General features: G+C 33.5%; 9 protein-coding genes, 2 long non-coding RNA genes, 2 other non-coding genes and 1 pseudogene across 17 annotated transcripts; 5 read left to right on the plus strand and 9 right to left on the minus strand.

Moving 5' to 3' along the window:
- Positions 1–8391: 8391 nt before the first annotated feature.
- On the plus strand, positions 8392–12186 carry LOC145589900 (bZIP transcription factor 29-like). Of its 3 annotated transcripts, none has more exons than XM_081646600.1 (5): positions 8392–10211; positions 10309–10441; positions 10525–10609; positions 11048–11310; positions 12056–12186. In XM_081646600.1, exons 1-4 carry the CDS (start codon positions 8968–8970, stop codon positions 11287–11289), a joined length of 1704 nt encoding a protein of 567 aa, XP_081502726.1. In that variant the 5' UTR covers positions 8392–8967; the 3' UTR covers positions 11290–11310; positions 12056–12186. The 3 variants fall into 3 exon arrangements, with proteins under 3 accessions (XP_081502726.1, XP_081502727.1, XP_081502728.1); XM_081646601.1 differs by lacking the exon at positions 12056–12186 and having other exon boundaries at positions 8392–8673; positions 8846–10211; positions 11048–11697; XM_081646602.1 differs by lacking the exon at positions 12056–12186 and having other exon boundaries at positions 8392–8673; positions 8893–10211; positions 11048–11697.
- A 4397-nt stretch (positions 12187–16583) lies between these two features.
- TRNAL-CAA (transfer RNA leucine (anticodon CAA)) lies at positions 16584–16667 on the minus strand. The gene has a single exon. It is a non-coding gene; the product is annotated as a tRNA-Leu (tRNA).
- An 848-nt stretch (positions 16668–17515) lies between these two features.
- On the plus strand, positions 17516–22782 carry LOC145588194 (tRNA-dihydrouridine(47) synthase [NAD(P)(+)]-like). Its single transcript, XM_081644841.1, has 10 exons — positions 17516–17963; positions 18745–18861; positions 18976–19209; positions 19867–20116; positions 20206–20462; positions 20643–20915; positions 21234–21515; positions 21618–21738; positions 22235–22404; positions 22488–22782. Exons 1-10 carry the CDS (start codon positions 17538–17540, stop codon positions 22584–22586), a joined length of 2229 nt encoding a protein of 742 aa, XP_081500967.1. The 5' UTR covers positions 17516–17537; the 3' UTR covers positions 22587–22782.
- Positions 22783–26024: 3242 nt separating this feature from the next.
- LOC145589902 (uncharacterized) lies at positions 26025–28139 on the plus strand. The gene is made up of 3 exons (XR_014101832.1): positions 26025–26192; positions 26303–26368; positions 27822–28139. It is a non-coding gene; the product is annotated as an uncharacterized LOC145589902 (long non-coding RNA).
- A 596-nt stretch (positions 28140–28735) lies between these two features.
- Positions 28736–32226, minus strand: LOC145589901 (putative ribosome-binding factor A, chloroplastic). 2 transcript variants are annotated; one of them, XM_081646603.1, is made up of 4 exons: positions 31786–32225; positions 30250–30423; positions 29529–29715; positions 28736–28996 (listed from the first exon to the last, which is right to left on the minus strand). In XM_081646603.1, the coding sequence occupies exons 1-3, from the start codon at positions 32119–32121 to the stop codon at positions 29578–29580; spliced, it is 648 nt and encodes a 215-aa protein (XP_081502729.1). In that variant the 5' UTR covers positions 32122–32225; the 3' UTR covers positions 28736–28996; positions 29529–29577. The 2 variants fall into 2 exon arrangements, with proteins under 2 accessions (XP_081502729.1, XP_081502730.1); XM_081646604.1 differs by lacking the exon at positions 28736–28996 and having other exon boundaries at positions 29528–29715; positions 31786–32226.
- Positions 32227–33117: 891 nt separating this feature from the next.
- Positions 33118–35738, plus strand: LOC145588195 (pyruvate dehydrogenase E1 component subunit alpha-3, chloroplastic-like; annotated as a pseudogene). The gene is made up of 3 exons (XR_014101554.1): positions 33118–33466; positions 33821–34600; positions 35133–35738. The product of XR_014101554.1 is annotated as a pyruvate dehydrogenase E1 component subunit alpha-3, chloroplastic-like (transcript).
- An 8658-nt stretch (positions 35739–44396) lies between these two features.
- Positions 44397–44478, minus strand: TRNAS-UGA (transfer RNA serine (anticodon UGA)). The gene has a single exon. It is a non-coding gene; the product is annotated as a tRNA-Ser (tRNA).
- Positions 44479–64767: 20289 nt separating this feature from the next.
- On the minus strand, positions 64768–67444 carry LOC145589903 (pentatricopeptide repeat-containing protein At3g14330-like). Its single transcript, XM_081646605.1, has 2 exons — positions 67046–67444; positions 64768–66591 (listed from the first exon to the last, which is right to left on the minus strand). Exon 2 carries the CDS (start codon positions 66482–66484, stop codon positions 65060–65062), a length of 1425 nt encoding a protein of 474 aa, XP_081502731.1. The 5' UTR covers positions 66485–66591; positions 67046–67444; the 3' UTR covers positions 64768–65059.
- A 20978-nt stretch (positions 67445–88422) lies between these two features.
- LOC145589130 (auxin-responsive protein SAUR21-like) lies at positions 88423–89044 on the minus strand. Its single transcript, XM_081645689.1, has 2 exons — positions 88774–89044; positions 88423–88490 (listed from the first exon to the last, which is right to left on the minus strand). The coding sequence occupies exons 1-2, from the start codon at positions 89042–89044 to the stop codon at positions 88423–88425; spliced, it is 339 nt and encodes a 112-aa protein (XP_081501815.1).
- Positions 89045–92597: 3553 nt separating this feature from the next.
- On the minus strand, positions 92598–96942 carry LOC145589131 (uncharacterized). Its single transcript, XM_081645690.1, has 3 exons — positions 96675–96942; positions 93450–93516; positions 92598–92919 (listed from the first exon to the last, which is right to left on the minus strand). Exons 1-3 carry the CDS (start codon positions 96940–96942, stop codon positions 92598–92600), a joined length of 657 nt encoding a protein of 218 aa, XP_081501816.1.
- An 8924-nt stretch (positions 96943–105866) lies between these two features.
- Positions 105867–107603, plus strand: LOC145588196 (uncharacterized). The gene is made up of 3 exons (XR_014101555.1): positions 105867–106552; positions 106659–107002; positions 107192–107603. It is a non-coding gene; the product is annotated as an uncharacterized LOC145588196 (long non-coding RNA).
- A 9783-nt stretch (positions 107604–117386) lies between these two features.
- LOC145589133 (protein FAR1-RELATED SEQUENCE 8-like) lies at positions 117387–119655 on the minus strand. Its single transcript, XM_081645691.1, has 4 exons — positions 118836–119655; positions 118537–118689; positions 117963–118141; positions 117387–117446 (listed from the first exon to the last, which is right to left on the minus strand). Exons 1-4 carry the CDS (start codon positions 119653–119655, stop codon positions 117387–117389), a joined length of 1212 nt encoding a protein of 403 aa, XP_081501817.1.
- A 12384-nt stretch (positions 119656–132039) lies between these two features.
- On the minus strand, positions 132040–132351 carry LOC145589134 (auxin-induced protein 15A-like). The gene has a single exon (XM_081645692.1). It carries the CDS (start codon positions 132349–132351, stop codon positions 132040–132042), a length of 312 nt encoding a protein of 103 aa, XP_081501818.1.
- A 9071-nt stretch (positions 132352–141422) lies between these two features.
- On the minus strand, positions 141423–143244 carry LOC145588197 (uncharacterized). The gene has a single exon (XM_081644842.1). The coding sequence runs from the start codon at positions 143092–143094 to the stop codon at positions 141670–141672; it is 1425 nt and encodes a 474-aa protein (XP_081500968.1). The 5' UTR covers positions 143095–143244; the 3' UTR covers positions 141423–141669.
- Between the last annotated feature and the right edge of the window lie 935 nt (positions 143245–144179).

Raw genomic sequence — 144179 nt, forward strand, 5'->3', positions numbered from 1 at the left:
AATTTCCAACCCAACCCATTTCAACCTTGGGTTGGGTGGCTTTCTCTCAACCCATATAGCAAATTTTCAGACCATATTAGTATCAGACCTTGTGACCTATTCCAACTTTGTGTACCTGTGATTAGGCCATTATTTTTGTTTTAAATGGCAAAATCTACTCTTTTTTTTTCCTTTTTTTTTACTTATACTACGAATATTATATGATTTTCCATTCAAAAAAAATCAAATATTTTACTGATTGACCTGAGTTTTACATGATAAAAGAAGACACTTTGGCCTACTGGCTAACATATTGGCCTAAATTTTGATTGGCCTCTTGGGTAGATAAATGGACTGCTTCGCATATGATGCACCGTGGTCCGTGGCCGTGGGTGTATATTGTTGTGTAGTTCCAAACTTTTACTAAGAAAAAACTATAAACCCATCCTGACTATTTGAAATCAACGAGTTTTATAAAGGACATTTGGCCCAATATCACATAATTGTGAACACTTATGTTTTACTGGAAATTGATTTTGGCATACCCTTAATTAATTTTGGCACACCCTTATGTGAGAAGAGCATAGAAAATTGTGCTTTTCACATAGATGTGTGCCAAAATCAATTAAGAGTGTGCCAAAATCATTTCCTTGTGTTACTCCGTAGTGTTTTAAAAAGTACCAGGTGCAGACGTACAATTGTTCCACTCTAACTAAACAAGTTTGTCAATGCACGACTTTAAAGAATTAAAGTTTAAGAATAATCCGATACTTTTTAGGTTTTTTTTTTCTTTGATAATCCATTTAACCTTTACTCGTTATTTATTAAAGTAAGAATAAATAAATAAAATAGTCATTTGAAAAAAAATTCAATATTGTTGCGAAGAGTATTATTTAAGAGCCAACCTTTTTACTATAATATATTTAACTGTTAAACGTGTGTAAAATAATAAGTAAAATAGGTCGACTATAGTTATATGGAGAAAGTAACAATGTAACATATACATTATACATAATACATCATTATATTTGTTTTTTAGATGTTAGTAAAAAACATAGTCGAAATTGTTCATGTGATGTAGAGTACAAATTAAAAGTGAGAATTATTTTTCCATATTTTTCTATCCTGTGTTGGAGTGCATTTCTATTATATCATATGGTGTAAATCGAATGTTTCTAATCTTGAATTTAAATCCAAAAAAAAAAAAAAAAAAAATTTAGCCTAGTATTACCTCACGATGTATACTAAAGATCTTCTCAACCTCTAATACTGTGAGTCACTAATAAAGGCGTAAAGGTTTTTAGTGCTAAATTATTTTTAAAACCCTATTGAAGCTAAATAAAGCCTAAATTTTTTTCTTAGTTGGTAATCATTTTATAGTCCCTCCGTTCCACTATGATGTTCTTGGTTGGAATCTTTGACTTTTTTAAGAAAGAGATAATCTTCTAAATTTTCTTAATCTATAAGAACAAATATAGTCATGTGAGATCCAGTTTGATTCATCTTGGTGAGTAGATTATTAATATCTAACTTTTATAATTTTTGCTTGTGTGAGATTAAAGATATTTGCGATTAAAATTGGGTAAAAATTTACATCGATTTACGAAACAGGAATATCATTCTGAACGGTGGAATTATCAACTAGGCTTAATCACGTTCCTAGAGTCCAAGAAGTTCTACCAAACCCATACCTCAACAAACAATGTGGGTCCCAAATGAAGTTAATCAGACCACACGTTGACAACACCAATAATATGGTAATCACACATGTATTTGTTCTCTATTTATTTCCCCTAAACCTAAAAACACTTTTTTTTTTTTTCTTTTTTTTTTTTTTTGGGCCGGAGAAAGAACACTTACAATGTTGCAAAGGTTTCCTAATTGAGACAAACGCACGATTGTGTTGGCCGAATTCAGTCAAAAACGACATCGCACGTTCTGCATGTAGTTGTGTTAGGTTTAGATAATTTTGTTTTTGGAGTTGTGGGTCCCACCTTTCTTTGTCTTTAAATTAACAAATTAATCATGATTATGCAGTGGACTAAGACTACTTGGCAAGACGTAAAGACTGTAATGTGACTATTAGGCCCGTGGGAAAAATTAGAGAGAGTATATTACTCCGTAATATGCATAAACGGCATAATAATAATAGATTAATAGATAAATCTTTCAAATATTATCATGCTACCTAATCTCGGTATTCAATTCCAATTCTTTGGGTAGGCAAAACACATATACAATGCTCATTGTATGAGCGGGAAAATTCTAAATTAAATGGCCGTGTTTGGTGAATAACTTAAATCTGAAAGCTGAAACTGATTATGTTAGCTGATTTTGGCTAGCTGATTGTATTAACTGATTTGACTAACTTATTTTATTAGCTGATTGTATAAAAGTGTTTGGTAAATAGTTGATAGCTTAAAGTTGATTGAGTATGTGAAATGACCAATAAGCTAATTGTAAAATAGGGTAGTTTAGGTATGATTTTAAATTAAATGGGGGTCTAAGTGTCATTTTACCATAAATTAATGAACAAGCTAATTGAAAAAACTCCTAAAAGGAGTTTTTTCAAAAAAAAAAAAAACTTATTTAGTAGAATAAGCTCTTCAAATAAGTTTCCCACCAAACACCTTGAATTAGTTTATTTACTAATCAATTAGCTAATATTGGTCAAATAAGCTAATTTTACTCAAATAAGTTGTTTACCAAACACAGCCTAAATTTTTGATACTTTATGGTATATGTTCAATATCATCATCAGGTTTTATATTTTGGATTTTAAATTAAAGTTCAAGCTTTATACTTCACATACGATAAGATGTATCCCTCCGTTTTCAAATACTTGCTCCACTTTCCTTTTTTGGCTGTTTTTAAATACTTGTTCAATTTTCTTATTTGGAAAGTTTGTACAATATTTAATTCATTTCTCTCACCTGGTGGGCCCAACATAAATCATATTTTATGATTTCATATTCTCTCTCCTCCCATTATCTCCACTACTTTAGCTTTTTATAATTTTTTACTCTTCTACTTACCCCATTATCTCCATATTTAGGCCATGTTCTCTTCACCTTAAAAAAAATTATATATTAAGTAAAAATAATTTTAGTTCAGTAAAAATAAGTTCAGTTAAGTAAAATTAAGTTCAGTTCAGTTAAATAATTTCAGTTCAGTAAAAATAAGTTCAGTTCAGTAAAATTCAATTTTCTTAAAGAAGAATTATAATAGAAAATCAGTAAAAATAATTTCAGTTCAGTAAAATTAATTTAAGTTCAGTAAAAATAATTTAAGTTCAGCAAATATAATTTTGTTTCAGTAAAATAATTTTAGTTCAGCAAAAATAAAGTGAAGAGAACGAGACCTTAATTACTTTCTTCAATTTCTCATAAAACTCCGCGTACAGAGAAATAGAGCAAGTATTTAAAAATGGAAGGAGTATCATGAAAATATGAGACTAGTTATTGTTATATTATTCGTACAAATTTCTAGAAAATTGATTTTGATTTGAAGACTCTAAACCCATGAATTTACAATCACGATGAACATATTCTTAAATTTGCCATAAATTAATTGTGATGTGTAACTTGGACCTTGTTCTTCTAATTATTAATGTAAACGTAATGAAGTTACTTGTAAACGATATTCTCATATTAGTGTGCCAATGACTTCCATGCACCTATTAGTTGCACATGTTAGTCTATGCCAAGTTAATAGTTATGCAATTATCTAAGTACATCAAATCATAATATGGGATTAAGAATAATTTCTTATTGAACAAAGATACCGACCTATTATTATTGTAGATGGCTAAGTTAAGTTCATTACTTTCCTAACTTAGGGTGCTTTTTCCTCAAGATTGAAAATAGCTATTATAATCTACAGAGTAAGGTTCGTCAAAAAAAAAAAAATCTCTACAGAGTAAGGACCTGTTCTGTTCAGCTTAATTTCAGTTCAGTTCAGTTTAGTTTCTAAGCTAATTTCCTTCTCTCATAAACAATTCATTTCAGCTCTATCCAATTCAATTGTTTTCTGTAAATCGGAACAATCCCTAATTATTTTTCATTGGTCAATGATAGTGGAGAAAAAGTAAACGTGAATTCTTATTCTGTATATGCGGAAAAATAATATACATAACCCTTAATATATAAAGAACAATTTTTTTGGGGGGGTGGATTATAACACTAACTTGTATTTTTTTTTTTTTTGGGGGGGGGGGATTATAACACTAACTTGTAATCCTAAGGGGTACCCATAACTGTGGTGATCGATTTATTTTACACTGAACTGTTTTAAAAAAAATTCAATAATACTTTCACAATTATAACAAAAAATGGGGGGGGGGGGGATTATAACACTAACTTGTAATCCTAAGGGGTACCCATAACTGTGGTGATCGATTTATTTTACACTGAACTGTTTTAAAAAAAATTCAATAATACTTTCACAATTATAACAAAAAATTCTTAACTCCGTCATTGCTTATGAAAATTTATTTTAGGTGCAAAATATAACTCAACAAAAGATGAACTTTCTTTCAATTCTATAATCATGCTATAAAGGCTAGCTAGCAACTTACTATGGAGTAATAATATTAATACTCTAATAACAGCGTGAAGCTAGCGTCTATCGTTAATTACGGTGAGCATATCAAAGTTATAAGGCACCTTTATTTTGTACTTTTTTTTTTTTTACAAAACCTTTATTTTATACTTAAGCACATGTATTTCCATTCATTAGTACAGTAATAACTTCTTAATCTTTACAATATCAATTATCGAGTCAAACATAGAACAAAACATTTTGTTGTACGTAAATTGTATTGATACCCTTCACTAAATAAATAAATAAGATAAATAAAATTCAATTAAAGGTCGGTCCACTATTGCTAGGCCAAGAACTAGCAACACTGGCCGTTGCATTGTTTCCCATTGCTAGCTTGGTCGGGATCATGCTATACATCAAGAATTATATCAATCCTAAAGTTTTGATTTGTCACCTATGTTACTAGGGTACTAAAAGAATAGATACAATTATATCATATGAATCAAATGTTAAGGCTTTCAATTGATGTGAATTGGATTGTTATTTCATGCATTTTGTTTCCGATCTTTATTTAATTTGTATCTACTTGCTCTGAGAAACTCCATCCTAATATGTAACACGTATATGGAGCGAGGAATGCTTTAAAGAAATTGAGTTTACATGTCATATTTAATGTTTTTATCTTATATATCCTCCATTACGAATTGTATGCCGAAAATATCATTTAATCATTTATCATTATTCCACGTATATTACCATTAATATCCTTCTATCAAAATCATTAGTCAATATAGGTGACTTTTTTTTTTTTTTTTTTTTTTTTAAAAAAATGCCTTTCTTATTAAATTATAAAAGATCGATCATTCTTCTATTTTTTACTTGTCATACAAACGAGTTTTTTTTTTTTTTTTTGGCAAAACATACAAGTAATGTTAATATTAATACTCCTTAAAAAGTCCTCCCTTTGAGAACATTAGTTTTATTATTTTTTTGGGTTCAAATAAGATACAAGTGTATGTAATACAAATTATAAATGGGGGTGGAGGGTTTAAACGTGCAATCAATCTACACGGATCCTCAGATCAATCTTAACCACTAGACCAAGATCTTATCGATAAGTGAAATCGTAATTACTTTTATTGAGTAACTTTTTTATTAATTAGAACGCTAATCACTTATTGATCGATTTGGAGTGGGAGATTACTTTAGTTTGGCATTATATTTATACTAAAAAGGGCTATCTAAGCAATGATTAGTTCTGAATTAAGTATTTCCTACACAACTAATTAGAGGTTGATTTATCCTTTTGTGGGTTTATTTAATTACCCTACTAATTATGTGAGTGTATTCAACTTTATTAGATTTTGATTTTTCTAAGAATGTGAGATGTTTGGTTTATTTTATTTTATTTATTTATTTATTAAATTTTACGTTGTATAATTATATCGAATCATACTAAGAATCACATCATGTCAACTGGGCAGGATTAGAGCTTATCTACAGACAACATGTATTTTTTGGTAGGAAAAGAGTTTTCTTATTTGTTAAGCTGTGAACTTATGGTGTACAAAAATGATCGACTTTTCAATACCTAGCAAGAGTTTGTTATATATATTTGGATATACTGTATACTTATGAATATTTTGTTCTCATTTTATTGATTGTTTTTTATTTAATCATCAAATGAAGAGCAAACACTAACTTTGGGTTACTTGGGTATACAATAAATCCGGGTATATATAATAAATTCTAATTTTTCCGTTCAAAAACCTAGCATTATTGTATATTAAGTACTACCTCCGATTACTTTTATATGCAACTTTGGAGTATTATTTATAAGATATAAAATATTCCAAAGTTGCATGTAAAAGTAATCGAAGATAGTAATTGTATTAATTTTGAAGAAATATTATGTTTTTTGTGATGTGTACAGCAAAAACAATTGAAAAATTGTAATTTCTCCATCCTAACAGCAGTTAGTTTGTAATTTTTTCTGTGTATGTAACAATATACTACCTTCATTTTATATTATTAGTAACGATTTGACATAAAGTGTTAGTAAAAATTATTTAATCGTTGCAAATGATATAAGAAGGATGTAGTAAGAAGAATGGACGTGATTGTACATAGGCAACTAGCTAGGCAATGAAACATGGTATGATAGTATAGTATTTATATTGAGGATCACATGAATTGAAGAGGTTCGTTGAACACTTGACCCCTATTACTATTCCAAAGTCCCTAAACATGGAAGTAAAAAAGTCAAAAATAAGTTAAAATTTTGTGAAAAACTGTCTTATATATTTCATATTTTTTTAAAACTACCTTATATTGTTAGATTGCAACTGAGGTTTTATTCCAAAACTATGACAATGGGAGAAGTAGCTCACTTAGGTTATAAATTAGCGGTTCTTTGTTTAATTTTTCCACGTGGGACAACTCACACTCTAACAATCTCCCCCTCAAGTGTGAGTTCAAAATACTCCTCCGTAAGTGGAAACGAACGCACTCAAACCCTTAGAGCACTCCTAGTGATAAGCTTGTAGAGAGGAAATTAGGGTGCGGATAAGTGGTATCAGAGCCCATTGTTAGGTGTGGCCCAATTGTTAGGTTTGTTATTTGGTAGAGTATTTGTTCATGTTCTAGAAACTTCTAGATACATGTAGCATGGTTAGTATTGCTCATCATTTCTCTAGATTTTTTTATTAGCTTGTATCATGCAAGCCACTAAAATGATATAGAGAATTCTTGATATTGGAAGTAACTAGAAATATGGTTTGTGAATTTTCTAAAACATTATGGATACAAGAAGGTGAAGGAAATTTTGGAATCTTCTAGCCATTTCTTCAATGCTCGCTCCATCTACAACTATAAATATAGGACATGAGCATTCAATCATCATTTGAAACACTAAATATTATAAGTTGTTAGTTGGGTTGTTGATATAAAGGAGTTATGGGGAAATTGGCAGAAAAAAGGATGACAACGGGTCGAATTGAATTATATTTGAAAAACTGTTGAACCGTATTAAAATACTTTTCTTAAACTTTTTAATTAGATGTCGTTAGAATCTTTATGTTTTCCATTTTATTTTACTCACAAATTTAACAAGTATGAGAAAAAACACACAAAGGAAATAAGGAAGGAGAAAGCTTGTTAAACAAAATTTATACTTTAAATAACTCAATGGTAAATAAATCAACAAAATTGTACAATCAACATGGAAATTTTATATAATTAATAAATATCCAGGGGCGGGAGAGACGTGGTGCGACCGGCGTAACTGTACGGGTCCAAAAATTTAAGGCCCAAAATAAACTGATATATACAGATTAAGTAAATAAGTTTAATGAGAAATTGTTTTTGGTATAGTAGTAAATAGTTTTAGGATGAATAAATTGGTTCTAGGTTCGAGTTAGCACAATTAATTCGAATTTTTACATATTATATTATGTTCATTGAAACAAATTTTAATTGAATATTTTCATTAATTATTTTTTATCATAGAAAAGCTGAAAAGGGGTCAATTTATAAAATCGCACATAACTTCAAGTTTTTTTGCCACGCCCAAGATGATAAATTTATATTTTCAAAATATTTATGCTACTTTCACATGTTATTATTTATGGTTTTATGGACAAGTTTTATACTAGTATGATTGTATCTAACTATTTTAAACCCATTATATACTGCGGAGATGGAGGAGATAGAAAAATAGAGAATTGAATAAATTTGATTGATTGATGGAAAAATTAATACGGATATATGAGGTCCAAATGCGGTCGGAATGAAACCCAAATTTAAATCAAATTTCTCTCCCTCTTTCTAAAAACACTGTATTTAGAGCGAGAAACTAAATCAAATTAAAAAATTGAAACTTTTTCTTATTTTAATTAAATTCACGCGTTAGTCACCAGAAAATCCGTGTTACAGTATAATTTTTTTTAGTGATATCTTCTCCTTCATTAAGACAACAAGAGTTTAAGAGAGAGAAAGTTTAGTGAGAGAAAGTGAACCTTTTTCTACCTTGCTTGGTTTTTTCCGATCAGGCGCATATTAGTCTTACTAGAGTCAGGCTTCTTTGCTAACTTACGCTGGTGTTGCAGCATTACTTTTTGTTTCTTTCCATTTTATGCCTCATTTTGCTGCTAGGTACTGTTACTCTTACCACCATTTTCACTCTCTTTTCTTTCGTATTTCTTGTTTTCTGAAAAAGATTGGATTTTTATCATCTGGGTTACTTGATTGATTGTTCTTTTCATCTGGGTATTTGATTATTTGGTAGAAGATTAAATTGATTTTGTTGGGTATTTTTTTGGTTTAGGTTTATGTGTGATAGTGAGGTTCAGCTGATGTTTTGGGGTTTTGTAGGTTGAAATTTGAAGCTGATAAATTGATTGATTATTTGGGGTTTTAATTTGTGTTATTAGGGTTTAATAATCCAAAATGGGTGATACAGAAAGGGGTAATATTGATATGATGCATAGACTTCAAAATCCATTTGGGGCTTTATCAAGAACAAGTAATCATCTTGATGTAGCTCAGTTGAATATATCCCAAATCCGACCTCCTTTACCTCAAAATTCCCAGAATTTGCAAAATTTCAGTTCCGAAAATGGTAAAAGATCAGGGATACCACCATCTCACCCTCCTATGCCACCCCTGTCACCCTATTCACAAATCCCAGTTACTAGAACAGGTTCTCAGCACTCAGGTTCACAGAATTTCAGTCGTGGACCGTCTCATTCGCGATCGTTGTCACAACCGGCCTTTTTTATGAATGATTCATTGCCCCCTTTGAGTCCGTCGCCTTACCAAAACTCTACTTCACCTACTAGTGCTCCTGATAATACTAATTTGTCCAATGGTTCGTTGGAGAATCGTGATGGCGGTGGCAATTCGTTGTTGCCACCGTCTGGCAGGGTTAATTCAGCTCATATCACTGAGGGACTGCCACCAAGGAAATTGCATAGGCGTTCTATAAGTGATATTCCGTTTGGTTTTGATAGTATATTTCAATCATCTCCCCCGCCATCACCAATGGTTTCTCCTAATCCAAGAGGAGGTCATGGTGGATTGGAGAGGACTTTGTCTGGTGGAGAGTTTGTGGGTTCAACCAAGCCTGCACAGTTAGTTAAGAAGGAGTCCAGTTGGGATAAGACGCGAGATGGTAATGTAGAAGGTGAAGTTGTGGATGACATCCTTTCTGCGTATATGGATCTGGACAACATTGATACTATGAATTCTTCTGGGACTGATGATAAGTATTGTAATGAAAATCGAGATGATTTAGATAGTCGCGCTAGTGGGTCCAAGACGAATGGATGTGAAAGTAGTGATAATGAAGCTGAAAGCAGTGTGAATGAGAGTGGAAGCAGTGGACAAAGACCAATGATTGGTGAACGAAAGAGGGGTTCCGTAGGTGAGGCTGCACCATCTAGACACTATAGAAGTATTTCGATGGACAGTTTCATTGGGAATATGAATTTCGGTGATGAATCTCCAAAGCTACCTCCTTCTCCGAGTACTGGTGTTGCCCAGCTTTCTCTCAAGGATCCTGAAAATGGAAATTCCAGTGCATTCAGTTTGGAATTTGGTAACGGAGAGTTTACTGGGGCTGAACTGAAGAAGATAATGGCAAATGAGAAGTTAGCTGAGATTGCTTTAACGGACCCTAAACGTGCCAAAAGGTATCCTCTACCGTGATCATGTATGGTTTTGTTTCAAGGCGGTGATGATATGAGATCATTGCTTATTCAGATTTGTGTTTTATATGTGCCATTTCAGGATTTTGGCTAATCGTCAGTCAGCTGCTCGCTCAAAGGAGCGGAAGATGAGATATATATCAGAATTGGAACACAAAGTTCAAACTTTACAAAATGAAGCCACAACTTTGTCTGCACAGCTTACATTATTGCAGGTACTGAGATTACTGGTTTAGAAATGTGCACTTGTTTGCATATGGTTTGTGTGGCCTTCATTGAAGTTTTGTTTTGTGAACAGAGGGATTCTTCTGGACTTTCCAGCCAAAATAATGAGCTAAAGTTCCGTCTACAAGCGATGGAGCAACAAGCTCAGCTTCGTGAGGGTATGATTTCCAATTTTGAAGTGTTAGCAGTAAGAGTTAATGTGGATATGGCTGTTTCTGAAAGCAGTTTGCTCTATAAGTTATTGGGATTGTTATTTGTTAGTCTATATTTGCATCAATATGATAATTATTTAACTATTCCTGTAATGTCTTTGGTCTAGGAGTTGTTTTTAATCATTGTATCTTTGTTAATTTGAACTAATTCCCCTCCCTATTTCATAACTAAAGGATTAAAAAGGTAAGAAATTGAAAAGAAAGAGACTGAATACAACTTGGTGTTAAACTGTTAATACTTCTAAATATGCTTATATTCTGGATAACTTTGCATCATTACTTCATTAGTAGTTAAATCATTTATTCGTTGATCTTTAAAGGATTTATCTGCTCTAAGCAGTATGTATAGCATCAAATCTAATGTGATTTTGATATATTTGGCAGCTCTAAATGAAGCATTAACAGCAGAAATCCAACGCCTAAAGGTAGCCACAGGAGAGCTGAGTGCCGAGTCTATATCCAAGAGTTTTGGGCAGCAGCTTTTTGTCAATCCTCAAATGTACCAGCAGCAGCAGCAATCCAACCAAAACAACCCTAATAAGTTACAGTCCAATTCACTACAGGAGCAGCCAAAAGCACAAGACTCGAACAATGGTGGAAATTCAAAGAGTGAATCAAAGCAATAATGGTTGTTAACCTCGAGATAGGTTTGTGTTCAGTGCCTCGCTTAGCTACCTTTAGCCAACGTTGGCTCAGTTGGCTCAATCATTGATCTGTAGTTTGCTCTTTCTGCATTAATTTATCTATTTCACATCAACATAGAAACGTGAACTTCAAAGTAAATTAGCTGTAGATTCATTTTGCATAGAGTTACTAAATCATACATTCTATTTACCGTATCTAGGAACATGCATGTCAAAGCAAAGAATTTGTTTTTAGACATAAGTTGCTACACAACTATCTGTACAATAGAGTAGTTTTTGAATGTACGTCGGGTGCTTTGGTTGCAATCGGGTGCCATAATGTGGGATTTTCCTGTTATTTTTTTTGCAGTTAACTCAAATTTATTTTGTGTATGAAATGGATCGAAAACTTGTTCATTGTGCTAAACTCGCCTATTGATATGCTATACGCTCATGGTTTAATTGATAAACCATTACCCTTTTACCCCAACATGGCAGTGTTTAGGGGGTCTAAACTCACGTATCTCCCCGACAATAGAGAGGTTGTTTTCAATTGACCCTTGATCTGAACTACGACGATCATAGTGATATTTTATCTCGAAAACCACGTGGCAATATGTGATAGAGATATGCGAGATTGTAGGATGTTTAATGGTAGTAGGTAATGAATTATCAAACTTGTATGTGAATATGAGTTTGATAGAAATTATAGATGAGCAAGATATTATTATTATTATTACAGATTTATGTAAGTAGGACCAATTTGCAGGGGTGGAAGGTGATGACACATTATTATGAGACTTTGGACGAGAAGAAACACAATGAAGTCTTTGTCTAAATTATGGACCCACATTTCTTGAAAATACTCCACAAAAGATATTTTATATTTTATTATTTATATTTCTATAAAAATAATTATACTCCATCAATATTTTTCAACCTCTGCAACAAGAAAAGTCTACATCAAAATGTTGAGGTGGTGAAATATTATGGTGCAATGGCCTCAATTATTGGTTTGTTTCGTGTAACATAACATAGCATAACATGGTCTCTTTATTTTGTGTCACGAGATTCATGACTAAGAAAAACACCCTTATTTCTTTATTATTAGTTACAAATAAAGCTAGTTATGTATATGTCTTAGATCTTATCTACTTTACGAGAGTTCTATTATATATTTATATGTGAACATTTTTACATATAATTGGATGTTATCTTGATAGTGTTTACTTTCTCTTAAAAGTCTTAAGGAAATTGTCTTCTTTGCCTTTTCTTTTCTGTTGTTAGTTTGTTTCTTATGCCTTTTATGTTTTTGATAGTTGCGTGTTACGGAATACTTATTTAGGTATGTTAATACGTTTTGTGTGAGTTAACTTAACTGGTATTACATAGGGGTTGTGATTAAAGTAAGTGAGCCTTGCCTAAGTCATTTCCCTTTGTGACTTTTTATACACCTATTTCGTAAAAAAAATAATAAAACTAGTATTTTAAATACGAAGTAATTTTTCTTAATTTACGAGTATTTAACTTGATGTGCTTTCTTCTGTCAAAAAAAAAAAAAAAAAAAAAAAAAAACAAAAAAAAACTTGATGTGCTTTCTTTGAAAACAGTGAATAGTCCAAGGACTAGATACTTTAATTTTGCTATATTACCACGACCTACGTTTTAGCCCAAGTTATCTTAGTTATCATAATTGCTAATCTTTTAGCCTTAGCTATCTTAGTTACTACCTCTATTTCTAATTATGTGCAATTAATGAATATTTTATGTTTTATAAATACCATTCTTTAATTGTACATAATAAGTAGAGGTATGGTCTGTTCTCATTGACTGAAATGAGCTGAGCTGAACTGAATTTATTAGAGCTGAACTGAACTGAACTGAACTAAACTTATTAGAGCTAAACTGAACTGAATATTTTATAAGAGAAGGAAATTAGAAGGTGAACTGAACTGAACTGAACTTATTAGAGTTGAACTAAACTAAAAATAATCGTATGTGAACAAGCCGTAGTATTACTTATTATGATGACTATTTTGAATTTTAAAGTCATAGATTCAAGTCTCAAATTTATCATCCTTTTGGTTATTACAACAAATTATTAGACTAGTTTTTAAAAATAATTTAAACTTTATGAAGTGAGGTGATGAAGTGTTGACGTGTTGATTTGCAGAAGGAAGAGTCAAAACTCAAAAGTATTACTTCGTATATTATACAATTCACAAGCTTTCATTCCTATTTATTGGTTTGCCTTTTTCATTAATTTGGTTAGGGCTTGAGTAATCAAGCCCAAATGTTTCATCCAAGCTCACATACACTGTCTAAATGCCCACAAATAAAAATGAGAGATGAAACAGAAATATGGCAAATTATAATATGCACCATGTTGCATCTAATTCTATGTGAACCACCAATAAAAATATACTGTTTCTTTTCTTTCCTCCTCTACTTTCTTAATTTCTGATTTCTTTCTCTTTTATTTTCTCTCTCCTCTATTTTTCTCTCTATTTTTCGTTCTCTTGAATTCATTCATCATCCTTTCAATTAAATTCCTTCATCACCATTGTTGATCATCATAGATTGAACTCCTTCATTATTATAGATAGATTAAATTCAAATTTTGTTTTCTTCAACCTTCGATTCGAAGCTTTGTTAATGGATGGAGTTTTTACAATGAAGTAGTGAAGCTAAAAAGGGCACCGTAGTCGAGGAGAAGGTGGTTAAGACGATGGAGATGATTATTTTCCGGTGAGATTTCATTATCTAAATCACCATGACTAGGTTTGAGTTTTGGAATATGTAACTTTCATATTCTTTTGATTTTTTTTTAGTTATAATTGTGTATTTTGTTATGAACAGTTCTATATTTGATTATATTTTAGTATTTTGAACCATTTAAGTTAAAAATATGAATGTATGATACGTTTCCTATAAATACATATGTTTACCGACAGGTATTTTTGGAATTATGAACATGTTTATTATAATTTTGAACATGAGATACATCACTTATGATTTTTTTATTTATTTTTTATTTATTTATTTATTTTTTTATTTTTAGATCTATGTATTTTTAATTTTATTAAATTTGACATTCTCTACTTTATAATTTATTATCCGAACATTTGGCATTTTGAGCATTGTCTTCAAGTGCAGAAGTTTTTGAAGGGTGTTCAATGGTTTGTGGTAGGGATTCAGGAATTTTTGTAGGGGGTTCATAGGTTTTTGTAGGGTGTTTAGTGGTTTGCGGTTGGGGTTCAGAAGTTTATGTAGGGGATTCAGAGGTATTTAAAGGGTGTTCAGTGGTTTGTGGTTGGGGTTCAAAGGTTTTTAAAGGGTGTTCACTGGTTTATGGTTGTGGTTCAGAAATTTTTGTAGGGGGTTCAGTGGTTTGTGCTTAGGGTTTAGAAGTTTTTGTACGGGGTTCGTTTTTAAACTCTCGGTAAGCGAGTAGTAGACTAGTCGCATGAGGTTTTTATAGGGTGTTCAGTGGTTTGTGGTTGGGGTTCAGAAGTTTTTGTAGGGGATTCAACGGTTTTTATAGGGTGTTCAATGGTTTGTGGTTGGGGTTTAGAAGTTTTTGTAGGGGTTTAGAGGTTTTTGTAGGGTGTTCAGTGGTTTGTGGTTGGGTTCAGAAGTTTTTATAGGGGGTTCAGATGTTTTTGTAGGGTGTTCAATGATTTGTGGTTGGGGTTCAGAAGTTTTTGTAGGGGGTTCAGAAGTTTTCGTAGGGTGTTCAGTGGTTTGTGGTTGGGGTTTAGAAGTTTTTGTAGGGGTTTAGAGGTTTTTGTAGGGTGTTCAGTGGTTTGTGGTTGGGTTCAGAAGTTTTTATAGGGGGTTCAGAGATTTTTGTAGGGTGTTCAATGGTTTGTGGTTGGGGTTCAGAAGTTTTTGTAGGGGGTTCAGAAGTTTTCGTAGGGTGTTCAGTGGTTTATGGTTGGGGTTCAGAAGTTTTTAACAATTGGTTTTTTCTTAGATACATTATCATACATCATCTAATTTCTTCTTTTTTGGTATTCTGACGTTGAACATTTGACTAACTGTACTGTTCAAAAAATTTAGGGTTCAATTTAGTATTCAATTCTAAAAATTAACAATTTAAGATCAAATTGCGAATTTAAACAATAAATTACTTATACATCTTTATCATCTTTAGTAGGAGTAGATAATTTCGATTTTTTACAAAAAAAAAAAAAAAAAAAAAAAAAAAAAAAATTATATAGTAGAACATAGTTTCAATTTTACAATTTGTTGAATTATATTAGCAAATTTAACATAAATGTAGGAAAATCAAAGAAGTTTAAGTGATGTTCATTTTTTTTAAAGGTGTTTTCGTGTGTTCTTTGTCTTTTGCCATGGTAAATTGCAGTTTTTAGAGAGAGAAAAATGGTGAGAGGAGAGAGAGAAGATACAAAAGAATTAATTCGGGATGGTTTTTTTATTTATGAGAGGAGAGAGAATTTTTTTAAAATGAAATAAAAAATAGATATGACAGTTGGAGAGAGGAGAAACTTTTATTTTTAAAAAAAAAATTGAACTCCATGAGCTTCCTTTGTCTGGGCTTCCTTTGTTGGGCACGGATTGGCCAGGTGCACCTATTTCTAGGTGCACCATGGTACACATAATATTAATTGCAGAAATATTATGGGGGATAATCAAGCCCAAATGTTTCATCAATCTCTAAGATAAGAATTATGGGGATTAATCTATCCAAAATAATTTGAAACAGAAATATTTGGACATTACTTAATAATGCTTGAAAAACGAAAGTGATGAACGTTCCTTATGCTCGCTACTAAGTCTACTATAGCGATTAACGAAGTTGGTGTAAAATATGTTAAATTGTCTTTTAAGTTGTCAAGTGATTGTGCTTTCAAGGATTAATGCAAAATTGCAAAGCCCAGTAATAAGTATGATAATAGAGCCAAAATGAACAAAATATATGTGCCTTTTACTGCATGTACATACAGTCATACACTGATACACATAGAAGAAATACTGGTGTGGTGATTTACAAATGCTACTTAGCTTGAGGGAGCGACATTCCTAAAACATACACAAATTTCTTTGGATTGCAAGCCTTACTCTGCCCGAAAGTCGAGTGCAAGGCTCTGTGGTATAAGAACCAACTGATAAGCTAGCATTACAGAAATACAAATGCAAGTTCGGATTATACAATTATACGCACAGTTCGAATGCAACTGATAAGGCAGCACTTATGGAAACTCTTACATAGTGTAGCAGTGAAATACAACAACAATACCCAAACAAAAAAAAAAAAGAAAAGGTAAATGTTTTGTCAGAAGTGGGATTTGAACCCACGCCCTCTTTCGAAGACCAGAACTTGAGTCTGGCGCCTTAGACCACTCGGCCATCCTGACTGTTGAATGACTTTATGCCCTTTTTTCAACCTATATTCCATATTTTAGATTGAAGGAAATACCAGTAACTTAAAAATTATACTTTTTATATTCTTTTTTATTGTGATATAATAATACTTATTTAGACGATTCCAACAAGATTTCACATGTACATGTTTTTCCTTACTTATAATTTACAACAGATGGTAAAAAATAGAGTAGTAACTAATGTCAAATTTAAAGCGGGTCAAGTAAAAAAGAGCAAAGGAAGTTCAAAATTGTGCAGTTTCGAACCCTCTCCTCCATCAATTTGACAAAATAAAGGATTTTTTTGATTTTTACCACAAAAAAAAAAAAAAAAAATCACAAAATTGTTTTTTACCAATTGCTCTCAAAAACCTAATGGGATTTTTTAAATTTTCGACTTTCGTGCTTTATACATGGTCTTTAGGGATTTGGGGGGCATTTTGATTTTTGGGTCCAATTTGAGTCAAAATTAACAAAAAATGATCGAAAATGCTTCCGTTTGCATGTTTAAAAATACCTCGATTTGCATGAAACATGCAAAACGATTCATTTCCGATCATTTTTTTGTAAATCTGACCTTAAATTGGATCCGTAGGTCTAAAACGCCCCCTAATTCCATGAACAACATGTTTTGCGCACGAAATCGAAGAATGTTTCTTTAAACGTTTAAATTTACATGTTGACGGTAGATAGTAAAAAATAATTTTAAAAAAAATTTTTGATGGTAAAATAAAATTTTTAGTAAGTAGTAAAAAATAATTTTGTGATATTTTTTAGTGGTAAAATAAAAAAATCCAAAAGAAAACCTCTGATATTGTTTATGCAAAACCCTAACTCGAAAGTAGAAAAAGATAAACCTCTCAAATGGGAGAGCCTCCCGAGTTAACTAAGTCAGCCATGGACGACTCACTAACCGAACCTCCCAACAGTCAAACCACGCAACCTCTCGAGCTATCTCCGACATCCATGGACGACTCACAAACCAAACCTGCGACTACCGAGTTAACTCAGTCAGCCATAGACGAGTCTGAACCCGAAGTTACGAACACTGAGAACACCGAACCGCCATCTGAACTGGAAATAGCGAACGGTACTCAACCTTCGCCGGAGGAGTTGATGGCGAAAGGTGTTGCTCCGGTAAAGAAGGAATTTCTCCGACCACCGCCTACTAGCCGTTGCGTAACTTCAGATGATAGAGATGAAAATGGTAAATCTGATAATAAGTCTAAAAGTAGTGGAGTTGTTGTGGAAAAGAAGTCCAAGCGTCAGCTCAAGCGTGAACGTCATGAGGTTATTTTTCTTTCTTCATTGTACAACTTTGATTGTGTTACATTATATCATTGTGAGACGATATAGTACAAATTGTTGGTAATTTTACATTTTAGTGATGAATTATTATGTAACACAATCAAACTCTGTTAATTCTGTCTGAAATTTCATTTTGTAATCAGTTGTCATATAGAATTATAGGTTATTGCTTATTAGTTCTTACCTCGGTGTTATGGCCTTGTTGAATTGGTTTGTTATCGGTTATTCGAGTTTCGGTAGCAAATGTGGCTGATTGGGGTTTTCATTTATCTTAATGAACAATGTCATGAATCGGAATACATATTATGTACTCCCTCTGTCCCTAAATTAAAAGCGTATTTCTCTTTATTATGTGAGTCATGCTAGAAAGAGGCTTTGTATTAAGGGACGGAGGGAGTACTGATTAAGTGGTTTGTTATTGGTTATTTGAGTTTTGGTAGTAAATGTGACTTTGATTGAGGTTGCATTTTATCTCAATGAACAATGTCATAAATGTGAATATGTAAGTACTGATTAAGTAATTTGTTATTGGTTATTCGAGCTTCAGTAACTAATGTCACTGATTAGGTTTCATTTAATCTTACTGAATAATGTTGCCAATCAGAATATATTTTATGGTTGTTTGAGTTTCGGTAGCAAATGTGACTGATTGAGGTTGCATTTTATCTTACTAAACAATGTTATGAATCGGAAAATATATATTATGTGCTGATTAAGTAAATATGCTTTCCTAAACAATGTTGATGTTTTCATACATGGACAGAAACTCAAGTCTGCTCTGAATCTTTGCCCAGCTATTGCGAGGACTGGAGATATTAGTTCATGTAATTATGGAGATAATTGTCGTTTTAGCCATGACTTGGAAGCTTACAAAACTCAGGTAGTGCAAAGTGGGATATCTTTTTACAATTTTTCCAAGATAATAATCTAGTATGGGTTTTAGTTTGTAGGAATGATGCTTAGTGCTAATTATGGCTTTTCCCCTTTGACGCAGAGACCAGCTGACTTAGAGGGAGAATGCCCCTTCATCTATGCTCAAAAGCCATGTCCTTACGGGGTGACTTGCCGATTTTATGGTACCCATAAAGATGTTCTTAATGATAATTTGGATGCTTTGAAGGAAGACTCTGAAGTGAATATGTTGAAGAAAGATGTCCAGAAGCTTCTTTGGAAGAATAAAATGAAGTTCCCAAAGTCCAATGTTGCTCTCAAGCAGCTTGGGGTAGAGGTATGAGCTAAATATTGAATCAATATGTCTTTTGTACTTGTTTTTTTAGGTTGTTAGTAATTTAGAGGTAAGATACTGGCTTTAACCACAAATTCTTCCCCGTCTCATATACTTTGTGATCTTCAAAGAGAGAAAAAGAAATTTGGAGCTCTTGTTTGTGGCTTGGCTGGTTTGGAATCAACTGTCAATTTTACCACATGTTTAGACCTTGGACACTGGCCAAATGTGCATTTGAATCTTGCTGCTAAATTTATGCTTGATCATTAGCTTTATTGTTGGATATATATTTGGGCATGCGCATAATTGCCTTCAATATACATGTAGAATCTTCATTCTTTGTGAATTTACGTCTCATATTTCCTCCTAAGGTTTCGTTGATACGATACTCTCTCTTGGCGTCATGTGACTTGCCAGGAGCCCCTTCGGAGTAAGTGTTTGGATGAGTATCTTTATCCTCTTGCACACAGGCGTGCAAGCATACATGTACTTTCAGACCTGAAAATGAACAAGTTTCAGCTATGCAAGCACACAATCTACTTTCTTTTAGGCAGAGCCTGATGATATACAGACTGTAGTAGGGTGCTAGAGAATAGTGATACCATTATATTTCATGTATGTGCTTTTGCTCCACTTAAACCACTGCTGTTACCTTTACAGGGGAGGGGCCACACAAGAGTAAAAGATTCTGAAGAAGAAGAAAGTATTGCTCCCAAAGTTTCCAATGGATCCCATTGTTCAGAGGATAAAGGCTGTGAGAAGCATGATTCTGCTGATACACAAGATCCATCTGCTGTGCTTCCTGAAGAGCCATTGACCGATGGCATATTGGGCAGTGATGATATAAGACCCTTAAAGAAATCAAAATCTGGTGATGATGAGAGAGATTCCTCCAATGACTTAAATAATGGTTGTAGCTGGAGAATGTTACTGGTTGATTCTTATATTTTTTAAATCTTGTTTAAATTAGCATGGCTGATTATGCTTTTGTAACTACAGGTTCAAGCATCTCAGGTGAAGGTTTAGTGAAGGACTGTACCGAAGATAAGCCACCAAGTACAAACACTTGCCTGCCTCCTGAAACTGATGCCAGCTTAAAGTTATTGCCACGTGAAAGGAAACTTATAGATTTCAGTGGGAAGCTATATCTAGCACCCCTTACCACTGTTGGGAATCTTCCATTTCGCAGAGTTTGCAAGGATTTTGGTGCAGATGTGACATGTGGTGAAATGGCAATGTGCACAAATCTTCTTGAGGTCAGTGCTGGTACTCCATGTTACTTTCGTATTTCGTATATAAAAAACAACATTGATGCTGCTCGATTTTATTTCATTGAATCATGCAATATATTTCTAGTATAAAGGTGGTTATTTTACACAAAGTGGTGCTTTGCAATGCAATCCTTGATTTTTTTTTTTTAAACAAACTTTATGAAGGGCCAAGCTTCTGAATGGGCATTGCTTAGGCGACATAATTCCGAGGATTTGTTTGGTGTACAAATTTGTGGGGCTTATCCAGATACCGTAGCACGTGCTGTTGAGCTTATTGACCAAGAATGCTCACTGGATTTTATTGATATCAATATGGGATGTCCAATTGATTTAGTCGTTAATAAGGGAGCCGGTTCTGCTCTTCTTACAAAACCATTGCGGATGAAAAATGTTATACAAGCAGCTTGTGCTTCTGCAGAGAGACCTATAACTGTAAAGGTACTCTCTTGATGTCTCTTCTTCAGCCCTGTATACATGTGACGACTTGCTTCTGTTATGGCTTTCTATTGGATGCAAGAGTAACTCTTTACTATTGATACATCTTGTTGTGACTACAGTTGCCCGATGGAGTTTGTCTCTGTAAATTCTCTTTTGATTTTGATATTTAATGCTATGTATGTTCAGTTGGCACTTATTTTGTTGTAATTTTGGTTCTTGGCTTAATTCTTCATGGTTGCTTTTGCTATCTGCCTCTTGTTTGCCTTTTATAGTGTTCGTCATATCAATCTTATCTTCTTGTATAAATCAACACTTCAGGTTAGAACAGGATATGTTGAAGGAAGGAATCGTGCCGACTCTTTAATATCTCAAATTTATGAGTGGGGAGCTTCTGCTCTAACAATTCATGGGAGATCTAGACAGCAGCGATATAGCAAAGCTGCTGATTGGGATTACATAAACACCTGTGTCAGTAAAGCTCCTAGCACATTTCAAGTGCTAGGAAATGGAGATGTCTTTTCATATACAGACTGGAATAAACATTTTTCTGACTGCCCTGAGCTGTCCTCATGCATGATCGCTCGAGGAGCTTTGGTTAAGGTTTGTATAAACTTTCATTTTGCTTCTCCCATGTAAGTGATACGTAAAAGTTGGTACTTCTTATTATTGCTCTAACCTCAAACCTTTTTATTTACATTGCAGCCATGGTTATTCACTGAAATTAAAGAACAAAGACATTGGGATATCAGTTCTGGTGAACGACTAGATATACTAAGAGACTATGTACGTTTTGGCCTTGAGCACTGGGGTTCTGATTCAAAAGGTTGGTATAACCTATTATCATAGTCTGGGTCTTGTATGAAATATTTTCATAGATGTAGCTATCATATAAATGTGCATGACTAATATTAAGAGGCAGCAGATACTATTTATGCATGCTCTAACATGAGTAGGCTGCTTAGAAAATCCAAGTATGTCTTTCATTTTCATTCTCCTTCTGCTGAATTGGTGTTCTCTCGAGCATCAAATTTTAAACTATATGGAGCAAGAGTGCTCTTCTCTTTGACATTCCCATTGACTCTGAAAACATTTGATAAATGTAAAAAATACAAAGCTAGCTTTATCACAAAGAGGGGAACGTAGTAACGTACGAAGAGAAGCCATACCTGTAAATGTTCTTACTTTTAGTCACTTCAACTAAATCTTCATAACAGATTTTGAGCTTGGAACGAACAAAAACTCTGTAAGCCATCACATGGAATTTGAGGTTCTGCCTTTATTATATCCTGTCAACTAAATTCCTGTGAAATTTTGTGTAGGAGTGGAGACTACAAGGTTCTTCTTGTTGCAATGGCTTAGCTATACTTTTAGATACATCCCTGTTGGTTTGCTTGACGTCATTCCACAAAAAATTAATTGGCGTCCACCTTCGTACTATGGTCGCAACGACCTAGAGACATTAATGGCCTCTGAATCTGCAGCTGATTGGGTCAGTGACTTTAGGTATTTGCTGATTTGATAAAGCTGTGTATAAATCTTGATGTGTTCTTTCTTATTGTCACTTTGTTGCAGATTCGAATCTCTGAGATGTTGCTTGGCAAGGTTCCTCCTGACTTCAAGTTTGCACCAAAACATAAATCTAATGCCTATGACAGTACAGAAAACGGCTGATATTAGAGCGCCCTCTGGCAGGAGTAGCAGGTTCTGCTCAATTACTTGTACATCAAGATTTATAGCTCATCATGTTGTTTACATAATTAAAATAGCAACAAATGTTGCAGCTACATTATTTTATTGATGTATACTCCTATATTATGATTCTGTTCTACCATTACAGTTAGAATAATAGAGCTTAATTTAACCAGTTTGACGAGGCCTTGTTCAACTGTTCCTTGCTTCTGTTGCTCGTTACATGTTCCTCCCGAAATATGTTCTTGTATTTTGCAAGGGCTGTGATGAAGCTAACGAAGTACTGGTAGCTTTTGTTAGCTTCAAGTTTCTTATAGTCTCTGGTTCGGGGTAATGTTCAGCGTTTTGTGCTGAGGTATTCTCTACCATATTTTTATATATTGTTTGCTCATTTATTCAAGCCACATGTGTTGGTACAAACTGTGGGAATCAGGAGATTCATTCAGTGGATATTCAGGTTTTGAATCTTGAAGCTCCTTTTAGTCTTCTCCATTAGTATTTTTCAGCTTGTGTTGTAGAAGTGGAGTTTGGACGGAGGTCCTTAATTTAGGGCCAAGGGAACGCAAATGTGTTGAAACCACTAGTATATAGCTTTATTTAAACACATACTTCATCTTTTTTTGTACTAAATTTGTGTATTTTTCTTTCTTAAATGTTTTCTTTCCCTGAAAAGCAGATTGTCCTTTTATTTTTTATTTTTTTATTTGACAAAGAGAACTCATAATTAAATAACAAAGACAAATTACAACCTAGGAGCTAAACAAAAAACAAACACACACTAACCTAAACACTAACAAGAAACGAACACCCTGTAGAGAAAGAACGAAGTGTATGATAGAACCAGAACGCCTTGCGCCATACCAGTTACTTTGGAGCCTTGACAACCATACGAACCCTACCAAAACCTTATTGTGGACAAAGAATTGCCAAATGAATTGAAAATCTCGAGATGGACGTAGACCGCAGGTTGAAACCCGTGAAGAAAACCAAAACTTGCAATGACCCATAAGCCCATTTGCAATGGAAGAAGTGGAGTGATAAAATAACAACCCAAAGTTGAATGCACCCTGCTGCTGTAAAGAAGACTTTTGACTCGATTCCACTCCCAGGGAACGAAAAACATAGCGACCTCCTAGGAGTCTAGGAACATAACCATGAGAGTCGTGTTTTCGAACGACTCAGCCATGAGAAACCTTGCACCAAAATGCAGGCTCCTTTCTTGCTACTCTACTAACATAGAGTGCAAGAAAATGGAGGGCTTTGCTTACCCCAAACATTAAAGATTGTGAGCCTCCTTCAAGATTTAGATTAACAACGATGACAAACTCGGTCATCACCAACACCAAAGATGGGATGATATTTACCGAATAGATATCCAAATCATCCCACAACCTAGAAGCAACAAGAATAGCAAACCAACCTTTCCCCGCAAAACCACTCGGCTGCTGCAGACACCAAATGCAGGCTAAAACTCGTGCCTGCACCAAACACCTTGCCCCCTGGAAAACCAAAAACAAAATTCCACCCAAACAAGTGAGAGGAAACACACAATCAAACCTAAAGCTCCCCCTCACCCGATGAAATCTAAATCCCAGGGAAACATAATCCCACCCCGAAAAGGCAATCAAATGGACCACCCATCCAACAAGGCATGCACAACCTAAACTTACTTCCCTTAAATCCAAGGGAAAGCCCGACCAGCCTAACTCCAAGAGCAGCAATAACACTTCGTAAGCTTCCATAACTAGAACTAGCCTATGAAACTCCGGCTCATGAACAAGCATGGCAAGAGTATTATTGAAATACACAAACCTAAACAACAAAACAAACAAACTAAGCAAGCACAACACAACAACACTAACACTAAACATAAACTTAAGCTAATACAACATACTAAAGCAAAGAAAACCAACAAATATCCACAAAGCCACTCGTGAGTCCCGGAGAAGCAAAGAACCAGTAGCCACCACAACGGAAGAAACAAAGCCAAACATAACAACTAGTCGTCAAGTCCAACACAAGAAGACCGCCTGCCCTGAATCAAACCTTGGGTTAAGGGAGAAAACCCTAGTCTTAACTTCACCTTTATCGTCGGGAAACAATTAGCGAAATTCCTATCAACGGCAGCGTTAAGAATAGCCTTGGCTCCTTGATTTGTTGGAATATTAGAGATCAAACACTTGACGGCCTACCAAAACTTGATTGAATCCCCGATGAACTTGAAAAACAAAACCAATTTGCAACTCCTTTGTTTTCTTTGCCGGAAAATACCGAAATAGAAAGCAAAAAACACCTAACTATAAAGAACGACACTCGCCGGGGATGGCTAAGATAGGAGCGCCAATCGCCGGCGAGTAGAAGGTGAGAAAAGGGGAAGCGGTGGGCGATGGTAAAGATAAGAACAGGAGTTTGTAGAGAGAGAATTTGTCGGTAAAAGTTAATAAACAGATTGTCTTGTTTCATAGTATATAGCTTCTTTTGTATTGAAACCAATAGCATTTGAGTTCATACGAAGTACGGAATATATATGAGTAGATGTTATAATAATCTGGAATGAAGGACGAAGGAAAACATGTTATTACAATTTGACTTAGGGCTTGTTCCCATTTACTGATCTGAGTTGAAATGAATATTTTATAAGAGAATGAAATTAGGAGCGGAACTGAACTGATTGGAGCTGAACTAAACTAAAATTAAGCTGAAGTGAATAGACCCTTAATAACTTAGTTCACGGATTAAGACACAAGACAATATATTCTGGTTGAAGGGAAGGTAACTTCTTAGTCTTCTCCAACCTCAATAGCTTTAGCTTTCCTAAGATTTCCAAGAAGGAATAGCAATCTTTTACTAGGCAAAATACCAATTAGATCATATGGCAAAGTCGTAAAAGTTAAGTTTTATCTTCAAATTGATCAAAACATCAAGTTTGGTTTTGATTACTAGTATACTATTAATCAATCTATGTCCAAACTTGCTAAATTGGGACAAACATTTCACGTTAGCAGCTAGAGTTCATTCTTTAGCTTGAAAATTATAATATTCATTAATCCATGCCTAAACTCGCTAAATTAAGACAAACATTTCAGGTCAGTTAGTCGACTTTATTCTTTAGTCTTAAAATGCACGTTCGGTCTGTTCAAACTCGCACTTTTTTTGGATTAGTCAATTTTCCCCTCAAAAACAAAAACACAAACCTTCAAATCAATTACATTTTAGGTCAGGTCAAAACAATTCAGACTAAATTTTTTTGGATAGTTTTCGGGTCATATTGTTCGGGTCAACCCATAAAACCCGATTAGATGAAACAAACCATTTTTATAAACCCAAGCTCCATAAATTTAGTAGTCAGGCCCAATGGAGTCAACCCTGACGTAAGCAACTCACCGAAACAAACCTCTCTTCCACCCACTCACACCCTTCTTCTTTCTCTCTCCTCTCCAAAAACAATTTAGGGTTTTTCTGCAAATTCTCTCTCCTCAATTTCTCGAAGATCTTCCCTCTTTCTCAGTCTTTCTCTTTCAGATCGAAGGAAGATCAATGGCACCTTCACTTCCTCAATTCTACAGTGGCACCAGCACTCTCGCATTGGTAAATTTAATCAATTTGTTTTCACTCATTTTGTTGTTGTTCTTCTTCTTAATTTAGGGTTTTGAAGAGGAATTTATGGGGGTTTTTTGGTATAATTTTGGGGTTTTTAGGTAGCTCGTGCATCAGCTTTCACCGCTGGATTGGTCTACGGAAACATGAAGCTCAAAGTTCTCAAGGTCATTTTGCTTTATTTTCTGTAAATTTATTTTTTAATTATTCGATTTGTTGGTGTGATGATGTGCACTATTTATTTGCTAGAATGTGGAGGGATCTGATTTAGGTTTATGGATATTTGATGAATAAATTTTAAAACTGATCTGGGTTTTGTTTAAAAAAAATATATATATATATGAATTGTGTTGAACTGTTGATATTATTCTTCTTTGAATTTTGGATGAAATTGGTGATTGTGGGGGTTTAAGGATTATTTGTATTAATCAGCTGTTCATTGCCTGTGTGATCTGTGTTTTGCTATTCTGTTTTCTTCCTGATTGTTGTGGAAGATATAATACGGAGTATGAACTTTGCTCGTATCTCGAATGGCGAACTATGAGGGTTTGTCTTGTTGATAATATGACTCAAATTTAGTAACCATTTCAAAGTTTGCTGGGAAGTAATGTGCTTCATTTGAGGTGACAATCATATCACTTTGCTATTTCTTAAGATTATGTATTTGATCATGGGGCAATTTGTGAAGCTCTGTTTCCTTGCTTGACTCGCTCTTTTTCTTGTCTTGACCGACACTCCATTTGTTGTGAATATTAAGATTGATTGCTGCCCTACTAGTGACCTTCATATTTGTAGAGTATTATTCAGGATTGATCTTAACTAAGTATCTGATTTCTATATCTGTATTGTATTTTAATTTTTCGCTTTTACTGTGGAATTTTGTAGTGTATTAAATTGTCATGAACTTCATGGTCAATTAATTTTTCACGAGGATGATAATTTGCATGACATGGCCATGCTTAGTCTTTGCTTCTATGTTATCAGAGGGAATGCTGAACTTTATGGACTTAGTTTTGTTGTGGAGGGCAGCTTGTATTTGGTTTTTAGAATGTGGTTGGCTTGAAGGGTATCATTTTGAATGGATTGCTATCTAGTATAGAAATCAACTTTTAAAGTTCATTTTACTTGATAGAGTGAAAGAAGATGGCAAAATACCATGGCAAAGAGTGAAGGAGGAAAGAGTGAAAGAAGATGGCAAAAAGGAATGGAGGGAAGGGTTAAAAGGGTTAAGGCAGTTGTTGGAAATGTGGCATTCTTGCTTTGAGTTAGGGAATTAAGTATTCTCTCCCTATACCAAACTGGGGGAAAGAAATAATTGTCCCCTGTTTTCAAGCAAAGCACGGACAGACCGCCTCGTTGATAATTAAGGCCATTCAAATGTGCGTTGATAATTATATTGTCAATTGAGGAGCTGCATGCTGTGGCACTCCACATTACTTGCTAGTACTTCCCTATCCACTCTTGCATTCTATAGAACTTTATATTGGTTCTGTATTTTGGGTTTGGAATTTGAATTATAGTATTTGACACCGATCATTGGAAGAAGTATGTTCTTATTTATTTTTCTATGTGGATATAGGATTTAGCAAATTACTGAACCTATTGTCCTTTGTTCATCAGATGAAGGCCAAGTCACATAAGAAAGCTGAAGCTAAGGCAGGAGCCCAGGCAGAGGCCCATCACTGATAGATAGTGAATGGGATAAATGCTGAGGGGAAGGATGCATAAACAAGTTTGTCGATTTATCACTTCACCAAGAGGCTTTTGTAGACCTTGATACTCGTAGTTGTGCGTGTTCTTATTTACAAATTTTTGTGGCTCAATGACCATCAACATAATGACAACAAATTGATTTTAGTTGCTCAAATGAAAACATCATCTTGAGATGATTTTATCTTCACTAAATTTTGATTAATAAATTGTTTTGCTTTGTGCTCAGATGTACTTGGCTGTTGACTCTTGCTTTGCCTGAGCTTTTTGCTTGGCCTTGTTATTTTGACTGCGAAGAGTGATACACATTCTACTGTCAGATTATTTTGTCAAATAAATAATGTTGTTCAGTTAATCAGAGCTTATTACTCGTGTCTGCAAGATCTGCTTTTCCCGTTTCTTATCAAGGATAGTTATGGGCATCTAGCTCAATGATTACTCATTAATCAAGTGTGGCATATTTTTTAGGGCTGATGTAATATGAAGTTTGGTGCGATTGTGCCATGGTGCCATTTTATCAATTAATAACTATACTTTTGCCCTGAGAAAAGAATGGTATCATATTGCTTACTGAAAACCCATAATTTTGTACGAAGTTCTCATAGTCAAACACCATAGATATAGGAGTAATACTGATCCAATGGCAAATCTGTGAGACTTGTAAATGCATTTTAAAAAATAATAATAAAAAAAATATATAAAACAAATATACAAAATTGAACAAAACTTTCTAGTTGAAGAGAAACTCATCATTATTCAACATTTTGAGCAAAAAAAAAAAAAAAAAAAAAAAAAAAAAAAAAAAAAAAAAAAATCAGAGATGCAGAAGCATAATACATACATAGTATATTTAACGCCCATTATAGGCTCTATTTATTTACAGGGGCATTTCCTTTGCAAGTTGTTAGCAAAATCAGCACCACGCCTTTGAATCAACTCTGCTAGGAATTACATATTGAGGTTATGCTTTAATCAAACTTCTGTCTAACTTTACTCACTGGTGCAAGCACGACTTTATTCAAGAAGCCTCTTAGCCACAAGACTTTTTGGAAAGCCCCTATCGCAGAAACTATTTCTCTGTGGCCCTGCAACATGTATGGCACAGCATTAGAACAATTGTTAGTGACATAGTGTTGTACTAACCAAAAAAACAAAGTGCTTTCGTAGAAACATTTAGAAAACCTTTCGCTCAAACAAAAATGAAAACCTTTTATGCTAAATTTGCCTCAATTTCTATTCCAAAATTTAAGTAACTTGAGACTAACCGTGACATAATACAGAATCACTCAATAATTGCCTCATTTTCTTATCCCAAATACACGTCACTTGAGGCTACCACTAAACAAAAGTGGGTATACTACAGAACGCCTCTAGTGCTCTCTTAACCAAATGCAACTCCCTAAATCCTTGATACCAAGGCAACCCTGTTTTCCTCTGAGAGTAGTATTTAGAATTAGATTACAGTTAAAGTCAGAATATCATCACATTGTAATACTAGATGTAATCAATTTGAAGATCTTCGTAGCACCAACCACTATAGATTGTTTTGAAAATAACAGAAACCTTGTTCGGTCCAACTGAAGCAGTAATGGACACAAACGCAATGAGAGACCTAACCTGAGGGCAATGGAGCAAAGTTGAAGCAACACCACATCTCAAGAAATATCTATCTGACATAGATAATGCCTTCATCATTGTCGTCCTCCCAATTATCATCATCAGAAGGCGGATCTTCCTCTTCTTCAAAACTTGTGGCATCTTTTTGCTCATTCTCGTTCTTTAACTTATCCAATATCGCAATAACCTGAAAAGTCAAATTCAAGATTTAGAACATTTCTATGCTTGTGTTGTCCTGCCAAAATAATTAACACCACAAAGGGCGGGGATAAAACTATGCTTAATTAAAGACAAAACGTATTAACATCCAGCAAGGTAGGGGGACATGATTATGCGACTATACCCTGTGCATGACCTGATAGAATCCATCCACCAACCTTATTCGCATTTTTCTCTAGGCTCTATAAGATGTACTTGCAAGCTTATAACCAATTAAAATCTGAGAATGAAACAACCTATCAAGATACTGCAACTTATCTACTTCGTATAATTCAGTTCATAACAGCTTCATTCATCAACCTTATCTTTGTATACATTATAGTCTGAAGCAAAAATATAAAGAGATACTCAGCTCACATTTAGACATATAAGGAATATCACCATCAAAAGGGTATTATAAAGCTAAACAGGAGTAAAGAAAGACCGGGTTTCAAGGCACTAAAAAATTATTCATCAGTTCGGCGGATAATACGTAAGAACATAACTAAATTTGAGCTCTTACCCTACTTCCTCGTTCTAAAGATTCATCCTCTAGAAATCGAATTTCAGGAGTCAGCCTCAACTTCATGCGCTTTCCAAGTTTACCCCGCACATATTTTGCCTTAGCTTTTAGGCCAGCAAGGGCAACTTCTCGTCCTCTTTCATCGCCAAAAATCGACACATAAACTTTGACAACCTAGAATGTAAAGAAACTATATCAATTTACAGTAAACATTATTGTAACAGCTCAAAGTTTCCATGCTTATGATTAGCATGAAAGTTGTTCAATACTCTGTACAACAAAGAGATTACTTTGAACCAAAAGCCTGACCCAATAAACTGTACAAGGAGCGGAACAAACAATATAGGAAAAAGTTTCCTAGTTTATATAGCAAGGCCAAGGAAGATTAGCGATTGAATCTGATGGAAAATCTGATATGCAAGTGACAAACTAATCAATAAATCTTATGAAGGAGCTCAAACATCAGGAGATCAATAACTTTTTAGCTGGAAACTTTTTGGCCCATAAGATAGCACCAACAATTTAAGGTGAAGCTCATGGGTAATCAAAGATTTTCATATACAGAATATGCAGTGACCAATTCAAATTAAGAATCTACCAGCAGAGTGTACAACATCTCATATATCTTTGACACAATAAAAAGAAAGGATTAACCAATACTGCTGTGGCTTCAGCTCTTAAGTATATTAATGCAGAAGCATCAAGGTGAAATCTACCAAGTTAAAGTAAAAACAGCTATGAGTTCCTTGGAAATCAAGCTTACACAAAAAATTTCTATCAAGTTTCTACCATACAGAACTTAGGAGCCCATGTAAGTAGACAATGTCACAAGGATCGGTGTGACTATGCAGATGTTTACCATGCATCCATACGAGGTAATTTTTACAACAGTTCTTTCTTGCTATGATCAATTTTGATGATAATTGGACTATTACATCCAATGCGCAAAATGTAACTAGCATTAAGCAAAATTACAGGTATGCTTCAGAAACTAGGATCCCAATAGCGTAGAGCCGGTAGAGGTTATAATCAAACCAAATTACTCAGACTCTTCAATTCACCTCAAATTACCCCTTTTATATAATCATCATTCCAACATAGGCATTGACATTAATACTCCTTTCCGGACCCAAACTTGCAAAATTCACACAAAACGGCCGCGAAATACGTCTGCTCAAGCACCCAAGCCCAACAAGAGTAACCAAGTTTCAGTTCCATATGTTACTTTTCAATTTTCACTAATACATCACATATTTAGTACAATGCTTGGAGAAAGTAACTAGTACTATTATTTTCCTCAAACCCTTGTCCCTCATCAATCAAAAGCATAAATCAACAAAATGCATTTACTTATAACTTAAATAGTAACTTAAATTCCTTCAGACCCATCCCCAATAATCACAAAACAATATCAACCAAATCATAAACATTTCACATTTCTCAATTAACAAAATTAACCCAGAAAATCCAAACAAAAATCAACTAAAAAGGAGCAAAATTAAAGGCAAAAACAAAATCCCAATTAAAAGAAAAGACCTGCAAATCAGCGGAAACTTCAACATCACTAATGGTAGTAACAGAAGAAAGATAACGGTCAGCACCAAGGGCAGCTTCGGGCAGAACAGCGTATTGCAAATTCGTGTCGGTCAGCAACATATCTGAAAGCTCCCTTCTTATCTGTTTAGCAACCATTGCTACTCTTCTTGGATTTGCCATACATTTTATGGTTTTCATTCTCTGTTGCTCAGGTACACGGAAACTGTTCCTGTGGGTGCACAATCCAACCGTTGATTTCCCCATTGAAAACAACTTTGATGATGATGATAATGGATGGAAGTAAGGGAGATGGTGTAGGAGAAGAAGATGAGTCATTTTCTCTCTCTTCTTCTTCTTCTTTTCAGTTGTGTTTTCTTCTTCTTTCTTTGTTGTTGCTGGTGTTTCTGCTTCATCTGTTAGCCATTTTTTTTTTGTTGTTGGAAGTGAAGAGATAGAATTTGAAAGATTTGGGTTTTTAATTGGATGTTGTTTTTCATGGACCAAATTTTGTTAGGATTCTCTATGACAAGCCCATGTTACAATATTGAAACTCATTCAGGCTTTCACTTGTCTACCTATATTCCTATAGATTATACCCTGTACCTGTTACAAAAGAAGAGTTGTCCAATTGGATCTATGGCCACCTTCTGATCGGGTTTAAATACCGGATAATGGTTTATGTAGTTATAAGTGTATCCACACGGGTCAAAAGTATAATTTATTTTGGATCACTTCAGTTATCGAATATCAATTGAGTAAGATTTCACTTGGGTTATTTTGGATGACTTTTTTTTTTTTCATTCATCAAAGGTTAATATAAAAAGTTGAGTGTTACCAAAAAGAATTTCCAATAAAAAAGTAGAAAATAAAAAAAATTAATAATAAACAAGCCCTAAATAAGAAACTACGGAGTTGAAAGTTTTTAATAAGGTTTAGGGCCTGTTTATATTTATTGAACTCAATTGAAGTAAACTGAACTGAATTGATTGGATCTAAACTGAACTGAATAGAGTTGAAATAAATATTTTATGAGAGAAGAAAATTAGGAGTTGAACTGATTGAAGTTGAACTAAACTGAATTGAACTAATTAAAGCTGAACTGAACTAAAATTAAGCTGAATTAAACACGCCCTTAGTGTTAACAAAAGTGCGATTACGCGAAAATAAATTCCTAACTGATAATCGAAAGAATAAAAAAGGTCCAAAAGGCCCACACACAAGTATTCGTACTACTAATCCTCTTTGGACTGTAACTTGTTACGGTGATAAATTCTTCCTGAGTCAAATCAAAACTTGTACCTCACCTTGTTTAATTTTTTGCGGGTGAACAACATTCCCACCCTTTTAATTCTCCCTTAAATCTCCACCCTTTTCTTTTCTTGTTCCTTCCCTGTTTTCTCTCTGATTTGTTCATTCACCCATTTTTTCCTACATTTTTCTGTTAAGTGTTAACATTCAATCAATAATCATGTCTTCAGCTTTGGCTGTTCCCAAAATCTTTCACTCCATTAATCATAGTTATACTTATAATAGGTCCAATGACAAACCCCTAGTTAAATCTTTCCAACCATCTTTTCATAGTTCTGTTAAAAAACTTAGCATTTCTTCAAAAATACCCTTTTCATCCTCTGAGGTTGTTAAGGAAAGGAAGTCCAAATGTGCTGCTTCTCCTTCAAGTCAGGTAATCTACGGCCTCTTCGTTATCGTTTTTTGTTTTCAGTTTTCGGTTTTTTCTTTTCGAAAAAAAAAGTATATATAATTCGTGTGACTGACTAGCTTTAAGTTTTAATTGCAAGGCTATTAGCTAATTTGAGTGTTTGTCTTGATCAATGTCATGATTTGATGTTATGTACGGCATTTATGTTATGTCATTGTATATATATTTTATAATTTGTTAATAGTGATCAGAATTTGTTTATTTCAAACACTCAGTAGAAGCAAATTAAACTTGATATATGATCATGTTACCGTTAAAATTTATAAAGGAAGAATTTTGATTGTTGAATTTGTCGTTGTTGGTGATTATTGTTCGTAGTTGATTACTAAAGAGGAAGGTCTGTTGCTATATGAGGATATGACTTTGGGTAGAGTGTTTGAGAATATGTGTGCCCAAATGTATTACAGGGGAAAAAATGTTTGGATTTATCCATTTATACAATGGGCAAGAGGCTATTTCAACTGGGTTTATCAAATTATTATCACAGAAAGATTCTATTGTTAGTACTTACCGTGATCACGTTCATGCCCTTAGCAAGGGTGTCCCTGCTCGTGCTGTGATGAGTGAGCTTTTTTGGTAAAGCCACTGGTTGCTGCCGCGGGCAAGGAGGGTCAATGCACATGTTCTCCAAGGAGCATAACTTTCTAGGTGGTTTTGCCTTCATTGGGGAAGGAATTCCTATTGCCACAGGAGCTGCATTTACGAGCAAGTATAATAGAGAGGTGCTTAAGGAGAAGTGTGATGATGTGACAGTGGCGTTCTTTGGAGATGGGGCTTGTAACAATGGCCAGTTCTTTGAATGTTTGAACATGGCTGCATTGTGGAAACTCCCCATTATTTTTGTAGTGGAGAACAATTTGTGGGCAATTGGAATGTCTCATGTAAGGGCAACTTCTGATCCCGCGATTTGGAAGAAGGGACCTGCTTTTGGGATGCTAGGAGTCCATGTTGATGGAATGGATGTTTTGAAGGTGAGGGAAGTGGCAAAGGAGGCTGTTAACAGGGCTAGGAGCGCAGAAGATCCTACTCTCGTGGAATGTGAGACTTACAGGTTTAGAGGACACTCTTTGGCAGACCCTGATGACCTTCGTGACCCTGGTATGTTTAATTAATTTTTAAACTTAGGATTACATTAATAGTTTTGTATTGAGTAGTTCATCAGTGTCAGTTATTGATGAAACCTTTGTTAAGCTCCATGACTCCTTTGGCAGATGTCGTTTAATTTTAAATTATAATGCATTTTATGAGGATTTGCTTGTATTGCTCAGTTTTACCATTGTATATACCTTCCTCATATTCTGAAGTACTGCGTATTTGATAGGTCTACTACGGGTCTGTTCTCTTCAGATTATTTTCAGTTCAGTTCAGTTCAGTTCCAATAAGTTAAGTTCAGTTCATAATTTCCGATTCTCATAAAATATTTAGTTCAATTCAACTCCAATAAAAGTTCAATTCAGTTCTGTTGTGATTGTCAATCAGAACAGGCCCTACATACCTTCTTGATAACATTTTCTTTCAGTTTTTTTAGGTGTATAAATAATTAACTTGAGTTACTTATTCGAAGTCCTAGTGATGAAGATGGGATCTTGACTTTTGTTTTTTCAAATACATAATTCACTTTTGTTGGCAGCTGAGAAGGCTCGCTACAGTGTTAGAGATCCAATAGCTTGTTTGAAAAAGTAGTTAATTGAGAACAAGTTGGCTAGCAAAGCTGACCTCAAGGCAATTGAGAAGAAGATAGATGAACTAGTTGAGAAAGCTGTCGACTTTGCAGATCAAAGCCCTGCTCCACTTCGAAGCCAACTTCTTGAGAACGTGTTTGCAGATCCAAAGGGATTCGGAATTGGACCTGATGGTAAATACAGATGTGAAGATCCAAACTTCACACAAGGCACTGCCGAAGTTTAACGTTATTTCAGGATTTTAATTTATTTTTTCTGGGGGTTATGTTAAGACTCGCATTTTTTCAGATAAAAAGCTGGTTGGGTAATTTATATTCTGATAGGGTTTTAATGGAAGTTCATGGAAGATAGGCTCAAGATCAACCTCAATAGCTAAGGCCTTTTTTACAGGAAGCCGCGCTTCCGGAGCTATGTGCCCTCTGGCCTCTGATTTGCTGAACCTGTTTACGTTAGATTATATATTACACACAATTATGAAAGAAGAGTTGTCAAATTGGGTCTATGGACGGCTTCTGATCGCCTACCCTGATAATGGCTTATGTAGTGTAAGTGTATCCACACGGGTCAAATGTATAATTTATTTTGGATCACTTCGGTTATTATCGGACTTCAATCGGGTTGAGTGGAGCCACTACTTGAAAAATTTACATATAAGTTTATTATAAGGCGATTGTGTCTTAATTTGTTAATTGAGATAAGTATCAAAAATAGTAACAAGCAACATGCATCATACGTTGAGCTACTACCTTCAATATATTTCTCGAGATATCCTCTCTAACATGCCAAGTTAGTAAGTTATCACGAAAATAGAACTAGGTGAAACTTTGACTATGAAAAAAAAAAAAAAAAAAAAAAAAAAAAAAAAAAAAAAAGCGTGTATACTACGGATTGTAAGCGGCTTTTAATGGCCTCTAATTACTCTGGACCGCTAAACTCGCGATTAGAGATTTCTATCAAGGATGTTTTAGTAACTTCATTCTTATTTAGGCCCTACTAAGGAGTGGAGGCCCAAATTTATTTCCTTCCTCTATTTTCAGTTAATTTATTGGAGTAGGAATTTTCTATTATTGACGTTATTGTGAATTCTTAGTCACCACCTCATGAAGGTCTTCTAAGGGAGGAAAATGCCTTCAATGATACAATAAGTTTTACTAGTAGATTTTTTAACAACTAGTCGTAGTAGTCAACAACTAAAGTATCACTGTTGTATATTGTTAACATTACTTTTGGTGATTTGAGTTTTGGCGCCTATTGGCCACATTTTACTTCCAAGTAAGGCAAAATACTTCGGCCCAAAAACTTAGGTTTTGCTAATTTGTCAAAAGTCTTCTTTGAGCAATTGAGATGAAAATATGGAGCATTATTTTTGCACAAAGATTTTTGCTCAAAGAATGATTTATATATTACAATAAGAATCAACGAGAATATTATACTCCGTATGTTTGATTGTTCGTTGTAACTTAGTAAGAGCAGTTATTAAACAAAATAATCCAATAAATATAGGATTAGAGTCAATGTAGAAACGAATGGAGTAAATTTTTATAGGAATACGGAGTAGCTCTTAACGGATAAGGTCAAAATAATTTGTTGTAACTATATTTCCACTATTTTTTCATAATTTAAGCAAATGTATTTAGTTATAGTTATTGGCTTTGTATCTACTAATCATAGTTTGTTATGCTTTAATAGTGTGTTTGGATTGAAAGAAATTGAGGAAAGGGAAATGGAGGGAGGGAGTTTCTTTCGTTTGGATAAAAAAAATTAGAGATGAAGGGAATTGGAGAGAAATGGAGAGACTAAATTCTAAGAAAATGATCTTTCCAACAATTAAGAAATTTGGAAGAAAAACTCATCTTTCTTCCTTCCCCTTCCGCTTCCCCGACCCTTCCTTTCCCTTCCCTTCCCCCCCTTCACCTCCTTCCCTTTCTTTTCCTTCCCTTGACATACCCAAACAAACTGTAATACTTATTCATGTACAATAAATATTTTGTTACTGCAAATAATATTATGATGAATTATAGTAGAAAAGAGTTACAACAAATATACTCTCATGGATACTAGCAACAACTTGATAATACTGGTAATAACTAGAGTCATGTCAGTCATCATTATCTTTTACACTTGTATTTAATTTTGTTTCTTTTCTCTCTTCTTTAGCTTATCAAGCTACGAAATACTACATATATTTCAAATTATTTGCAACGGTTTAAAGTAAAGCGTAAAACTGTGAGTAGATTATATTTAATTATTACAACTAATAAAGTTGTTGCTAGTAACCCGCTAACCTAAACAGCTTATGGCTCTTTTAAAAACAATTTACTCTTGACAGTCCTGGTCCACTCAATAACTAACTTATCGTCCAAGTCTAATGTACTAATGAAAAAATCAGTAAATTAACAAAAGGGTTTAACATGGCGAGTGAAGGTGAGTCAAGTCAGTCAACTAACCCACATGGTTCAATGATGAATAGCGATTAAAAATAGCCACTAGAAGTCTAGAATCAAGCCCAATTCAAGCCATACGCCGATAGTACCCACGGTTATTTTAGTTGACACGTTTTGACTTTACCGCTATTTATATACTTTTCTTTTACTGTGTTTTGTGATTTATACAATTATACGTAATGGAAAAATATAGTCATGTGGAGTCTTGTTAGATTCGTCACAATGTTTATTTTCAAAATATCAATTTTTTGTAATTTTTGGTAATTAATAATTAAAATATTAACAGTTATATTTACGCGTTAACAAACGTAACTAAAGAAATGTGTCAACTAAAAAGAAACTAGGAAAGTATTATATTGTAAGTTCTTAGCTTAACCCTACTTCCCTAGTCAACGATTCTAGAGAATGAGAACCATTTTTTCCATGATTTGTTCTTAGAATAATTACAAAGAGTACATTACAGATTTACAATAGGACCAAACTTTTAAAACAATGAACTTTGGCATTAAAATAGGTCTTTGGTACGTAGTAAAAAATTTCAACACGAAATTTTGTCATTATCAAATCAAATCAAATCAAATCAAATCAAATACTCCGTACATTCCTTCCCATTAAATACGCTATTGACTGTGTATAGTACATGAATGTATGCTTCATCTAGAACTATTGAAAACTCCCCGCTTCACACTACAGACTTCACTACTGGGGAGTAGCCCATACATTAAAGATATGAACACAATTAAAGTTTAAAGGTACTCCATAACAAATGATACAAAAACCCTTAAATAGGTAAAAAAAAAAATAAATAAAAAAAAAAAAAAATCCTAATACGACTCATTTTAAATAACTGAATCATCCCTAAGATGTTTTGTCAAAAAAAAAAAAAAAAAAAAAAACAAAATCATCCTAAGATGTGTAATTTATCGTTATCGTAATATTATGGTTCCTTCTTACATTTATTAGAATTTGGGAAAAAAGAGGACGTACAAATATGTTTTGATGAGATAGTAGCTAGTGTCCCAACATAGAGCAAGAACATTGATCGCAAAACCATTCCCACTTGCTTGACATGCATGCAATGATGCAAACAAAGGAATAAAAAAAAATAGCGACAATAACTTCATCCAGTTCATCATATAACAAGTAATTGGGCAAAAGAATCCAATAAAGGGATATTTGGAAATATATTCCATTATTGTTTGTTCTTAGTAAAAAAAAAAAAAAAAAAAAAAAAAAAAAAAAAAAAAATTAAGGATTTGTTTGGCATTGTTTTGTGTTTTCAGTTTTTTTTTTTTTTAAAACGAAAAATCAAAAACAGAAAACAAGAAAAAGGTGTTTCCACTTTTCTGTTGTCAGTTTTCAAATTTATCATGATTTTAATAAGTTTGTCTAATTTTTGTTTTATTATATGACATATATGATATGAGTTTGAAATCCAAAAAACAGAAAACCACAGCGATGCCAAAACGAACTCTAAGATTTATTTTTTGGTGTTAAGAGAGGACGAGGGTGAGAATCGATCCCAGAATCTCCTATAATTGGGAGGGAAGCTCTAATCACTTGAGCTATCCCTCATTCTCAAATTAAGATTTATTTGATTGTATTTGGTACATATTTCTATAACTGTTAGAGTAATTAATTAATTAAATCAGTGTATCACGGATAATATTAGAATTTTTTTTAATTGATTCAAAATTATTTATTAAAATATTAATAAAATTAATATTATAATTTCCATTTTTAAATTCATAATGGCAAACTTGATTTAATTTTAAAAAAAAAAATTATACATCAAAAAAAATCTATTTTTCAAAATGGTACTAGTATTATACATAAATTTATTTTTCGTTAATTAAAAAAAAAAACTTCAGGTTACTTTGATAGTGTTATAGGGTATTAGGGTTGTATTACATAAAAATTGTTACTCCCTCCGTTTCATAATGTTAGTCCCATATACTATTTTGGGCGTTTCAAAAAGATCTACCCATATTGAATATATTTCATTTATAATTTGATTTTTTTGGAATTAATTGATTGCGGATTGATGACATGACTCTAAGTAAGGAAATTTTTACCTTAAATTATGCAATTATGACTTGTGCTTTCCTAATAAAAAATTAGAAAAGTTAAATAAGGTAAACTAATTATAAATTATGTTGTATTTTGATGTTAGATTCCAAATATATTTATTTTCTTATTTTATGTGATTGATTCCATATGGGACTAACATTATAAAACGAAGGGAATAATAGTTATTAGTTAATAATTTACGTAATACATTTTTTATTTATTAAATAAAAAGATTAGATTCAGCCATAAAAATGTTAATTAAACGTATAATGCGTTTTCAGTGTGGTTGGGGTTGCTTATTTAGAGGTTATTTGGTCAGGGGTTACTTATGCAGGGGTTATTCGGTTCCTCAGGTGCTACTCGATCGATAAGGGGTTACTTGGTTAAGAGTTACTTGACTAGCCAAGGGTTACTTGGTTGATTAGGGATAGAATACTCGCTCGGCTAGAGGTTATTCTTGAAGTAAGGGCCTGTTCACTTCCAATCAGTTTAGTTCAGTTCAATTTCTAATTTTCTTCTCTCATAAAATATTAATTTAAATTCTATTCAATTCAGTTCAGTTCAGTTCAGTTAAGCTTCAATCAGTTTATTTCATTACATGTGAATAGGCCCTAAGTAATCGCGACCATATAGGGCGACCACATATAAAATTCGAGTTAAAAAATAAATTTAGATTTAGTTACAATAATAATATAATAAAAATAATTTGGAAATTAAAAATAGCAGCAAAAACTTTTTACTTGATGTGTCCTTTTAAATTCGCATTTTGTGTAGGTTTATTGAATTTTGTATTGCAAATTTATTCTCTTTTATATTTAAAAATATTTAATATTTAATTATTTGCAAAAAAAAAAAAAGATTAATTGAATAATTTTTTGATGGGTGTAAATCAATAAACATAGGACGGTTTTTTTTTTTTTTTTTTTTTTTTAAAAAAAAAAAAAAAAAAACAAACAAAAAACATAGGACCATATAATATTGAATCAAAAAATTCCCAATAAAACGTATTATTGAATGTTTAGTGTCTTTAATGTCAAATTTATTCTTTTTGGACAAGTTGGTATCAATTTACAAGTTTTTGGTGTTTCAAGAGCCACAAGGACGGGGGTGAGAATCGATCCTAGAATTTCGTGCAAACCGAGAGGAAAGCTCTAAACACTTGTGCTATTTCTCACTCTCAAATATCAATTTAACCAGTGATACAAGTTCGTGTCAATATTTACAATATACGATTTACAATATACGGAGTACTACCCTACCCTTAAATCTCAATCCACCACTCCAACGTAATAATCAACCGTTAAAAATAAAAAATCAACGCTATAATCAGATCATATCGAAATCCCAAAATTATCCTAAAGTCTGTTGATAATTTGAAATCGGTTAAAAGAAAATTTATGTTAATCCCGTAAATATCTCAAAAAACAAGGGCAATTCCACTCCACTCTACTTACTCCTTTATAAACCCTTAAAAACCGTTAACCCTACAAATATTCCAACTCCCACACACAGCAAACTCCGAAATTCCCCATTTTTCCAAATTTTCTCTCTCCTCTTTCTCTTTCTTCCCAATTTTTATTTTCTGGGTTTTTATGTGGAGGAGCAACCGTATACGGCACATTGTACGATTAACCCAAATGTTGAAACGGTGGCGAAAAAAGGCATCGATTGCATCCGTCCCATTCGATGTACCACCTGGACACGTGGCGGTCTCCGTCGGAATCAACGGTCGGCGATTCATCGTAAAAGCAACACACCTGAACCACCCAATCTTCCAGAACCTTCTTCGGAAAGCAGAAGAAGAGTTCGGGTTCGATAATACCGATGGTCCACTCTACATTCCTTGTGACGAGCTTGCCTTCGAAGATGCAATCCGAGTCGTAACTCGCTCTGAAAATCTCACGAGTCGCTGCCGAGTCAATGAGTGTCACTCGCATGTACCTTTGCTTCGCGGCATTCCAGAGAAATCGATCTGTTGAGTTGAGTTGACTCGTTCGAGTTGAGAGGACTCAGTTAGGTTTTTTTTTTCTTTTATTTTTTTAAATTTTAATTTGGGAATTTTCAGCTTTTTTTATTTTATTTTTTTATTAAGGCAGCTGAATATTAACATGCCAGAAAATATGTGAATTAATTGGCGTTTTTTCTAACTCGATTAAATCCTTTAGTTTTATTCAGAAGGATTTATTAAACGAGTTATTGAGTTTTATTTTAGGTGAGTTTTTAGTGAGTTTGACTCAGGGAGCGATGGCAAGAACGAGTCATCCCGAGTTGGAATTTTCTTGTTATTCGACTATTTTAGAAAGAATTAATGAGAATTATCATTTTAATATTTTTTTCAATGTTTTTTATTTTTTTTATTTGTTTAATTTTTAGTGAAGTGTTCCGTACAATATTCAGTTTCAAAATTCAGTTATTGAAAGTACGAATTTGTCCTTTGAATTAACTAATTTGATTCAAATATACTCTATCTTGGGATAATAAATAATTTTTTTTTTAATAAAGGATATGAGATTGAAAAAGATGCGACAATAGCCTGAATTAATAAATTTGATAAATATTTTCAGTAGTAAAAAGTGGTGGTAGCCTTTTTTTTTTCACTTTTTATAGGGTTATCTTCCGCCTTCGTGGAGTAGAATTGTAGGTACTCTGCTAGTACTACTAAAGTACAAAATTGTGAAAACAGAAATTTTATTTTATTTTATTTTTAGTTCGAGAAAGAAAGGAGAAGAATTTTGCTCTATTAGGATAATCAAATTAACAAATGAATTTTAGCTTTAATTTAATAAAATTACACTCAACTTACTAATTAAGTTGATAATGGTACAATTAGGTGAAGTGTGTATTACTAAGCTTGAGTGTATTTCATTCCCTTATTTGTGACTTTATAGGTTAATTATTGAGGAGTTGTTGAAGCTTTAGAATCAAAATTAGTTGCATGTATATTATAAGCAACTTTCCTTGAAAGATATACAACTTTAAATACTAATCAAATTAGGATACTTTTTACACCAAATAATAATGACTTACTTTCAAAAAGGAATTGTAAGCAACAAATGATGTGAATGTTGATAATAGAGATTAGTGAATATTTTGAAATTGTTTACTAACGGGTTGTTTTTGGGCAAATGGGTTGCCTTTTGGTGAATTTACATGATATAATGACAGACTAGTAAAAATTGTATTTGAGAGTCTGTTTCGATTTATTGAAAACAACTAAATTGAGCCAATTGGGGCTAAACTAAACTGAATTGAGCTGAAATGAATTGTTTATGAGAGAAGGAAATTACTCAATTAGGAACTGAATTGAACTAAACCGAAGTGATTGGAGCTGAACTAAGCTAAAATTAAGCTGAATAGTATAGGCCCTAAGAGATCATTTGGGTCGGGTTTGTTTTACCGGATCTACTTTAAAAAAATTGAACCAACATCTTTTCTAAAAGTATTCCATTACATTCTCATTTTTATACAGTAACTTACCACATGTGGAAGCTCAAAATCGCTTCTCGATAAAAATGAAAAGGTTTTTATGGTCTATGAAAGGATTATAGACCAACATAGAAATGTGGTAGTTGATGGGTTTAGAGAGAGGAAATAGTATATATTTTTTCTGTAAAAAAAAAAAAAAAAAAAAAAAAAGTATATATTTGGAAGTTAATGAGCCTAAAATTTCAACTTGGATTAGTAGGCTAAAATGTTTGCTCTTTCTTGTGAAAACTGGTAAATGGATTTATGGGCTATTTTACTTTTTTAACATGGGAACATGTGAATGTGATATAGTATTGCATTACAATTTACAAAGTACTCCCTCCGTCCCTTTATTACATGCCTGTATTTCTTTTGAGGGTGATCAAAATTAAGTGTCTATTTCTATTTATAAGTTGTACCTTTTTACAATATTATTCTCTTTTTGATGATTTGTCACCCTTTTTCTTTTTCTTTTTTGTACTTTAACATCAATTCCCAATATTTTCTCTCTCCTAATTCTCAACCACTTTTTCTTTCTCTCTATCTCTCTCTAACCCCACATGCATATTCATATGTTCAATTATTAGTTTTAAGAAATCTTTAACTTTCTTAATTCCCGTACAAAATGAGAAATAGGCATCTAATAAAGGGACGGAGGGAGTAGTGTTTATTTTCTCAACCCAAATAGGGGTTAAAAAAAGGGAATGCGTTTGTTTGGCTAACATGATTATATGAGTATTAAAATTATGGTTAATATCCATCCTATGTACTGTGGGAAGTCATATTTTTCATAAAGTTGTACTTCACCTTTATTTTATTTATTTATTTTTTTTTTTTTTTGAAAGAACTCATTTCGAGCCTCACCGTACATAGAAATTCTTATTAGTGCAACCTAAGTCGAATCCAAATGTAGTCGAAGCTTAGCTCTAATTAATCGTGTAAAAATCCTACAAAAAAAACTGAACAAACACTTAATATATGTTTCGATATGACATAAACTGTAAAGAAGAGATTATATTTATCATTGATATTGAATTACTTTGTATTATTATTTTTTTAAATATACGAAGTACATCGGATTACTTCAAAGTATGACCATGTCAAAATTATAATTTTTGAGATGTGTAGTTCAAGATTTAAATTAAAAAATTGCATTGAAAACCAAAAGTTACTCCTTAATTTAATACTGCCGTGAACACGTAAGCTGAAATATGACGAAAAAAAAACACAAAACGTCGGCAGCAGGATTCGAACCTGCGCGGGCGAAACCCAACAGATTTCAAGTCTGTCTCCTTAACCACTCGGACATACCGACTTTTTGCTGCCGATTCACCATTACAATTTCATAAACTGTCCAACATTATACCTATTTGATTAATCTCTCTAGTTTAGCTTAGCTAATTATCTTGGAATGTGACATTATCAAACAAGGTTAATCCTTGACAACCTGACATGATCCTTACTTTATCATTTACGTGTACTAATTACTATTTTATTTATTTTATTGCATTGTGTAATTCTTTTGAATGAAAACCGACAAATATATATGAGGAAATTCAAGTTACTCAATTTGAGTAACCTGGGCTCACTCAATATATATTAAGTATATAAGATCAAGTTCCTCCGAAGTTATTATTTTTTGGAGAAACGGTTCAAAACATACAAATTCCTTACAACCTCAAGAGTCCCACCTTACCACTAGATGAGCTAAGGTATTCCCCATCCGTTTAACATGAGATATTACAAATGAATTAAAAAAAAGATTCAAATTTACAAATAGAATCTAATGTAAATTCATAGGGCCATAAGTTGACTTTTGTAAGAAGGCCCATTTATGATCATTCAGTACGAAGATCCAAGAGCTTTTGGTCCATAATCATAGATATAGTTTGTAAATCTGTCATCCTATCGCCTCTTCGGCAATGAGTGAGTGCAAAGTTTTTAATTTTTATCTTTCATTTCTCCAAATCATATTTCATTGATAATTGACAAGGAAATGTAGATGAAGTATTAGTTTGTAGTCGAAGGTGTTGACTGGAATGCTTGATAGGTTACGTTCTTTGATGAGACCAGAATTACTTGATTAGTACATACTATATAGTAGATTTAGACATTAGTCACTACTTTGTGTCCATCATCGGTATAGAAAATTACCACAATTCGTACTAGCTATAGCCAACCATTTAAGACTTTCATACTTCAATCTGTACGACATTAAAAGCTTTTACTTGAAACCATCTTATGTAGGTACTTTAATTGTTGATTTTTTTTAAAAGAAGTTCAATTGGTTATCGTACTCTTATCGAATGGAGTATTCTTTCAAGTCTAATTTATTTTAGACTAATTAATTAACATACGTACATTGAGTATGCGATAAAACGCTCATACTGTACTCATGGGGGAAGTTCAACGATCAAACTTTTCTCACATCCATGTTCATTTTTTTTTTAAACAAATCAATTCATTAAAAAAAAGTCATTCGGCATCTACAAATGAAATATACATTAATAAATACATAAAATTGAATCAAATTAGGGTTTCCTTCATCAAAACTACGATCATTGAAATAATATTGCACTATGGTACATCTCTCGCACACATCGCTGGAATATACAACCTTTTTGGAGAGACTTTGTTGTAGCCGTAAGGATGATTTTCATCTAATTCGCTTGAACGCATTTGAAAACTTGACAACCGTTGCTATCCCAAACAAATCTTTACCAAAGAACTGACAATAGGGCAAAAGATGATTACCTTTTTGGTAAACCCTAAAACACAAACAAACCCTAAACATAAACAAACAACTAAACCAACAAAAACTAACGACTTCACCATAAGGAGACGAACGTATCTACACTTAGTCGTGTAGATTTATTGAAACCTAAATTGTAAAACAAAAGAAAATTTTGGAAAAAGAGTCAGAAATAGTCTAATTTCTTTTTCCAAAGAAATTAGACTATTTCTGGGTTAAACAACCAAGATTTTGAAAAAACCCTAGAAAAGAGGAGAAGAGAAGCGAGAATTTATAAGGAATATCTAAGTCAATGTACATGCATGTTTATGCAACTCCCACATCCATGTTCATTTGATTCAACCACCAAATGAATAACATAGGAGCTGAGACATCATCATTATATTATTCATTTATGTGCCCATCGTTGATGTTTCCTTCAAGAAATTATTTGTAGTTTATGAATACTTAGCTTATGACTCATCCTTCAGCCGTTTTTTCTGGTTTAATTTTTGGCTAAAATACATCAGTCTACACCGTCAAATTTTTTTTAGTTGATACACCAAATATTTTATCATATCAAATTCTCATTTCTCAATGATTATATAACGAAGTATATATCACACCTTATCATTTTATGATTTTCCAACTACTTATTCAATTGGTTATGATTAGCAAATCTTATCATTCTATATAGTATATATAGACCTTATCACTAACGATGAAAAGATTGGCTGATTTTTGTTCAATTCAATAATATTGATCGTAATAATGCTCGTCAAATAATTAAGATAATAATAATACGGAGTAATAAGAGTAATAAATAAATATTTTGCTTGTTCTCAAAAAAATAAAATAATAAATAAATATTTTTAAAAAACTTAGTTGATCGAAATGGTTCTTTGTAGTCAAAGGTGCTGTTTGCTGCCATGCACGATACATTACACGAATTACACCCGTTGACGAGACCACAGCAGGTTCAGTTACTATTCTGTGATTCTGTCGATCACTAGATTATTGAACTGGTTGCTATTTTGGCTATTTGTTAACTATGACCTTATTCGGTGGTAGTGTTTTAGGTAACAGTTAGCATTTTTACCAGTCAAAACACTACCTTAAAAAAATGAGTGTTTGACAAGGTAGAGTTTTTATAATATTAAGGAAATGTGCACCTTATTGCCATATGATTTTGATGCAATTCCCACTTGAATACTTGATATTGTGAAATTAATTCTATATAACCCACCTTCTCAAAGCTTCTTCCGGATGAAATAGTCAAAGCTTGGTTTCTCAAAAAAAAAAAAAAAAAAAAGGTTAAAGCTTTAATTTTAAATTTTGTACAGAGTAACAAATTATAATTTCCAAAAGATGAACAAAAAAGTCAAAAATATGTTGGAAATAAGTAAATGCTTTTATCAATTCAAAATTGCATTAAAAAGCTAAACAGCACAACAATTACATTTTACAATGGGAACCTCAATCTAAAAAAAAAATACTTTTAGTTATTATGGTTTCAAAATAATGCTTAATCAAACATTGAAATTGATTTCACTCCATTCCAACTATATGAGACTATGGTCATGTTCTCATCAGATTATTAACAGTTCAATTCAGTTTAGCTCTAATAAGTTCAATTCAATTTAATTCAGCTCCTAATTTCCTTCTCTTATAAAATATTTATTTCAGTTCAGTTCAGTTCAGCTCATAAGAACATGCCTGAGTACTATGTGAAAATGTACTGTAACATGCATTTGTATAGTTCTTTGCACAGTAAAAAGATAATGGTGGGGTTAAAATCACGTGGTAAATCACTAACAGTTTGTTTGAATAAAGAAAAGGGAAGGAAAAGAAGGGGAGGGAGGAGAAGAGGAGGGGAGGGAAAGGGAAGGGAGGGAAGAAGGATGAGTTTTCCTTTTAAATCTCTCCATTGTTGGAGGGATCAATTTCCTACAATTTAATCCTTTCATTTCTCTCTGCTCCAATTCCCTCCCTTCCTCATTTGCTATCCAAATGAAAGATACTCAATCTCTTCATTTCTCTTCCTTTCCTTTCCCTCCATTTCCTTCAATCCAAACACACCGTAAATGCTTATGACAAAAAATGGTCCAATACTCTAATTACCAAATACCCACATAATTTTAAGCAATTTTCGTCCAATAGATTAAGATGAATATTCGCAATTGCAATCATTTTCTAGTTTTTCCTCTGCTATTATTAATTAATTGAGTAAATGTTAACTAGATGATGTAGATCTTTTTCCATGAAATTGGGAGTGGAGGACCACCCCACCCCTTCAAAGTAAATCGCATGAATTGCATTACAAGATACCTTGTCGTTCTAAAAAATAAGTTAATATGTATTCAAGATTTACAAATTTATAGTGGCAGATCAAAAAGTATGAAAGGCAAGATTTAAACCTTCAACCTTTACTTAAATAATATAACAACTTAACCATTGTTAAAAAAAAAAATCATTCATATTTTGGGCAGTAATTCTATATATCTAATACCTCAGAAAAATAAATTCGAGGGTCGGGCTCCTATGCCACAATGTAGATCCTTCCCTATTTACAACTTGTCGAGATCAAACTCGAGATGAGCCCCTGCTCGAGATGGGGTTTGACTGAAATGAGCTTAACTAATTCACAAGCATGCTCACCATACTAATGCCCCCCCCCCCTCCCCCTACAATTCTCTCACTCATAATTTTAGATAGTAGATCTACTCTCTCTATTTTTTTAATGTACACATTCGTTTTTTCAAATTTTTCAATACGTTATAGGCCTGTTTTAATATACTGAATTGAGTTGAACTAAACTGAATTAAACTAAACTAAACCGAACTATTTATGATAGAAGGAAGTTAAGAACTGAATTGAAATTAAGCTGAAGAAAACAGGCCCTATACACCTCTTAAAACATTGTTATCTTTGAAAATAATTAATACAAAGTACTTCCTCCGTCCCTTTATTATATGTCTATTTTTTATTTTGCACGAGAATTAAGAAAGTTAAGGATTCTTTAAAATTAATAATTGAGAGTATAAATATGCATGTGGGGTTAGAGATAGATAGAGAGAAAGAAAAAGTGGTTGGGAATAAGAAGAGATAAAATATTGGGAATTGATGTTAAAATGCAAAAAAGAAAAAGAAAATGAATGTCAAATTATCAAAAAGAGAATAATATTGTAAAAAAAAGTACTCCATATAAATTGAAACAGATACTTAATTTTGATGAATCAAAATAGGAATACAGACATGTAATAAAGTACGAAAGGAAAAAATAGAAATATGGGTAAATTATAAAGGCCAAAATCGTTTCCTACTCGATGAAAGCGATTTTCATCCAATGGGTTTTATTGACAAATAATTTACTTTATCCTTGAATTTACAAGTCTTATTTTCTCTTAAAAAAAAGACAAATGGTCTCACCGAAAATTAAATACGGACATGAAAACTGAAATGGACCTACAAAAAAGATAGGAAAAGGATCCGTACTCCACGAGGACGACAGACTTTGATCCTTAGTCAAATCAACCAGAACTTAATTTAGACATTGTTTGCTTTCTAATCCGTAATTAAAGTTACTTAGCTGGAATTTGTCACAATCTTCCTTTCATGTTCCCTAACGTGTTTTAGCAGTTCAATCCCATTCCTTAATTATTCAAGGGAAGGCTTGGTTTATCAAAGTTGAGACAAAATTTCAAACCAATTACTGTACACACTTGATTTTTACAAATCACAACCAGTCCATGCCATACTCTACCTAACTATAGCCCAACATAAAATACATCTGATACGGAGTTGGACTAGTATAAGCTAATACCCCATCCCCACACCACTCCACGAGGAAGCTTCAGTTTATCTTTATGATAAATACTAAAATATTAATCTAATCACATATCTATAAATAAACCAACAAAAATGTTCAGCCAACATAACATTTTAGTAATATAATCAATATATATGAGGCCCTTATTTAATAAGAAGTTATTAATTTTACTTTCGTCCTCTCAAGTCTCAATACCTCAAGTTGAAGTATATAAATCATGAATTAAATGTTATAGGTTGTGCCTCGTGCTAGGCTTGCGTTCCTTGGGGCTTAGCTAAACCTTAACCACAACTAAATGTTTTAGGTGTAAGCATGTGCTACTATGCCTAGCCAATGCTTGCATACTTGCATCACATGTAATTTGTTTTAGCATAATTTATTTCCGTGTTACAAGCAAGTCAATCCGATCTAGTGTCATCTTTACTCACGAATAACCAACTTTTGTCCTCCACTTTCATAAAGCTTTTTTTTGAAAATATTTGCTCATCACTTAACAACAGATAGATAAGAAGTAATCACAGATGAAATTTATATAGACTTCTTATTAAAGTTTACTTACCAAACACACTGTAAATGATCATTCTTAGTACTTTGTATAGTATACCAAGTACAAAGTAGTACAAAGTCTAAGTAGTAAGAATTGTACTTACAATCATGAGCTTGTGGGATCAATCCTCAGTAGAACTTAAGGGCGGAGAATTTTTTACCATTCACTCTCACTCCCAAGAGGCCTTATATTTGTTCAAATCAACATTGACTAGTAATTGTAAAGTATACTTGTACCTTCCTAACTTCCTATAGGTTCATGGTAGTTGTGTTGAACCAAAAAATGAAATCACCGGAACGTAGGAGATGATAAACCATTTTACCTTTTGCATAAGAAGAGAGGTGGTACTTGCAATCCAACATAAATTCCCCACCAGCATGAAAAATCAATCTATTATCTGCATTTAAGACTTTAAGTCAGGATAACTAAATAAATAAATAAAAGGTACTGTCCTTTGTCCTATAATATTAGCTTCAGATGACATACACTAATTAAGGAACTAATCAAAAAAAGTTATGGACATCCTCCATTGCACAATGCCTTTGTGTGGGAAAAGAGAAAATATATATAGAGAAGGTAGGCCTACCTTTAGATGAGTTGGCAAAACTAGATTTTACCCAATTGCCAAAATCAAATTACTCTAATACTTGATCATCAAACTATACAATTCAGTCAGAGGGTTGCAAGTAAAAAAGAAACAGAGCAAGTATTTCAATAAATTCAAAATAGTATACAACCTATATGGGCAATATCCCTATGGAATTGAAGCAAAATTGAATCGAACAACTCATCAACAAAATACGAGCAAAACCAAATTAATCGACCCAACATTACCTTAATTTTTTTTCCACCTTTTATAGTCACGCAACTAGAGTACATAAACGTTGACCTGACATAATCAAAGACAATACGACAATAACCAGGCACGGAATGTGTATCAATGAATATTGTTATAGGTTCTTAAATTTTTTATCTAGGCAAGTTATACAAGTTAACACAACCAGCGTATTCAGTTAGGTTAGTGTTAAGAGTTTATAAAAATTTAGAGAATCATGAGTTAAGGAGGTGATGCCTTAGCTTCATCTTCCATCCCCAAGGTTAGGCTTACAATTCTCATAGGGGCTAAAGAAAACGAGAGGTGGGTGTGCGGGGTGTCTGCGAATGGCTGAGCTATTACTTAGATAAGTGGCATAATTTCCGACTAAATTGTGAATGGCTGAGCTTAATTTGGGGGGGTGGGGGGTGGTGTTGGGTATGATTGGGTCTGGTTGATTCTCTAAGAGAAGGTAGGCTCAGCATGTTTGTGTGTAAAAGAATAGATTCATTTATATTAAGGGGAAAATCTAGGTAATTAGGTATAGATTTCATAAAATTAGATGGTGCATCCATAGCTACTTGTATGTAGCATGACAAAGAAATAACATCAACATCCTTAAAATTAAAATAATTATATGGCAAGAATACAACACAATGATCAACTTCATTAAAGAAAATATCCAACATCAAAGAACAAAAGTAATGGATCCCCTTATTTCACTCACATTTCATTGTTCTCAAGCAATCATCACGTATTATGTAAACTCCAGGCAATATGAAGTCATATAAGAGTTGGAAAAGGGGACAATATGGCATATGCCATAATTACATAAATGACTTGGAAAATAAATATTAAACTTATAATTAATATAAAAAAGTATACAAGCATTAATGACATAAATGATGGGATATCATTTATCCTATGTGAGGAGGAGATTTGAACAGAAAGATATTCTTCAGAGGAAGAGGCTGAGGAGAGTCTAAACAGAGGGAATTTAATTTTGGAAGGAAGTATGAATGTGAGTTAGAGACAATATTTGTGGTTGAACATTAAACGGGGGAAGAAAATAAAAACTGAGACTGAGAGTGAAGGAAGGAAGAAAGGGACCAGCTAATCACAACTAGCTTTTTGCTTCTTTGCTAGCTGGTCCTGCACACTGATGTAAGTTAATAATTTGGCTAAGTGAATCAAAAATCCGATTACGGATTTGATTTTATTCAGACATTATCACATTGGGGTGTTGGTAGATAAAGACGTACACCAACAAAAATCAAACTGTTAGTTGATGTACGGCGCGCTTAAGGAGTTATACGTACACTACCTTAACTTGCAGTTGCAGGGGTGTAGAATAAGGAAGAAATCTAATGTGATATAGTTTGTACTCTTTACTTGAGGATATATTGATTTTTTGTTGGTGACAACTAATGTTGGTTGAAAGAGATAGGCAGGAAGAGTTAAAAGAATGTGTCTCAATGAGTAAACTACTTCAAATCTGACCATTAAAGTGTTTGAAGAAGAATTGAAATTGAGTGATAAGAAAAACCAATGAGATCTCTATGGTTCTACCTAAACCAAAGCTTGGCACAGGTTACCTAAGGCCTCAAACACAAATGAGAGTCTCACCCAATGACAAAATTTAAAGTATTACGCACATTAAATCTCGGGTTTCACTACATATCACCAATAGTAAACATTGTACTAGCTTTTGCGCCTTTTATGGTAAAAAAAAAAAAAAAAAAAAAAAAAAAAAGTTCTTGGGATGTAATGTGCCTTATATGTTAATTTTATCATTCCACACTATTTTATTACAGGAAACATTCCAACTGTTATAACTAATTCTTGAATGTTAAAACTCTTCCAAGTTCAAGCAAGGTAATAATGTAAAAGAAAGGGGACCTGTATTGACTGGGTCAGACAATGATTCATGCATTCAAGCTATAATGGTTATCTTTCACATGTGGTTGTGGAAAAAACTAAGAGAAGATGGATGAAAAAGAAATTAATGTGATAGAAATTAGAATAAATACTGCATTTATTCAAGGTTTAACCTTTCACAGAATCAAAAGAACACAACCAACAATACTCCAACTGAATCATCACTTTCAAGTTCAACAATCCCTTTTTACATTTTGTTTTATTAAGTGGGCTCCTTCAACAAAATATAATGCATTGACAATGAACTAAAACAGTTGCCTGCAAATAAGTTTGTTTCCGAAAATAAAATTTTAAGGCCCTAAACTAATATCATCCACAGAAACATAGATTCATCAGCAAAAATAGAAGTCGGAATTTAAAATATAGAAAAGAAAACAAAGCTCGACAATTGGAAAATCGACGAGAGTGAAAAAACAAGAGTCTGAAATATCATAATCATAGCCCCCAAACATAAAAAGCTGCAACTCAGTGAGACAGATTGAAAATAGCAAAGGGATGAAGCTGTTATCGACCTATCATCATCTATGATCCCTTCTTTTTACTACAAAGATGGACCATATTGCTGGAAATTTAATGCTTTTTATTCTCAGCATTTTAAGCTTAGATTCAATTTTAATATTATGATCAGAGATGATTCTTGTAAAGAGCCTATTATGTTGAGTTTCTATCATAAAGATATTTACTTCTTTACCTCTTTCTTACTACACAACCAATGCATCATAAATTCACATATGAAGCACATTCAAAGTGGCATAACTAAAGTCTCCCTCTGTCCCTAATTGTTTGCTCCACTTTCCTTTTTAAGGTGTCCTTAAAAGATTGCCCCATACTACTTTTGACATGTTTTTCCACCTGCACTCTCTCTATTTCTCTCCTTATTGATATTTGTGTCAATCCATGTGCACTATTTTTTGCCCAAAACTTTAATAAAGTAGATTTATGATTTGGGACAAACAATTGGGGATAGAGGGAGTACAAAATAAGAAAGGAAGGGTATAGTCCAAGTACAATCGTACAAGTTGGACTGTTGGAGCATATTCATCTCTTTCCCAGCTTTTGCTCATTTCTTTCTGCCAAATTTAGGGAAAATTGATACTGCGTATGAAAAAAAAAAATCTACATAGAATCCCTTTATTCTTTCATATTTAATGTTGTAGCATTGCTTTTAAAATAACAAAATACCTTTTACTTCAAGGATCTAATTTATGTAGTACTCGTACAATATATCAACGTGAACGGGTTCTTTTGTCTTTCAAGTCAAATGATACACGGTGGAGTATCCCGTAAATTTTTAATATTTTCAAGAAAAGGGATATGACCATGTAATGTAATTACATCCGGAGTAGAATATAACCCAAACAAATAAAGATAAAGAAGCAATCTGTTTGTCAAAAAAAAAAAAAAAAAAAGAAGCAATCTCTTGCCACTTGATATTTTTGGAACCAAACTACCAAATCTTAGTCATAAATGAACCATTGTTAAAATTTATTCAGGAATTATCACGCAACTTTCTCAAGGAAGACTGTAACAACCACATACAGAGTACTTGTATTTTATATAACCCATTTTGTAGAAAAAAACAAGGACAATTCCCAAGAAATAATGTTAGTATTATCACTGGTAGTACTCCGTAATACCTAAACCCTTTTCTCTCCTCGGATTACCAAAACTACTTTAGCACATATTTTTGTATCGATTTGTACAGTCTCCTATGCCATATTGGCGATATTGCCATGATGCCAAGAATCAAGATTCAAGATATCCCAAGATTTGTTTGTCTTCTTCAAATATCATGCACTAGCCTACGAAGGTTCCTAGAACTCTCAATTTTTTTCAAAAAAAAGAAAAAAAAAGATAATAGTAATAATAAAATAAAATAAATTCATTTGAGACACTGATTAAGGAACCCAAATTTAAGCTAGAGTAATTGGACCGAAATGCCCTTTTATTACTCTAAGTAGGAAAAATAGGGAGAGGTGGGAAATATTTTAAAATGGATAATGCATTATTAATTCCATAATACCCCTTAAATACTTTTTAAAACAAATCCCTTTAAATGACTAATCTAATACTCCGTAAGAATAAGTTCTAATTCCTTAAATGCCTTATAAAGTTATAGGGAAACATTCAAAGAGGGAATAGTCCCTTGTTGTTTAAGGTTGATGCACACAAAATAAGGTTTTTTTTTGGTAAAGTTAATGCAGTCATTGTTAGAAGAGATCAAGTGAAATTATGTTTGTACTATCTCCATTAATGTTAATTATTATGTGCAACAAAAAGAAGAGATCAAGTGAAATTATGTTTGTACTACCTCCGTTAACGTTAATTATTATGTGCAACAAAAACGAAGGTAGAATATTAAATTGACTGTTAGTCTGGCATGGAGTCAAAACTGATTACTATGACTTGGGTAAAAGGGGATAAAAATAGTTACATAAAAGATTCATAATTATTATGTGCAACAAAGTTTGTTGAAGGCCAGTCTAAAATGTTCAATTGTTCACAAGGAAAACACATTAATGTAACAAGCAAGAACGAAAAGTTTCATTCCTCTCACAGGGCAGAATAAAACTCTGTGAGGAAAAGCTTAGAACTTTTTACAAATTAATCTAACCCAGAAAATAATTTCATGGGTCTTGGGTTAGATCAGTGCTTATCAATTACAACAAAAACCCGATAATCGGGTTTAAAGAATTAAGAGATCCATCACTGACCAAATACTTAAGGTCAAACAATGAAGAAAAGATGTAAAAAAAAAGAGAAGCATCATATCATGCAGAGCTTATGCTCTCATTGAACTGCTTCATCTTACGATCATCTTTCTTCAAGAAAACTACACCCCTCCCCCCTAAAATCACCACCCTTTCTTCTTCTGTCGGCGAAAACTTAATAAAATTACCTAAGCATGGAAGTAAGAGAACGAAAAACAACTTCTTCACAAGGGATTGTAAGTCCCATATCATGATCAAATCCAAATTCCTCTTCTGCTCGTTGAAGCAAACACTGGAACTCTGGATGTGATAAAAAGGAAATGGGAACAATGTACCTACTCCTATTCTCTCCTACATAGACAGGAAAATGGCCTTTTGGAACGTCAAGCGGAAGGCCATCTTCGTCGTAACCATGTTTTTTACCTAGACTAGAACACCTCTTAAGGATTTGTTTCAGCAATGCTGTTTGTGTTAGCTTGCTTGATTTTCTAACAGCCATTTTCTTCCTCTTTACTTCAGTTTTTCCAAGCAAAAGTGTTTTTCTTTGGGTTCTTTTTCTTTTTTTTGGATATGGAAAGTGTTTTAGGAGTACTTTTGTTGAATGAGGAGGGATGAGAGGCTTGTGAAGGGCATGAAGGTTATTTAAGGAGGAGAAAAAAGAGAGAGAAAGTCAATAAGAGAGAGAAAAGAGAAAGGGGACCAGGAGGTCATGTGGGGTGTAGTAAGCAAAGGACAGGCCACGGGCGTTTTGGAGTAAGTGTAATTTCTCACCAGGACAAGGCGGGAGCCCAGAGCACTTGGCTATAGACCCTACTTTGTTGCCCCTCCTAATAGCATTGTGGATCCCATTTCATTTCTCTCCTTAGTTTATACTGTCATTCTCTCTCTTCAGGTGCATCTCTAAAAATTATTTAATCCTTAAAGTCAGATACTACAATTTTTTACTGTCCTTAGACTTAACCCATAAGTAGTACTCCGTAAACTAAGATCCTAATACAGTAATAAAAGCATTGTAAGATTTTTTGGATCTTGTAAATACTCAAGTATTAAATACGGAGTATTTTATACCCAAGATCTCTTACATTGATACGGTACTTCGTCTATCACTATTTGTATGCACTGTTTTAATATTGGGGTCTCTCTTGTATGCCACATCCTAGTTATGGACTTATGGTCATATGGTCTCATTACTTCACTCTCGGTTCTCATAAACTACTTATATATGGCTCCATTACTTTTCTCTCTCATCAAATTCACTCAGCTAGATATTTAAACTGTGTCATCAAACACAAATGTTGGGTTCCTTGACTCCTTTCTCTCTATGTAGTTTCGTATTTTAATTTTCTTTATTTATATTTAGGGAATGTTCTCTTATTGTATTATCTTAAAGGGATAATGAATATCTGAAGTAGGCTTCATCTATTAACTATTTGAAGTGGCCCTCTTATGAACTAATCAATATTGCAGATTCAATTATGTCTAATAATAATTGAGCTAAAGATTAGCAGATAAGAAGAGGTCACTAACAGGCTCATGTAGTCACTATTTGGATCTAAAATGATGATATCATGATTTGGCAAATAAATCCAGAAATGCATGTATGACTAACTAGCATCCACTTATTGGAAAATATAAGGATCAAGCATGGTACTTTAGGTTGAAATGAAGAGCATGAGGAACAAGGCTATAGATAGAAGCAATGGTAAAGCTAGAAATTTTTATCAACTGAGTTCAATTCAAACACAAACTAACCCAAGTGTCCCACATTCATTGGGTCTGAATCAAAATAGGTTTTTCTTCCTGAAAATCAAAGAAAATTCACATTAATGACTTAGAATACATTATGGTTGTACTGATTATCAAACTAATATCCAATCATAATTAAGTGAAATTTCAAAGTCCAATCAAACAGATAATCAACTCCTAATAGACATCAGCACATGGAGATGGAAGTACAAAATCTCAACTTTCTATTAGCACTATCATTACATCACTTTTAAACAAAAAAGACCTACTATCATACTATTAATAGTACTAATTTCCCAGCCTAGATTCCTCCTGTTTACCAAAATCACGGACTATGAGAGCAATTGTACTGGAAAGGTACAGTTACAGGAACAGGGGTTTTGGTATTTTCTGATTGTTTAGACTTGTGATTCTATAGAAATCAGTGGGAAAAAAAAAAATAACAAATCTCAACAAACAGCACCACAAAAGATTGCTGTTACCATCCATGTGTAATCTGCAACGCCTTTAAAGGTGTCTCTAAATTTTAATTTTCTTGACAAAATAATCCTATTTTGTTTCCTTCTAACTGTTATAGTTAGGCAAAGTTTGAAAGTACTAACTGACAAGCATAAAGCTTAATTTTAATGTAAATCCTCTGTTTCACTTTAACACCTTCAAAATCCTTCAGAAAGATTCTAAATTTAATTTATTCTGTATTAGGAACACACTTTCTGAATTTCGCAGGTACTATGTAATGTACTTCATATTTTTAATCACAGCATGACTATTCTTTATTTTAGAATCTCCATGGCAAGTTGCCACATTAATTGGTATATTACATCTCTTATCTCTATCTGTATTGATAAAACTAACGTGCTAACCCTGTCCTTTCACAACCCAAAGGCTCAAAATTGAACTAAAAAAAAAAACAAATTGTTGACTAAAAACAAAAATGTACTTAAATTGAGAATGAAGACACTGTTTTTCAATTTGATAAATATACACCATTTTGGGTGCTTAAGGCGCCAAATAAGAATCAATGTAGGCACCTGAACAGACTGGATCAAAAACAAATCTATTAAAAACACAGCTTTATTTAGCAGGAAGAAGCCCAAACAGATATCCAACCAATACAGATCTCATTATAATGTTCCAAAGCCTTCAATGATTCAAGGTGTGGTCAAGCAAGTTGGAATATCTTGACGAAAGAAGCAAGAGCTAACAAGGACAATAAAAAAAGAAGTTTCCCTTGTTCAATTTAACATAGCTATCCACAATATATTGTAGCAGATTTGCTAGCCGCAGTGGTAGAGACCCAATAACAAGGACTTCCCTCCGTGGTCCAACTGTTGAACCCATCACTACCAAAATCACAGTCAATAAAACAACCACCAAGTCTACTGGAAGCAAGTGCCACCACTATCCATGCAGTTTGGATCTCCTTAAAAAAAAAAAAAAAAAAAAGTTTATCTCATGCAGTAAGATGCAGTAAGCAACTTTTTCTTTGTCAGATAAAATGTATAGATTGATACCCATTTCCAATTTTTACCAAAAATGGCCCATCAAAATGTTTTTAATTCTTTTGTTTTTTGAATTAATACTTTGTGCGTTTCAGACTAAGGGGCAATTTTTTTTTTTAAAAAAAAGATCCTCATTCTTAACACAGGATAAGCGCTACCAAAATCCAAAACTACCCTACCCTGTTATGGACGAGAATCTCATTAGAGACATTGGGGATGATGTTGATCTATTGATACAGGATGTAGGATTTGGAAATGTATGTTTTAGAATTTGATGAGCCAAATCTAAATGCTATCGCTAACCATTGGTGAATAATACACTGCATCCCATCACAATGCAATTAAACAACAAAGTCAGCCACAAAGTAGCAACTAGCAAGGCAATCCTTTGATGCCAAGAAACATTGTCGATAATTTTGACAAACACCACTGCATAAAGTACCTCTAGTTTAATTAAGAAGAGACCAGTTTTTAATCCATGTTGCCGATTGGTAATAGCACCAATAGGTGTAGGTTCAGGTTAACTACACGTACAAGTGAAAATTACCAAAGTTATGTTTTCATTTTGTTTTGTTTTTTGTTTTTTGTTTTTTGCTTTTTGCTTTTTGTTTCTTTTTTCTGTCTTTTCTATTGTTATGTAAAACATTGAGCTACACTGGAAGTTACTTCTAGTAAGCCACCTGATGTTGTCTACTTAAGAAGCTCTCCCATGTTCTGTGGACAATATCTACTACGGATTAGGAAGTAAAATTCAAGGGAAAGCGGTGCAGAGAGAGGCCCATTTTACATAACACAAAAAACAGTGACCCACAGCCACAGGTGCAAACATCAAAAAGTATTTTTTTTTTCTTTGAAGTTGATCGTGACCATAGTTCTATTAGAGCACATGCAAGCCATGTTACTCTAGTTTTGAGATCCTTCTGTAAATATTGATGTCATTTCTATTAGAGGTTATTAGTAAAAGAAGAAAAAAAACGATGTCATTTCTAACAGATCAAAATTTTCTACTCATACAAAACATTCTAACAATGTCTTGAATTTTTTTTTTTTTTTTTTTTTTTTTTTTTTTTTTTTTTTTTTTTCTTTTTTAACCAAGGGAACTCCCTGATAAGTGTTTTATTTGTCCACTTATCATGGTATTTTTAGCACAATTTTGTTGTCATTTTCCCCTCTTTATCCCCCTTTCCGACTCCTTTTTGTGTATGATTACAACTTTTGGCTTCCCCGTTCCTTTTTATGTGTGTGTTCGTGTTTGTAGATGCAAGGAGAAATTGGTCACATAGCATGAACATGAAGAACTATATTGGAAGCAAAGCACAAGAGGAGAGGGCGTGCAGCCTGTTAGGAGCGGGCGCTCCTGCCTGAACTGCCACATTCTGCCTCCCCTGCACTTTTAGGAGCGGGCGTGCACCTATATAGGAGCGGGCGCTCCTCCCTGTTTTCCTACAAACTGCCTCAAATTGCTGCAGGAGGAGAGGGCGCGCAAGATCCAGGAGAGGGCGCTCCAGCCTGAGGAGCGGGCGCTCCTCTATGTAGGAGCGGGCGCTCCTACATGCAGACCCGACTTTTTGGGCGGATTTTACAATGTTATTTCGGGGTGTATAAATACGACCCTTGGCTTCAGTTTTCTGCATCTTCTTCCTTGGAGAAGATCACCTTCTTCCCTTTAGTCTTCTTAGGCCCTTAACTCTCTAAACTCTTATTAATTAGCTTAGTTTCTCTCAAACTCTATCATTGAAGTAGATTAATTGAAGTTTGTATTCTTCCTTTCAACATTTTCTCAACCTTGAAGCTTCATTAGTAATCTCTTTCCTCTATCCCTTACTCTTTAATTTCAGTTTTTATTTACTTTGAATTGTTAATTTCTCTCTTAATCTTGGTTAATTGTTGTTGCATGTTCAATCTACTTTGTTCTTACTACTCTCTTCAATTTGTTAGATTAATTTTGAACTTAGATATTGTTGTTAGAATGTTCTTCACCATGTTTAGTGACTAGTTTCTTAACTAGGGGTTGGGTGAAGACCCAACCAAGCCATGGGTTAATTGATGTTTGTGTTTGCATGTTCATTTTGGGTTGATGATTGATTGTTAAAGAATTGGTTAATTGCATGTGTAATTGGATGGCCACTTATTGCTCATGTATTCACTTCTATGCTTGCATTGAAAGATGAGGTCTAGTTGTGAGCCATTTCTTGTATGATTATGCTAAATTCCTCTTGATTACGGTACCTCGTTTGGATGATGTAATAGTCTTAGTTGCGGTAATTAGGAGAGAAATCCCAATTATTTGTGCCTTAGTACTAAGCTATCTCGAACCGATCGAAAGACAAACCCGAGTTAGTAGTCTACTTCCCATCGTTAAAACTTGGTTGGCCTATCTTGTTAGTCGAGTTTAGTTTAGGAATGCTTAGTGTTGTAGTTTCGAGAGAAGTGACCCTTTTCTTGTATGATTAGACCGAATTTCTATCTTGATTACGGTACCTCGTTTGGATGATGTAGTAGTCTTAGTTGCGGTAATTAGGTGAGAAATCCCAATTATTTGTGCCTTAGTACTATCTCGAACCGATCGAAAGACAAACCCGAGTTAGTAGTCTACTTCCTATTGTTAAGACTTGGTTGGCCTATCTTGCTAGTTGAGTTTGGTTTAAGAATGCTTAGTGTGGTGACTTCAAAAGAAGACAATGTTGAGTGCCCTCTCTATCATCCAATTTGTGTACATGCTTGCCTATTGTTTTGATCCATTGGTTTGGTTGGTGTCTATTCCCATTTCCCCCCTAGTGTTTGTCTCCATATAGTAGTTATTTAATCAAACCTCCAATTTGTGACCGAACTAGATTGCAACCGTTTCATACTCTCGGTGTACTCATACCCATTCCCTGTGGATACGATCCTCTACTTGCCCTAGACTTGTCTTAGGTTAGTTTAGGTAGAAATAGTGTTTGGCTTGAGGGTGATTGTCCAACGACCGATTATCCCTTTACCACTCCCTAAAGAAAGTTATTTTGCCAGATTTTTGTTTTAATTATTTTTCTTGATATGCAAGAAAACAAATCTTTTATTAACCCATTAATAGTTAATTGAAACACCATTGTTTTTTTATTCGAAAAGATGATAGTTTTCTAAACTTACATCTCCCCAACAAATATATTATGAAATTTATTGTAAAAAACATATACAGCCATGCAAGCTAGATCAGAGCACAAGCATTAACCCTTGAAATCAATGGGTGCCAAGGGAAAAGCAAAAGAAAGCAGAACAACAGCATAAGAACCGCAGTAATAGATAACAGGAAGGTAGATCACACATTGTCTAATGGTCCCTGAGTTCTACACGAAGCATAGATCTTGTTACTAACAAGACTGAGACACTCAGGAGTTGTAAAGCACCTAGATGATAACTTGCTTGGAGAAAGCATTAATTAGAATGAGTAGATAAGGCTAGCAGCTTGGCCCACTACAGAAAAGCATAGATTATAAAGGATCAGAAGTTTTACCTGTTTATAGTCAATTTCAGATGAATGACAAGATCACGTCTGCAAAACCATAAGCACATGCAAAGCTGCTCAGAGGTTAAAATCTCTAAAGCTCAACCTGTATAAAAAACATTGAAGATGACTATGAGGTTGACGGAGGTTTCCCACTATGGCCCCAACTTAATCATGCGTAGTTAGTTTGTCAAATGAATTCTAATTTAATTGAGCAATTTCTATGAAAAATCATGGTTCTGAAGCCATATTGGTTACAGGACATCCAGCTCAGATTGTCGATTTTACTCTGTTTAAGAGGAAAGGACTATGAAGTACCACTTTCTTAACCCAATAAGTTTACATCAAGGAAGGGGGAAACAAAGAAAATAATAGAGGTGACACAAAGATGTTTTGATTTGTGATCCACATACATAATATGCTCGTACAACAGAACCTGCCTTTCCTTCCTCCTTCCAAATTTACAAGCGCTCAAAAGTAAGAATATCCTTTAGCTTTTTCCTAATTTTTAACAGGCTTAGAATGCAGAATATGATGACCAATTAAGATTTCTTTGAAATTTGCAAGTAATCAACTATGAAATTCTTTTGCTTTTGCTAAATTGATAGTATACCCTGTATTATGTTTCGAAATGTTATATAGAAAGCTTCAACAGTCTAAGTATATGTGTTAGACTCTCAAACTTACAGTAGATGTCAGAAACATTTAAAAAAAAAAACAAAAAAGGAGCTGTTTACAGTTTTAGACTCTCATAATAAAGTAACAATCAAGTGCAAATATATCTTCTTTAGCAATACTAACACAAGTCTTTACCTCTGACATAAATCTCTTACATAGTGGTTGAACTCGTTAAAGGCTTGAAGATGTTCCTGGCTTCCTGCTGCTCCTTGACAAGATTCCGTTGTCTTCATAGTTTGTCAATGTGAGTATATCCTAAATCATTCAGAATAAAGCAAGAAATTAATTCTATATTGTAACACTTTTTCATAAAACTAAGTAATCCTCTGATAAACAGATAATTGATATTCCTAGTTATAACAGAAACTAAAAAAATTGTATGTCTATTCTTCAAAAAAAAGAAAATGTATGTTTACCGTGATGCGGCTAGAGTTCTGTTCCATTTCAAAAAACTGTATAGACACAAGTTCTACAGCAGCATCTGCAATTCTTTATTAGACCTGTAATTAGTCGAATCAAAACAGATGTTCACATATTCAATAGATCCGGACCCTCAACATCAGGTCCTAAACATATTCAATCTGGTAAACTTCTTTGATTATTCAAATTATTTTGTTATTCCATCAAGGTGTAACAGGCTATCAGCCACCCATTATCCAACTCCTAAAACCAAGAAACAGCCTCCAAGAGAGTAAATTGCATGTTATTATTTGTAAATTAACGTGTGTATAACAAAGGATAAATTTATCAAAGCACAATCATCTACACTATCAGCAAGCACTATCCAAAAGTGTCCAATTTGTCAAAGCCTATATACATAATAAACTAAGGGCATCAAATTTTCAAGCTAAAAACTTTTAAATATAATCACCTACAGATAAAACATCAAATAAACCAAGGTGCACCAATTGGAGAACAAAGCCCCTATGGTACACAACATTTGTAAATATACGAACAAAATCAAACAATCTCTCTCTCTCTCTCTCTCTCTCTCTCTCTCTCTCTCGTTTCACTAATTAAGGCATAGAGCAAAATTGGGATTGAGAGAGCGCAAATGCATCACTTGCTCATCAATTGAGACCGAAGGTAGCATGGGTTCCTACCTTTGGATTTTATCATTCAAGAAACAAAAACACCTGACTGGCTAAGTGCTCTAATAATAAGAAAACAATCAACTGATATACTCTAAAACAGCAGGATTCCATCTTGATAGCATCATAAAAATCATGCAACTGTTTTATGGTGAATTGGTGATGTATGTGAGCTTCTCTACTCCCCCTACAGCATGTCTTGCATATGGATAATCCTAAATTGCAATTACTCATTGCAGCAGTAATTCTGAGTTATGGATATGACAAGGGTTTGAATTAATTTCAATCAACAATAGAGAGAATAGGATATACAGATACACATATCAGACCAAAGCATTAGAAAGGATAAGAAAGTTCCAAGCAACTCCACGAGATAGACTTGTCTACTTTAGAGCCTTCACATAAATTTATCCAGCACCCATGGACGATAAAACATATTCTGCACCTTTCTCTGCTTAAGGGTTCTTTCTCATCTTCAATCACTAAATATTCCCTTCCAGAAAGAACACAATTTATGTTTCAAAAAAGGGCGTTTCATTATCCACATACAGAAGCTCAAATAATATATATCCTATTACAACTTCGCTATTAATGGATACTACTTTACATCAATTCCTTTTTCTGTCTTGAGAGCATCAATGACCTGATGTTCTTCCCTTTATCAGGTAGACAACAGCTACTATATATTGATATAATTCTACATTCATTTACTTGTGTTGACACTAGACACATTTCCTCAACAGTCTGCACTTTTGCCCTTTGACTGATTTCCCCAAAAATCTGTTCAAACAAGTTTACTCCACTTTGTAATCCTACTTTAAGTCTTTAACTTGTTACCTCTATCCAACTACATCCAGCATCTTTCTTTATCCCTTGCTCCTTCATCAAATTACTTAAGTGTTCAATCTCGTCCCACATGTTGAACTGAGCATACAAGTTTGACAATAAAGCAAGAACCCCAGCATTTTTAGGCTCCAATTCAAGGGCCTTCTTAGCAGCCATCCTGGCCAAATTAACATTTCCATGTTCCTTACAAGCATTAAGCAAGGATCCCCATAATGAGACAGAAATGATAAGCCCTTTTCCGGCCATCTGTTTCATTAGCTTCCAAGCCTTTTCCAAATCACCAGCCTTGCAAAGCATGTCAACTACACAGCTGAAGTGCTCAGGGCCAGGATCTAGCACGAAGTCATGGATCATGGACTCAAAATAAGAGAGACCAAGATCAACTTGGCCAGTGTTTGCACAGGCTGATATAACAGCCACAAAGGCTACCCCGTCTGGCCTCACTCTTTCAACCAACATTTCCTGATATAGAGAAATTACTTGTATATAATGCCCACTTCTACCATATGACCCTAACATTGAAGTCCATAAAACAACATCTCTCTTTTCCTTCACACCTAATTCAAGTCCAGATAGGTTAAAAACTTGTACAGCCTTGCTCACTAACCCACATCTCCCATACATTTCAATTAATGAACTTAAGAGGACGACGTCAGTTTCTATGCCAGAAGTTACACGGAGCACATAGGCATGGACTTGTTTACCCAAGCCAATAGCAGACAGCCCTCCACATGCACATAAAGCTGCTGTCAAAGTGAAGTGATCATACTTCAGATTCAGCAGAGGCATCTTTCTGAACAGTTCAATTCCCCTAATCCATAACTTTGCCTCACTATAACCTGCTAACAGGGCATTTGCGCAAACAGAATTTTTCATTGGAATTTCATAAAAGGCCATTTCTGCATCATTGATGAATAGTGATCTAGAATACAGACCAACAACAGCACTACCCACAAATACACTTCCGGACCAACCTGCCTTCGTTATATAGGTATGCATCTGCTTACCAAAATTAACAGTCTTGGCACTTGAAGCAGCAGTTAAAGCACTACATAGGGAATAAGTATCCAATGGAACACCATGAATGTGCATCAAAGAGAATGTCCTAAGAGCCAAGTAAGAGAATCCACTTTGACTAAAATCAGCGATTAATATGTTAAAGGGCAGTGGGTTTTGAGAGCTTACAGAAGAGAAGAAGTTGGTAAGAGTTTGGTGAGTCTTTTTGTTGGATGCCACAGTTATGCATGAATACATAAGTTTAGTAAGAATGTTAAGGGAACTGAAAAGCAAGCCCCTTCGAAGTAATTGACCATGAAATCTTTTGATCTCTTTGACATTATTGGTTGAAGTAAAATGGTTTAGTGAACAAATGATAGACCTCTCTTCAATGAACCAACAAACCATTCTTTAAAAAAACAACACTTACGCAATGCGGGTATGTTGGCAGTTACAACCAGCTGCAGTTGCCTCTGTGCACAATAAATAACCTCCTTAGCCAGATGAGCTCTTTCCTAATACATTGTAAGATCGTGATCAGACAAAAAGCGAGGGCATCGAAACACCAAGCACAAATTTACCTTAATTATACACAGAATTCATGTTATGTACTTGGATCACCAAAGAATTTGTACAGTACAAGATTGAAACGTATCAACCATAATATTTCACATAGACATTTAATCAAACACATAACGTGCATTCTTTCAAAACTTCATCTGATTTTCCCACAAACCCACGAACACAATAGCAATACAACACCTCCTTTAACTGCAAACAACAATTCAGAAGTTCATGTAAACAATCTATAATTTCATCTTAAAATCAAATTTGTTTGACGCCTTAATTCATTGAAACTAACCAACAATTTCCGAATATCATGCAATTATGTCAAGTATTTATTTTCTATTAAATTCAGTAAATAACAAATTATAGTTTACAAATTAAATGAATTAAACATTGTCTTACCAATTTATGACTACAAAAATCAAATACTGGAGCTGCAGTTGCAATTAAGAGCTGCTATCAACGTTGATCGGAAGAAGAGAATGAGTATTAAGTCTTCAGTGTTGCGGCTTAGAGATGGTGATAGAGAGGTTATCAATGGAGAAAAGGCGCCAAACTTCCATGAAAGGTGATAAATTCTGCTTGATTAACGTGCTAACGTGTGTTTTCTCTTTTGAAAGTGAAAGCGGGAGTTTGATACAATCCGATTAACGGTTTCAACCATCCATGTTTTTGATTGAAATGATCTTTAATGTGTTATTAGAGCCAGTGACATAAATTATGAATTCAAATTCATTCATCACTTTTATAAGTGGAATATTTAACTTTGGGTAAGGCTACAAACCATTTGAGTCTAGCCGGATTTTAGTATGTTTGAGCGTGAATAATAAGTATATAAAGATAGTAAAGTTTAATATAATATTCCGTAGGGATTTTTTTTGAGGTTAAGTGAGCTTTGACTGAGTTATAACTGTATGTAAAAAATTTATAAGTGAATTTAAACTAGTTGTTCAGGAGCATTATCGAGTCAAGCACGATGCTTTATTCAATCACTTGACGACTTAAGATTTTTGTTCAAGCATATTTGTTACTTAACAAAACGAGTTTTGACCAAAATTGTTCTTGAGTAATTCATGTGTGTAACGACTTATTTACACCCTTAGTGCTGAGTAGGGGGCCTATGTTGCATTCACATTTCAAGGTTAAAAGGTTCTTATATAAAGAAACATAATAAAATGTATAAACTGGTTATTGCATTGGTTTCAATTATCAGTTTTTTTTTTTTCTTTTTTTTTTGGGTTCAAATGGTTTTTTAACAACGTAGATTATACCCATATGTGAGAGTGTCATATACTTTATATAGTCGGGGTGTATCATCAAGCCCCATTGTCCATGGATGGAATATGCCTTTAAATGTTTTTGGAAAATGTGTTCATTAAATACCTTCATGGAATATGTTCATTAACCTCCTAGGACGAAAAAAATATACTCCGTATTGTTTAATTATCTAGGTTAATAATCAATTATACTCTAATCTTATACTTCCTCCGTCCCTTAATTAGATTTCTACTTCTTTCTACAAAAATATTTAAAAATATATATAAATATTTTTTTTAAAGGAAATTAGCACTAGGTACAATTATAAAGATAACAACCTAGGTTAACGTTCCTACTCATTAGTTATAATTAATATGTTGGTTTAACTAATCATCATCACTTAAGAAGTTAAGAGTATAATTCTTGGTCACTTCAGAGTAAAAATAATTTATGCTTAGATTTAAATAAGGTAAAGTAATCAGGGTCCGATACACTTAAAAAAATACTGAAGGAGTAATGGAGTCGAATGCTCGGTGCCCTGGTTATCCAAACCCATACGTTTGCATGATGGTTGCTTCTGCAGTTGTGCATATCACATCGACATATCATCATCACTCAAACCCAGATTCCCAAAAAACAAATGAGGTTCTAGCTAGTAAGTGTTGTAATGGTTACACTGTGAGTGTTGTAGGAGATACTTTATTTATTAATTATTTAAGAGTTACTCAATAAGTATAATAAGGGGCTACTCTAATCTGTTAGTAAAATAAGGGTTAACTTGTCGGTGTCATAGGCGTTACTATTTCTTTTTACAAGCGATCACACGGTGTGCCAGTCGCATAGAAAATGCGTTATGTATTTTGTATATGTCGTCACGAGTGATATGTAAGAGTAATATGCATTTTTTTTTACTTCTCTTATATCTGTGTACATATAATTTTTTTTCACTATTATATACTTGTATGTGCAATAAAAATATCAAATGATTACATATAATAATAATAATAATAATAATAATAATAATAATAAGACAATTAATCAAACAATTAAGGGCAAGTCTACGCATCCTTCTAAGGTCATATATAGCTAAAGTTACAATTTTTGAAAAAAAATTAATTATACTAAGCAGTGGCTTTTTAGATTTTTAGACGTGCAAATTTTTAGATGTGGAAGATGCAATATGTGTGTGGTGATGAGGTTGATTCATCATGTGATAAAATTTAGTAGGTGATAAGACAAGATAATTTCATATTTTTTATTCTCCACGAGGGAAAGAAAAATATGAGAACTAATATTTACATACATAATAAAACTACAACAACTTTTTGGTGCAACAGGCCACACCGTGTGGCAGGGGTTACCCGAGTTATTTTGTTAGAGGTTACCTGAGTTATTCAGTTAGGGGTTACTTGAGGGGTTCGGACAGGGGTTACTAGAGGGGTTCACTCAGTTCTAGGGTTACTTGAGGGATTACTCGGTCAGGGGTTATTCAAGGGGTTACTCGATCATGAGTTACTCGAGTTACTCGGTCAGGGGTTACTCGAGATACTAGGTCAGGATTATTTAAGGAGTTCGGTCAGGGGTTACATACTCAAGTAATTTGGTTAAGGGTTATTTAAGGAGTTAGGGGTAACTTGTGGGGTTACTCAGTCAAGGGTTACTTGAGGGGTTCGCTCATGGATTACTCGAGGGGTTACTCGGTCAGGGGGTTACTTGAGGAGTTACTCGGTTAGGAGTAACTCGAGTAACCCTTGACCGAGTCACTTGAGTAACCCCGATAACTCGAATAACCCCTGACCGAGTAACTCGAGTAATCCCTGTCGCACGGTACAGTAGGCCGCATACAAAAAATTGTGATAAACATATCAAATGTCTATAAAAAGAAGTGACTATATTCATGCTATATGTAAATATGAAAAATCCTTTTTTTAGAAGTTACATGTTAAATTTCAAGTGTTTTAGAGGCCATAGAGAAAAAAGATATGACATTATTTGTGATAAACGAAATATAATATTAATACAATGATCATGTTGTTTTATAATAGAAATTATTTTTCCAAGCATATATTGAGTTCACAAAGTTTCATATCTAATTGGCTACACTGTGTGGTCGAGATTACTTGGTCAGGGGTTACTCGGTCAGATAGGGGTTACTTGGTCAAGGGTTATTCGATCGGTCAAGGGTCACTCAGTCAGTTTGGGGTTACTCGGTCAGGGGTTACTCGTGTTTTGGCGTGTGTCAGCCGTGCCAATCACACAAAAAAAGCCTTGTATATATTGAGTTAGTGGACAGAGCTTAATCATTTTTAAAATGAGCTGGCCATTGACTCAAGTAGAAATGAGAAGAAAAAAAATGACTTAATGTAGGGATTGATTATCAGTAGTTCATTGATTGAGTTGAATTATATTTAAAAACTTTACATTCAATTTAAGAATAAAAAAGTTGTCTTTAAATTAGATATCATTATTTTAAGAGGTTAAAAATGCATGATTAAGACATCTATGTAAGTAAATTCATTACTCATTAAATCGTTTTATCTTAAAAGTTTGTAAAGTGAATATAAGTAATAAGATTTGTAAGCCGTGCATCGCACAGGTTCTGTGCTAGTTATACTCTAATCTTGTACTCCCTCCGTCCCTTAATTAGATTACTACTTTTCTCTACAAAAGTATTTGAAAATACATATAAATATTTTTTTTTAAAGGAAATTTGCACTAGGTACAACCATAAAGATAACAACCTAGGTTAACGTTCCTACTCATTAGTTATAATTATATGCTGGTTTGGTCACTTCAGAGTAAAAATAATTTATGCTTAGATTTATATAAGGTAAAGTGACCGAGGCCCGATACACTTAAAAAAAATACGGAAGGAGTAATGGAGTCGAATGCTTGGTGCCCTGGTTAACCAAACTCATACGTTTCCACCTAACCACATGTTGCAGGTCATGACTTTGCATGGCATGATGGTTGCTTCTGCAGTTGGTGCATATCATCATCATCACTCAAACCCAGATTCCCAAAAACAAATGAGGTTCTAGCAAACGAAAATTTGTTCATTAATTCATATAGAAAATTGTCTATCATTTACCAAAGGACGAATTTATACGTGATTGTACTGATATTTTTTTTGGCAATTTCTAGTTTATTACGATGTTGGAGTTGGGAATTTTGATCTGGCATTTCCCACGAAATTACTTACAGTTCCAATGTCTTTCTATTTCTATAATTTATGGTAGGTTTTAATCTTGCAAAATTTTGCCATAATTTCATGATTTAGGGGCACAATTTCACGTAAACAAGCATAAATTAGGTTTTGGTGACCTAAATTTTTCTTCATAATAAGAATTATTGCATAAATTGTAATTTAATTGCAAGTTAGTCGGAATTTTTGCTGATTATATGCTAGAAATTCATTGTGATTGTGAATTTGTTTTGTGTTTCAGGGTTTGATTGGAAGGCATGTAAGTTTAGGGTTTCAAGTTGCTGGATTTGGAATATTGCAAGGTTAGTTTTACTTTTTTATATTTACGGATTTTGCAATTAATTTTTGTTTAGAATTTTGTTAACAATTGACAAATTTTGCATATTGAGTGTGACCCACCTTCGTTAAAGCTTCATTTTCATACACCAATCACTAGGAGTAGTTTTTGTTGGTTGTTTTGTCCCTACATATTATATGGTTTTGGAGGTTATTGTTCAATATTCAAGTGAGCATTCAATGGACTTTCGTTTTCTAATTAGCCCTTTTGTTAGATTTATATGATCCGTTTTATTTGATTGTACAAACTTGGGTACTTAGAAGGCCATATACTATGTAACCGGTCGTTGTAACCGAAGAAAATGAAGTAAAACAGGCCATGTGAAGGGTCTCTACTAGGGAGTATGAACAAGGTGATCCGCAATTGTCACTCACCCGTCCTTATGTTTGCCGTTTGATTAGGTTGTGGTCCTGGTTTCTTTGAGCCACATGTATTAGGCTTAAGAGAATAATTATCTCGACTTTATTTTATTTTTATAAATAGGGGGTAATATTTTTTGGAAATGCTATATGTAGCGATTAAAATTAATGTTTTTCTTTGTAGCTTGTGGGCCTTGCAAAACAACGAATTCACTTGTTCCAAGTAGAACAAAGATCAGCCAATCAGCATTTCAGGTTGCTATTTTTATCTGTGAGTAGTGTAAAATCAATGGATTTACTTGTTAGGATTAAAGACTGAGCAAAAATCTTGATTATTTCGACTGACCAGCATTTTAGGCTGTTCTTTTTGTCCTAAAGATGACTTTTGACTATGCCCTGTATGAACTGAGTTTCAGACATGACAAAGTAGCTATATTAGGTGGTAAACTGTGTTTGTTCTACGGTAGCATGCTTATTATATGTAATATATATAATCAGTTGAGACTCTTGATACCAATTGTTTATGGTACATATATTTCCAATCAGCTATCTTATAGTGAACTGATTAATTTAATTCATTAACATATGGGTGAATCTCAATGAAAATAAGGATGACTAAATGTTAGTCTGTTTTTAACAATAAAAAAAAGTGAGGTTATTGTGCACCAGTACAAGTTTCTCTGCTGTTGCATGTATTAATGTTACCGTTCTGCAATCACTCGTCTCATTAATTATTGTAGAATGGATATAGGAAAGATGTTGCACTTGCACCTGCATTCTCATCTTGGTAGAAAGGATATATTAGGGGGTTTTATTTCACTTTTGAAGCTGTGATGATCTTCGACTATTGGTGTATATTGCTGATTATCTCTCTTCCTTAAATCCTGGAACATAATTTTGTTAGACAATCCCACTTAGCGACGCTTCAAATTAATGGTTGTTGATTACAGTTGTCATTATAATTTATAAGCCTTTTTTTTTCCCTTTGAAAGATGATTTATAAGCCTTTAACTCTGGACTTGATTGCAAAATCTAGCTGATTTATCTATTTTTTATATAAATGCGAAGAATTCTTTTTCACGTAGATAGGAGTTTCAACATAAGTCACTCGAAACATGCAATTAATCTTGTTTATAATAAAGGCTGATTGCCAAAACAATATGACAGAATGATTACACAAATTATGGATATGTTAAGTAACTACGAAAAAGAAGTCCACTCAATGAGATGGAGTGGAAAAAGAGTTTTGTATATACACTTGTGCAATTTGGTTCTCATGATACTAGCTTGATATCAAGAACCAAACAAAAATGATGATGAAGAAATTTAATGTTAATATGGTGTAGGCTAGTTATCCTATTGTCAACCTTCACATGTTCACAGTGAATAAAATTGATAGGTAACTAAATGGATGAATGTTTCTTCATCGCAGGGAATGGTGAGTCCACCAGTGGGATGACTATAGCCGAACTCTTCCTCAGCAAGGCTAAGCAGTTCTTGAAATGCAGGATTATTCAAGCAAGATAAAGGCACCACGTACCGTTTCTTGCCCTCACTATGGTATCCCACGTATACAGCAAGGTGACCCTTTGGAACTCCACCCTGAATTTTGTTATGCTTCTTTAATACAATCTCTTTGGTGTGTGAAATCATAGAAGACAACCGAAAAATCATGTTGGTAGATTTAGGAGTTGCTGAAAGAAACTGACTCTTTAATGGAAGAATATGAGAGTGAAATCCCAATTTAGGACTATTAGGAGTTGGTGAAAGAAACCTGACTCCTTAATGGAAGTAAATGAGAAAGCGAAAACTGTAAGTGCAGTAGTAGTACCTGAAGGAGTTTGATACCTGGGTTTTGTGATTGGTATTTATAGGGAGATGGAGAAGTGAAATTATATTCACTGGCACTCTGGAGGTTCTTCCAACTGGAATATTGTCAACTTGGAATTTTTAAGAAATGAACTCATCTCCCTTTTCCGTACGCACATGGCTGATGACTCTTTTCAGTGCCTATGGTTTTAATTATTGTCCTCACATGTGCCCTTGGAACTCATGAAACTTCCGTACATTTAAAGGATGAAAAAAAATACCTGGAAAGATTTCTAATATCTTGGAATTTGAAAATGAGTCAAATGACAGCTAACATACATGGGAAAGTGGTTCACAGCATTTTTATCTGAAATCTGATTGCAGTGGTAACCTTGTAGGAAGCTTCTCTTCCCAAATGAAAAGTAGAAGTAAATTGTAGGTAGCTTCATACTGAAGTATTTGGAAGACTATTTGTTTGTGTCATTGCCTATCAAATTTTGCTTTCATTTATAAGAAAATTGACAATCAAAACGCAAACCATACCTTAATCATATGTTTTGTATGATACATTTTCATCAGTCTGTATGATTTATGTGCCTGTTTCAATAAAACTACTAGTGTGCTAGATAATTAGGGATAGCTTACTCTACGGTTGTTTTCTCTATCTGTTTTGAAGTCATGGGAGACCTGTTTTTTTTTTTTTTTTTTTTTTTTTTTTTTTTATTTTTTATAAGAGCAATCTCTTTGTGTTGCCTTTTTGGTATGAAAGCTCATGTCTGAGTCTTTGTGCTAGGTATGGTATGATTTCGGCTTATTTTAGAGTAATAACAACCAGGTATGTATCTCCTAGTAGACTTTCATGTACAAACTCATCGTCTTATGTTGACATGTCCTGAAACTTTAGTAAGAGAATTATAAGAAATAAAAATTAAAGGTTATAATTCAACCTCTGGATGATGTTGAGCATGCTGATTTGAGGATAATGATAATTTGACAATAACAGACGTGATCATGTATGAGTACTTTATATAGTTGCACCATTTGTTATATTAATAAGCCAATTTGAAGCCAAAACTACCTAAGCAAGTTCTGCTGATTTGACTCATTTGAGGATCATGATAAATTGACAATCATGGATGTATGGATATTTTATACCTTGCATCATTTTCTATGTAGAAAAGCCAATTTGACGCCCAAAGAATACCTACAAACAGCCAACATCTCTATTGCATTTTTTTTAGTAAGCATTGTTGCAAATAGTCACTTACTCGGTGCTGTTATGGGCTAAGGTAGTGGAGTCTTTCAAGCTAAGGTTTGCTCAGTTTGGGAGGTTCAATGGAACTGAGTTAATCTGTAGGGTTCTCTTTGTCATCGTTGCAAGTTTAATTCTTGGATTTTCCATGCTTGGGCTTCCTGCACTCTCATTGCTTGTGGCCTGTCTTCTGACATTATTAGGAGATTAATACTTTCCTTAATTTTGATCTTCCCTGGATTTGTCACGTTCTTGCACCCTGCTGCTCTCACCCCTTCCTTTGGAGCATGCTGTAGCATTTGCTTCCATATAAGCTGTACAAGTCAGTTCTTATTTTCTTGCCTTTAAGTTATACCCATTTATATTAACATTATTGTGAATTTTCTTCTAGAGGAATGCTGGTTAGATTCTGGAGATACCACAATTGCTTAGATTATTGTGAGTGATTAGTAGATTTTCTTCAGATAAGTGATAACCTCTTTTTTCTTTTTCTTTTTCTTTTTCTTCCTCCTTAGTGGATAAATAATTGCCTTTGAAATTTCATTATCTGAATAATGTAGTTACAGTATTCAATAGATGCTTAAGGGACCAATGCTTATCTCTCTAACTTGGTTTGTGATGTAATGTTACAACTTGCTAGTCAGAAATTCCGAAAGACTGTAACATATGCTGTTAGTAATGAGTATCTGATTCTTTCTTCCAGCAGTATTGTCTTAGGCCTAAAGAGCATTGTCAGAGGAGGTTGAAGATCATACCATTTTTAACATACATTTATATTTTTATAGGATCAGAATTACTGGAATTCCAAATTGCTATTAGACCTGGAGGTTCAAAATAGGAAGCGTGGCTCTCTTCACATAATGCAAAATGCCAAAATTTGTTTCTTGCTCTATCTTGTGGAATTTTCTTAAGCAAAAATAGAACTACAAGGTCTACAACTACTTGCATGCTACTAATAATATTTGCATCTCCTAAACTTGGTTTATAATTTCAAGTTTAAGGCTTGCATTTTCTAAAAATGGTAGTAATATTTTCTGATTAAGATACCCTTTTTGGTGAGTATACTATGTTGCAACGCATGGAAGAGAAGAAATTCTGAAAAAGCACAAATTTGTGCATAATTTTGATTATGGAGTTAAAAAGTGATATATATACACTGATTACAAGTCTCTGGCTCTCTGCCTCTGAATAAACCTAATAAACTATAAATCTAATATAAAGGGAACTGTCAAAACTGTGCTGAGGACTGCCTTCTATGTATCTGTCATGCTTCAATGTTGAATCGACTGGCGATGCTAATGAAGGCTTCCTCATTGCATGGAATTGTTAGCCCACCCATAGGATGATTGTAGCCGTACTCTTCCTCTGCATGTCTAAGCAAGTCTAGGAAAGAAGGTTGGCTTAGATAAGTAAGTGGGACTACATATCTCTTCATTTCACTTTCCCCTACATAAACTGCAACATACCCTTTTGGAACTTCCTTCTGATTTTTGGCATTATGAGAATGTGATTTGAGTATGTGCCTGGCATTAGAGATGATTGAAGGAAACCTTGTTCTCATCATGGTTACACAAATGAGTTACTAACTTGAGAAAGTAAAGAGGATTTCTTACTGAAAGTAAAGTTAGAGATCAGAATTTTGCTGGAGGTACCTTTGTTGGTGGATTGTGTTGATGCAAAGTTGAGATAGTATCTTATTTATAAGGATATGAATCCTGAATTTGCTATGCGGCTTAGCAGAAGTCTAGGCAACTTGGTTTGACAAATGACAATAGGGACCCACCTTATTAAAGTTCACATGGCTTATTTTAAATGACATTACCAGAGCCCCCCTCCTCTTTCTCTCTGGACCAGCCTTTAGTTTGATTTTCATACCAGACTTCCAACCTTGTTTGGAAGTCATTAATCCAATTGGAGTCTGTAAGATTTAGCATATTACTTCATGCCTAAAAATTATTTTTGGTGAAATTGGCTGAGCAGAATTGCTGATAGTAATCTATACTATTTAGCATAGTAATCTAAAAATTATTAATTTAGCACTGTAAGATAAAGTGCTGCCGTTTTTTGATGATCAAATTGTTCCGACCGGAGTCATGATTAAGTCGGATTGTATAAGCAAGGGATCGAGGAAGCGTCTTGTTGGATTAAAGTCATCTGGGGATATGTTTTTGATTAGGCGAAGTAATGATATGATCAAAGTTTATAAGTTGTGTAAATTCGCTGATAAGAAGTCATGGAGTTGGGTTAAGGTTGAGAGTTTTGGGGATGATTACGATCCTAAGGTGTTGTTTGTTTCGAAATCGAGCGGTTTCTTTGTTTCAGCTGCTGAATTTCCTGGTTTTGAGCTTGGAAATTGCATTATCTTCTCCAACAGCGCCTTTCGTCCCTATAGTAAACCTGGTGAATCTAAGGTTGTTGAAGAAAAGAGTCAGTATTTTAGGTTAGGAGAGCATGATCATGGTGATTCCATACTGACTGTGGGTTCCCCGGGCAGTCCTCTTGACTTTTATTCTCCGCCGTCTTGGGTTTTGCAGGCTCAATCAACTTCATCTCCGTCACACTCTCATTGGTAATCAATTTTAAGTCCTTAAAGTCCAAAAGTAATGCAAGATTTTTGTGAAGATATATGTTCAATTTTGAGAAACTTATTTGAACTGATACCTTAGCATTAGTGTTCACCTACCCAGAATTGAAACATTTGGTCTTCATAAATATCTTATTTTTGAGCTGGGTTGTGATCGTGATCAAGTTAACGGTCAAGAAGCCACTTTTGCGGATGGGTTGTGGCCTGATATCTCGGTCGCGGTAAGCACAAAACCCTTACAATTTGCTGGCTATGCGGTTATGTGGTCAGTATTTAATACCATGAACATGACTCTGGATTCTAATGCGAAATAAACCATAAATATAGTAAGACTGTTGTTTTAGTAGTTAGTACTAGGAAAATTGGAAGGATTTTGTAAAGGTGTTTGAAACTTCAAGTCTGACTGATCCTTACGTGAAAGTGAAGTAATTAAGCATACAAATACTCCTTACACTAGAGCCTCTTCAAGTAACTAATACAAGGCAACTTGGAAAAAAAACTATAATCTCTATAATCAATACTCACCTCACGGACTGATGGCCTATAAAGCATGGGTACTTCACTTGCTTGCCATAGGCTCTATTGGGTATGGGTACGATATATGTAATGGGTATCGTGTATTTTCTTAAACAATAATATCTTACGGAAAAGTATAGTTTTGTTTGTGTTAATTCATTTTATCTTCAATTTTTAAATGGTTTTTCATCTTATTTGGATATTTAGATTCAATTTATATTAATATAAATATATCATAATATCGTATCCGTATCCTCTATTATTTAAACTAGTGAGTAACAAACCTGTTTTGAGTCCATACCTGCTTTTGTATGTGTTCTTGGGATTGAAATTCTATTTTTGAATGAACCAATTTTAAGGATTCCAATTATTTCTTATCTTACTACTATAGTATAATTGGTTTTTCTTCTAAACAACCCTTGAGGATCCTCTGGTGTATTGTTTATTTCTTTGATGATATTGCCATATATGGTGCATGGAGTGGCCAATATTAATCTTCATAACATTGTTGGCAAAATTACCTAATGCTTTTTTTAGAGAAATATTTTAATATCTGCTCTTGATAACAGAAATTTATTTCTTTCTCTTATAGTACAGAGAAATATGGTAACATCTGCTCTTAATAATGGAAAAAATGTTTCTTTCTTTAGTAATACATGTGATAACCTAGGATTGCTGTTGGAGAAATTTGAGATCATAACCTACTTAGGCCTCAGCATATATTTTTTTCTCTTTCATTTTTACTATACCTTAGCTTAGCTTAAAGATGATTAGGAGTCTATTATTTCTATTAGATCTGTTGGCCCAAATTGGGTGGGCAGCTCTCCTCTCGTAATGCTAAGATCTCTTTCCTGACTCTTCCTGTAGGTCTGTAGGAATTCTTGAGAAAATATCAAATTACAATAAGTTGGATTATATATTGGAAGATGAAGGGGATAATGGCCAAAGTTAATTGTTTTCATTGCCATGTTGTAGCTTTTCGCTTTTTGATTGCTCTCTTGTTCAAGTAATTAGGATTTGGAACGGCTTGTTGGAAATGCAATCTGTATTTTGTGCATCTCCTGAAATCTGGTTTTCAACTTTAATTGTGTAGCTTTGCGTTATATGTTTTTAAGAACCTTGGGTGTAATCTTTTTTTGTTTGAGATTCCCCTTCTTGGTGAGTACATTATTTTGGAATAAAGCAAAGGGAAGAAATTTTTAAAAAAGGTGGAGAAATGTGCAGCTTACTTTATTATTTTTCTCTGAAGTCAACAAAATGTTACTGTATTTACACTTGAGTACAAGTTTCTTAATTCTGAAAATACTTAACACTCTATGAATCTAAGGAGATATAAACAGTCAAAACTGAGCAGAGGATTGCCCTTCTATATATTCCTCATGCTTCAATGTGAATGAAATTGACTTGTGATGTTGATGAAAGCTTCCTCTTTGCAAGGAATGGTTAGGCCACCCATATGATGATGATAGCCATACTCTTCTTCTGCATGTCTTAGCAAATCTTGGAATGAAGGGTGGCTTAGAAAAGTAAGGGGAACTACGTATCTCTTCATTTCATTTTCTCCCACATAAACTGCAATATGTCCTTTTGGAACTCCTTTCTGATTTTTGGCATGTTGGGAATTTAATTTGAGGATTTGCCCCACATTAGAGATGATTGAAGGCAGCCTGGTCCTCATCATGGTTAGACAAGTGACTAGAGAAGAGATAATAGTGAGATTGTTTTAGAAAGTTTTAGAGATGAGAATGAGGCTTTGATGGAGGACTGTAATGATAAGACTTAGCTAGTGTCCTATTTATAAGGATTGGTGCTATTATTTTCTACACGAAACTTGGGAATAAAATGATATAATATCATTAATATTATGTAAGGGCCCCACCCACCTCAATACAGCTCACATGGCTTATACCAGCTTGCATCACTAGTATTCCCCTTCCCACTTTCCCTCTCTCTCTCTCTCTCTCTCTCTGGATTAGCATTTTGGCTTGCTGGGAGCTGGAAAGTAATCAGCCAATTGGAACTTGGAATGATTCAGCAGGTTGCTTCATTTCTTTGAAATCTTACTCCTTATCAGGAATTGGCTGATGCTGATAATAACCTGCACAGGACTGTAGTGTGCAATGGAATCCTATAATATCTTTAATTCTTGGCCAAAACTGGTTAATACCGACGGTTTCCTTCACAGGAAAATAGTGTACAATAGGCCCGATGAAGTGTTTAGATATTCAATCACTTGCATAAATTTTGTTCAATTTGACAATGGTGATTGGTGACCCATTTTACCTAAATCTGTTTTCTTTCTATGGGTTTGTAAGGACACAATTTGACAGTTTTCTATGATAAGTGGAATCTTAAGCTCTTGATTGCCAAGCTTTAATTTGCCATATCTAGTGTATCTGAATTTTTCACTATTCATCTTATTAGATTATGTGCTATACTTTGACTTTTACATTATGTCTGATACACTGGATTCTTGACTATGCTAACTTGAAGGATACAAGTCGAGTTTAAATGCTTGATGTTTTTCTTTTACTTTCTGTAATGGATTTTTGAACTAAAGTGGTTTGAAAGTTTATAAATTTTAAATGGTTGTATATATATATATATATATATATATATATATATATATATATATATATATATATATATATATATATATATATATTATACACTACCCATACGAGACTGATAAAATGACCAACCTTATTGCCTTCTAATCTGTAAACATTTGTAAGCTGTTGCTGTGATTGGAAGTTATTCTCCGAGTCTGAAAATATGGTAATTGAGAAAATCAACCATCATAAATAGCTAAGCCCTTTTGTGTTAGGGAGAAGGATATTAGTAAAGAGCTACTGGTTATGCAGATTACTTTTCACATCCACTATGATTCTTGTTTACGTGTACTCTGTAATACTTGAACTGATATTTTACAGCAAAATTAATTTGGCATTTCGCAGTTTTGTTTAATTAGTCCTGCTATTTGTACCGAATCTCAAAAGAAATGCAATCATATGGTTACAGAAAATTTAAAAGTAATTTGATTTTAGCTTTAATTATGAGTGTAGTTTCCTCAAAGATATAGTGAGAAATAAAGAACTATATTATGTATTTACAAAATGGTGATCTGATTCTTATGAGATGGAACAGATATAGTGATACAATTTTAAGAATAAACTAATATTATTGCTATCAAAATTTTGGGGAAGAACTTGCTCAATAATCACTACTGACTTTCATGAGGATTCCATTTGATATCTGATAACATGAAAGAAGGTTTCTTCTTTGCAGGGGATGGTGAGACCTCCTGTGAAAGGATGAAATCCAAACTCTTCCTCGGCGAGGTTAAGCAGACCTTGAAATGCAGGATGGCTTAAGCATGAGATTGGCACCAAATGTCGCTTCATTTCCATGCTGCAGTCTCCCACATAAACTGCGAGGTGACCCTTTGGTACTCTTTTTTGGTTTTTATTTTGTAATTTCAGTACCTGTTTGGTGTTTGAGATCATGGCTGGGATTCTGAAAACCATGATTTTAGGATTTTGTAAAAGATTTTCCTCTGGCACTCTGAAGCAAAAAATTGTTTTGAAATGTTTAACCCTCTCATTGGTATATATAGTTAGGGGGAGATGGAATTTTAAAAGTCATCGAAAGGTTGGTGCCAATAAAATCTTAATAAATGGTTGCTTAAGTAGGTTTATGACCTCACATGGTTGGTCAACCCTGAAATTAATGGCTCCAAGAGGGAATTAAATAGTTAGAGAACTTGCATATTTTTAGAACTTTTTGCTCGTAAAACAACTTATTCCCTCAGTTTCAATTTTATCGCCACGTGAAAGTTTGCTTAAAGTTTTAGGTGAGAAGTTATTGGTTTATCTATTACTCTCTACATTCCTTTTTATTTCTTTACTCTTTGACTTTTATTGGTGAATGTTTAGAACTTTGAATATAAAAACTTACTACTATAAGCATCATAAACATATAGGTTGGATCCTTTATTCTTGTTAGATTTGGCTTAATTTTTATTTTTTTTATTTTCAATCTATTACATTTATAGAGAATTTAAGATGTGCCTTAGGGGAGTATATTTTCAAAGAAAATTAGAAGTGATGGGAATAGTGAAGGAATCTATAATTGAATGAGGAGAGTAAGACCTTATGTTTTGGTAGTGGGTAGAGAGGGTAGTAAAATATTAGTGGGTCTGTGGCATAAAAGGAGTGTGTTAGTTGATTGTGACAGACATAAATGAAAATCGTGAGAATAAAATGGGATGTAGGGAGTATTTTTTTTTTTTACTTATTGATAAGCGAAGTAATTTCATCAAACTAAGAAAATAAGAATTTCAATTTGAGGGGTCTATTAAAACACCAATCCCTAGCAGAAAGAAGAAAAAAAAAACTATGCACTGCATCAGAAAGTCACATACAGGAAAAGTTTCATGTGCTGGAGCCCAAATAGAACCTAAATTCAGTAATTCGCCAACTGATCCCATAGGTTTCCCAAAGAAGACATTTGAACATTGAAATACTTTTTCATTCCTATAAACTTGGAAATTAATTGATTAGCTATACTTTTTAGCCTCAGATTCAGTACGCGGAGAACCATTTGAAATTGTGCATTCCCTAGCTCCGTACTTTTAGTTGGATTTGATTATTACATGTATTATTCCCTGCAAGTCTTTGAGTTGATAATTGCTCTTAGTCAATAGAAACACCGACTTCATATCCTTGCATTATGTCATCTCACATGCACGATCCAACCTGGCCTTAGTAGTGGCTCACCCATTTCCTGTATCATTGTAAAGAGTGATAATATCATTTTATGTAATCTATAATTATTGAGTTTCTCATCTCGTTATGATGTGAACTATTTTTTTAGTATCTGTTCTGCCATTTTCATATCAAGATCCTGTAATCATGAGATTGACCCCTTATTGTAAATTTTTATAGACTTAAAAGCTACTTTATCTTGCCTTCTTCACAATGTTGTGCTTCATAAAATATAAAAATATAAAAAAATCATTTGGTTGCTGATGCTAGCTGTACTCTTGATGTTAGTTGTAATGGAGTAGAAGAATATAGCTTAGTCAAGGAGTTTATTAAAACTATTAGAATATTGGCATCACTTTTGCCAGTTTCATTGCCATTTGCCCAAATAATTAAATCACGAGATAGACTCTATTTCTATCAGAATATTGATCATATACCTAATCAACGCGGGATCCTCTCTATCTTGGCTACTATTGTAAAAGAAGATGCTCTTGGGTCCAATCATTATGGATTTATATGATTAGAAGGCGTTTTTCTTATAGTTAACTTCTATTATTGCTTCAAGGTCTATGGTGTTTCTTGCGTAGTTGCATTAGTTTGTACGTAAAATTATACTCGTAGTATTGGAATATCTATGATTTTCAATTTTAATGGTTCAAATTTAGAAATTTGGAGGGTCATCCCCCTCATTCTACCAAATGAACCTCTGTTCCATTCATGTTGAAATTTTTTAATGTTAAATATAGTGGAAGGATTTCTCAAATTATGTTTTATAGTTCTTCAAAATTGTACAATTAGATCCATCATGATTTAATTATTGATTTCTCCAAAGTCCACACTGTTCTCTGTTCCTATATGGATTGATAAATGAGAAAGTTTCTAATTTTGGCATTACCTAAAAAATATTGCTTATTTAGAACTGCAAATGTTCTTAGCCAGGTGATGATGTATGTATCGTTATCCAAAATTTATTGAGTTTGATCATTGTCCACTGATTATGTGAGGCATAAGCAAAAAGTCATCCTAACTGAAATTCCGATTAGAATAAGTCAGAATTTTTGGGTTTAAAATGCAATTTTCTAGGCGTGAACCAAAATGTCATGCCAAAAATGAAATAATAAAGAAGATGGTTGAATTCGACTGTTCCCTAAATTACCCAACTTACAAGCCTAACCTTTTCTTTTGACAGTCTAGCTACCTAGTTATTTGGACTTGGTTTCACTGTCCAAGTCTTTTGACATTGGATCCATGTGGTGTGCACTCATCTCTTAGTGAAGAGGATGCTGGACAGAGCAACAGGAGAAAGGGGCTTGTGACATTGTGTGCACAGAGCAACACAAGTGAGAGACAAGCTTGTTGTACACTCTTGCTTAATGGCGAGAGTATAGTCAAGGGTTGACGACTGAGTAAGTCAAGGCTGGCACAAGAGTTTTATTTGTTTTGGGTGCTTTAAACAGGTGGCACAATATATCCTATGAAAACTTGGATCTTATTTTAATCACTGCTTCCTAAAGAGCTTCTTTTTAGATTTACTTTTTTTTCCCCCATTGGATTGACAGAAACGTAAGCCTAGGAAAGTATCTAGAACACAGACTCAGATACATGTCCATGTTTAATACTTGTCTTTTTATGTTAATTTGCCATGATTATAAGCCAAATTGAAGGGTTAAGTGTCCATAGGCTTGTTGGCATGTTAAGGATTTAACATGGGAGTTTGAGGTAATATAATGAGTATGAGTTATGAGCAAAATATCTAAACTACGTGTTGTACATTAGTTGAGGGAGCAGGTTTAAAGTAGTGGTTTTGGTATCAAGTGAAAACTTGGTAATTAATGATGGTATTAGTCTTGCTTCATCATACAAACTGATAGATTGTGTTGACGTAGTAATATTTGTAACTGGTTTTGGAAGTAGTATAATGTGGCATAACCAATTAGCCATTGTGTTGATATATACTGCACCTTGTACTAGTTATTGACACCAAAAGTTCAAAACTGTAACTTTTCAAAATTATTGGCTGTAGTAGTTCATTAATGATAGTCAAATATGAATTTTTTGATCTTGGTGTACTTAAGACATGTTATTATGTTATACTCCATAGATTCTTTATTGGGCTAATAAATTTAGTTAATTTGGATCTATACTAACTATCTTAAGCGACCAATTTAATGATAAATTTGCTTTGAAAGGATTTACGAATGTGCTAGCTAAGTTTGCGATTAACGACAATTAACAACAACGAAGACGGAAAACAAGCAATAAACGAGACAAGGAGAATTTACCGTGGGAAACCCGAGAACCGGGAGAAAAACCCACTAATCCACTATGGAGTAGCAATTTGATGAAGAACAATGTAGATTAGAAGCTTTAATTACCATTAAAGCTCCCACCCCAACTCACCCTCTCAAACACTCAAACCCTAAGTGTTTGGGTTTACATGAGGCTCTCTCTCTCTCTACATCTTTCCCCTCATCTTATTACTCACTCTACAATGACAATACAAGAGTATATATAGTGCTAAATATAATCCAAGGCCTAAGATTATAAGTAACTAGCAAAGGAGAAATCAAGACCGTAAAACCGAGGCTCAAACGCAAAAACAGAGCCCCGAGAAACCCAGTGGAGCGGGCGCTCCAATGGACAGGAGCGGCCGCACCATTAAACTGGAAGAAAAGGCAAAACGAGCCTCTATGGAGCGGGCGCTCCCATAGAGAGGAGCGGGCGCTCCCACAAGAGGAGCGGCCGCTCCGCTTTCCCCTGCAAAACAGCTTCTCGTAAAACATCCATATCTTCCTCGTTTCTTGGCCAAATTAAGCTTATGACCAGTCGTTGGAAAGCTCTTGAGACGAGCTATCACCTCCAACTTGAATCATCTCAATATCACTTCTAGATCTTGAGATATGGTCAATTTAAGTCAACCCTTTGCCATTCACCATTGCTTAACACCAAGCAATAGCCCATAGCTTAAACTCCTAAGCTATGCACCCCCCCTTTGCCTTCTTGAACCGTTCTCCACACTCTCAAACCCAACAATCTCCCACCTGGAGATCGGTTCAAGTGTGAGAACAAACACACTACACATATACTCTCATGGCTTCTCCATTGTGCTTCAACATCTCTCCATAAGCCTCACAATCTCCCAACCCGGAAATTTGCTTATAATCACGAGATCACAACAACACAATAAGGCAACCATCGTCATCAACATCTTTGCTAATCACCATAGCAAAGATCCGTTTTCTCTACACCAAGAAAACAAACCCACTTCCTCTTAACCAAGGAAGTGACATCAAGGTCTTCACCAACCTTGACAAACTCATCACATAACCAAGGGACTTTGCCATGTTCTCCAAGCACTTCACCGTGCTCTAAGCCGAACACACCCTCCAAAGCAACACACAAGCCAAAGGAATTCAACAATGCTCCCGGAACAACTCACCATGCTCCCACCCGAACAAAACATCCTTTGCTCCACTTGCTTTTCCACACACAATACCCATGTGTGCAACACATGTCCTCTTCACCAAGGAACACCACCGAAGTCTACACCAACTTCGACACAACCATTTCCTATTCAACAAGGAAACAACATCTCCTCTACACCAAGGAGACCAAACATCAAGATCAACACCAATCTTGATAAACCACTTTCTCTCCACCAAGAAAGCACCACTTCCTCTACACCAAGGAAGCAAACCGGAGTCTACACCAACTCCAACACACCACCTTCTACGCACCAAGAAGGTAATGCAAACATTGAGATCTCAACCAACCTCAACTACACACCCATTTCCTCTACACCAAGAAAATGACACCTCCTCTCAACCGAGGAAGCAAACATCAAAGTCTACACCAACTTTGATAAACATCACGTTATCCAAGGGATTTTCCTAGTTCTCCGAGCACTCCAACCGCACTCTACACGAACTCACCCTCCGTGACAAACACAAGCCTTTGGGCATTTTCCTTTTGTTGATGGAACACTCCTACCATGCTCCCACCTCAACAAGCACCCATACTTGCCTTTCACACATGCTAAACCACATGTGCATTCACCACTCACAACCATCATGTGAGCCTTCATGATACACCTTCACTTGGCACGTCTTTCCGGTCTTCTTCTATCATTGAAACACCGAACACCACGGCTTCTCTCCAATGACAATCCAACCAACAATGCCTACCGCAAAGATTCACATCACCTCACAAAACCCATGTGAGACCCCTTCACTTGACATGCATTTCCCGGCCATCTTCCACCATTGAAACACCAAAACCATGGCTCTTCCTCAATGACAATCCGACCAAGCCATGCCTCCGCAAAGAACACACCCCTCATGACTACCCATGTGTTTCCCAAGGTTACAAGGCACCACTCCATTGTCCCATGAACTTCAACCGAGTTCCCTCAACAATTTCTCCATGGCCCTCCCTCACATACAACATGTAGCCAACAACAATGTTAAGTCTACTACCGGATATCAAGATGGGGAAATTCTTGAAATCCTTCAACTCCAACATCCACATTCCATAGATTTCAATCCTCCTACTCCATCTTCCATTGTTAATCAAACACAAAATTCAAGACTTTTCAATTTCAATAACAACCAATTGAAATCCATACCAAAGACTCAAATTTTGAACACCCACAACACCAAAATTGAAAATTTAACACCAAAAATTCAATCTTTGGATTTTCCAATCACAAACAACAAGCATACCACACAATCTAAACCCTAAAAAACCGCCAAAACAACCTTGGCTCTGATACCAATTGAAAGGATTTACGAATGTGCTAGCTAAGTTTGCGATTAACGACAATTAACAACAACGAAGACGGAAAACAAGCAATAAACGAGACAAGGAGAATTTACCGTGGGAAACCCGAGAACCGGGAGAAAAACCCACTAATCCACTATGGAGTAGCAATTTGATGAAGAACAATGTAGATTAGAAGCTTTAATTACCATTAAAGCTCCCACCCCAACTCACCCTCTCAAACACTCAAACCCTAAGTGTTTGGGTTTACATGAGGCTCTCTCTCTCTCTACATCTTTCCCCTCATCTTATTACTCACTCTACAATGACAATACAAGAGTATATATAGTGCTAAATATAATCCAAGGCCTAAGATTATAAGTAACTAGCAAAGGAGAAATCAAGACCGTAAAACCGAGGCTCAAACGCAAAAACAGAGCCCCGAGAAACCCAGTGGAGCGGGCGCTCCAATGGACAGGAGCGGCCGCACCATTAAACTGGAAGAAAAGGCAAAACGAGCCTCTATGGAGCGGGCGCTCCCATAGAGAGGAGCGGGCGCTCCCACAAGAGGAGCGGCCGCTCCGCTTTCCCCTGCAAAACAGCTTCTCGTAAAACATCCATATCTTCCTCGTTTCTTGGCCAAATTAAGCTTATGACCAGTCGTTGGAAAGCTCTTGAGACGAGCTATCACCTCCAACTTGAATCATCTCAATATCACTTCTAGATCTTGAGATATGGTCAATTTAAGTCAACCCTTTGCCATTCACCATTGCTTAACACCAAGCAATAGCCCATAGCTTAAACTCCTAAGCTATGCACCCCCCCTTTGCCTTCTTGAACCGTTCTCCACACTCTCAAACCCAACATGCTTTATATTTATATTTTATATCAATTTTTTTGCATGTTCTTTGGTATGCATGAAGTAAAACAGTGTCATCACTCAGCGAGAAAAGATAGATCTCTTTCCAGGAGATTAGTTTTCAGGAATATCTGTAGCCTACCATCTATCAAAAGGGAAAACAGAGTCACCATTAGAGCATGGACAATTAATAATATGTTATTTTTTATTTTGACAAAAATATGTTACTTCTGATTATCAATGTACTTGTGAAAATAAGCTTGTGTATATATATACAGATATCATCTGATTGGGGTGATATTGAATTGCTCCTAGGGCCAAGCAGAAATGAGCAAAAATGAATAAGAATTATATGTAAGCTTCAGAGTTCTAATTTTTGAAATTCTATAATATTTCACAAGAAATTTAAGGGAAAAAATTTAATTGACAGTTCATGACAAGTATGAATGTTTCTTCGTCACAGGGAATGGTAAGGCCACCAGTGGGATGATGAAATCCAAACTCTTCCTCAGCAAGGCCAAGTAGGTCTTGAAACGCAGGGTGTCTCAAGTACGACAAAGGCACCACATATCGCTTTTTTCCCTCCTTGTTAGCTCCCACATAAACTGCAAGGTGACCTTTTGGAACTCCTCCCCGTCTTTTGTGCAATTTGATTTTTTCTTTGCTGTTTGAGATCATGGATGGAAACTGGAAAGCCATTGTTTTTTAGTAAGGAGGAAGGGAAAATATATTTTGAATGCTGGCTGTTTTGTACTTAGAATAAGGCTCTTGGGTTTCAAAAGCATTTTATAGAGGGAACATAGAGGAGAGAATAGGAACTCAAGCTTAAGTTTGGCAGCTTGGAAACTCATGGATATGGGTCCACCTCGTTTTTAATAGTCACATGACTTCATTTGGCAGTATATATTTTTTTTAATTGCCTGTATGTATGCCTTTATCCCTTGAATGATTGCCTTATTAGTTAGTATATGCAGTTCATGTTTCACAACAATTAACCTCACTTGTTAAAGTATGTCTTTAGTTATGCTGTGAAACAATAGTCACTAGATTAGCTTAAACTACTTTTATATGATAACTGTTTCAATTTGTTAGTTTTTACTATAGTATGATAGCAAATAATGGTCGAAGTTAATTGAGGTCTAACCATGTAAGTCGAAAGGAAGGCATGTTTCAGTTCATTTCGTGAACTAACTAGTCCAGCTTTAGGTTTGTATTTCTTAGGCAGCTTTAATGTTCATAATTTATTTATTTATTTATTTTATTATTATTATTATTATTATTATTATTATTTTTATTTTTTTTTATTATTTTTTTTTATCATTTTGCTATATACATATTAACTTGTAAAAGGATGAATGGAATTTCTTGAAGGATATAAGTTCCAAAAGAAACTGTGTATTCGATGAGACGTTTCTTTGAAAAAAATTAACTAAGGAGTAATTTTAATTCTTCCAATCTTTGGCAAACTGTCAGATTGAGTTTTATACTTCATTATCGAACTTGGTGACTTTCTTGTTCTTGTTAGTGATATCACTTAATTTGTTATTCAATAAAAAAATTTGATAATATAATTCCATTAGAAACTTTTTGGGGGTAGGTCATCTTCCATCTGAGATGGTCCTATAAAAAACTTTTGAGTGTGAAGTGGTGGCAATGTGAAAACCTTAAGCTGTTTGGTATAGTTTCTCCATATCTAATCAACATTAATGATTGATATTAGTAGGCGTGAATGATGTACCTCATGTCCTTGCATTATTAGCCTACTAGGACTCTGGCTACTCTTGTAAAATAAAAAGGCAGCCTGGACTAATATAACAGATCATTAAACCGATTTTCAAGTTTGACGAGAATGCTTTTGCTGATGTTGGTCATGTAATAGATGTAAATGCTCATGGAATAGCATATACTTTATCACTATTATAGTATATTATTATAGCCTATCCCTTCGCTAGTTTATATGCCAAAATCATACTAGCATTATAGCCGTTATTACTATAATATGAGATGGACTTTTGTTTCCACTTGCAAAGACTCAAGAGTTGTATCAACGCGGATGATCCTTTTGGAATTCTCTGGCTATTAATGTCACCAACATGCTCAATGATTGTATAGCTTAATAATTAAGTTTATTAATGGAACTTGACTTTTGTGTGAAAGGTGAATGTCTAATTTTGTATATATTGCATGTGCCGGTATCATACCCTTTCAACTATATGCTTATAAAAGTGACTTAGGGATGTATTTTCTCAAAATTTCTAAAGTACTTTCTTTTTTGACCTTGATATTGAATGTGGCTTTGAAAACATTTATGATTGATGAATAAGCTAGATTAGTAGCATTACTTAACTTCAAAAAAGATGCTAAGAAGTAATAACAATTGTTATGTGATATGATTTTACGGTTTTACCCCTTTTGTTCAAAACGTTTGAAGTTTATGGTTATATTGCATAGATCAAGATTAAGGAGCATTTATATTTAGGGAAAGAGATGGGTAATGTGCTATTAAAACCTTTGCATCGAATGATATTTAAAATGCCTTTTGAAGTGAAAAGAAGGGCAAAGCATGAATACTAGATTTGGCAATCAGGTCATTTCTAGCTAGGTTCGTGTTTGGGATAGTAGTAGTCCTTGTAGATACTAGATAGATAGGGCTTACATTTTTGTGACGAGTATATCTTAACTTTCAAATGACATATATTTGTGAACTTTGGGAAGTTTATAAAGACAATTTATAAAAGATATTTAAAATGCTTATAAAACTTATTATCGGATTTATTGAGCTAGCATTATTTAGGGAGGCTGATCAAAATCACTACAAACTTTCAATTGGAAATCATTGAAATTTTCCTTGAGTAATTAATTCCAAATGATTGGTGCTTTAGACTTGGCTTCCTATTGCACAATAAGAGATGAATTTATCTGTTTTTTTTAGTTTTTGTTCAGTTTATTTAGTGAAACAGTTTGAGCCAAGGCTGAATTTTGAACATCTTTGTAAGTCAAATTCTAATTAGTTCAAGCAATTGCTGAACTGTACTGTATTTATCCCACAAAGTTTGTCAATATCTCTAAATATAGTCATCCCAGAGACAAGTTACATGTGGGTACATACTAAAATTTGATAGGCACTGCAACAAATAATTTTTCCTTTGTAGGTGTATCATCAAATAATATTTCTGACTACTACAGTTTCTCCAAAATAAAATGAAAATGAAAAAGGAAAAACTTCTTAACCAAATGAAGCAGAGAATTCTCAAAGCTGTGTATTACACATATTATAGCTAGAATTTTCCCATATAGAAATTTTATATTTATCTACATGTTGAGTTGAAATATTCATTTAATATTGACTGGTTCATTTGATACTAAGAGGACCTAGAAGAGCCTTGAAGTCTATGCATATGTCTGTATATGTGTATTCTGCTTAGTCGCTTACATAGTACCATACTAACAGTTGTTTATCTTGCCAAATTATAGGACATGAGGCTCCCCTTTGATTTTCTCTTCATGTTTCAACGGGATTCCAATGGTCTTATGATGCTGATAAAAGATTCCTCAGGGCAAGGAATTGCTATACTGCCATGGAATGACTAAGCAAGCTCATTTTCAGCTTGTCCAAGCATAAAAGGGCTCAGATAAGTTAGTGGAACCACATATCTTTTCATTTCAGTTTCTCGAATAAAAACCAGTACATGCCATTTTCATACATCTTTTGCTTCACTTGAAGATGTGATTTGAAAATTTGCATGGGCTTTCTTGGGTGGTTAAATGTTAGTAAACTACTTTTAGTTTCTCTCAGAGGTAGGATTTGATTGTGTAAATAGAAGACCAGTATACAAAAATCTTGAATTTCCTTCTGCTATCTCACTGTTTTAGTGACTTAATCCTTCAGAAATCTATAAGAGTGGAATAGCCTGTTATAATGCCACTTGGTATGAGGCTGCTTGTTGCACCTTTGCTATGCATATGATGATACTTTGCTCTCTGTTGTGATAGGTTAGGAGTAGTGGCCGCGTCACAATCTCACATACTCCCTCTCCCAAAACTATATTGCAATGGAGAAGAAAGGACTCGTTTTTCTTTGTAGAAACCAATCTTTTACATTGTATTACACCAGCTACAAAATCTATATACCTGATAAGCAAAAAGTGTAAATAGGTAATTCTTTATGATATACAGCTTCCGTTGAAAACAAAAGCAGTCAAATTAACAATCAGAAGCTTCAAAGGAAAACTTTTTAACCATGACCCATAAGTCATAAGTCATTTAACTGAGAAATAAGATTGGTGAAGTAATTTTCAGTGCAAGGAACTGTCAGCCTTCCCATCCCATGGTCATACCCGAACTTTTCTTCAGCCTCCTTTAGTAGTTCTTGAAATAGAGGATGCCTCAGATATGATACGGGGACTACAAACCGCTTCTTCTCTTCCTCTCCTACATAGACAGCAAAATGGCCTTTAGGAACTGGAATTGATGTCTTCTCTTGACATGAAAATTGTTGGGAAAATATTAGCCCCCTTTTGGTGACTTGCCTAGCACACTTGCAGATTCCCACTGAATGGCTTCCCATGTACTTTCTGATTTTGTTAAAATCAAGAGAGATTTAGAAACAGAGTAAAGACAGTGAAGTTCTATTTACAATGTTTATGTTTAGAAATTTTGTAGGGTAATGTGCCTACACTGCTGTGTATATATAGAAGAATGTTGATATGCAAGAAATAAAGTCTAGTTTTTACCAATTGGCTTATGTACTTATACTTGGGGTGATTCTCTATGGTTAAAAATATCCAAGACATGCAAATTATACCTTTTGTTGTCCTTTACATTATTAGCAATTCTAAGATTTCTGATACAGCACATGGAAATAAGTCAATAACGTCGTCTTCCCAACTAGTATATGAAATGAAATCCAACCACGAGTTTTTCACACAGTGAGGCAATCCCGTGTTTACTGAGCATGTTATCGTGTCAGTGGCAATGATTAGACCTTCTAGCCAATCCAAAAGCTTGTACATATTGTTTACTGGAATTATGGAATGACATTTGGGAATTTTTTTTTTTAAAAAATTGAAAATCCTTTTTTTTTTAATCATTATAATATTTATACCTATTATTAAGAACCCTGATGCATATTACAATCCTCTTGAATTTGAAAATGCCTAGAAAAGGATTTGCTGCAGAGTTTGCAGGTTATCATTATAGGTCATATGATTGCCCACTGCATATCATAAAGCCTTGCAAATTGATATTTGGCTTTGTCATCATTCATAAATGCTTACTGTTGTTTCTCCTCCATACATTTCTCTCATTATATATGCTTCTATTTTGTGCATGAATGTGAGCTCCTCCCGCAAATGTGTCATGTTAACTGTATTGAGATGGAAATTCAACTATAATTATCAGAACTGCAAATAATTTGTAGTTTATTTCCTCTTCCCACCTACCCTTGCTGCAGGAGAAGGTGTCTCGTAAATTGTAACTTAAATTGTGGGTCACTTGCTCTTTATGAGAGCCCAGTCAGCCCACTTTTTAAAATTTTTTTTTCCATAGTGAGAGGCCAGTGACACATTAAGTTGTAGGCTTGTGGAATTTAAAAATAGTTGGGCTAAAAAAGCACAAATATACACTTCTTTGTCCTTAATATTTTTCACACTTGCTTAATATGAATGTCCCCAAATTGTTGCTCACATTTCTAATTTTGGAGTACCTTCAGGTTACGAATTTCAAGTTAATTTTTTATATGCTTTATAAGAATTCAAGTATGCAACAAGCTCCGCAATCCATTAAGATTTAAGCTATCAATTAATCTTATGTCATGCCCCACTTATGCTCTAGCCGATAAAATCCAAATATATCACCAAGATAAAAAAAAAATGCAAATTAAGTGGCAACCTTGTAATTAAGTCAATGAATTTTTATTAAATTTGGGCCCTACACTTGTTGATTTTATTATGAAAATTCCATGTTGAATGGGTATTTATGTTGACTAAATTATAAGACTGTCACTTGGTTTGTATCTTCGTTTGTCATGGTGATAAACTGGGGTTTGCTCTACTGTAGCCTTAATATATGTGCTAAACTATATTATGAAAAAGCCATAAGGGAAGGAGAGATTATCTAATATTAGGTGAAATTTTTACTTGTCTTTTTGTTTTGTTTTTTTTTTTTTCCCTTCTCTTTTAAGCTACTAAACTATTCTAACTTTAGGTTAACTTAGTGATGAATGTATTTGTCAATTTGTATGGCTTAAGATGTTTAAGATATACATGTGGCTTGTTAAATATTGTACGGCATGCTTGGCTTTTTTTTAGATCATATTTAGGGAGGAATGACAGATTACTCCGTGACACTTTGTTGGATGGTTAAACTTCGCCCTTCTGATCTAATTATTCACTCCATTTTCTTTTTTACAGTCTCTAAGTAATATGTTTGATCATAATTTAATTATGTATTTTTTAAAATATAAAAAAATATATATATTTTAAAAATACATATTAGGAGGATCTTACAAATTCTCAGTTGATATTGTTTTTTCCGATATATTATAGGGAATCCATGGTCAGAGGTAATAATTTCTTGACTTCAAAATAGGAAGTGTAGCAAATAATCAAAAAAAGGAGAGAGTAGCAGTGAAAATGTTTTCCTTTGGCTGCTCTATGGGATTATTTTTTGAGGTATATATTAAAATAATATTAAGCATCATTGGCACGCAATTTTAACTCATTGTTTTCTGTTGTGAATTCCTTGTCCTCTGCTGTTGTACTCGTCTTTGTATTATTTATCAAGCTTTCCTATTTTAATATAATATACAACCTTTTCTTGTATCTTTGTGTGAGGTTTAATAATTTAATACAGCTACAATCACTGAATTTGATAGTGCTCGTGGGGTTAATTTCTCTTTCATCATGTCTATAGTTTCTCAACGCAATTACCTGTGAAAGTTGATAGTTCTATAATGATAAGAGGTTTTTGGAGGATGCATCTTTTCAATTATAGTATGTTTAAAGGTTTATGCTAAGTATTCTGTTTCCTTATGTTCGACCTATTACAATTTATTTTGTAAGTTTCTGGTTGAGTGTAGTTGATGTGAGTCAAAGTTGGTGAGACTAAATGTAGTGAATGTGATAGATTGATAGTCTTTCATGGTCATCTTAGTATAGGACAACCTTAAGGGGACATTCCAAAAAGTAAAATGGGACAAACAAAAGGGTTGGAGTGTGTAATATCCTAACATTTCTCATACGGAGTATGATTTTGATCGTAGTATATATTCCTATTTAGTTTGAATTAGAAGTCTTGGTACTGTGTTAAATCCTCAATTTTTTTTTTTATAAATGCAACATTTAAGAAAAGTAGATTTTTTTTTTGGGAGAGAAGAGAGATAAAGAAGTGGTCCCATGTGATGAGGAGATATAGAGAGAAATGAATTCCATAAGTAGTGATGTTGCACTTATTATGAACTTTCAGATTAGGGAACATGACACTTATTAGAAAACAGAGGAAGTATATATTTTGATTGATTGATTAATAAATCTAATAAATTTTTTCGCAATATGTCATGGTATTAAGAGGAGGTTAAAATTTTGGTCATTGCTAATTCTGCTGCTGGTGCCTTTTATTTTGTTTGCTGATGAACTATATGGACCTATCTTCAAGAGGTTTGCAATCAGCACATATTTTTAGTGTGGATTGGTCTTCAAGAGGTTATAAATTTGTTTGGCATGATTCTTGATGTCAAGCATAAGCGTTGAGCTTCAGGGATTTATTTATTTATTTTTATTTTATTATTAAAAAAAAAAATCCAGAACCCCCTAACTTCTTGTATTGCTATAATTCTAAGAGAGGGTGTGCAAGGAGAAAACAACATGGCCAAGGGAAATGCCGCATTGCATTACATTTTGCATCTTAGTTACAGTATCTTGTTACTTCTAAAAAAGGGTCTTCTTTAAAAATGATAAATTTTATGCAGTAAAATCTTAATTTGCTGTTGTAAAGGAAGGTGGGCATTTTGTGAATAATAGTTAGGACATTAATATATTTGTATTCATCTAAGTCAGCATAGCTAAATTTATTCACTTTCTACTTTCTAGTATCTTTTTTTATCCAACTTGTGTATGAAACAAAGTTGTTGAATTGCTGACAGAATTATAGACATTCACTGTTGAAGTACAAATCTTATAAACACATCTATACCATGTAGCCTATAAAGACCTAAAGCAACTCCCCCCATCCTCCTCAATAAGAGAAACACAAAGAGAGAAAAACTATTTCAATTCAAAATTGTTCCAAGAAATAACCTAACTCTTCATTTCTCCTCAGGAACTGAATTGACAGGTAAGCTTGTTGAACGCTTCCTCTCCACAAGGAATACTTAGACCGCCTGTGGGGTGATTAAAGCCAAACTCCTCTTCGGCACTTTTAAGTAGTTCTTGGAATGCTGGTTGGCTCAGGTAAGAAAGTGGCACCACATATCTCTTTTTTTCTTGCTCTCCAACGTAGATAGTGAAATGCCCTTTTGGAACTGCTTGCTGATTGTTGTTATGAAGTGATGGTAATTTTAGTAGCTGTCTGGCATTAGAGATCGTAGATTGTAACTTCATTTTGACTTAACTATGGTTTTTATATCTGAGGGAGGGAGAAAAGACTAGGATTTTTGTTTGGCACGCCTGAGGTTTTTGTTTGATATTAGTGATGCTTTGCCGTTCCAGTGCTTTTGGAAAGGTAAAGAATATATGCTTTCTATTTATAGAATCTGGATTTTGATTTGTTTATGTTAAGTTCCCACTTCTATTAAGAATTTAAGGATCACATGCCATCTTTCATCAGCTTATATAGTCATCATTTGTCTCTCATTGCTATCTGTGGGCAAGTCCATTGGTTAGTTTCATAATTATCTGGTTAAAACTATAAGATCTCCTGATGAATCGGTTGAATCCTTTATATCTGGGTCTGGGTGATTTGTTTCGGTGATTGGCTTCTGCAGTTCTGCATTGGAAAATGATGGGTCAGCTCAATAAATCCATGTGAAGTTTGCGTTGAGTTTGAACCCCTCGTAAGCTCTTTAAGTTTTCTGGGGTAGCGTTTATTGGTTGAACTTCTTCTCTCTTATAAACACGTAAAAATTTAGGTACATATATTCTATCTGATATGGTTACATGTCAAGCACCCTTTACGTTGAGTATATGAAGTTTGGATACCAAAATTGCCACAGGTTTTTGTGTATTTGGGTGCTGTGGTTGGAATTATGTGTTTGAGACTTGGTCTTTTTGATTATTGAAGTGAATGATGTAATTAGCTAAGTTAGCTTATCTTTGGGATCTCACCTTTCCTTATGTGTTCCTTTTTGATATTTTAGGCTTGGTGATGTATCGAAACAATATATTTCACTTATTATCTATACTAATACTAATATATTAAAAGGCGTTACTAAAAACGTCTATGCGCCACGTAGACTCCCTTTCGCCACGTCACTTACTCAATTTCTTAGCATGCCATGTCATCCACTGAACACCTTAATGTGCCACATCATCCACACAACCAACAATAATCCATGTTGTCTCAACTATAATGAAAAAAATATATAGATGAGAAGGTTCGAACACGTGACCTCTTAAAAGAAAGGTTACTAATCAACCATCTAGACTAATTGTCAATTATGTCTTATCCTTGCACACTAAATAATATTGTACTATAAAGTATTGATCACACATACTACATATACACTACTAGATGCTCTGAAAATTAGCAGTTACACAATTATAAAAGTAGTAACCTGGGGCAACGCCCGGGCTACTCACTAGTTTTACTTTAAAAAGAAAAAAAGAAAACATCAAATATTGCCATGTTTAGTGATAAGACTTTAATGTATAATATTGGGGTCACGAGATAAAAATTTGTATGAGGCATGTTCTAACTTTATAATCGTATGCGGATGATATGGAACATAGCACTTAAAGGGAGAGTGTCATATGATACATAAACTTGTTTAGGAACAATTTTTAATATATTAGTAATTAGTACTTCCTCCGTCCCCAAAACTTCAACCCTTTTAGGTTGATTTTGCAGTTATTAAGAAACTTAAATAAAAAGAAATAAAAATATATTGAAAATATAAATTTACATGGGGTTTGTAAAAAAGTAGAGATATAAAGCATTAAAAATACATGAAAAAAACAAAATTTTATATGGGAAAGCTAATTTTGCACAAATATTGTTGTAAATTGGTGGGTATTTTAATGCAAATGGGTCGATTATTTTGGGACTAAAATTAGGCCAAAAGGGTCGAAATTTTGGGGACGGAGGGAGTAGTAGATTACAAGTATGTGCCGAGAGGGCGAGAGGTAATAAGGTTTAACAAATCTTCAAGAGTGGTCCAGTGAGTCCATTTTCATCCTTCTTTTTACTCAAAAGATCCCTTATCTTTTCCCAAAATCTCAAAAGTGTTGCTAGTCATGCTGATAATTTTCTCCTTCATTTCACTAAAATGGCAACACTAAATGGTTTGAGATATTTCAAAGAAAATTGCAACACTTCCCAGTTCTTTTTAAACTTTTACAATTTAAATCATTTACATTACTAATTTTTGGCGCATTATATTTCTCTCTTCTCTTCTCTTAGATTTTCCTTTAATATACATTTAGTACACTTTACTTTTTGTATAAAAGGGTTGGTTTGTCTCTCCTCTCTTACCTAAAATAATGTGTTATATGCTTGCAATTCTAATAAACGGAAGAATTAATTATTTATCTAACTCCCACTTTGTCTATCACCCTTTCAAAGTGGTGGGATGTAGGCTTGAAGCTAAAATTCAAAAACTGCTTTGATTTAACCATGAACCTTGTGTTTCTAGCTAGGACTTTCTTATGTGAGTGCCAACTTATGGTCCAAGTTGCTGCTCAGCATATTATTGCTCATGCATTGAGGCAAACTCATTTTTCCTAAATTGTATGGTGTCTTAACCTTATGAAGCATTTATTTGTGTATTTTCTGGAATTAGGTATGTATGTAGTTACAACTAAAACATACTTGGTGTGTAGTTGAAGAAAAGAAACCTAAAGGACCCCCCTGCCTCAAGGTATGGGATTCATGAGGAAGTCCTATTGTCCAACTGATTTGCAAATGTCTCCCAAAGGGCAAAATGGTAATACTACTTGTGTTTAACCGTTTATTACCCCCTCCAATTCGTAATGAGCAAAACACTTTCCTTTCATGCCCGTTTCATAATAATTGCAGTACTTCCTTATTTGGTAAGTGTCCGATACTATTTTATTATTTCTCTCTCCCACCAACCCTACTTACACTACTTTTCTATTATTTTTCTCTCACACTAATAATTAAATATATCCCCTTGACTTTACTTTATTTTATAAAATTCTCCTTTTTGTCCCCATCTTATAATTTTCCCAAAACTTTGTACAACAACTAGTATTGTGATTATTACGAAACAAAGGGAGTATCAAATAATGAGATAAAGTATGTGCTTGAGAGAAAGAGAGAGAGAGATAGATAGATAGATAAATAAAAGTGGGTAGAACGTGAGCCTCACGCTAGACAAACTATCACATGGAAGAAAGAAAAAGATAATTGAGACCTCTTAAGTACCATTGAAAGCGTCTCTAGTGACATTTCATGCATATATAGTACCATTACACCATCAAAATGTTGGCTCACTTGGTAAGTTTCTTATCTAAGTTTGGGATTCGGATCCTTCTAAGTGAGGGTGCTTGGGGGTAGGGATTCCCTTACCCTTCTCACTACTCTCAAGTAGAGCTGTCAAAAACTAATCCGATCCGAAATATCGACCTGAACCCGATTATTAATTGATCCATCTGAACCCGAAAAAATGGTGACCCGAACCCGACCTGACCCGATCTGAAACCAACCCTAAACCCGAGTTGACCCGAGTATTTGAGACCCGAATCCGAACATAAACCGACCTGGAGATGACCCGACCGGAATGTAGCCCGTAAATTATTGACCTGAACGAACCCCACCTAAACCGAAATTGACCCAAACCCGTTTAACCCATTAAAACCCGACCTATTACTAACCCGACCTAAATACAACCCGATCTGTTCCTAACCCAACCCGAATTTAACCTGACTTGTGACTAACCCGACTCGAAATTCAACCCGACCCAAAATCAACTCGACTTGTTATTGACCCGACCCAAATTCAACCCGACTTGTTATTGACCCGACCCGAATTTTACCCGACCTATAACTAACCCGACCCAAAATTCAACCCGATTTGTTACTAACCCGATCCGAAATCAACACGACTTGTTATTGACTCGACTTAAATTAACCCATATTGTTCTTAACCCGATTTCAAATCACCTTAAATTCAATTTAGACCACCTTATTATTATTGATCAAAGCATTTTGTCTAGGGAGACCAAGTCGATCCAGGCCAGCAAAAGAAAGAAGCATCATCCCCAAATTTAAGAGTTAAATATGGTATATATTTGTTGTATGATCAAAGGAGATAATTATCTTCATGTATTATAGGCTATAGTTCCCTAGTATGTTGCCATATATATTGTCATTACATGAACTATTAACAAACGAACCCAAAAAATGTACCCGAACCCAAGATGACTTGACTCGAAATCAACGTGAAATCCAAATTAACCCAATATTTGAGACCTGAACCCGAACATGACCCGACATGATCATAACTCGCAATTTATTGACTTGAATCAAACCGAACTTGAACACGAACATGACCTGACTTGAAAATGAACCGACCTGATTGTAACCCGCAAATTATTGACTTGAATCGAACCCGACTTGAACCCGAGAATGACCCGACTTGGAATGATCCGACCTGATTATAACACGCAAATTATTTATTTGAACCGAACCCGACTTGAACCCGAGAACGTCCCAACCTGATAATAACCGGCAAATTATTGACTTGAGCCGAACCCGACTCAAACCCAAGAATGACTCAACCTGATTCTAACCCGTAAATTATTGACTTGAACCGAACCCGACTCGAAATCTAGAATTACCTTAACCCGTTTTAATCTGAGAAAACCCGAATTAAACCCGACTTATTATTCACTTGACTCGAATGTAACCCGACCTGTTATTAACCCGACCTAAACCCGATAAGATGTATGACTCGACTCAAGCATGACCCAACCCGAACCTGACCCGCATAGGTTACAGCATTAACCCGAATTGACCTGACTCGAGTTGACCTGACCTACTCTTACTCGACCTAAACCCGACCCGTTCACCCGAATTGACAGCTCTACTCTTAAGTGCCTAACCTCCAAATAGTGGACCAAAATAACCGTGAGCGTTCTAAGTCTAGTCCGGGTTCTCATTACCAAAAAATATACTTCCTCTATTCCCCTAATATTGCAACATGGGGGTAAATGAGGAGAGAGAGACATAGAATTAGAGACCCATGTGATGAGAGAAATAGAGATAAAACATATACAAATAAGGAAATGTTACAATATTTGTGAAACTTTCTAAAATGGTAATTGTTGCAATATTAGGGGATTGGAAGAAGTATATATGTAATACCATTGCAATATTCAATGGTACTATTTGACTACCTAATGGTATTGCTTTTAACTTTTCAAGTAATTACCAAAATGTCATGTTAGACAAGAGATGTGTTTTTTCTAAAACCCAAACCCTAGGAATCTTTTCAAAAATAAGTAACAACACTACTTCTCATCCCTTGTTGGCAGTATTACTTGCTGCCTCTTGCTCCAACCACCATGTCCTTATCATCCTTCTAACCCCGGCCACCACCAAAGAGCTAGATTTCAATTACAGATCCAAAATGCAGTCTTTACATATCCATGGAATCCTTTTTAGCATTCATTGGTTTATATACAAGACTTAAGTGATATGATTTTTGTAGATTTTGGCCAGTCCAACAGTTGTATGAAGAAAGTACGTACAGTACCGATGTACCATTTTAATATTTTATGACAAATTCCTCAATAAAAACATGTGGTATATTTGGTATTAAGTATGGGTTACTAGGTGTCACTCATTGTAAATTCATGGATTTGATACCAAAACCGATACTTGATATGGTTTACTAAACGGCTGAATAACTTATATATTTGATAGGTGTTTATCGTGAGGAATACAGATGTGCTTCGCTGATTCTCTTGAGAACATTCTGCTTTATGAGAGTACATTTCTTTTTACTTTGTGGGCCCGATTTGTGCATTTTGATGTTATTGTTCTGATTGAGTGTGTTATATAAATATATGCTTAATTAATAAGTAAAATGTAGAGAGATTATGCGAGACTATTTTTTACATCAATTTCTCTGACTAAAAAAATATCATATCAGTCACAAAAAAAAAAAAAAAAAAAAAATTGGAATTGAGTTTTAATATACATGGGTAATCTTGGAACTAAGGGCTAAAAAGTCTTAGAAATAAGAACCTAGAAAAAAAATTAGAAATAAACTATCAGCTCCATGACGACCTCACTTGATTAATGAGGATATGGATAAAGGTTTCTTCATCACAAGGAATGGTGAGACCGCCCATTGGATGATTAAAGCCGAACTCTTCTTCGGCCCGAGTAAGCAAATCTTGAAATGCCGGATGGCTTAAGCAAGATAAGGGCACCGCATATCGTTTCTTTTCATTGTTATAACCTCCTACATATACTGTGATGTGACCTTTTGGGACTCCTTGGGTTTTGCTAAGTAATTTTAGGAGTTGTTTGGTGGAGATAGAAGGCAACCGGAAAACCATAGCTTTTTCGAGATGATTCTTTTAATCTGAGAAACAGGGGAGGATGGAGTTTTCTTATTTGAAAGCTGTTTTGTTTGGGAAGGTTCAGCTGGTAACAATTGGTATTTATAGGGATGCACTACTTGAATGATGGAGGTCGAAAACTTTGGTACTTGGATTTTTTTTTATTTTTTTGAATGCTTCAATGATCTGTGAACATGACCCACCTTATCAATGTTCACATGGTTGTGATAACTAGGCTCGACAATTTTTTATTGCCTCCTCACATGTAACCTTGGACCTCATGGTTGCCATACTAGAAAAATTGAATAAATAGACTTGATTTCGGCTCTGCAGTCACTGATCAGCAGAAGTGATGCATGCCACTATTGTTTTATTTGCACGGGCAATTTTTTAACTGAAAATTGAGAGTGACCTTAGTCGCAAGTTGGTATGTCTTTGTAGAGAATCTATTATGCACTCGGGTTCACCTGGCTATAGGTGCACCTCCACATTAAACTACTCACATGCTCAGCACATGAGCATGTGATTTTTTTTCTGTACAAGAGTGCACCTTATGCCTAGTCTTTGAAGCGTCCACAACATAAATTATGTGAGAGGGTGCACCTTAGGTGATTTATTCAATGTCTTTGAAAGCATGCATAGTACAAATGTCATATTGCATTTGGAGCTATCTCTAGCTGGATGGTTTTTTCTACCAACATACAGATGAGGTGGTCCTTCCTCGTCTGTTGTAGAAGTTCCTGTTTATAATCTGTTTATTTTTTCAACAAGGAGCCTGAGAGGTAGGGGGGTTTAACAAGGAGCCCGAGGAGGGGGTGGGGGGGAGGGGGGGTTAGACATAGGGGTGAGAGATGAGGGGCTGCAATCTATTCTTGTTATAGTTGTCTCATTATCCTAATCCATTGAAATTAAGGATTTATTAAGATTTTATTGTCATATTTTTTTTCATAGTTAAGTCCCTAATGCTATTCTATGTTATTCATTACTCCATACAAATGAGGGTATAATGAGAAATCCTAGCATGACCGATTACTATTAGTCTATTACGAAGTATAGGAAAAGTGATAGTTTTTCAGACTCTTTAAAATAGTATACACATGAGACATGACTTTTTTTGGCCGTGGGACTGTGGGAGCATGGAATTATCATATGTGTCGAATTACATTTATGCACATTATTTCTGATTGAGGGCCACTATGATAACTGTGACTGATTACAAGTGTGGTAAAAAGCGGTATCAAGAGCAGCAGTTCAAAAGACACCTGAGAATAAACTAGAAAGACTAAGAAAATTTGAGGAGATCCCGAGGGCCTCACATTTCTAACAGGATTTTGAATAACTATAGAACAGCTTTCTAAATCTTAATTTTTTTAGCCCTTACATTAAGTCATTAAGTACCAATTCTCTGCATCTAACCCTTATTAGTCTAAAAGGCTAGGATTCTGACACCTGAACTTTAACTGTCATTCATCGATTCTTAACTAATTAAGCTAATTAAAATGGTGCTTGAATTTTGGATTAGTTTAACGTTGAACATGCATTAAACTGAAATTTGCTGACTTTATTTCTTGCTCTTTAATTTGTTAAGTATTGTGCCATGCAGTGAACGGAATATATCTTTCAGTGTATTAATGCATTATCAGCAGTTTTATCGTTTATTTCGAATCTTTCCACGTTAATTTTGATGAGCCAACCTGGACATGCATTGATGCATAGCAGCTACTTACCCAATAAATTTTTGCATGTCTGATTTGCTTGGCTGATTTTTAGTATATTATATGCCCTCATTTTCTCTGAATATTGAACTTATCTTAGAATTTCATTAAAAATTGTCCTGGTATGGGAATATGGGATATGATGAGATTCACCTTTCCTTTTATAACTGTAACATGGAAAAATACACTGAAGTAAACTTCTTGTGCTGATTTTGTCAGAATAGATGATTTACAGGATCAAGTATGTTGTATTATGTAATTATTATTATTCTATCTTACATGATTATCAATTGGGTAGCTTAGTACCTACGAAGTATTAGCTTTGCATGTGTGAAGAGCCATCAAGATTTGGCTCCATTGTTATTTGTCTCTAGTTTCTAGCTCTCATGTACTTTGGACATTTTAAACAGGACAGAGAAGATATCTAGCTAGATTAAAATTCGAATCGAAACTGTGGGTCCTATATTCTAATTAGACTTGAGAATAATGTATGAGCATATTTTAATATTCCCTCCATCCCCAAAATTTCGACTCTTTTAGCCAAATTTTAGTTCCAAAATGATCGACCCATTTGCATTAAAATACCCACCAATTTACAACAATATTTGTGCAAATTTAGCTTTCCCATATAAAATTTTGTTTTTCATGTATTTTTAATACTTTATCTCTTTATTTTTTTACAAATCTCATGTAAATTTATCTTTTCAATATGTTTTTATTTATTTTTATTTAAGTTTTTTAATAACTGCAAAATCAACCCAAAAGGGTCGAAATTTTAGGGACGGAGAGAGTAATAGTAATAATAATACATTGATTAGCAAGATCCACATTAATTCAGTTTTAAGGTTGATTGCTCTTTTCTTTTTCTTCTTTTTCTCTCCCACGCCCCCTTTTGGCTTTTCCTCCACTCATTTTGTCAGGTGCAGAGTACAGAACCTTGATTTGGCCTTTTAATTTTTTGCTCCTGATTTAAGTAATTGACTTTGAGTAATATATTCCTTTAGCCGTTAATTGTGGCATTTTTTGTTGTTGTCAAAAAAATTTTTTTAAAAAAAAAAAAAAAAAAGAGAGAGAAAAATACAAGTAATAAAATTGTGGCATTTTCAATTCCATCACAGACTGTCAATGCGTTTGTGGCTTAGATGAGCTTAAAAAATTGAAGCTCTAAAGGAGTTTTAGTTGGTTTTATCTTGACTATTTTGATTTCATATATGATCGACATTTGTTGCGTAACGTTCAAATTAATTAAGTCCTGTTCAAAATACTAATCTTTGTCTTAAAGTGTGATAATTTCACTTCTAACACCTTATATAATCTCAGAATTTTGAATGTTCAATCTTAAAATGATCTTGAAATCTCAATGCTGTCCTAGTTCTGATCTGCTGTAATTTTTACAGGACCCTTATGGTATGTGTTTTAGGTAGTCTGATAATAAAAGCAGACAAGTTATTCGAGGTCTTCAATCCAGGTTCAATGGCTCTAGATGGCAGGTCTGATTTTCTGAACGCGGGAGTTGGTAGTCTTTTCTAGTTTGGTAACTTGCACTCGTGGGCGAGCGGGATCAGCTATGGAATCGGAACCCAGGTCTGGCGGTTGTCACTCCTGTCAGGGAATTCAAGACCAATAATACACAGTTACACTCGCAAGCACATCAGTTGCAGGATTCGGAACACATCTCCACATCAACAACTGGATACTCAAGCTTTTTCTCCATCATTCTGAAGGATCCATTGTAACTGGAATCTTCTGGTCAGAATTTTAAGTTTATATTATTCATCCAATGATTAATGATAGGTTTCAGCTTTTATGCTCTGTTTTTTTTTTTTTTTTTTTTACCAACTTTAATTGTGTGCAGTGCAGCTGTCTGAAATAGAACTTTTCTTGCTCTGGAGCCGATCGTTTCAGAGATTATGAAAAAAAGCAGAAAATGAAGTTTCTTTATGAGTGCATACTGAGTATGAAATAACTCGAATTCGAGTATCGGTTTTATCCAATTTTCAGATATAGCAAGTTATGTGTCAAATGTCGGTACCCATGTTGGAGCGTCAAGAATATGATGCAGGTGCTTGAGGTAATTTGGAGAGTTCAAGTAACAGAGAACAGTAGAATGTCACACAGAGAAAGAAGTTCAGGAACAATATTTATATTTTGCATTGATCTACATTCTATAACTACAGAAATTGAGCCCACTCAACCAAGGTGAGTGTGACATTGTTAGTATCTATATACAAGAGTAATTTGGCTCTCATAATATTATCATGATTAGAAAGACCAAGAAATATGTATTGGTCAAAAGAGATCTATGTCAAAATTGAGGAGATTTAATTAGACTCCATCAATAAATCTTATTGACAGCTGAGGACATGAATAAATGTTTCTTCATTGCAGGGAATGGTGAGACCCCCCATGGGATGGTTGAACCCAAATTCTTCTTCAGCTCGACTTAGAAGATTCTGAAATGCCAGAAGTCTCAAGCATGTCAATGGCACCACATACCGCTTTTTTTCTTCGTTACAATCTCCCACATATATCGCAACATGACCCTTTGGTACGCCTTTTTGGCTTTTGCTATGCAATTTCATGAATTGTTTGGAGGACGAAGAGATCATAGAAGGCAATTGGAAAACCATGATTAATTTTAATATTATTTTTTAAGGAAAAGCGAGTTTCTAAGGTAGGAAAGGATTTTTAGAATTATACTTGAAAGAAGTTTTGATTTGTTTTGGAAGGTTCAGGAGGTGAAGAAGGGTATTTATAGTAAGTTGCAATGAAAATCTAATGATAATTTACAAGCTTTAAATGCCGAGAATTTGATTGTATTATGACCCACATTATCAGCATTCACATGGTTGTGTTAATCTATACTTAGTATTTAAAAACACAAACCAAAATTGACACTTGTCATCATTCTTTCTCACCTTTCTTTATTCATTCTCCCTCCTTATGTTTTCAAAGAAATTCTCTCTTCATCTCCCCCTTTATTTCTCAATAACTTTTATATTTTGTAATCTTTATTTTAATTTAATAACAAATTAAATTTCCTAAACATTCTCCTCTTCTCATTATTCCATCTATCAATTCAATTTATTCACATTCATAATTCATTTCTTTAATTTGACCCCTTATCTTCCCCCTCTTCTTATATAAATACAAATTTTCAGTAAAGATTTTTTCACACTCATTAAGTTTCAAAAACTAAAAAATTAGAGAAACGTCTCTCAAAATTCTATGTGAAATTTCTACAACAATGAGGATGATGATTGAAAAGGAAAATATTGAGGTGGCAAGAATACTATGGAAATTCCATAGGATGACATTTTTTGCGTGTCATGGGGCTTTAATTTTGAAGATATTAAGCGCAATATAAGAGACATATATTGGTAAAGACTAAAGAAGAATATCATGCCTTCACATTTGATGTAAAAATTGTAAAATTATATTAAGTGTTTGGTATTTACAAAGTAGTTTTTATACAAATTGTTGATTAATATATCATGCGATAGAGATATGATTTTACGATTTTAAGCCATTTTTTCTACAACTATTAGTCTATTACCACTAATTCATAAAATATTATAATATGTCAAAAGACGATAAAATAAATTCATTCAAATAATTTGTAAAGGGTTTTTTTTTTTTTGGTGACAAGATAATTTGTAAAGTTTCAAATAAATTTATAATTTAAGCATAACCCGTGCGTAGAACGGGTCCAATAGCTAGTTTAGCTTGAAGTAGAGCCCTATGCTTTAGTAAACCCCACATGTGCCCTTACCAAAAATAAATGGAAAAGTTTGTAGCAAAAAAGAATATTCATAACAGCCTAACAAACCCATGTGAAGCAACAGTATGCATAATATGACCAATTTATAAGGTATTTGTGACATTACAAATTGATATTATATGCTAATTTATGCAAAGTATTTGACCAAAGTTTGATAAGAATGACCCCATTTAAACATTTTGTGCGCTAACCACTTGTTCACTAACCATATCTCATACATTTTATTGCGTTGTTTGTTGCTCCCTATATGTTCTTTGAAATAGATTGAATAGCCTAAATAGAGCAATATTATGCTCACCATGCATTAATGTAGAGCATAGTAGTTAAACAAATTGCATCACCTTGGGTTTTATGTCTACCAACATATTTAGCTTGTCTAGATAGAGTGCTTTGAATTTGTTTTTTCATATAATGGTATGTACTATGGAGTTAATAAGAAGTTAAGAACACATTTTCAATGTATGTTGTCATTATTGTAAATCGGATATAAAACTGGCATCAAAAGACAAAAGTTACCTCGATATAAATTAGAGTTAAGCATACAATCAGGACTTCACTTTTCACATTTTTCACCGTTAAGGACCTCTCACTTTTTTTTCACCTTTAAGGACCTATGTTCACTTTTCTAACCAAAATTAACTACTACAATTAAAAAAAGTTAGATCATTGGGTTAAATAAGTTAAGTCTTTGGGTTAACTATTTTACTTTTACAAAGAAAATCAAAATAATATTATTTATTAATTTACCATTTTCTCTCTTCTACACTAAAAATGAATAAATAGAAAACCGTTTTCTTTCTTAATTTTTTCTATGTTGTTTTCCATGTCTTCCAGAAGCACTAACGCCTCCTTAATCTGTCTAATCTTCTAAAATTTGCATCCATAATTAAATCTCCTATACTTGAACTCAAAATATTTGATTGACATAATACCAAACAAATTTTAGAGAGGAACTTATATCCATTTACAAAATTATACGAAACAGTCAATTGTATCAATTTAATATCCTAAATGCAACTGGGAATTTGTCAATTGATTTGGTTTTGAAATTGGGGTTGATTTTAACTCTCTCCTCTTCATCATTAGTAGAGGTAGATATGGCAACGGTGGCCAAAATTTCGAAATTGGGGCTGATTTTAATTCAGATTTGGGGCATGAATTGGTAGGAATCAGGTGGTGTTTTGGGTGGTAGTAGGTGTTTTCTGACCAAAAATATAACAGCAATATTGAAATAGGCAAATTAGGGATAAACAAATTGGGGGTTCTAGGTATCTTTCATGCACTAAGCTTAAGTTGGGTGGAACTGGGAAGGTGTTTAATTTTTCTTTGGTGGACAAAGGCAATGACTACAATATCAATTGGCGATCGACATATTATGAAGAAATACGTATGGTGGTTGTTATTTAAATTTTTTTTTTTATTTGTTTAGATGTAAGGTATTGATTTTTTTTTTTTTTTTTTTGTATTAAATGCTAACAAGGACTTAACATTTGCTAATTATGGCACTAACCTTTTAATCAGTGCTCAGGTGGGTTAAAGGTGAGTTAAGTGGCCTGATTTCTAACCACAGGTCCTTAAAGGTGAATAAAAAAAGTAGGAGGTCCTTAAAGGTGAAAAAATGCAAATATCAAGTCCTTTTCTTATGCTTAATCTATAAATTAAGAGTCACTTATATATTAATGATGAGATTGCTCTTTGCAAGAAATTTACCCCGTAAAAATCACTGTTAATTTTATAAAGGTAACAATTACCTTTCATAACATATATTTACTAAAAAGGAAATGACGCATTTAATAAGAAACTTTATTATTTAGAAAGTAATGCATCTAAATTTAGAAATGGAGGAAGTAGAACATTGAAAAGTATATTTGTGCTGGACTGAGACGGGTTAGACACAAGTTGGGCTAGAATAGGATGACTTGATTTTAAAGTCGTCTCTATAATTAAATTAATAAGAAATGATACTAATGTCTTCATGATTTATAATTATAATTGTAGACTCTTTCTTAATAAAATTTTGAGCGAAATAGTTGTAGAAAAAAAATTGTTGTTGAGCATTACTGTTTCATGCAATATAGATGAGTTGACTTAGCTATACAAATGCTATTGATGATTTGTATAGTGTACTCGCATACGCGTCCAATGCATTATTAAAAGAATCTTTCTGTACTATCAAATTATATAATCAACCTAATTATATGTAAGTGGAAAATGATTTGTAAAATCTTCAAGTTGATTAATTTAATAAAATTAAGGCATACGCCCATCATTCATGATTAATTTGATCATGTTATTCTGAATTGATTGAATAATGTTTATAATGTATGGTCCTATTTCTCTGGATTTGGTGGGGGTGCTTTGTTTTAGTACTGAAAACTATGCAAACATACATATTGTGAGATTGTGACTATACGGCTAATAACACCATTTTGTAAGATTTGTAGGAAAGTTATAAAAGACAACATCAAATATTGGCAACTGAATGAATGAATGTTCTAGAGTTTTGATTTTCTTCCCATGTGAAAAGATCTCAAGAGCTTATCCTCTTGCATTTAAAGACTTTTAATTACTAGGGATTGGAGTAACATGACAAATATTTTAGATGAAATTATGTAGTGAGTGGGAATTTTTTTGAAGTGTGCTTACAAAATTATTTTCATATTGTAGATCCACGTATCAAATTATGTAAATTATACGGGATAATGTAAGTTGATATTTGTGATTAGATTTTGAAGACATATAGACTTATAGAGTAGTTAGAAAAGTGTTACACTTTCAGACACAAGATTTTTATATGGAATGATACTGTTAATGTTATCTTAATAATTTAGAAATACTACATTAAAAATTGTTTGAAATCTAGTGTTTTGTCTGATTAAATTCTCTAAAGAAAATAGAATGTAAATGATATCATAAATGGGCTTGTTTTCTTCTTGATTATTATGCAACGTGACATTGATATAAGGTGAACGATTAACCCAACCCATCTAATTTACTAAGAGGTTGCTAGTCAGTTTTGGGTGTTTCAATTCACCCTTTGGGCTAATTGGATTTGACATTCATCGATCAATTCTGAGTGCTTAGGTTCCAGTCCCTCTCAATTATTGTTGCGGGGGATCGAACATGCAGTCCTCCCTACCAGGTGCAGTCCTAATCACTACTGCACCAACAACCAATTAGTAGAGATTGCTAGTCAATAGCTACAAGAAAAGAAAAAGAAAAGTATACCCTCAATTCTATTCATGTTGTTTGGTTGGACATTGCAGTGTTGCACTATTGCACTATTGCACCCACCCTAGATTTAGGTGCTTCCCTTAAACCCTTAAATCTCCTCTACAACCCCGGCCCGCTACCACAACCACCATAGGTACCACTACCACAATTGCCATATTTCTGACTACCATCATCACTCGGCGCCAACGCGATCACAACCACCATTCGAAACAACGGTGGTATCAATCTCATTACCACTAATCACTACTCAAATCCACCATTATCCCAACCACTATTATTATTATCATATTACAAATTACAAAGTCCTAAATGATAACACTACATTACTACGTACTAATTATCACACCAGATAATGATATAATCAGCCTTGGATCCACATGGTCCTATAATGCCAATTAATTACAAATTTGCAATATTTCATGCTGACATAATGGATAATTAATAATGTTATGCTTGATTAATCACGTGATCCCATATGCAGGAAGTGATCACCTCATTAATTAATTAATCAACTTTTTGACTATAAAGCCTTTCAATGTGTATGCTTGATTTTAGCATTTGACCCATTTTACGGAGAAAATTTAATTCACCTACTAGGTAGTCTATCCATGTGAGTTGGCAAACAATGTGGCATTGCTTGTAATATGTGGCATGTACATGTCATTAAAAGGAATTAAAACACAATTAATGCTTTGTTGGAGGAAAGAGGAGAATATTTTGGTATTTGTGGCTTTTGTTGTTACTTCTCTTCCAATGATTGATATTAACTCAACAAGTTGCATGGTGAATAACTGAGAATCCCTTGGCACCATTAATTTTCATTCATAATTTTTTTTTTTTTTTTTTTTGAGAAAGATTAATTGGTAGACTTGGCCTAGCCCTTTATCGTACTAGTGGAGACAACTCTATTTTATATGACCATGACTTAGAGAGGTATTTCTTATACAATCAACTTTGTTTCTTATGACAATATTAATTTCTATTATCAGTTGATACATAATTGAAGTATATTCAAGAATGAAGTTGTATCAGTTGTCCTTCGGGTGCTTTTGGGAGGAACATTTGTTATATTAATTCTTATCAAGATACATGTGTTAATATTAATTCTTATGAAGATACATTTGCTAAGGAACGGTGCTTCGGGTTCTTCACATCTTCAAAAGATTTGAATAGCGAGTATCTCCGGAGTTTTTAAAATAGAGGATACGAGTACAACGTATAATATATTCTTAAAATTATATCTTATGAAATTTTCAATAAAATTTGTTATGAAATGTAATAGTAAAAAAATGTTAAAAATTTACTAAGTACTTGATACTCATAAGAGTATGATTGTACGAATGCATATTACGCGAAATAACCAAGCATTATAAATAAGGTACAACATCCAATAACGGACGATTATAAAAAAAGGTGTATACTAGTATGCTACTACTCCGTACCTTATTTAAGGAAAAAAGGGTGAACCTTCATAGCAAAGAAAACTTTATGTCATGATTGCTTATGTTATCAATATGAAAAATTGTTTATATTTCATCATACGTAAAGTTGTTTCATGCATAATTATTAAAACATAGGGCATGTTCACATTAACTGAACTGAACAGATTGGAGTTGAACTTGAACTGATTAGAGCTGAACTGCTGAACTGCTGAACTGAACTGAGCTAAAATAAATATTTTATGAGAGAAGGAAATTAGGAGCTGAACTGAACTGAACTAAACTGATTGATTGGAGCTGAACTAAACTAAATTGATTGGAGCTGAACTTAACTGAACTGAACTGAAATTAAGTAACTGTGAATAGACCCATAATTTCGTTAGATACATTAAATATACCAACATTTAGGATTAACAGAGGGAGTACAATTTAACAAAATTGAATTAGAAGGGGACGTGATGATGAAGTTTAATAGAGGGAATACGACAATATAACAAGCAATTAACTTAACCAAGATTTAGGGTGTGTTTTTTAATTTCACTAATCTGGATTTATCTGAACTTAACTGAACTTATTTGAACTGAATTGATTTCATCCGAACTTTTTTGAACTTAGGGCATGTTCACTTCAGCTTAATTTCAGTTCAGCTCCAATCAGTTCAGTTCAGTATAGTTCAATTTAACTTATATTTTAATTTCCTTTTCTCATAAACTATTCATTTCAGCTATATTCAGTTTAGTTCATCTCCAAACAGTTTAGTTCAGCTGCATATGATCCAAATTTATCATGTTTGTTAGAATTTGAATTTGAATATTGTTACAATTGAATGTTTCTATTGAAGGTTCTTATGAATCCATGACACCTATATATGATCTGACTTTCAATAGCATCAAAATTTTAGATCATGCAAAACTCGAATTGCCAAATTGAAGCTTCAATTAAGTTTGACTTGAGCTTGAATAATTTAATCCTAATCAAACCTAGGTCAAAGAACTTAACATGTGCCTGGTTAGATGTCAATCTAAATTATGTCATGGGATGCAATTATATGATTGACTTGGTAATTAAAGACCGAAATCCAAAAGTATGATACAAATCTAAACCAAATACAGATCCAATTAGCAATTTTGATGAGTAGATCCAAATCGGATTATAATTCGAAGTAAGTCAGATGAATTGTTTTCAAAATTAGGATCCGATTAGACTCGACTTTTCCAAATCCAATTATTATTCAGGTAAGATTGGAATTGGTCTAAATAAAAACCGAACGATTTCAAACCTAAACGCATAATATATCTCGTATTGTTATCTAGATTATATATTCTAATGTTACATTTTACTTTTTTTTTTTTTGACAAATTTTTTTTGTATTTTAAACTAACCTTTATGTATTAAAATATATTTTTTTGTATTTTAAACTAACCTTTATGTATTTTCCCGGCTTTATATACATGAATTTCATCGGTATACGACTAATTTCATCTTTTGGTTTGAACAAATTTAAACGCAGTTTGTTTCATTATTTATGTTATAATCACTTTAACTTAACATGTATTGATAAACTATTACATTCCCAGTTCATATGCTAAATTTTTTTTTTTTTCTCATTTCTATTTTCTTCATTTTTCAGTTAGAACAAATCTATGTGTAAAAAAAAAAATTAGAACAAAATGTAAAAGCAATTTCTTTCATTTATTTAAAAAAATCACTTTTTTTTTGTAAGCAATTAAAAAATAATCACTTTACCTTAATATAAAATGTGAATTTTTTTTTTCCCATTTCATGTGCGTAATATTTTTTTCCCCCATTTTTATTGGTTTCATTTTCCATTTTGAACAAATTTAAACGCACTGATAAAATTTTTGTTTCCCATTTGATATGTTATTTTTTTTTAACGATATGTACATGTTATTATTTAGTATTTTGTTTAATTTTTTATAAAGGGTGTATGTAGTTTAATTTCCTAAATAGGAAAACCTTGTATTTCAAAAAAATCCTTTTTTAAAAAAAAAAATAAAAAACAAAAAATCCATTCGTCCTTCATTGAATTATGTCAAACCATATAGAAAAGAAAACCAAAATTACACTACATAATTTTTTTTTATAGTAAAACGGTTATACCCCATTTATTCAAAATTTATCTCAAAAAAAAATTATAAATAAATGAAAAAAAAAACAAAACAAACAGACGGTTGACCCCTTCCCAACGTTTCTAAGCAATAATGGAGTTTTTTGGAACACATGAAAAAACTTTTTGGTATCCACCTCTGTACAGTTCCCTGATGAAATCAAATATTGAAACAAGAGGAAACACTTCATATTCCACTCTTACTTTGAATCTAGCTAGTCTTTGATAATTTCCTATAAATTACACTAGCTACCTTCCAATAAGTTTCATACCCATACAAACTTGCTATACAAAATCAGTCTTTTACTCAAAAAGCTTTGGTGAGATATGGAGAATTCAAAATCTGTTTCACTTTCACCAATTGCTTTGAAGTCTTTGTACGATGGATCCACTGCTAGCCTTACCCAACAAACAAATGAGGTTAAAAATCTTTTCAAGCGCATCACAAAGGTCATGGGTTCTCAATTTCTAGAAGATATGTTATCCATGGAGGATGAACCACTAGGTATGCTACTTGAAATTTTTGTGGAAAAGGATTGTTTTACTCCTAAGTGTGGTGTCAAAAATGATTCTAAAACCCCTACCAAATTGAGAAAGAAGCTTTTTTCAAAGACCCCTCCCTCTGCCAAAAAAACTAAACAAATTGGAGAATTTGTTACTGGAGTGATAGTGTCGCCGGGAGGAAAGACTACAACGGCCACCGGGGAAGTTACACAGCCCACCAAAATTCATGAGATTGTCTATCTAGACTGATTTGGTTTTTAGTTTGTTTAAGATGGCCATGGAGAATTATGTTCTTATTTAAGATTTTTTTACGGTTATGTTTTTATTTCTATTTATGTTTTTATTTATATGTGTTATTTCAATGTCATGTCGTACTAAGTCTTGTACTATCTATGGTCATCTGTTTTGAGATTAATGGAGAATTATGTTTTTATTTAATTAACATGGTTTTTATGTCTATTTATGTTTTCATTCTTCTGTTGTTTTGTTTTCATTGTCATGAGGTAGGTCAAGAATGCTATTGTCGTCAGTTTATTCCATGAAGTTGTATTAAAAAAAAATTAATAGAAACAAGATAAAACAAAATACAAGGTATATGCAAATTAGTGAATTGCAATAGAATTGTAAAATGTGCTCTCTAAATAAGGTATTTTTTAAATCGTGAGTTGAATTTAAATTTTCATGTTGAGTGGGTTGTTTAAAGATTAAAATTTATAAGTTAAATTACAATTTTTTTTGTTCAATCGTTTCAAACTTGATTTTATATCTCGAGGAGTTGTTAAATTACAATTTTTGACATTTTAAAATCGTGACTATTTTATTATTTTATATGAAGAAAAACTACAAAGATATACATATCTTATTCTTTATGTTATTTAAGTATGCATAATTGTCTACCTTACAAAGATGTACATACATCTCTTTAAAAAAAACAAAAAAATAAAAATCCACAACAAAATTCTATTATAGATGTACACCCTTCAAAAAAAAATGTACCTTTCAAACTACGTACGGTTATAGCGCTAGCATCAATGCATCATGTTAGCCATAATTCTAGGAATATACTAGTGTATATAAAATATTCTTTAAAGGTTTTTTAAAACTAAATACAATTTTTAACCGCTAATTTAGATAAGTATGCATAAATATCTACAATGATTAACATATAAAAAGATTGCATAATTGATATTCTACGGTTATAGCATTATATCAGCCATAATTATAGGAATATTTAGATACATAATATTGTGGTTAAGTGATCTGTTCATTAAAAAAGGATATGCTTAACCGCTAATTAAAATAAGAAAGCATAACAAATAAAAAAGATATGATAAAACGTTCACCACAAAGGATTGTAAGATGAATGACATAGTAAAATTGTACATTATCCAAAAAAACCAATAGTAAAATTGTACTTTTTTTTTAATCAAATACTCAAATGATATAAATACGTAACTAGTCATTCTTAAAATAATCCATTGTCCAGTTTGCTCGACTTTATCCGTCAGTTGAATTGGAACCTTTTTTCTCCAACTCGTGGGTCAAAATAGCTGTAACCTGTAAATGTTTGTCAAAGAAAATATAAACATACATGAATACATATAGATCTATAATTAAACGTAATTAATTTATGAAAAGCTAGTTTTTTTTAGTCACTCACTTGGTCTCGTTGTTGTGTGTCCAACAAACTTATGAAATATAACACAAAAAAAAAAAAAAAAAAAAGTTAAACTCTTTGGAATCTAAAATAGCAACAAAATAAGGAATGATAATTTGCACGAGGCAATAAACCATTTGTGAAAAGAAATAAGGATAGTGTAATTTGTGAAATAAGGATAGTGTAATTTGCCTCGGCATGACTATCTACATTTTCCCTTTGATATATATTGTCATAGTCAACGTAGTATTAAGGTTCACAAATGCTTTGAAAAAAAAATCCATGCTCTCACTACGTTGTGTACTAGACATTCCAACCCAAAAGTCATTTTTGAAATATATGGGAACCCACCGATGTCTTAGATTAAACATCTCGTGAAACCAATTAATTTGCTGTAACTTATGCTTTTCAATAACATCCTTCCATTTTTTCTCAAACTCTTCAACATGAAGAGAATCATGGAGAGCCCGACGCAGCTCTCTACGGATTATATCTCTATCTTCATGAAAATTCAAGTGTTTTTTTGCATTTCTCATAATATGCCAAATGCACCATCTATGTTTTATGTTTGGAAATACCTCCCTAATAGCACTCCCTGAGGTAAATAGAACATTTAATTATTTTAAAACAACATCAAGGTAGATACTATCACTAATGCAGACAAACTCTAGCTACTAATTACCAACAAACACCACGTATATAATTTATTATAAAATAAAGCAAAATGAATTAGTATAATATTATGCCTATCACCATGCAAATATAGAAAAAGGAGATATATATATATTAAAACTTAATCATTCACTACACACAACAAAACCAAATAAAAGCTTATCAAAATAAATAAACTATTTACTGTACAAATTATTAATCCATGCATGCAAATATATATGCACAACAACTTATTTACTGTACACATTATTAATCCATGCATGCAAATATATAAATAAAAAAGTTATGCAAGTTATTTATAAAGTGGTAGGAAGTTACCTATAGCCATGCATTGATCTGTGACAATACCATTTGGAGCTTTTCCCGACATACAAGCTAGCCAGGTCTTAAACAACCAAATATAATTTTTCGTGTCCTCACCCGAAATTAGAGTACACCCAAGCAATATCGATTGACCATGATGATTCACTCCTATAAAAGGACAAAAAGGCATCATATACCTATTTCTTAAGTATGTCGTATCAAATGATACCACATCTCCAAAATCACGATATGCAGCTCTACATCTCCCATCCGCCCAAAATACATTTTTAAGTGTACCATCGCTCGTGTCATACTTGTAGAAATTTTTTTTGTCTTTGGTAGACATATCCATGAAATGCTTCTCCATAGCAGAAAAGTCTCCTTCTTCAAGGCACAAACGTCTATGCTTAGAAACCAAATTTCTACAATCTTTCTCAGAGAAGGGAACTGCACCAAATCCTCCATATCGTACTGCAAATGTAGCAAAATTTCTTCCAATAGGTCTCCTGCCTTTTCATTAGTTAGTATAATATCCTTGTTATGTGGACTAATGAATCTATAATTTCGCATAAATTTAGAATTTGAAGGGTCTATGGGATGGTTATGCTCTAACACTACCGTAGTGAGTTTCCATTCCCCGCTACTTTTGTCAAATGTAGCTGTAATTTTAGCTTTACAATCGGTAACTTCACTTCGTGTAGGCTTTGATGGATCCTTCCCCCTAGGAACAAACTTTCCTTCTTTCTTACATACTAGCCTTAACGTTGTGCAATCATACTTATTACCACATTCAGTACCTTTGACATTTTCTCTACTTCTGATTTTCATTTGGAACCCATTTTGTTTTCCAAATTCATGATAATACCCAATGACATCTTCATAAGACGCAAAAATCATCCCTACATTTGGAGGAACAAGCTTTTCTAGGATAGGATGACTTTCATTAGTTCCATTTGTATCATCATCATCTCTCAACACATCAACATTTTCATTCACTTCGTCACAAATAATATCCGGTTCCGAATTAATATCAAAGTCCATATCGGAACTATCGTATTCACTGTCTTCAACTTGATACTCCATATTAAGATCTATTGTTGATGGTACTACTTTAGCCATACGACTCTCATCCATTTTCAAATTTCTGCATACAATATATATTATAATAAGTCAATCATTATTAATTAAAGGGAGAAATTGATAAAAAAAAATTTCTTATATTTGTTTTTTTTAAATAATGATTCTGTTTACTTGAATAATATTTCAACAGTCAAAGGCTTTTCTTTTTGGTAAAAAATTCTAAGTTACACGTTATTATTCTTATTTATTTTTTTATTTTTTTTTTTTGGCAAATGAGGAATACATCCACAAATAAAAGAAAACAAAATAAAACAACCTAAAAGTCTAAGCAGGGGGTTTGACGTATGAGACAAGGGAATTGAAAGTTATTCTTATAATAGTTAGTTTTCATGATAAGACTTATCTCCTATTATTTGCTTTTATCATGTAGATATTTTAAGAATTTGTTTCCAATTATCTTGTTCAATAATATAGCTATATGTTTTTTTTATAAAAAATCCAATTTTGTAATTTTTTTTACGGAAATTTCATGAAATGCCCCTGAGTAATTTTTTTATTCACCAAATACCCATGAAAATTTTCAAATTCACCAAATACCCATCAGTTACTGTACAATATCATTAAATGCCCTTTTACCTAACTGACGTTAACTCCCCGTTAGTGTGTTTTTACCATAATGCCCTTAATTAATGTGTGCGCCATTTCCCTCTTGACTTAATGATGAAGACCAAAAGTCTTCATATTTTCCCCCTTCACAGTATCTCTCTCTCTATCTCTCCCCTGTTCTTCGTTCGTTCTCCATTGAAATTCTGCTCTGAATTCTCGCGTCGAAGGTGTTGCATGATCTGGTTTTGGGAAAATTGGGAGCCCAGGATAAATTTTATGTTTTGATCGGGCAAAAAAGTTCGATTCCTGAAGGTGTGATAAACGCGTGAGGTTGGAGAAAGCAAATTTCTAAAAATTCGAAGTGTGGGCTTGTGTAATATCAAGTAAGGTAAGTTCTCTTCAATCGTTTAGTATTTCGAAGTTTAAAGTTTCGATCTTTTGTCAAAATTTTGCACGCAATTTAGGGTTTGAATGGATTTGGGAATGGGTTGTGTTTATATGAAATTCTGTTGCTTTTATTGATATGATTACTTTGGTAATTGATGTTGGTGTACCGTAATTGATTTTGGTAGATTGAAGTGATTTTGATGATCTAGGGTTAGGGTATTTGAACTATTGTTTGCTGCTTAGTTTTGTTATGTTTCATTTTTATTCATTTGTGTGGAATGTAATTGGTGACTTAATATGTTATTGTATATAGGATGAGTGGAGTATGGTTGTTAGTCCATGGTAAGAAGGATGATAAGTCTCAGGATTTTGATGTTAGGGTTGAAGACACTGATATGTGTCACCTAATTGGGTTATATGAAGACATGTTTGAGTTCTCAGTGAAACAGAATGTGTTTCTACCAAAATTCTTTTCTTTGTTTGTGACTAAGCCTAGGACAAATAGGAAGTTGGAGCTTAATGATGATGTTGATATGCTGAAAATGTGGGAATGGAACCAGGGTAAGGATACTATTGAGATATGGGTTGAGGAAACTAAAGAGCCAGGGATTGTATTCCAGGCTGCTGAAAAGGGGTGGCAGAGAAGATTAAAGGAAGAGGCTGAAAGAGTGCAGAGGGAAATTGAAAAGAATCAGAGGGAGGCTGAAAGAGAGCAAGCTGAGAGGGAGTTGTGGGAGCAACATCAATTTACTGTTGCTGTTGAGGTGCCAGTAGTTAGTGCAGAGGACTTGGGGGTGGAGTATGTGAGAGTGTTTAATACTGCAGAAGCTGATGAGTGTTTCCCAGGAAACTCTCAACCTCAACCCTCACAACCTGAACCTGAACCAGCAGTAACCACCCACACTGCATCACCTACTACCAAACAGCCAAGTAAAAGAAAGAAAATGACACCCAGGAAAAAGAAAACAACACCAAAAAAGAATACAACACCAAGACAGGAAACACCAATCCCTCAACCACCATCTCCACCAAGACAGGAAACACCACCACCTCAACCACCATCTCCACCAAGACAGGAAACACCACCACCTCCTCAACCACCATCTCCACCAAGACAGGAAACACCACCACCTCCTCAACCACCATCTCCACCAAGACAGGAAACACCACCACCTCCTCAACCACCATCTCCACCAAGACAGGAAACACCACCACCACCTCAACCACCATCCCCACCACCCTTTCCACCACCACCTCAACCACCATCTCCACCAAGACATGCACCAACACCACCATCACCACCACCACCTCCACCTCCACCAACCAATACACATGCAAGCTCATCTTCTCAACCAAAGAAAAAGCATAGAGCTAGGCCTTCCAACTGGAGAGTGCCAAAAAGCAAGTCCTCTGTACAAGGGAGAGGTAAGGGAGTTGAGAGAGTGAGAAAGGAGAATGTTAGTAGAGATGTGCAGGACAGTGAGTCAGAGAGTGATGATTCTGATGATGATGATTATGTGCTTTCTGAGATTGATGAAGATGAAGAGAACTTGAGTGACCAAGATTTCATTGAAGATGAGGATGATAATGTTTTAGATGATGCTGAAAAGTTGAGAGAGAAAAAGTTTGAAGATTATTTAGATGGGAGTCACAAGTTGGATAAGTTGTATAAAAATGGAAAAATATGGGCAGGAGTAGAGTTTGGTTCAATAGTTTTAGAGCCATGGTTGATTTTTGAGGACAAGGCTCAATTTCTGGAAGTGTTTAGTGATTTCTGCATTCAAGAAGGGTTTGCAGTGACTGTGGACAGAGCTGATAGCTGGAGATACACAGCAAGGTGTGTGGTTGAGACTTGCAACTGGAGGATACATGCTGCTGTTTTGGTTGACAATGTTAGTTGGGCCATTAAAACTCTAACTGGGGAGCACACTACATGTGGAAGATTGGAAGACAATCCCATGGTTTCAACAGCCTGGTTATGCAGACATCTATTGTAAGATCTAGAGGCAAATCCTGAGATCCCTGTAGAGTCATTACAAAAGATTTGTATGGAAAGATATAGGTTGAATGTGAAGAAAAGGTTGTTTTACAAGGTCAAGGCAGTTGGTAGGGTTCAAATTCATGGTGGGTTTGCTGAGAGCTATGCCTTACTGCCTAGATATGCTGAGATGATTAAGGCCACAAACCCAGGCTCTTATGCACTCATAACATGGACAGCAAACACTGCCAACCAAGCACCTCAGTTCAAAGCTTGCTTTTTTTCCTTTGCTGCATCTGTCAAAGGATTTCTTGGTGGGTGTAGGCCCATAATTGGGATAGATGGAGCACATTTGAGTGGTTACTACAAGGGGATTATGTTGACTGCAGTTAGTATTGATGCCAACAATGAAATATTTGTGATTGCATATGGGATAGTTGACACTGAGAGCACTGAGAGCTGGACATATTTCTTCAGAAACCTGAGATGCCTGTTTGCAACTGAAGGTTGTCATAAAGATGACTGGACCTTTATTTCTGATAGAATGAGGGTAAGCTTACATATTATGTGTTTATGTTCATTTTGATCATATATTTTCATCAACCAATTGCTATGAGTTCCTAAATGTGTGTATATTTATCTTTGTTGCTTAATTAGGGAGTTGATGCTGCAATTCATGATGTGTACCCAAAGGCAACAAGGAGGATTTGTTGCCAACATCTATACTCCAACTGTAAGTCAGCAGGGTGGAGTGGTTCAGCTTTTCACAAACTATTTTGGATAGCTGCAGATGCATACAATGAGTATGTGTTTGAGAAAGCAATGACAAAAATCAAGGAGCATGCTGGTGTAGCTGAGGTGTACTTAAGGGAAGTACCAGAACAATGGTCAAGGAAGATGTTTGACACCAGAGTCTGTTGTGATCACAACACAACAAACTTTGTCGAGTCTTTCAATTCCAAGACAAAGGATTTCAGAGATATGCCTGTGCTGACACTACTTGAAGGTAGAACTACTGTATCCATGTTTGTTGTTATGCATTGTTGTTTTTTATATGAAACTAATTATGTGTTGTATAATGAAACTGTAAGGAATTGGGTGATGAAGAGAGTGGGAGCAAGATTTGACAAGGCTATAGACATGGAGCCTCATCAACTGACAGAGCATGCACAAAACATACTCCAAAGTAGAAGTGATGACTCTAGATTGTGTCATGTTACTGCTTGTGGGGGAAGGGAGTTTGAGGTCAGAGATAAGCATGTGAAATTCCCTGTCAATCTAGATTTGATGACATGTGGGTGTGGCAAATGTCAAGGTTCTGGCATTCCCTGTAAGCATGGCTTAAGGGTGATATATCACCAAAGATTAGAACCCACCACATTTGTTTCACCATACTTCAAAGGGGCCGCATACAAAGCAACTTATGCCCAGCACATCCACCCTATGGCTGACCCCACACAGTGGCCAAATTTTGATGTTCCTGCAATTCTGCCCCCACCAGTCAAGAGAGGTGCTGGCAGACCAGCAAAACAGAGAAAAAGGGCCCCACATGAAGCAAGGAAAGGCAAAAGGCACAAGAACAGCAAATGTGGGATCTGTAAGGAGTTGGGGCATAATGCTTTAACTTGCAAGAACAAGAGCACAACTGCAAGTGGTGCTGCTGGACAAGGAAAAGGAAAGGGAGGGAAGAGGAAGGCACAAACTGATGGTGGAAGCACCTCTCACCAACCTTCATCAAAACAGAGGAAAACAAGAAGCACTAAAAATGGATAGTTCACATCTGCCATAATTTTTTGGAAGTCCACCACTGCCATATTTTTTTGTAATGACATTGAAATCAAGTCCCTAGATTTCCTGTCAGTAGATGGTAGAATGTGGTTTTTTTTTTGGACAAAAACATAATCATATGTAATTACAACACTTTTTATTTTGCACATTGTTGTAAACATTTTATTAAGTCACTTAAATGTTACAAATACAATGATTGCAAACATTACAACCCCTATTTTGATTGCTGCATTAACTAATCTTTGCTGCTGCTGCATCTTTTTCTTGAGCACCTTCATCTCTTGCTTCATTTTAGTTTCCCCTGCTGTTACTTCTTTGCTTTGGCATTCATTAAAGGCAGGGTTGTGCTCTACAACACCTCTACACCATTTGAAGTTGTCACATGCATCACACTTGTAGTATAACCTTTGGGGATTTTTTGTTGTTTCCGAACTTCGAATTGCAAATTTCTTTCCACAACTACAAGTTTTATTAGGAACTCTAACATATGAAGATTCATAAGAGGAAGAAGAGGTTTGTGAATTCATGCTTGTATTTGATATGAAATATCAAGTATGAGAGGCTTCAATATATAAGCAAAAGGAACTAGCCGTTATTTTTCTGTTTTAAAGGCCAACGGCTAGTTTTTTTTCAAAAATTGCTAGCAACATTTTCGGGCTAAATGGTGAAAAAAGGTTTTTTAAGTTTGGGTATATGGTGAAAAACATTCTTATAGTATGGTTATATGGTGAAATACAAAAAACCACTAACGGGGAGTTAACGTCAGTTAGGTAAAAGGGCATTTAATGATATTGTACAGTAACTGATGGGTATTTGGTGAATTTGAAAATTTTCATGGGTATTTGGTGAATAAAAAAATTACTCAGGGGCATTTCATGAAATTTCCGTTTTTTTTATTGTTTGATTAAAAAAAATCGTTTCACATGAATATATCGTGTTAAAAAAAATCGTTTACAATGTTTTCAAATATCATAAATATAATGTTATAGAATAACTATCAAATATCCGATTTTTTAAACTAGTATTATTTTGATTATAATTAAAATATTGACTATAAAAAAATCGTTCTTAATAATTTAAGTTATCACATAGGTATATGATTAAATATAAACTATATCTGCTTTCAAGAAGATTATTTCATACCACAGCAAATTGATAGATTATGATATAAAAAATAGTTTACTAACCTGTGATAAACTCCTTTACTATTGTTATCAAAAGGACATCATCACTTGAAGCCAAATTACAGAATACTGTTTTGATTAAAGCTTGGATAATTATGGAGTATACTTTTTTGATAAGGAAAAATATGCAAGACTTTGTCAATAAAGAAAAATAGTTAGCACCTTCTTGTTGTACTCATGAAGAATGCAAATGGTCTTTTTTTTAAAACAAAAATAAAAAAAATAATTTATTTTGGGTTGTACAGTACATTAAAACTTCAGTTTTAATGATTTAGATTTAGAAAATTGGAATGCATTAAATATGTTGTCTAGTTCTCTGTATTATGCTTATTGGAAAATTAAATTGCATTAATGATTTTATGGTGTTAAAAGTGGGTCAAATAAACAGTTTTTTTATAAAAAAAATTACACTTCATTGCCACATCATTGCCATGTTAGTTCCACGTCAACCAGGTAAACTACCCAGTGGGTAGGTGTATCCATGCCCCAATTTTACTACTTTTGTATGAACTATATATGTGATTAATACAGAGTACTACTTGAAATATATCCATATTTTAAGTCAATTGGCTTAAACTTTACTTTTATTAGATTTTTTTTAGTGAGGTGCAATGTAATCAACATATTCTATTTTAGCACGTACACATTGTACGTAATCTATATCTATACTTAGTATTTAAAAACTCAAACTAAAAAGACATGTGTCCTCATCCTATTACACTTCTCCATCTTCTTTTCCAAGCCAATGTGCCACATGTCATCTTATATGTTTAATTTTTTTTTTATTACAATATCTTTCTTCACTCTTTCATTAAACCCTTCATCTTCATCTCCCCTCTTCAATTCAACCTTTTCCTTTTCTTATTTAATTTTAGTTCCCCTCACCTTCTTTTTCACAAAGCTTCATTTTGAATCAAAGTCTAAAAAGATAAATTTCTTTAATCATGGTTTTTGTTACACATTACACCCATACTAATTTATTGATATTTCATCACTCATCTCTCAATACAATTATCTATGAATAACCCGTGCATTGCACGGGACAGAAGGCTAGTTAATAATAATAACGTTGCCATTAATTCTAGTTATTTGCATGTATGCATGCACTATTATATTGTGAGAATTATCTTTAATTAGTTTGAAGGAATAATATTTTGATAATTTTAGCAAAGTACTTGTAAAATTAGTATGGTGTTGATTACCAAAAGCAATCGCGATTTTCATTCTAATTTTGTATTACTTTGCAGCTGGTTTCAATATCTATTGTTTAAAGTGATCTTGATTCTTCAATCTCACATTTTCTTATCATGTATTTGAAGGGATTAATGAACTATGACGAGTTGCGCTACATCTTTAGTACGTCTATCGGTCTATTAATAAAAGCAGAGATTAATAAAATTGAATCAAATTAAATAATTCCGATCAATCATAAACTTTTACAAAAAAAAAAGAATAGTAATCACGTAGGTGTATTATATATATAACCAAAATAGTCGTTGAAAGAATGTATGTGCTTGCATGGTTAGCGATGTTATCTAATCACGCATGCATTATTCAATTGAGATACAAGGTTGAGGTAGAAAATCTCAGAGCAAGGCAAAATTAAGCCATCTTTTCCATGATCATAACCAAAAACTTCGGCAGCATTTCTCAATAGTTCTTGAAATAGAGGGTTCTTCAAGTATGAAATCGGAACCACGAAACGCTTCTTTTCTTCTTCATCGTCGCCTACATAGATTACAAAGTGCCCTCTAGGTACTCGTAGTATGGCTAATTTTTGTTTTGAAAAACGTTGTTTTATCGAAAATATAAGCTGCCTTACTTGCTTAGTATGAAGAATTTCTTTGATTTGGATTGCCATATCAATCTTAGAAGAGTTGATATGATCAAGTATGTTAAGAAACTATATGAAGTGTAAGCTAAGAGAGTTATACTTGAATTGATTGATTTTGATAATAGGTTTGAATTGTGTGTATATATATACATCATAAGAAAAGAAGTCAAATTAATTTGTTAAGAGACAAGAGTTAACATGAAAATAGGGTAATACAATTAATAATATGCAAATTGAGAAAGATTTTATCTCAATAGCAACTTGAGCATAGTATTAGAATTCAATACAAAAACTTTATATTATGTAAATTAATATATTTGAAAACTTTGCAATATTTTTATGTTGTTTGGATTATGAACAAATCCAAGGATTTCAGGTACATATCACATGGAATTATCAATTATATGTGGCAAGTATGTGTGCCATTTGGATTCGTTATATTTTGAGAAATTTCTTAGACAAAATTGCAAATTGTCCACCGTTTCCTGCGTATAATATAAGCAATAGACGCCATTTATGTGCATGATCAAAATATTCAAAAAGTTTCGTACTCATATCTGAGATGTGAATTATTCTATTTCAATAAATTTGCGTTTTGTTTAATTTCTTAGTAATTATTTTCAGATAAGTACTATATTTGGACTTTGGAGTATGTATTCAATATTTAATTATTTATGTCTTTTTTTTTTTTGGGTGAAGGAGAGGGCAAAGCCCCAAAAATAAAATAAAATAAAATAAAATAAATAAAAAAAACAAGAAAATAAAATAAAGAAACAACAAAAGCAAAAGAAAAAACAAACTAACAAAAGAAAACTAGCTAAATGATCCTGCCGGCACCATCCTAGTCTGCATCACTCCACTCAGGTCCTCCAATAAAACAACTTCAATATTCTTTGGGATTGCCTCAATATTTAATAAGTATTAAATATACTTTTGAAAATTGTATAAAATTAGGAATTCATGACAAACACGCGTAAATCGGTGTTATTAATGTTTATATTTTGATGATTTCTTAGCTTTTTACGATTTTCAAGTGTAAATTTAATGCTTATATGTAGCCCTAAAGGCTATGTATAACATTTTCCTTTAATTATTTATGTCTATATGATAAGATTTATATTCTACTCCGTAATAATGTTTTTTTTTTCTTTCCATTTTGTAAGTATAGTAACGTACAAGCAGACATAACTAACAACTTGCTAGCTATATCAAAGTTTATTTGTCAATATATTCCAAATTTCACACATCACATAATAATTTGTTTACTAATACCTGCATTATTTTGACTTTATGTAATGTTACTAACATACTTATCGTTCATGTTAGCTTTAGAGAGACTTAATTAACCTTTCCAATTTAATTTATATGGAGTATAAGGTAATGATACTGGCGAATAAACTTGATTTAACTTTATTTTGTTGTCTAAAATAATACTCAACAATAATCATGATCTTTAATCTATTACATTGTAGAAGATATTTATTTATTAGTTACAAAGACACTATGACGTTTAAAGTGTCAAGAGACAATACCGTACTAGATAAATATAATTATTTTAAAAGATCGATTTATTAACAGGTTAGATATTGTTAGAGATATCGGAAAATATATGTGTGATATATTTTCCGTATATATCATTTAAGAGAATAATATATTTAGGATATTTATGTTAAGATATTATTTTGAGAATATATCATTAGGATATATGGTATATCTTTTAGGAATATTGTTTCCTATCTTATGAGGTTAGGTTTTGTATAAATACTCAACCTATTGATGAATAATAAACAAGCAAGCAATACAAAAACCATTCTATTATCTCTTCTCTCTAATTTATCAGATATACCAATTATTTTACAACAAGTGGTGTAACAAACTTAGGTCTTAATTGTAATTACGAAGTTGGAGCTCGAGAATTGTCTTCCCATTGGTCATTGGACATAGGTAGACATGCATTTTAGTTTGGCAAAGTTTATTGCATGTTTTCTGGTTGAGTTAGTTTTGGAGCAAAAGGATTGTATGAAAGTAAGAACCATTATCTTTAGCATTACTTTATTTAGCTGTTTTCTTTAGTACTATTCCGTGCTATTTGCTAGTACATCAATGATTCAGAACAACTTTGCATGCCACAACAAGTTGAGCAGAAGCTGAAAGAAAAAGGGAAAATACAAGTTTATATTCGTGATAAACAAATATCGTTTATTTAATGATATTTTCGTAAATAAATCAACAAAACATTCCATTCAACATGTCATTTTTGTATAAAATAAACTAGTGGTGAGGCAAGTCTCACGCAATACCTTCTCTTTCAAATAAAATAAGCTTCGCTTTATCGTCTTGAAGTTGGTGCATTGTTAAACTATTCTCAAACACATTATATTATGTTCCACAAAGTTTTTCCCTCTTTCAGTTGATTATATTCCATAAAGTTTTTTTTTTTCCTATTCTACTCAATTCTTACTTAGGCAAAGAAAAATTTCCATTTATCCTTAGTTAGTTGGTCCATCCCATCCTTGGGATTCACTTCTCGCACTTATTAATTTCCAAATATGATCTATCTATTATGCAAAAAGGAACAACCAAATCAACCAATGATCTCACTTTAATTTTCTCACTTTTCCAGATAGTATTTGTAGTACGTGGAGATAAAGTTAGAGGGGATCCGATATTGGCGATATGGATATGGAATTGAGGGATTAATTATTTCTATTATGTTTATTTTAGTCCATGATTGATTATGGTCTTATAGACACGTACTTCTACTAATAGATACTTGTATGATGAATTACTTAGCTAGCTAGTTTGGTATAATAAATCGAGATTGATACGGTTTGTCTAATTGATTCATCTAACCGGTGTCTATGAATACACGTTAAGTTATTACAATAATAACTTGTATGTTAAGCGTTATCAAAAATCAATTTTTATGTTGATTTTCAGTTTGAACTGCTAATGTTTGTATTGATTAAATTTGAATATGTGTACGTACATATGTAGTAATAGTAGTAGTATCTATATATATATGCATACCGGCCAAGGTGTAACTCTCTTAAACCTTTGGAAGAGTACAAGTTTATTCCAATTATCCATGAAACATATCAACCAATTTCAACCATATTCATCTCTTAAATCACATGCCAATGTACTCATCTTCAGATAAGATCAAAAACTATATAAGATGTTATCAATATATATAGTTATAATTTACTCAAAAATTGAAGCATAGAAGTTTCACTATTTTGTGTACGTGTTTATGCCCATACTATGGCATGATGAGTTGCTTTTTCCCAGCTTATAATAGAAGTGTTGGTGCCCATACTATTACAGTTATATAAATGGATATATATGATTAATCAAACACCAAATCCTACCAAGTGTTTCTTGCTTTTGTTGGTGCAATAAGGGAAGCTAATTACTACATTCTTGTTGTTTGCTCGGCCATTGCGCGAGGCAATATATATCATGCCGACTTTCAAATTTCATTTCTTAAATGAAAAGAAAAACTACATCTGTCCAAATTTAATAGTCATGTAATATTTTGATAGTGTAATTTGAATTATTCATGTGATAACTAATTAAATTCAATCCAATGGTCCATCATTTGAAATGTAAAGTACAATCATTCGCATATAATACCAGTAGTAGATCTTTCAATCTTCAATATGACTATTATTAAATAATTTAGACAATGTATCTTTTTTCTAGCAGAGATCGATCTTCACATTTAATTTGATGTATATATACTACTACGTACAAAGTATTAATAAGGATTTGTCATATCTTTATATCATTTTCTCAAGTTATGAACATTTTATAAGTGAAGAGACAATGTAACACTAAAAGATGGGCAGAAAAGACGCCTTACACGAAGGAGAAACAAATTTATGACTCAATTATACCAAACAAAGTATAAGCAAAAGAACATAACATTATAATCAAGAAAGAGACATAAAATATGTATGCCAATTTAGCCATTCCTCATTCTAAAAGATATTTTTCAAAACATAACGAAAATAACATCGATAATATGAAAGGGACACAAATATAAGTAGGCCATGTATGAAGGCTAGCCAAATGTTTGTAGTAGCTAGCAATTTGAAGTTTAATTTGAAGATATTTTTTTTCAAAATGTTAGAGACAAAAAGGTTAGAGAAAATGGAGGGTAGCTAAGTTCCTCCATGTGAGAGATACAGTATCATAAAGCTTAATATTTAGATGAAGACATAAAAGTGTATAGTAGATTAAATTACCATAAAGCTTAATATTTAGATGAAGACATAAAAGTGTATAGTAGATTAAATTACCAAGATTATAATTGGTAGAAAAAGGTGTAAATCTTATCCAAGTTTGTTAAAGATAAGGAAACAAAAAGATCGTTAAGCTAGCTCATGGTTGAAATCCAGAATCGATTTATATACTCTATCATGAAAAATGAGATAATTTATGCATATATAATTCACAGTGTCTTGAAGATCACATAATTTAATTAGTCAATCAAAAATTTGAAAAATAAACAATTTTTACCGTGATCTTAATCATGAAGGTATACATGGTCGATCATTCCAACCCATGGACAAACATGATGAACAATTAAAAGCTAGGATGGCTAATTAATAATAATCTACTACTACGTACGAAGTAATATACTTGTTAACAATTTCTTACGACGAACACCTAATGAGAGATATGAGACTCGAAAAATAGTCTTCGCTACAAGGGATTGTAAGACCACCCATCGGATGATCATACCCGAACTCTTCCTCCACCACATGAAGTACATTTTGAAACAAAGGGTGGTTCAAGTAAGAAATTGGGATGACTTGCCTCTTCTTGTAAGTCTCTCCTACGTAAACTACGACATGCCCTTTTGGTACATCCGCGTTTGAGCTTGAAGGTGATCGCGTCTTCTTGTTAGATAGAGTTCTTTGAAGAATTCTCTTTGCTTGCATTTTCTCCATCAATTGAATACCCATAATAATATTGATTTTGGTTGTTCTTAGCTAGACTCTCTTAAAATTTTTAGTGGTATTTTTTTTATGTATGTATGTAGTATTTGAGTTGAGTGTGTATGAAATGATATGTTGAGCATGAAAGGTTTATATAGTGTTTGTAATATTACCGTGGGGTGTAAATGTAATTACACTATGATTTGCGGATCACACCCACGGTTTGTTAGTTGTATATATTGAGCATTTAGTAGACAAGGAGGCCCATTCTTTTAAATGATTACCCAATTTGCCTTAGGAAAATGTCCAAGGCAATGCATATAGACTTGATATGTTAAGTTCTCCCAAATATAAATTTAATTTTAAAATAAAAAAGGGATTAATTAAATTCATTTTTATAATATGAACTTAGTTAGAGTGTATAATATATAGGTTGGTGTAGTAGTAGTAGTACATAGTTTGTTGTATAAGTACAACTCCGATCCCTTCGTTCCACTAAAGTTCTCTTATGTATGAAAATAAATATTGATTTATATCGGTCTTATTAAATTTAATTTGCCTAGTTTGTTTAATGGTATACATAATTTCTACCTTTACGATCTGTATGCCATGCAACTATTAAAAGATTTTTTTAAAAATTGTATGCTTTAAATGGGGTAATAATCTTAGTAGGACGGAAGAATTAATTATCTCTGTGGTTGTGTTTGAACCTAATTATTATTCATTCTAGTTGTTGGAAGTGGCCCCATATTTTCCAATAGGAATTGTCCACTTGACCACAAAACTAGAATGAAGCTTTTGGACCAATTTTGCTTTTTTGACATCAATAAAGAGGGAGACAAGGACATATCACATGCTAATACGTGGGTTATATTTTTGTTGCTAACTAAGAAAAAAAAAAACCAATATATATATCTAAGTGTATACTAGTACTATATTTTGTGTGTAATATAAGTGGATATACCAACTATTAGATAAATAAATTGAAGTAGCTAGAAGCAAGCAATGTATCATGCTCAGGTTTGGACGTACAATGTAGTGGATTAGAAGTATACACCAACGTACATTTGCATGTGTGTTTTGTGGGGGAGAGTCGTGGATATGTTCGAAAGAGTCAAATTTTAGGTGGTGTGCATTAAAAATGATAGAGAAATGGTTATGGAAGCTATACGGGCCGGGTATATAGTTGTTACGTCTTACGAGTCTTACGCTGGGTGGAAAGATAAAGATTTTTTGTGGTTCATTAATAATATGTTAGCTACATTCATGTGAAAAAAAAACGTTTTTAAAAAGTTACGAACTGAGCTAGAGTATAAAGTACTGATATAATGAATAGGTTTATTTTACCCTTATTGAGTTTATAATAATTATGTACTGTTGGGTCACAAGATATTCCAGATTCAAGGCATTCGGCATTCCAACAATACCATCAAATAATGGTGAGGAGGAGGTAGGGATAAAAATCATAGTGGCTTCATATTATGTTGTATATATAAGAACAAGGTAAACAAATTAAGGGATGAAAAAATAATGTGTTGTCGAACTTGGAAACCTCGAAAGAGTTGACAGATTATACAATCTCAACTAAGTTGTGGTAATATTTTGGAAAGGTATATGTAGTGAGATCGTGTTATTTAATTCACGTACATATGGCTACATGTAACATGTTACATGTTTACTATATTACCTTGAGCGATTGTGGTGATGTGTGTCTTATGGTGGTTAATTAGTGATTTACGAAGTATTTGATAGTCATGACCTCTTAAGGCGATTGTTGGTCCTATAATGAGGTGGTGAATTATCATTACTTGATGCATGGTTGTAATAAACTCATATCTATGAGTGGACTTATAGAATTTTCCTCGCAAATATAGATGGATAAGAGCCCACTTCTAATGTGGGAATCTTTGAATAAAATTCTCGAGCATAAAAAGTCAAATTCATAATTCAATCCAACACAATAAGTACTCCGTATTTTTAAGATTTCACACTGACTTATTATTGCTTATTATGATTTTTGCCAAGAACAAACAATACTAATTGACATATTATTCTATTAGTCGCGTTAATCTCTAACAAATTATAATATGAGTAGACTTTACATTAACTTAATTGCATTGCTTTCAAAAATATTTAATTTAATTTGATGGCCCATAAGAAAAGCTAATATTGGGCCGAATTACTACCATTAAAATTGACTTATCAAATGCAATTTTGCCCACAAATGCATGCACATTTGACAAATGACAAGACCACTAAAACATGATGTAGAATCTAATTTAATCATTATTATTAGATCAGAAAATGACTTCTCTTTAGTTCTAATCAACATTGTATGCCACTTACAAAAGGTTTGACCTACTTGAGTTATACCTTTCAAACTAGGCTTTTTAGGGTTACCTTTCAATACTTCTAAGTTTAACTTCAGAGTAGTATAGTCTTTATCCTTGTGATCAATCAGTTGGATATTTTGAACTTAAATAAATAATAATAATAATAATAATAATAATAATAATAATAATAATAATATTAATAAATAAATAAAATATCATTTCATGTTATACGTATGATATTGGTGCTTCTGTATTATATTATGTTATACGTATGATAGTATAGTCTTTATCCTAGTGATCTCTTTATTGTAATCATTCTATTTCTTTTTTTAAAAAAAAATAAAAAATAATAATAATCATTCACATGTGAAATACTTTTGTTATTGTAATTTATACTATGTATACTTGAAACAATTGTTTATGGGCATTTTGAGTCAAGTTTTATGTTGAATATAATTTAAGGTCGACTATGGATTATTGGATATGTTGAGCTCACTCAAGGTATTTATTTTTAATAGATGAGCTAGGACCAAGATGAACTCAAATTATTTGTAAGCAAGTATCATCACCTTTAATTTAGACACTTTCACAACCTAGAAATAACAGCAGCCATCCAAAGGAAAATAAGTCATGTAATTTTTACAAGTTTTAAACCCTAAACCTCAAACATACAATTTCTTTTCTTTCATACATTGATGGTTTGATGATCTAACTTTGCCACCTATTTTTATGTAACACGTTGTTAGGGTAATATAATGTTGAATTGTACATGGTTACGTTGACACAAATTAGATAATGACACAAGTGAAAAAAAAAATAAAAAAAATGAAGTCTCCAAATTAGTAATTTTATTATAATTTTCACATAAGATATTTATTACAATCAAAATTGTTAATAATCGATCTATTGCTTTAAGAGTTGATGAGTACATGTATATAGTAGAGGTATATTTATAAGGACAGTTTTGCGATGGCTACAATAAAATTGTAGCCATTATAAAAACGAAATCTACACCATTGATTAATATTATGTAAATAAGGGCCATTGATTTAAGTTGACAAAGAAAAAAAAAAACCCCAAAAAAATTTCTTTAACTATTTTCCTTACTCCTCTATAAACTAAACTACTATGACAGCTTTCAATCTTCCATTGATAATAATCTGCAAAGTATGAATGACCACAATCCACTAGAAAAATTATGCACCATTGTCAACCAAAACAAAGATATTGCAATTTAATAACTTTCCGATGCTAAGGATTTCGACGAATTTGCATTTATTGTTGAAACTTGCTGCCGAAAATGAGCATCAGAAGCTTAATTCATAAGATTTATGGGGAGAATTTGATAGAAGAGTGGGGTGCAAAGAGGAGACAGAATCACATAAAAAGAAATCAAATTAGTGCAAGAATGAATTTGATCCTATCCAATCATCCATCTACTTCGTATTAAATTATCCAATGTATAAAATCATATTTCTTTTTGAAGATTAGTTGGTAGTTTTCCATTGATTGTTTTTTTATATATACTTCAATCATATCCATGTTTTAATTGTTCCTCTATAGTTATTTAATGGAGATTAGGATGAAGGTTAAATACTTAGAAGATCATCAAGGGCAGTGACAACTGACAAGTAGTTTTTTTCAGTTTTTTTTTTTTTTTTTTTTCTTTTCAAAATAAATTAGTTTTTAAGACATTCATATTTTAAAAGTCAAATATTAAATGGATAAGATAATTATTAATATTTAAACGGTTGAGATTGAAATTAGTTACAATGGCCATATTTTTTATGTAGCCATTGAATAGTCTTTCATATTTATAACGTTTATATGTAGTGATAGTAAATTTGTGAGACTGAAAATAAAACTTGCTTGCAAACTATTCCTAGGTCAATGCCTGTGAACGGAACATGCGGCGCTGCACATTATTTCAATTCACACGGCTTCCGTTACTTGGCGGGAGCTGAAAAATTCGTATATTTAATGATCTCGGCCTCAAACTCATAGAGTTGTATCCTACGAGTTCAAAACTAGTTCTAATAATAGACCAATACAGGTCCAATACTCGAGCTAATGATACCAAATCGTCTAGATGAATACTCGTAGAATTTCTTATATACACCCGAGTGTACTGTACACCCAACTAACTTAAGGTTAGTTTTTGCTCTTTAATTGACGATAAAGTGAAAAACAATCATCAAAATGAGAATAAATTCTCATTGGTGTACGACACACCCGAGTGTATATAACAACCTCTCGAATACTCGAGCTCAAATTTTGGATTAGGTTTAAGTTGGACAAGGTTTTATGATATATATTTGGTTCTGAGTTTAAGTTAGGCAAGGTTTTATAACAGGTTCCATGATATATTTGGATTGGAGTTTAAGTTAGACAAGGTTGATAGGCTTTGACTCCGTCATTAATAGATTGTCGTTATTGGGCCTATAAGAAGCCGGTTACAATTGGATTAGGTTTCGGTCCCTTTAGGACTATTATCAACAAATTGGGTACGTACCATGCATTAAAATAAATCTATCATGTAATGCAACACTATGCTATTTCCTGAGTTGCCACCAGCCAACACGAGCTCCAAGTTCAGAGGATACGATATGCAACTTTCAAGTGAACTATTAAGGAGGCGGAATGTCATGTCGCTTATATAATCATCCTAATAATAATAATAATAAGCACCTTAATTTGCTGTTGTATTTGGACAAAAGGGCATGTCCAAACCTTGGAATGAGACTGCTCAATTTCATCTTATTAATAATGGGTTTGTTGAATTGTTGTATTAAATAATTCCCCTGTTTTTTTAAAACTTACCACGCAATTTGTCTGCTTACCTTGCTTCTTTGATTATTTTTTAGATACTGTGCCTAGCTACAAGCTGAGGTGTATGTTATTAGAAAAGATATGTATTGTATAGGTTTTTTTTTTTTTTTAAAAAAAAAAAAAAATTGTATTACGGTTATGTTTGACCCTATTTGGTGTAACCTATATACTTTTTCTGTTTTTTATAGTTGCAATAGTTTGACTTTTACACTATTTATGTGTTTCACTTTTACTAGATTTGACGGTTTATAGTTAAGTAAACTCTAGTTATTTAGAAACTTGTTAGCTTTGTCTCGATTCTTACAATTTTAGTATCAAATGTTTATAATTTTTACATATTATTAATTAAAGAATTAATGATTGAAACATGTCTCAGCAAGCGTGAAAAAAAATTGTTCCAAGTATGTATGATGCTTTAGCCGTTACTCCCAATGTTTCTCTCATTTTATCTAATCTTACCATGAATGATGTAATAATAATAATATAATGCTTTTTTCATAGATTAGCTTCAAGCATTTATCTGTATATAGATCAAAGACGTAAAACAAATATTTGTGACTCTAGAAAGCATTTCATCGCAACTAACGGATTAAATAAGCTTTAAACTAAGTTCAAAGGATGTAATATGACATTTTCAAGGGAACTATTGAAGAACTAAAATGTCGCTATTAAGTATTAACCATCACATAATTAAGTACATACTACCGTAATTGGCAAACAGATATGTTCAAAGGTTGAGAGAAAGACAGCTCAATTTCATAATTAAAATGGGACCTTCATTTATAATGTGGTTCTGCGTAAACCTCTGATGATGCTATAGCCAAGCATTTGGCGAATTCGGTTCCATGGATATATAACTTCGTATGAGAGGTGAAAGTGTAGTGTGAACTGTGAAGTGTCTAGTGCTCAATGCATAAGAAGATCATAAGTGTGTTAGTGGTCCTGTTTATTGAAGTGAGACTGAAATCCACTAAATTGAGTTTGTCGCTGAAGTTGCCCTAACACTAAGAGGCTAAGAATCGTCGAATGCAACGCTAAAAATATTGTCTTTTAGGAAAAATGAAAACATTATGTTATTCAACGCTAAGGATATTGTCGGATATATGGTCCTAGGGTTAAAAAGGTTGTTTTCTCAAGGGTATGTAAAAATCCTAAGTTGACTTAGAATTAAATATTCCTCTATCATATTATCTTTAATGGTTAAATTACTTCCTTCGCAATGACACAGTTAATGAGTTTTGAATTTATGTAAATAAAAAAAATTAGGTGAGTGTATGTGAAACCTAAATTTAGAGAAAAAGTTTTCTATAAGAAAAAATGATGTACAAAATTTTGACATCTTAACATGAAAATAAGTCTGGTAAAATGAGAATAAGAGAAAACATTTTATCATTTATAATCTTTTTGTGCCTCATCCCTTCATATTTATATTTCTTCTCTATTTGCTTTCTTTAAAATTTGGTTTTCATCCATAGTATTTTGATCAAAATGGATGTATAACTGAACACAACTTATGGTCAATCTATACTTATACTAAAGTAATTATCGGAGGAGACACTTGGCATAATTTTGTGAAAAATTTTCCCTCCAAAATGTTTTTTATTTAAAGGGTAGACATTAATAAATTCATATTATAAAAAAAATTACTTAAGACATTTAATTTCAATTTACTATTATTATTAATAAATCTTACCGTATTTTATAAATCTTACTGTATTTTATAAATCCGTGCATTGTACGGGATCAAAACTAGTTTATTACTATTTCTAACCTAATACATACTAGTAACTATCAATTGGATGTTGGTGTAGTGGTGATTGAGACTACACTTGATAGGGAGGACCTAAATTCGATCCCTCGCAACAACAAATGAGAGGGGACTGGAACCTAACCACCCAAAACTGATCCCCGAATCCGGATTAGCCCAAAGGGTGAAGCAGGTGGAACACCAAAAAAAATACATGCTAGTAACTTAGTTGGTATAATTTATTAGTATCACATTTTTTTATAATTTTACGTGTATGAAAATAAAAATATGTTCGTTTTAAGTTGTGGTTTAGAGATCATAAAAAGTCAAATGAGACAAAAATATAGAGACAGAGGAATATTACATTCACGATGTTTTCCTATGACATTAGTAAGTTTTTAAATAATAATAATAATAATAATAATAATAATAATAATAATAATAATAAATGGGAAAAAAAAAAAAAAAAAAAAAAAAAAATTGTATTGACCTTAATCGTTATGTTAAGTCACGAAAGGTGGTTGACTTGGAATGGCGTATTTGGGCCTTGACTTAGGCAGTTAGACTTGTTAAGTTACTGGGGCTTAATAGATAGGGCTAATGGGCCATCACATTCCCTTTAGTCATGGCATGTTGTCAAAAACCTCGATCCAGCCCATATTTCTGGCCCAAATATTTCAACCCTTGCTGAATGCTGATCTTCCATATACTAGTATTTTTTTTTTAGTTCATTAGAACCGATACCTACATGGTTACGCCCTAAACCGTAACACGTGGCAAATTAGCAAAATCCTTGTGACTTTGTGAGTATGGTCTAAATGAGAATATGTATGGTTGTCTAGCCCAAACTACTGCCCAATAATTGTCTACCTTACAATTTGACTAGACTCTTTTTCTTTCATTTTTTTTAACTTGATTGGACTCTTTTAGGAGAGCTCCCGACGTGGTTAACAGATAGATGTGAATCAAGTCAAGGTTGAGTGTTGATGGTCAAGTGATCAAGTAAAAAATGGTGAAGATAACAAATACTCCGTAAATTAAGTGACTAATTAATTGATTAAAGTTTTAAAGGTGGTGGTATATGTGTTATGTCTTAAATTAAGCGATTAAGTATTAGCCTAATAACTCATTTTATAATTGACTTGACCTTAGTCTTCAGTTGCGTTACCAAAGCTGGAGAAAAAACGTATTAAATGGAAGTTTTTCTCTGTCAATAATAAAACTCCACATAGCATTGGTTTTGCAAACTTCTTAAAATTCAAAAAGAGAAACTTTAGGACTTTTGTATCCTCCTTGTAAAGTATATATTGGTGGGCGATAAAAATATATTTCAAATAACGTGCTAAAAACTCCGTAAACTTAATGTAAAAGAAGCCCACAAAGTAGCTGTAGTAGGAAGGATATGTAGTTGGTTTTGCTTTTTTAATTATCAAATAAATTAAAAAAAAAATGCTAAAGTAAAACTAAAAAAGTAATAAGATGATAAAAGTATGTAAACTCAGTACGTACCATCACCTACACTATGTTTAATGCTAAACCTTATCACCTTATGTACACCCCATCTAGATGTTCAGTTACTTGGATTATTGAACAACAAATGACATATATTACATGACATATGACATATATCATATAATTTTGAAAAATAAAAAATTAACTAATTTACTGGAAGCTCCTTCTTTCCTTTAAAGTGAGGCCCTGTTTTTTTGAGTGTTGTGCTCTATTCTGTTTTGTTAAAATCTGTTATGCCCAGCTCTACTTAATATTAATAATCTGCTCAACTCTGCTCACACCTGCTCTACTCTGTTGCTGCTTAATATCAATAATCTGCTCCACTTTGTTGACACTTGCTCTACTCTGTTGACATTTTATTCAACTTTACTCGATTCTGCTCAGAAGCTTAAAAAGGGCTCAACTCTCTACATTTTTTAACCTTTTTGTTTTATTTTGTTTTGTTTTGTTTTTATTTTTACTCTTCATTTTTATCTTGTTTGGTCGCAATTTTAGAGCCTACGGAGTATATTTAATATTCTTGGGTCAATCAGAAGATAAGCACCTCAATGAATGTCCAATTCCCACAGTCAAACACTTTTTTTTCAGAGCAGGCAATGCGGCATGCATATCTTGAATTGCGTTTGTGCTCATGTGAGTCGTATCATATTTTTTTTAACTAGAAAAACAAACATACATCACCAGGACAAAATTCAATCTTTATTGTTACATACTTGCATCCCATGAGGCATGAGCCCATGACATCACACATCACGATGAAAAGTAATTCAAACAAATATGTATTTTACTTGATTTATCCAATGTAAAAACTTAATCTCTTATTACTCCGTATTTGATATTACCTTAAAATTTCTAACAATCTAGTCGGCATCCATATTACAATAGTTTTTTATTAGCTCGTTCTAGCTTTTTAGTGTAAGGAGTTCATGACAGGTAGCTCATGAAATCCACATCAGCTTCAAGGGCAGACATAAATTGAGGTCTCAAGCAAATCTCCAAATCCACACTCCCTTTCCCTTCACACCCCGGGTTTGCAGTCACCTTGCCATCCTCCTTATTCGCATAGCCCATGCGAACAGCCAAAGCACGGCCCAACCCGAATTCAGGCCCATACATATCGAACCTCGCCGATCCTCCTATGACCACTTTGTTTGGCCCATGATAATCTTCTGCACCATCAGGCTTAAACACTATTGGGGATTTACAAAAAAACTGATACATACCAAGTATAGCTTTTCCATCTTGGGCCGTAATTTCCTTTCGCAAATTCATTGCAACCCAGCCCAAATTATGGCCCAATAACTCCTCTACATTGCACATCCATTGAGCTCCGCCTATGTAATTTCCAAAATACTCATCAGATAAAGGTGGTTCAAACCTACTCCTTGCACCAATTAACACGGAACAAGTAGTTGGTTGATCCAAAGGTAGGTTTCGAGCTCGAGTGATGGATCTCCACACAAGAGCACTTAAGGCTTGAAACGACGATATAACATTGTTGGTTTCACATTCTTGGTTAGCCTTGGCTTTCAGATTAGCCAACGACGTAGGTGAGAAGTGAAAAATTCGCTCCCTTAACAGACCTTGATCTGCATAGACTACGAATTCCTTGGGCTCTAGATAGGGCAATTTAATCACCTCAGGAACCATATTTTCGGGATCATTACTCACCCAAGGCTTAAAATTAAAAATTGGTGGACGTGAGATTTTCAAAGTACTTTTTTGACCAATATATTCCTCGGACCCAAAAATATCAGATAATACGCTAATAAAATGTAAAAAAGATGTACCATCTACCACACTATGGTTGATAGTAAAACCTATAAACACCCCGTCTAGGAGTTCCGTTACCTGGATCGATAACAAAGCCCTCGTATGACCATCATAATTAACCATTATATCACCGAGATCGAAAAATGATCGAACAATAGGCGGAACATCGGTGGATGACACGATATCCGAAACCGTAACATCTAGGGCCGTAACATGAATTAGCCTTGCACCAGGGCCCTTGTTACAATCAATGTAGATTGTACAAGCGTGCTCTTCTGGGTATTTCTCCGTAACGAATCGACCGGCTAATGGATAGAAATGAACGAGGGCAATAGAAAGAGAGTGTTTAAGCTTGTCTAAAAGACTAGAAATAACATTGACTCGATCATTAGCATCATTAGAAGGTGTATTATTATTAATGGTAAAAAGAAGACCTTTTTGAATAGGGTCAATGGAAATCATGCCTATTTCAGGAGGTGATAAATGGTAAGGTTGTTTAGAAGCTTCAACTTCATATTTTGGTTTGATAAAACATTCTGAAATGAGTTTAATTGATGGTTTTTTTTGTTGAGCCATTGAAGAAAAATGGGATGGAATAGGTAGAATGAATGAATGAAAACTTTAGGTGATAAATGATTGAGGTTTGATTATTATTTTGGTGCTAGATTTATGTAGAAAATTAGAATACAGAAGGGTTGAATTGAGATAAGGTAGCCTACTTTTCTATTCGTGGGTGTGTATACAGTGTTAGTTGTCAATTTGTCAAAGTACATAGAGTAAAAAGATTCACGTAATTGTAAGATTTTTCTGACGAATCTGCCCTGGACCATTTCCATTCATCCATTTGCTTCTAGAAGTTGAGGTGTAAAAAGCACATTCAATCCGACCCGAAAATTATCCTATTTAGATTTAGACTCTTGTAGATATAATAATTTAGTATAATTTAACTTTAAAAATTTACCCGATCCGACTCGACTTTATCAGACCCGGTCCGATCATTCAAACTGACACCTCTATCTAAAAGTCGGATAAAACATTGTTTTAGAGGGGTACTCTACGCGATGAAAAGGCTAAAGGTCATAATTTGTGACAAAATAATAAATGTCATAATTGTAAAAATGAGGAATTGACAAAAAAAAAAATAAGAGAATGAAAAATAATTTTAAAATAATACCACCTCTGTTTCATATTATTTGCAACGATGAGATATTTTTCCTCTCTATTTTATGTCAAAATCGTTGCAAATAACATGAAACGAAGGTAGTATTACAAATTTAGAAAATAAAGATTCCAAACATAAATACTCCTAAAAGATTTTTTGGATGAAAAAGAAAGGGTAAGAAAATATTACGAGTATATCCCATAATAGCTTTTTTTTTTCGGAAACATATTAATAAACCTTTTTTTTTTTTTTCATTTGACAGATTAATAAACCTTTTTTGAGGGAAACAATGGATTGTTTTTTTTTTTTTTTTTTTTTTTTTTTTTTTTTTTTTTTTGGGAAACAATATATTGCGTTAATTGATGAGTAATATACTACTGTATTTGATTTTGTATGTAATGCCAAACTTGAGTGATGCCTAGTGAAATAAACACTTTTTTTTTTGGACGGACACATGTAATAGTTAATACGCAATATATAAAAAATTAAGTTAGATTTT

This window comes from Chenopodium album, chromosome 17 (genome assembly GCF_948465745.1).
Source record: "Chenopodium album chromosome 17, dcCheAlbu1.1, whole genome shotgun sequence".
In the NCBI taxonomy this organism is placed as follows: Eukaryota; Viridiplantae; Streptophyta; class Magnoliopsida; order Caryophyllales; family Amaranthaceae; genus Chenopodium; species Chenopodium album.

Bases quoted from the DNA above. Each gene is read 5' to 3' on its own strand.
- LOC145589131 (XM_081645690.1), bottom strand. From the start codon at position 96,942: ATGAAGTTACAATCTACGATCTCTAATGCCAGACAGCTACTAAAATTA. The intron at 93,517-96,674 runs GTCAATTCAGTT...CAAACTCTGCAG, and splicing joins AGCGTTCAACAAGCTTACCT to CAAATCCTTTTCTAGGCATT. The intron at 92,920-93,449 runs GTATAAATATTA...TAACAAAATCAG, and splicing joins ATCAGGGTTCTTAATAATAG to AAAGTACATGGGAAGCCATT.
- LOC145589900 (XM_081646600.1), top strand. From the start codon at position 8,968: ATGGGTGATACAGAAAGGGGTAATATTGATATGATGCATAGACTTCAA. The intron at 10,212-10,308 runs GTATCCTCTACC...GTGCCATTTCAG, and splicing joins GACCCTAAACGTGCCAAAAG to GATTTTGGCTAATCGTCAGT. The intron at 10,610-11,047 runs GTATGATTTCCA...TATATTTGGCAG, and splicing joins ACAAGCTCAGCTTCGTGAGG to CTCTAAATGAAGCATTAACA.
- LOC145588194 (XM_081644841.1), top strand. From the start codon at position 17,538: ATGGGAGAGCCTCCCGAGTTAACTAAGTCAGCCATGGACGACTCACTA. The intron at 20,463-20,642 runs GTCAGTGCTGGT...AACTTTATGAAG, and splicing joins TGTGCACAAATCTTCTTGAG to GGCCAAGCTTCTGAATGGGC. The intron at 21,739-22,234 runs GTTGGTATAACC...AATTTTGTGTAG, and splicing joins CTGGGGTTCTGATTCAAAAG to GAGTGGAGACTACAAGGTTC.
- LOC145589901 (XM_081646603.1), bottom strand. From the start codon at position 32,121: ATGACTCATCTTCTTCTCCTACACCATCTCCCTTACTTCCATCCATTA. The intron at 30,424-31,785 runs GTCTTTTCTTTT...TTTACATTCTAG, and splicing joins AAGTTTCCGCTGATTTGCAG to GTTGTCAAAGTTTATGTGTC. The intron at 29,716-30,249 runs GTAAGAGCTCAA...TTGACTTTTCAG, and splicing joins CTTTAGAACGAGGAAGTAGG to GTTATTGCGATATTGGATAA.
- LOC145589903 (XM_081646605.1), bottom strand. From the start codon at position 66,484: ATGGTTTGTTGGTTCATTGAAGAGAGGTCTATCATTTGTTCACTAAAC.
- LOC145589133 (XM_081645691.1), bottom strand. From the start codon at position 119,655: ATGGATGAGAGTCGTATGGCTAAAGTAGTACCATCAACAATAGATCTT. The intron at 118,690-118,835 runs GTATGACACGAG...GTCCTTTTATAG, and splicing joins GACAAAAAAAATTTCTACAA to GAGTGAATCATCATGGTCAA. The intron at 117,447-117,962 runs GTTATTGAAAAG...AAACATTTACAG, and splicing joins TTGAGAAAAAATGGAAGGAT to GTTACAGCTATTTTGACCCA.
- LOC145589134 (XM_081645692.1), bottom strand. From the start codon at position 132,351: ATGGGTATTCAATTGATGGAGAAAATGCAAGCAAAGAGAATTCTTCAA.
- LOC145589130 (XM_081645689.1), bottom strand. From the start codon at position 89,044: ATGGCTTTCCAGTTTCCATCCATGATCTCAAACAGCAAAGAAAAAATC. The intron at 88,491-88,773 runs GTCAATTAAATT...CCCTTTTGATAG, and splicing joins ATTCATACTTGTCATGAACT to ATGGTAGGCTACAGATATTC.
- LOC145588197 (XM_081644842.1), bottom strand. From the start codon at position 143,094: ATGGCTCAACAAAAAAAACCATCAATTAAACTCATTTCAGAATGTTTT.